The sequence below is a fragment of the Lynx canadensis genome, chromosome F2 (assembly GCF_007474595.2).
Source record: "Lynx canadensis isolate LIC74 chromosome F2, mLynCan4.pri.v2, whole genome shotgun sequence".
NCBI lineage: Eukaryota > Metazoa > Chordata > Mammalia > Carnivora > Felidae > Lynx > Lynx canadensis.
This window is the reverse complement of record NC_044320.2, coordinates 4250279-4394457: the sequence shown is the minus strand read 5'-3', so window position 1 is coordinate 4394457 and position 144179 is coordinate 4250279. Positions and strand designations below refer to the sequence as shown.

At 45.6% G+C, this 144179-nt stretch overlaps 1 pseudogene; it reads left to right on the top strand.

Annotated features, from left to right (window-relative positions):
- The first annotated feature begins 32319 nt into the window (after window positions 1-32319).
- LOC115506525 lies at window positions 32320-133354 on the top strand (annotated as a pseudogene).
- The last annotated feature ends 10825 nt before the right edge of the window (window positions 133355-144179 follow it).

Sequence of the window (144179 nt, the reverse complement as noted above, 5' to 3'; positions counted from 1 at the left end):
GATGCGTCCTGGCCCTTCCTGGTCTCAAGGTCAGATACCTTGATCTGCTCCACTGGACCGTTTCATACTCGAGAGTACTTGGAGTCCCTTCTGCCCAGGTAGACGGTCTCCCCACTGACTGCTTCTTCAAAGGAAAATAATGAGAAACTTGTCTTTTTAAAAATAAGTAGCCAAAGAGACTCTGGAAGAGGAGGAATTTAAACAGGTAATGCAGCCCAGTGAGGCCTGACCTCCTTCAGGGCATCTGAACAGTCTTTGTCAAAACTGCCTCGAGACAGGACCTCCTCTCTGGGAGAGATGGCAATCAGCCTGTGGGCATAACAGCTTGTGTTTCTTTTTATTTAATTCTTTTTTGCTTTTTGTTTTGGTTTTTTCACTCCCTCAAGAACATTCAGATCAGACACTCTCAAGACACCTTAAAAAGCCACGAAAACATGCTCTTGCCTTAAAAAGAGGTTGACATTTCCTTTCTCTCTTTGGAGTCCATTGTTTAGATGGCTGTGCTGTGTTTTCACCCAGTGTCCCCATGTCCTCCAGCCAAAAACAAACAGATGGGGTACAGGCATGAGAATAAGGAGGAATGACTGGGTGTTTGAGGCAGGCAGGCTTGGAACCTGGACAAATGGTCTGGGGGAAGGAGAAGAATCCAGGGATCCACAGGGTGTAGCCAAAGCTACATTGACTTAGTGCTTGCCCGGAGAGATCATAGTCCCTGACTCTGCACTTGTGCAGAGCAGAGACTTAGGGCTCCATCCCAAGGGTTGATGATTTTCCTACCTTCACCAGGTAGGGGCCAACAGTGAGAGATTGTGCAAAGGAGGCCATCTGAATTTTAAAAACACTTAGCCTGTTTACGTGATAGGAAAGAAGGGGCAGGCAAACACCATGCTTCAGTCTCACGGCAATCCTCTGTGTCGTTAGTGCACCCCCATTGTAGCTGACCCTTTCTCTCCTTGGCAAACTATCCCACCTCCCCCTCAAGCCAGTCCAATCAAACAGAGTTCAACCGTGGGTCACTCAGCCCACCTTTGGTTGCTCGTTTGCATGGATTTTCTTGACATGGCACCCTTGGCGGAAGGGGCGGGGGTGGGGGGGTGAAGTGGGGGAACGCTTCACTGGGACGAAGACCAGGAGGGTTATTGGGCAGGTTGGTCCTGGCGGGTCCTTCACTCCATATGGCTGAATGTCTCCTGTATCCTCAGCTGTCCTCTCTCTAGAGGCTGGAGGATGGAAAAATCCTGCAGCTTCAAACACCTTAATGACTGAAATACCTTTCCTAGAACATAGTAATTTAGTCAAATGCCATTCCAGTGAAGGCAATCTCTCTTCTCCTGAGTTGTTTGTTTAGAGCCTCTCTTTGCCTCTGGCATTATTCAGTATCACTGCAATGGGTCCAAGGTGTGGTTTTCTGTTTATTCATCTGTACTGGGATTCGTGTGCCTCCTGAGTCTGAGAGCTTACAGCCTTAAGCAATCCTAGGCAGTTCTCAATTTTTCTGGTCATTTTCTCACTACATATTAACACTGTCATCGCCTTGTTTCCATTAGATGCATGTTATGCCTTTTCCCAAGATCCTTGTTAAATCACATCTTTCGTGTTTTTCTATCTCTATCTGTGTGGCTTATGTTTGGAGTGATATGGCAATGTCATCACATGTGACATCTAAGTCACATACTGTACCATCACCTTCTTCTAACGTGTTTTCGCCCACCCACTAATGTTATTTAAAATGCCAATATCTATTTTCATTCCTGGATGTTCTATTGCCAGCATATTACTGTTTTCCCATGGTTTCCATTCCACTTCTCATTTTTTAAATTCTTTTAAAGAGTAATCATCCAAAAACTCTAGGCATTGTTTGAGCTTCTGAAAGATCTACTCTAATGATTGTTGTGCCTATTGATTCTTGTGTCTGGTTTGGACAAGGTTCAGACGCATTGTTGCATCCTATTGTATTTATACATTGTAAATGATACATTGTTTCTCTAAGCATTTCAGTTTATTGTTCAGACTGAACTGGACCTAAATTACACCTTACTCTACATTAGCCTGGCTGAGCCCCTGCTTCCAGCTCTTGGTCCCACATCTTGTTTCCTTGAAAGTGGTGTCCTGGTAATGACCACTGGACTTTGTGCTGCCATGAAGGTCTGGGCGCAGCTGCCCCAGTACAGGAGGCCTGATATGCATCATCACCCTGTGAGAGAGAGGTAGCCACGCCCGTGTGTGGGCAAGGCTGGACCACCAGAGGCTCTGGCTTCCAGAGGCTTCCTGCAGGGTCTAGATAACGATCCCTGAACTGGGAAGGAGTTAACACGCTATTGAGTTGACCAGTCAAGAAAGGAGACTGGAATGAGCCAGCGGATGAATTTCTCATCCTTCCTCCTCTAGAACAGACTGTCCAAAGCAGTGTTTCCATGTGGCCTTCATCCAACATGCTTTGTTCTGAACTAGCAGCTGGCTAGAATGCATCATCTTGAAATTTGTGTGTACAGGATGAATCTAACACGTAACACCACGGGCATCTGGGGTTGTGAAGCTGGATTGACAGTGCCCATAATTTACATTCCTGTAGAAGTTATCTTATTTGAATTATGGGTGTCACGTATGTGAATAATGATAAACTGTGGGAATAAAGATTTGCATTGATGGACTGTGAATAGCTTAGACTCACTGCAGAAATAAATACAGCATAGACACACCCCTTCCCCCAACCAGACGGAAAATAATCTCAAAGAGCAGATGGCAGAAGCTGGCTCCCGTGATCCTGACTCTCTTTTCCTTTGGGCAATCTACGATGAGAGGCACTTCACAGAGGAAACCACATCAGATTGGTGTCTGAAGGTGGTGGGGCTTGATCCAGTTTTGTGCTTCCTAAACTCTACCACCTTGGGCTGGAGTAGTTAACTCTACTCAGACCACCCCCCCTTTTTTTGTGTCTTAGTGGAAATGAGAGCAAGCCGTAATATTTATTGCGATAGGGTGTGTTGAGGGGCAAGGGTCATGAATGCATGGCTGTGCCTGGCGTACCCCTGGCATTCAAGGCAGCCTCCATAGTGGTGGCATGGTGACGGGCTCGTCCTTACCCAGCCCCAGTGTGGGAGCTTCATTACTCACGTCCCTTTGCAAACCAATTAGTCACTTCAATGCAACAGACTTTTACCAAGCACCAGGCGCCCTCTCACTGGTATAGGCCCTGGGCATATAAATGAAGGAGCCTGCTTAGCAATGGGGGGAAGAAAGATGAAGTTAGAGCCTACCTCCTTTTGAGTGAATAGCAAAATGCAACTGATTTCTAAGCATTGTGTCCAGGGAGCGGGTGACAGTTACTTTGTGCAGACATTTGTAAAAGTGAAGACAGGACTTGCAAACGATAAAAGGATATTCCTTCCAAAGAGATTTAGAAAATAGCACCACCTTGGGGCACCTGGGTGGCTCAGTGGGTTGAGGTCATGATCTGAGGGTTTGTGAGCTTGAGCCCCACATCAGGATCTCTGCTAAAAGCATAGAGCCTGCTTTGGATCCTCTCACCCCCCCCCACCCCCCATGCTTGCTCTCACTCTCTTTCTCTCTCTCTCAAAAGTAATAAACATTAAAAAAAGAAAATAGCACCATCTTCAGGTAGACAAGTGAGACGAATGACCCCCTGGGCAGGACTTCAGCAGGCCGCTCATTCAGCCTGGCGGGAGCTTTGTGCAGTGCGCAAACCAGGTGTCTGTCCAGAGCAGCTCTGCCTGCACAGACATGCAGAAGGAAACCTCCCCACGCAGAGTTGGTCTCATCTGGTCAGTTTTCAATTCCAACTGGTTTCACTGTGTGACTCCCTCTTGATTCAAACAGCTCCCCTCCACGTGCACCATTCCTGCCTGGGTTCAGGTCAAGCATCTCCCTCGCTGCAGCCAGAGGCTCCATTTAGAAATACAAGCCTGGGGCGCCTGGGTGGCGCAGTCGGTTGAGCGTCCGACTTCAGCCAGGTCACGATCTCGCGGTGCGTGAGTTCGAGCCCCGCGTCGCTCTGGGCTGATGGCTCGGAGCCTGGAGCCTGTTTCCGATTCTGTGTCTCCCTCTCTCTGCCCCTCCCCCGTTCATGCTCTGTCTCTCTCTGTCCCAAAAATAAATAAACGTTGAAAAAAAAATTTAAAAAAAGTAAAAGGGGCGCCTGGGTGGCGCAGTCGGTTGAGCGTCCGACTTCAGCCAGGTCACGATCTCGCGGTCCGTGAGTTCGAGCCCCGCGTCAGGCTCTGTGCTGATGGCTCGGAGCCTGGAGCCTGTTTCCGATTCTGTGTCTCCCTCTCTCTCTCCTCCTCCCCTGCTCATGCTCTCTCTCTCTCTGTCCCAAAAATAAATAAATGTTGAAAAAAAAAATTAAAAAAAAAATTAAAAAAAATAAAAATAAAAAAATAAAAAAATAAAAACAACACACCACGGGCGCCTGGGTGGCGCAGTCGGTTAAGCGTCCGACTTCAGCCAGGTCACGATCTCGCGGTCCGTGAGTTCGAGCCCGCGTCAGGCTCTGTGCTGATGGCTCGGAGCCTGGAGCCTGTTTCCGATTCTGTGTCTCCCTCTCCTCTTCTCCTCCCCTGCTCATGCTCTGTCTCTCTCTGTCCCAAAAATAAATAAATGTTGAAAAAAAAATTAAAAAAAAAATTAAAAAAATAAAAATAAAAAAATAAAAAAAAATAAAAACACAACCACGGGGCGCCTGGGTGGCGCAGTCGGTTAAGCGTCCGACTTCAGCCAGGTCACGATCTCGCGGTCCGGGAGTTCGAGCCCCGCGTCGGGCTCTGGGCTGATGGCTCGGAGCCTGGAGCCTGTTTCCGATTCTGTGTCTCCCTCTCTCTTGCCCCTCGCCCGTTCATGCTCTGTCTCTCTCTGTCCCAAAAATAAATAAAAGTTGAAAAAAAAATTTAGAAATACAAGCCTGATCTCACAGTGTTGCCGCATATCTACAGCAGCAATTCCCACTGCTCGGGACCCCAGCGGCTCTGAGTCCCTCCACTGTGAGGCTCCTCAGAATCAGAGGGCATGGCTTCAACAGATGTGGTCGTGGGTGTCGCTCCAATGTTGAGAGGGAGAAGAGACAGAACCACCGATCTGCGGGAAGGTGCAAACACCTGGTGTTTGTGACAGACAGGCTCCAGAGTGGCCCCTCCCCATGACCCCCACCGCCTGGTGTTGGTGCCTTGGTGTAGCCACTCTTCTGAGTGTGGGCGAGGCCAGCGATTTGCTTCTGACCAGGAGAATGTGTGGCAAAGGTGATGATCTGGATGTGCGTGATTATGTTGCGTAAAATTATAACCCTTTGCAAGGATACATTCTCCCTTGTTGGCTTTGGAGAAGCCAGCTGCCATGGTGTGAGCTCCCATGGGGAGGACCAGGTGGCAAGACACCCAGGGTGGCTGTGTTAGTTTCCTCTCACTGCCTAACAAATCACCACAAACTCGGTGACTTAAAACAACCACGGATTTATTCACTTGCAGCTCTAGAGCCCAGACGCCCGACAAGGGTCTCAAGGGGCTAACATCAAGGTTCCCTCCCAGGGGAGCTAGTGGAGCCCCTGTTTTCTGCTTTTCCATTTTCTAGAGGCTTCCCACTCTCCTTTGCTCATGACCTTCTTCCTCCATCTTCAAAGCCTGCAAGAGTTCAACTGTTCTCTTGTGGTCAGGATTCTCTCTGACTGGCTGCCACTGGGAGATGTTCCCACTTCTAAAGATTCACATGATTAGATCGGCCCACCTGGATAATGGAGGACACTCCCCCGCCCAAGGTCCTTATGCAGAGTCTCCTCTGCAGAGAGGAGAACATGGAACATAATCACGAATTCTAGAGATGAGGGCATAAACATCTTTAGGGTGCATCTTTCTGCCTACAGCTAATGTCCAGAAAGAAACTGAGGCCCTCAGACTAACAATCCACAAGGAACTGAATGCAGCCGATAGCCACAAAAGCCAGGGACAGACCCTTCCCTAGTCAAGCCTCAGATGAGACCAGCCCCAGCTTGACTGCAGCTAAGGCGTGCCAGCATTCCTGCCTGACAGTACCTGAGATAATAAATGTGTGTTGTTTTAAGCAGCTAATATTGGTAATACTATTACACAACAGTAGTTAACTATATATATTATACAAAAGGTTAGTTGGCCTTGTTTTGCCCATTTGTCCAAACTCATCTGCCTCTGCCCTCCCCTCAACTCACACATATTTGTTCAGAGCAACACACACACACACACACACACACACACACAACCACCTCCAAGTATACACTTTTAGTTCTTTACACAAAACATCCAGTTTTATGCCTCTGTGCTGTAAAAATAAATGAAGATCACCCAAAATGGAACAAGCCAAGGCTATTTATTCCAAGCTGGCTATGGCAAGGGTTCTGGCCATCATCACTTGCGTCTGGCAGAGACTCAAAGGCAGACAGGAGAGAGAAAGCTTTATACTGGAAGAAAGGGAAGGCTGGTGTGCCTTGATTGCGGGGGGGGGGGTACAGGGGGCTATGGAGGTGGCGATAACTACAAGTGAGGCATCCTGTGTGGTTGCTTAGGGGTGAATATTCTTTCTTTTTCCATCTGGTCCTAAACTGGAGGTGGGGGACAAGAATCAGGGAAGCTGTTATGGGGTTATTGCTTGGCCGCCTGGGTCGATTACTAGAGATGGTAGTTTGAACCCCTAGACTACCTACCGGGTTGGCTTTGTGGACTGCATGCTGCAGATTGTGGGTCAGATGGCCTGGCCACTGTCCAGTTATGTATTCATCTCACTGCACTTGTTTACGGGCTGTTCTCTCTACCCAGAGTGCCCATGCCTACACCTTATTCAGGTACCAAACTTGAATTCAGCCTTCACACCTTGGCCTTAGTGTAACTTCCCCTGTGAGGCCCGCTGTGATCACTCTGCCCCTCTCTGGTCTCTTGGTTGGTAGCATGTTCCTATCGGTATTGAATGTTCACACCATATTATTTTATTGGCATATGTTTATGTCCCCTACTGTATTGGGAGCCTCTCTGTTCTCTAGTTACCTACAGCCCAGTAACTAGTAAGGAAATACCTGCTGGATAGTTGTAAGATAGTTCGGACCAGCGACAAACCAAGGACCCCCAGATTCTTCATCCGACCCAATGGTTTCATTTTAATGTTCAACTGAAGCCATGTGGTCTTGGAATTAGAAATCATTGAGTGCCTCCAGGAAAGAGTAAGAATGACAGAGACCATTGCCCAAATTCCCACAGAGGAAGAGTCCAGATAAGAACCCAGAGGCAAGAGCCCCAGGCCTGGGTTCTTTCTGGTATTCCATGTATCCCAGAGACTTTGGGGGTGACAGAAGGGCCAAGAGCCAGAAGCGCAGTGTCTGGGGCCCCTATCTCAGTAGGTAAAACAAATGCTGACACATAGAGGCTCTTGTTTGCATACAAGAATGTACTCATGAATAATGGAAAATCACTCATTACCTAGCGACTACTATGATTCAAACTTTCCATGGAATTAATAGCATAAGCCAGGAAGGCAATGGAAGAAAGACAGGCATTATAGAAGTATGTGAGTCTACCACTTTCTCTGTCCACATTCTCATTAGTTCCATGTTATAACAAGTCAGACAATTACAGATATTCAAAGTGGTATGTCTAAGTCTGCTGTCATGTAGGAAAATCAAGAAAATGTAAGCCCACAGCTATGTTATTTCTTTGACTTCTTTAGTCATTAACCCAGGTAACTGAGTACATTCAGGATTTTTCTTTCTTTTTGAATCTATTCAAGTCCCTGTATGGTTAATTAAAAACAATGGCATCAGCTCTACTATGATGGAACAGTCCCATCTCTACAAGCCATCATGCAAATTAGGAAGGGGAGAAGGGATTTGTCTATTTTCAAATTGTTTATTTTAAAACTAGTAGAATTCAGAGGAGAAGGGCCAAGCAAAATCCAACGTGCAAAGTTTTGTTTGGAAAATCATGCTTTGAATTTTGAACTGCAACTTAGATTTGTTTGGATTTTGGCCTCTTGCATTATTACTGTTACTGCAAAGTAATAATTAATAACCTAATAATATGTTATCAACAACAGCAATGATAACAATAATATCAGATAGCATTTTGAAATGTCTATTCTGTTCTACATCATCATTTCCCCGTGTGTGTTCATAGAACACTAGTCCTTTATTGTGAAAAATGTTTCCATGGGTCATAGATGCATTGGAAAACTGAATATTCTGGTCCTTCCATGGATATTTATAATTTTCTCCAGAAAAATCTCTTTAGGAGTCACAAAGTTAAAAACATTATTTCTATTCAGAACTATTGAACCATACTTGATACGGAACAATTGTGGAATATTCGTTAGCTAGCATCATGGGAATTGGTGTTTCATGGAATAGATTTCAGTATTTTAATCCCTAAAAGCAAACAACTAAACAGTTGTCCCAATACAGATAAGAAAAATGAGAACCAGCAGGGCAAGTGGTTAGTCTAAAACCAACAGATATATTCTATTCCTGAAATTGGAACCTGTGTCTGCCTGACTCCAAAGTCTGTTTCCTAGATGTATGCGTTTATTTATTATTTTTTTGGCAACATGAATCTTGGTCTGTGCATGTGCTCAACCATTCAAGTTAAATCCTCCATCCTTGCTATTTGAAATGGTTCCTTTTGAACATTTGCAGAATAAAGCGCCCACAATCAGACAGCAGACCTTGATTCAAGTCTTCATAAGAGGCATGGAGGGCCTTTGATCCCTTTGCTAGTGCCAGAAACTCATGCCAATATGGCCCAGCAAGAGGCCACCAGATGGGAGAAGAAGAAGGACAGGGAGAAAGCAAACCCTCCCCAACACTAATGAGTGCCAGGTTCTGGTATGGGCCCAGGCTACAGAGGTGCACAGGATATGGCACGTATCCCAGATGCCGTCACCGAGGCATGGTCCAACTCATCACGTCTTACAATTTTGCTGTTGATGATTAGAATTTCTTAGCTTCAATAAGTTCTAATTTGTCTTATTTTCTTATCTGATTAGTGATTTGTAGCCTACTTAAGAAATCTTTTCCTGGGGCGCCTGGGTGGCTCAGTTGGGTAAGCGTCCAACTTCTGCTCAGGTCATGATCTCACGGTTTGTGGGTTCAAGCCCCGAGTCAGGGTCTGTGCTGACAGCTCAGAGCCTGGAGTCTGCTTCGGATTCTGTGTCTCCCTCTCTCTCTGCCCCTCCTCCCTCTGTCTCTCTCTATCAAAATAAATGCATCATAAAAAAAATTTTAAAAAAATATTTTCCTAAAACAAGGTTGTGAAGATATCTTACTGTTTTATTCTAAAGCTTGATTATTTTAACTTTCAGAGTTACGCATGTGATTGTCCTCAAATTAGGTTGTGAAATAGGGAGAAAATTCATTTTCCCATGTATGTAGCAGGATATAGTATATAGACATTTTTTACCAAAGTGTATTGAAAAGATTGTTTCCCGGTAAAAGTCTATGTCACTATAAATCAAATTACTGTCCATGTAGGGGTCTATTTTGACTGATTGCTCTATCTTTGTATCAATACCCACATTGACTTGATTATTTTAGCTTCATATTAAGTCTTGACACCTATAAGTCTCTAACTTTTTCTTATTTAATATTGTCTTGGCTCTTCTATGTCCATAGCATTTCCATAAAACATTTCAATTTGTTTATCAATATCTACAACACTAACAATAAAGAATGATCTTTGGGATTTTTGACTGGAATTATATTGACTCTATAAATGAATTTGGGGAGAATTGAAATATCAATAATACTAAGTGTCTCGATTCATGAACATGATTATCTGTCCATTTGTTTAGGTATTCCTTAATTTTCTCAGCAACACTTTGCGTTGCTGTGTGTGGAAGTTTTACCCACCTTTCCTTAGATTTGTTGTCAGTTATTTGATAACTTTTAATATTACATATATTTCTATGGGTTTATTCCTATATACTTGGTAATTTTTCTATGCAAATAAATAGTAGTGTTTTAAGATTGGTTTTATATTCGTTGCTGCTAGAATATATAGCATAATTGCTTTTTATATAGAACTTATATTTTCTTATTTTCAGCATCTTTGCTAAATTGACTTATTAATTCTAGCTATGTATTTAGGCAATTTCTACATCCATAATCATGTCAGTTATGAAGAGAAATGGCTTTTTAAATTCCACTTTAAATCTTTATGGCTTTTATTTATTTTTGTGTGCATGACTGCCTGGCTAGTGTGTCCAGGACAAAGTTGATTAAAGGTGATGACGGTAGGCATCTTTTTTTTCCTCTTCCTATCTGCTTTTCTCCTGTATTTTGTTAATGTGCAAATTAAAATGGTTAGAATCTTAAAATTAAACTGAACTTTCATTCCTGGAATAAATCCCTGTTGGTCAAAGTATATAGCTCTTTTTATATATGCTGGGACATGAGAAGCGTTCAGTAGACATTCCTTTTAAGATCTCTCACTTCCCTCTTGGTAAAGTCAAGGATATATATATATTATATATATATATATATATCTCCCTTGACGGGATATATCCCATTATATAACACATTAGCAATTGTGTATATACACAGTAAATAATAGTCTCTAATGGTGACCATCAATTCTGTCTAAAGAGTTTAGAAAATACATTAAGAAGGATAAAGGGGCGCCTGGGTGGCGCAGTCGGTTAGGCGTCCGACTTCGGCCAGGTCACGATCTCGCGGTCCGTGAGTTCGAGCCCCGCGTCAGGCTCTGGGCTGATGGCTCGGAGCCTGGAGCCTGTTTCCGATTCTGTGCCTCCCTCTCTCTCTGCCCCTCCCCCATTCATGCTCTGTCTCTCTCTGTCCCAAAAATAAATAAAAAAACGTTGAAAAACATTTAAAAAAAAAAGAAGGATAAAATGTTTAATTAACGTTTTAAAGAATGAACAGAATTTTAACAAGCAGAAGAAAGTGTACAAAACATGGTGGTTTATTAACACCTTAAATGTGACTGGTGTCTCTTTTGAGAATTCCTCTGAGGAAGGTGCCCTCCTCACTGTGTATATAGCAACTAGGGCTAATGGCATGAGACGGCCAGTCTAAGCTCCCACTCAACAAGGGAGGCTACTCGGAAGAACAAAAATGACAAAATAGACAGTAATTTTAAAAATGGACAGTAATTCGTCCAATGATTTTAAAGAGTTACTTAAATGTCTGAAAGAATTAGTGCAGTTCCAGAAGTTTTCCAAGTGAGTTTCTTCTCTGTCCACCAGAAGGAACTCTTGTAGGGCTATGGACAAATAAAAGCTATCTTGCATGCATACGTTCACTCATGAATTCAGCATTTATTAACCAGCGGTTGCATGCCAGACACAATGGTAGGTAACGGAGATACAAAGACGATGGCATAGAAAACCAGAACGCCCTTGGTCACAACCACATTCCTATGGAGCTCCAGGAATCTGGTATAAGAAGGAGCAGAACCAGGGGCCCAGGAGCTTCACACCCACCTCAATCAGAACAGCTCTGCATTTGCTTTTGTGAGCTTTGTTTTTGAATAAACAGTTTGGGATCTGCTGTGTAAGTCTTGATGAATTTTTACAGGTGAATATAGCCGTGGAACAAACTCCCGGTTTGAGATGCAGGAAATTATTTCATGTTAGAATCCTCTTTCTTGTCTCCTCCTAGTAAATACACCCTGAAAAGTAACCACTCTTCCAACTTCTACTACTATAGAATGGGTTCTTCATGATTTTGAACTCTGTGTTAAGGGAATCATCAGTATGTACTCATTTATGCTAACGTCTCTAACTTTTTGTGTGTTGTTTATTCATTTTTGTGCATAACTGTCCCAGTTACGATGCATAGCAAATCATCCCAAAACTCAGTAGCATGACACAAGCCCACCTACTGTACTTATAGATTCAGGACTTTGGACAGAGCACAGTCTGGCAGGCTTATCTCCACTCTGCAAAATCTGAGGCTCAGCTGAAAGGCTGTTTTCTACAATCACATGCCTGGTGGTTGATTCTGGTTGCCAGCTGAGATGAGCTCCCACATGAGATGTCTTCATGTGAGTTGGGATTCCTCATAATATGGTGTCTGAGTTTCAAAACTGAGTGTTCTGAGGGAGTAAGAGAGCAAAGCAGAAGTTAAATTTCCTTTTACTACCTAGCTTCCAACTGGGAAGTCACACAGAATAACTTCCACTGCATTAAATTGGTCAAGGCAACTACAAAACTTTGTCTAGGTTCAAGGAAAGAAAAAACAAAACTTTACCTTTCAATGGAAGAGTACTAATGTCCTAAGTGTTTTGTCTTGTTTTAAAATGTCCATTTATTTATTGAGAGAGAGAGAGAGAGAGAGAGAGCAAGCATGAGTGGGAAGAGAGGCAGAGGGAGAGAGAAGAATCCTAAGCAGGCTCCATACTGGGCAAGGAGCTTGACACGAGTCTCAATCTCACAATCCTGGGATCATGACCTGAGCTGATATCAAGAGTAGGACACTCAACCAACTGAGCCACCCTGGTGCCCCTATTGATGTCTTATTGTAAGAAATGTGTGTGGGATGGAATATATGGGTAATTCCTGATGTACGTTTTCTTCTAGTTTAGGTGCTATAAATAAATCTAGATAAAACATTATTGTATATATTTTTTGATACACATTCATTTCCATTGACTATATTTATGTTGAATGGCATTGCTCAGTCATGGAGTTTGGGTATACCATCTTTAATAATTAGCACTAAAATTTTTCCATAGCATTCTGACAGATCTACACTTCTACTGGCCATATATAATGAGGTCACTCCACATCCTTATTATTGCAAGTGAAATAAGCTAGTTAGTGAGTTGGGGACAGATTTTAGGGAGCCCTGCATCCATGACTTGGGGGCTCAGACTTTTTCCTGCAAAGTCAAGGGTTTTAAGCTGGAGGTCTATAGGACAAGCCTATAGATGTGCTTTACATGCAAGAACTATGCTGGTGTTGCTGTTACTTTTAACTGATTTTGAATACCTTAGATTGACCATAACTCACTTTCACTGATTTTGAATACCTTAGATTGACCATAACTCACTTTCCCATGTTCCAAGATAGTTACTACTCTATACCAGGTCCCATCTCAGAATTATCCACTTTGCTTCAGAAAGCATTTATTTTTAAAGTCCCCAAATTAGCAAAATTAAATACCGTATTGTTGAGGATATAAATGCACATGTATAGTGTAAGTGTATTTTTAAAAGAGCAGGAGGATAATAAATTCAAAATTTAGACTGAAACTTGCCTTTGGCAGAAAGCAGAAAGGATGGGTTGGGCGGTAGCTTTCCTGTTGACTCATTGGTATTGTCATGCTGTAGTTATTATTTGGGTAATATGTTCATGGTGACTTTTTTTCTTTTTGCCTTATTGTTTACACATATTACACAAATCCTTTGTATGTGTGTTTGTATATGTATATGCCTTCATCATTCAGCCATTTTGTCTGACAACAGTCAGGTATATAAGCATAAATTATTGCATGATAAAAAACTAGGCCTTGTATTTCTTTGATACAATTTGTGTGTGTTGTATAGTGTGATCTGTGGGGGGGGGGAGGGGAATCTGTGGGTATGAGAGGCGTAACAAGATGAAAAGGAAGAGAGACATACAAAACCCCTTTTAGTATAAATGGGCATATTCTGTCGTTTCCTTAGGACTGGGCTGTTCATTTAATTAAACCTGGATTTTTTCCAAAATGAAATATTTGAGGACAAAACACTTAAGGGTGTTGGATGCTGGAAATATGCCCAGATCTGGATGAAAGCAACTCAGAAAGAGGGTGAGAACAGGCAGGAGGGGAGCAGTGGTGGCTGAGGGGACCATTTACAGTAATTTACGGCTCTGCTATTTTTCATAAAGGCCCATTCCCAAATGGAGGCTCCAACTTTGAGCCCTTAGTGTTGCCATTTTCCACAGGGAGTTTGAAGCAAATGGTTATCATGGATGCATTATGCCTGTGTACTTCAGGCATTTTCAACCCATTTCTGCTTTCACGTAGCAGATGCTTAATGTGTACTGAGCAGAAGTCAGATATCATCTTTAAACCTCACAACTAACATTCCTATGAAGTTTGTGCTGTTGTCCATATTTTACAGACGGGAAGATTGAGTCTCGGAGATGTTCAGTAGCTTACTGATGGGGAGGGTGGTGTTTCCAAGTGCAGCCATAGCGAGAGTCCATGTGTTTTTCTGACAGTGTGACCCAGCACTCCCCCCATCCACAGGAGTGGTGTGTGACCCTCGTCTTGAAACTTGGTGGATATTTGTAGCTGCCTTGACCAGTGCACTGTAGGGAAGTTGACCCTATGTGGCTTAGGGTCGTGAAATAAAATGACATTGGCTCCTTGCTCTCTTTCTTGAAATACTTGCTCTTGGAAGTCAGCCAGAATGCAGTGAGAAAATCCAGGCTACGTGGAGAGTCAATGTGGGGGAGCCCCTGCCGACAAGTCCAGCTGAGGCCCTCATCAACAACCAGCCCCAGCTGAGAGATATGCAGTGCAAATCCTTCAGAGAAGCATCTCAGCCACATCTGATTGCACTTGAATGGGAAACCAGGAGTGAGAGTCTTTGAGTCCAGTTGGCCACTACCCATGAGAAGTAGCAATACCACTATGAGATGATGATGAGAATGGTAAATTACTGGGTTTTGTTTGTTGTTGCACTCAGTGTCGAGTGGTTTCTTCAGTAGCCACAGATAACTGAATCTCCCAGTAAGCCTGCGGTCTGAGCCCTGGGCTCAGAAGCTCACACTCATTCGTATTATGAAAGATGGCATCGTGCCTCTAAGCAAATGGCCGTTTTCTTGTTTACGATTCCTTAGAATTCTGTAGATAGCCCTGAGATTTTCGTTAATCAGATTTCATCTTTCTTCTTTTCACTTCTGAATTTCTAGACCCGTTATCCCAGGTACAATGATCTATCTCAAGGCGCTCCGAGTCTGGTGAAACAGACAGACATATAGACAAATTGCTGGAAAGCATGAGGGTCAAGGCAGATGACGGTGGGACACGCCATAGGGACACCAGGGAAAGGCGACATCAGTGAGGGTGGCTGGCAAGACGAAAGCATCCTGAAGAAGGGGTGGGCTGACGAATACTGGAAGAAGTAAATTGAATTGAAGGCAAGGGAAAAAAATCCCCCAAAAGGTGGCGTGAATCTTGCAAAGGCAGAGAACCAAACAATAGTTTAGTGCATTGAAAGAACGAATTTCCCAGCATGATCACAGTGGCACTTGAGGCCCGGCGTGGTGGGAGTCGCGGGCACAGAGGGCTGGCCCAACCTCCCGTGGAGCGAGGCACGCCATCTTTGGGACTGGGGTCTAACAGGACCGCATGCGGGGTGTAGTGGAAAGACAGTCTGTCTTGCATGTGAATCAGCTACTAAAAAATAGCTTTGCAAGTCTGTCCTCCGATATTCTCCTTCTGTAATTCTGGGTCGGGGTCTAGGAATTCTGAATAAAAAGGAAAAAAGCCTCAACTGACCATACTGGTACGCAGCTGTATTAAGGGAGACTGCTGAGGCTGATGGGGTCTGCTGAGGGATTTGGGGGTGCTGGGGGATAGAGTTGGGCTGTGTGCCTGGAATTGTCTTTCATCGAGCAGTCAGGACAGGGAGAGAGAAGGAGGAGGGCTGGGGCTGGAGGCAGGGAGACCAGTCAGGAGGCTGTGGACAGTCCGGGTGAGAGCTGGGGAGAGGCAGCCGGGCAGCGAGCGAGCGCGCTGGCAGGAGCAGAGTTCCAGAACAGGCAGGGCTGGTGACTGGCAGTCGGGAGAGAGGGAGAGGGAGCAGTTAGGGATGATGAGCGGTGTGGGCTCTGAGACGGTGCACATTGGGGCTGTCAGCTGGGATGAAGAGTGACAGAATAGGTACACAGAAAGCCCCAACTATGGGGGTGCAGGAACTGTTCTCACTGCATGCAAGATAATGATCTGTATTCAAAGAAATAGAAATGAAATTAATGACAGGCCAGGGAAAGATTCTTCCAGCTCCTGAAACAGATACATGATTTATATTGGTAATAAAAAAAAGGAAGATTCTTGAATATAAAAAAAAAATAAAATAAGAGGCTTCAATGGCAAAGAAATATGAGCGGAGGCTGTACAAAGCCCACTGACAGACGGGGAAGCCTAAATTACTAATGTGTTTGTTAAAAATGTCCAAATTCAGTAATTAAAAAAATGCTAATTTAAACAATTAAAGGTATCACTTTTTACCGTGACAAAAGTGACGAGAGGAAGTGCAATTCGGCAGGTCAGAGGGGAAGGGTCAAAGGGCACGTGGTGAGTGCTGGTGGCTTAGCGAGCTTGCCGCTCCCCCTGTATCGGGGTGGGGGGAGGGAGGCAGAATTGGTGGAAATAACGGGTGCACAGCCAATGACCCAGCACAGAAGCTGCTATACAGCGAGCATATACAAGGAGGCTCGTTTCTGCTCTGTTTGTGCACAAGAGGCATTAGAAGAAAACCCAGGCACCTGGGGTCGCAGGAAAAATACAGGAAGCAGCGAGAAGGAACAAACCAGGGGAACATTCAGCCACACGGCCACATCTCGAAATGAAATACCAGCACAGTATCACTAACACATTCCACAAGGGAACCCACATATACAGGGAATCATCTCAAACACGTTGTAGCAGCTACCCATCAGGGAGGCAAGCGACATCACTGAGGAAGAGAGAGAAAGAAATGAGAACAGAATGAGGGAGAGAAAGCGAGACAGAGAGACAGAGATGGAGAGATGGAGATGGAGAGAGGAAAAGGAGAGCGAGACACAGGGAGACAGAGAGGCAGAACAGAGCAAGAGAGAGAGACGGAGAGAGTGAGGGAGAATGAGCTGAGTGGGTTCATGGTGACCGTGCTGGTGGGTCATGAGCTGAGGAATATTACCACTCAGCTTTCTGCTTCTGAGGTTTCTCCACCCTCCAGTAAAGATGGAAACCGAGAGAAGGTCTAGCAGCAAGGTACTGGGGACGTGGGCTTGGCATGGCTGGTACATGGGCTGTGGAAACTCAACATGCACAGGGACAGGCACAAATGGAGACCGTGAGGGAAAAGGGTCGGGAGACGCAGCCCGACATTGAGAAGAGGAAACCACGAGAAAGAACGAGATGTTGTAGGGCAGGGTCTCGGGTAAGTTGGGTTGGAAGCAAGGAAAGGGGGCTTTCCTGAGGGTGGGGGCTGCCCAGGAAACCCAGAGGCCCGGGTTGGGGGGGGGGTCGGTTGGAGAGAGGGAGGTGTGGTTCTCAGGCGCCAAGGGCAAAGCCTCTGGGAGGGCCGAGTGAGCAGCCTTTGAAAGGTGGCTCAGAGGCCCCGTGAGATACAGCCAAGCCATCTTTCCCATTTGGTCATGACTTACTGCTCTCATCAGGAAGTGTCCGGGGACCTGGGTGGGTGGGGTAGGGTCCCTCTCCCTCCTTGTTGCCTAGAGGCACACAGGTCACCTTCCAAATCATTTCTCCTCTCTGGATCTCAGCTTCGCGGAGATCAATCACAGATCGTTACCGTTTCGTGCCCTGTCCCTCCCTGGCTTCAGTTAGATGCCACGCGTGAAGGTCCTTCTACGCTTCCTGTGGCTTAGAGCATGGAACATGGAAACTCCTACAGTCGCCGCCTGCTTCCCGCCTCTGTGGACCCCCCCCCCTTTCCTAGACCTTTCTAGTAAGTGAAATCTACACTGTGTTCTTTTTGATGGCTTTTTTTACTTAGTGCCATTCTCTTAATGCCTCTCCTTTCCTCTGTCAGCTTCTCCACTAATGCCTTCTGCTGTGGACTATGTCCAGGGTGGGGTGTTTAGGAGACAGTGGGTGGGCTTGGTCTCGACTAGGGAAGGTGGACCACAGGCACTTCGGACTCGATGGGTCCTCTGGAATGTCAGGTCCATCTCTCTTGATTTACAGACGAGGATGTGGAGGAGGGGAGAGGGAAAGCGAGTCCCGAGTCGGAGAGTGAGGGAGGGCAGAGGTGGGTGGGCTACTGTTCTGTCTGCGCACCTGCTGCCCCCAGAGGCCGTGCAGGCAGCGTGGCTGAGCCTTCCAGCCTCAGGACTTTTGTAGCCTCCCCCCCGCCCCCCAGACTCCAGTCCCCGGAAACAACTGCCATACGCATGATCTGAGGAGAGGCAAAGTGGAAAATTACTGAACTCGGGGCCAAGACAAGCACATTCCAGTCTCGCCAACCCTCCAGTTTACCGTGGGGGACTTACGCTCCCTCCTGGCCTCGGGAAAATGCAAGAATCTCTTTCAGACCATCTCCATCTCTGATATCCTGCAGTTTAGGGGGGCACAGAGTACCTGATTTTCCAAGCTCACAGAATGTTCTGTCTTTATCTGTCTGACTCCAATTCATAGGAGCAAGCCGTACAACTCCTGTCTCCTGGCTTCCACTCTCAGTGGTGCCCACTGAGTTTACAGGGTGGGCAGGGACCTTGAGTTTACTGCTCGGGCAACATGGAATCAGGCCTGCTCTGCCCGAGTCTCCCTTGTGTCTACAGAGAAGCGATGGCAGCAAATCGCAGAACCCTTTCCTCCACTGGCAAGACCTACCCCCCTGCCCTCCGATGCAGACATGAACGTGCCCGGCTCCTCTGCCTTTGGCTGTCACCTCCGTCGGGTCTTCCAGCCACGCCCCTTCTCCCCAGAGTGAGATCTGGAATTCCTGAGCTGGATAACAAGACATTGAGGCAGATCTTGAGCTCATGGGCAAAAGGAGAAGAGCAGGTTCATTGAGCACCTGCTGTATACTGACTAGTGCTCTGCTCACTGCTTCTTCTTCATTGTATTTAATGCCCACAACGCTGGAGAGTCCCTGTTTTCAAGATCAGGAAGCAGGTTTGGAGTTCAAGCGCGAGGTCTCAGGCCGTACCCTAGCACCGGGCGGAGTCAGGGTTCCACGCTCGTGTGGCACCCAGGTCTGAGCTCTATTCCACCACGCTTCCCACCGGGATCTGGAAAGGATGCCAATCAAGTGTTGAGCTGCTGAGTCATCCGATTTCCCAACTCCGTGTCCACAAAGACGAGGAGGAAGGCAGGCGGACTTCTAATGCATGTTTAGATTTTGAGAATGTATGCTCTCAAGTGGTGGAGTGCGGGATGAAACCTGGGCTTTCAACCTGCATCTCAGTCTGAACTTCTTCCCCGGGGCAGGTGGTAAGAGCTGCTCTGAGAACAGCAGATGCTGTGACTTCAAAACAAAGAAATACGTAAACTTTCGTGCCTTCTTCATATATGTACCTCAAGGGCTTGACGATGCATTTTATAAAAGTCACTCCCTGCCCCTGAAATCAATTAGACTCGTTTCTTAAACTCTAGGGGAATGGGTGAGCTACAGTCTCTCCCTAAGTCTGGTAGAACAGATAATAATAATTCCACAATTGACCAATTCCCAAGGCATCACTCAGCAGGGGACCCTGCTCTTGCGTCCTTCCCATACTTTCTGATAGCATGCAACATCCAGAAAAACCTCAGTTTTATCTTGCTTTATTTTCTTGTATTTTATCTTTGAGAGAGAGAGAAAGTGAGCACGTGCTCATGCGTGTGCAATAATGGAAGAAGGGCAGAGTGAGACAGGGAATCTTAAGCAGGCTCCACACATAGTGTGAACCCATCTCGGGGCTCGATCTCACGAACTGCGAGATCATGACCTGAGCCTAGTCCAAGAGTTGGATGCTTAATTGACTGAGCCACCCAGGTGCCCTGGAAAACCTTTGGAATCTGATTTCGTGGTTCTAGGGGTTTCATATCATTGGCTGGCTGGCTGGCTGGGAAGGGCTAATTGTAAAGAGTCCATTTGGCAAGAGCTGACCTGTTTAGCTAATGGTGGAAAATCATGTATTCGTGTATCCATTCATTAATCCATTGATTCCCTGCCCACTTTTCTGTGCCAGGAACTGAAGAAAATGGTGAACACAAGCTGATCTGGTGTCTGCACTCACGGGCTCACCAAACACACCTACTGGAAGGATATGACTCTATCCTTCCAGGAGCTGGTGACATGTGAGGGTTGTATTAAGAACTAGGGGGGACCAGAGCAGTTAGCTTCTAGAAGGAAGTGACATAGGTCAGGAAGACCCAAGAGTGAGCCTCTCCTAGGCCTTTACAGACCAGAGGAGAAATTTTTTTCCATGTCTTAGAATCACTAAAAACCTAAATAAAAGGTTTCAAGCAGGAATAAGGATGGGGGGTATGATCAGTTGTGTGTTGTGAAATAAGCTGACCACAAGAGGTTGCAGAACAAACCCGCTAGGAGGGTGAAGATGCCCAGTTCCAGGGCCCAGAATGCTCAGGACCTGAGTTAGCTCGAAGGTCTGGCCCAGATCATCAAGCCTCAGGCAGAGAGAACTCGGGGTTGCTGGATTCTGACAGTGATATAGCACATGCACCCTACCCCTGTCTCTTTGAGAGGACACACCCCTTTCTCTCATGAGTAACAGAAATCTCAAACCAAACCAGCTTGATGATAGGAGAGTAAGATCTAGGACAGCTCCATAGGCCCATCCTGTCTCTCTGCAAGCTTCCCCTCTCTGCCCACCTCTGCACATCTGCTTCCTTCTCAAACTGCCTTTCCTCTCAGTAGGGAAACCCAGCAGAGGGCCCAGTTCCAAGCCTTTGTTTTCAAACCATAAGTAGAAGCCAATTTCTCAGAATTCCCTGCAAAATCCTGAGTTCACAAGTCACTCCCTGTGGCTAGGAGAATATTGGACATCTATTGGCCCAGGCTAGTCAACACAGCGAGGGGGTGCAATTGGTATTTCTAGCTTAAACACCCTTAGAGCTTACGGAGGGATCTCATACTCACCCCACATCTCAACGGCAGGGTGACTGGGTATTGGGAGGGCAAACCCACCATGCTGGGAGGGTATCTCTAGTGTTGCCCCTACACTATGGGTCTATTTATACCCCCATGCTGAATTCCTCAAAGACGGAATCTCAGCTAGTTGCCATCACCCCTCTCGCCAGCGAACACCACTGGCCTCTGACCAGCCTGAGCCTCACTGCCCCTGGGAAGGGCCCTCTCTTGGCCAGGTTGTTGGGACTCAGTTGCAGGGGTCACATTGTAAAGAACATGAACACCCCAGTGCAGAGATTACAGTCCAGGAAGTCCCCATCAGACATTATCGGTGTGGAAGCACCTAGAACAAACAAATCTTCTTCAACGTGGTGGGGGCTGATCTTGACCCTCTCAGGGGAGAAGGCACGTTTCTTACAGAGGGTGGGCTTCCTCTGCTGGACATCAAGCCAGATGACCACTAGGTGGCGATGTTGATGATCACCAAATTCTCAAATGGGAGTTGGACCAAATTACCTCCTTGCTACTTTGAATGTATAACTCGAGTATTATTAGTTATTCTCCTTATTTAGTTGAAGATGCCCTCTCTGAGATCAGTATTCTCATTACATTAATTGTTTCAATTTTGTCTTCTGGGAAAAAGACTTGGCAGCATTTCTGAGCTCAGGAGCAGTCAAAGCGGAATTTTCCCCCCCACAATGGTCTTGCTTATGTCAGATTTTTACTTAAAGTCACAGGATGTCAAAGCCAAAGGACTCTGAGATGTGGAGACAGAGGCACAGAGAGGGGAAGGGACTTATCTATGATGAGACAGAGAGTTCACGGAAGAAGCAAGTTGGGAGCCCAGGCATCCTGGCTGCCAGGACGATGTGTCCGCCTCCTCGCCATGATGTCCCCTTTCCAAAGAGGAGATGATTACAATCTGTGCAATGCTGTTGAAAAGAACTGCCTGTGATCTCTAGAAGCTGATAAGTGAAGATGGTTGGAATACCTTACCTGAAAGATAGGGCAGGGAGGATACACAGCAAAATCCCATCCTTCTAAAACAGTGGACTACATCCTCAATAAAATGTGTATATATGTACAAACATATAGCTATTTTAGTATAAGCATTCATTATACATGTGTGACTGTATTTATCCCATTTTAAATTATGAATGAGACTCCGAAGTCTTTGCTTAAAACCTCCCAGCAACTGTTCGCTGCCCTCAGCCTATTACCTGTGTTCCCCGGGCTAAGGCTCTGAGTGGCGTGGAAGCGGCTCTCGGTTGCATCTGATTCTGCTCCCCCCTCTCTGCACGCCCCAGTCATGCCCCCCGAGGCCCAATGCACTAAGCTCAATCCTCTTCTGGGCCTCTGCATTTTCTCCCCAGCTGACTCCAACCTCATGCGTTACAATGTCTCATTCCTTTGTGTTATTTGGATCTCAGATCAGCATGAGACACATGTTCCCATCATCCTCTGCAGGGAAGCCCTCTTCCCAGTCAATCTGCCTTCTCTACTTGTGGGCCGTTTATGCATCTGTTTACTTCTTGTCTGCCTCCATCCTTGCAATGTAAAATCCATGAGACTAGAGACCCCGTTTACCTTATCATCGCTGCACCCCGACATCTGGCAGAGTATTCGAGCACACAGTAGGAAATCAATAACTACCTGTGGGAGGGATAGAGACACAGATGTGATGTGAGCCCGTACAGGTTGTGCAAATTGTAGATTAAACTCTTTTTTTTTTTTAATTTTTTTTTCAACGTTTATTTATTTTTGGGACAGAGAGAGACAGAGCATGAACGGGGGAGGGGCAGAGAGAGAGGGAGACACAGAATCGGAAACCAGGCTCCAGGCTCTGAGCCATCAGCCCAGAGCCCGACGTGGGGCTCGAACTCACGGACCGCGAGATCGTGACCTGGCTGAAGTCGGACGCTCAACCGACTGCGCCACCCAGCGCCCTAGATTAAACTCTTAATGGCGGTCATCTCTGGGAATGGAGGAACACGGAAATTGTGGTGTTTTTATTATGCTGGACAATACCTAATAAATATTTTCATGAGTACATTTGGACTTGGTGAGAATAAATTTAAAGATTGTTTCATTGTGGTTATTATTTCTTTTTTAACAGTAAGCTATTCTTTCTCCCGGAATTGCGATCCAGACATGGTCTGACAAACCTTTACACATAAATAGAAAAGGTCCTCCAATGATGTAACGTGGATCATGTCCTTGACATTCTTGAAAGCTCCAGCAGGCACAATGAAAGGAAAAAATAGAATCACGGTGCTGAGAGGGACCAGCCTTTAATCTGATCCAACCCCCTTATTTTACTGGGGTGGGAACTGAGGCTTCAAGAAGCAGGCACTTCAAAAGTGGAAAGATAAATGTATGGTAAGTCAGAGTCCTGACTCTGTAACTAACCTTGGGTTGCCCCTCTGTCCCCTCTGGGCCAGTTTTCTATACTTTAAAATATGGGAAGGGGGCCTTGCTAATTTCTAAGGCTCTATTCATTTCTACTAATCCATGTTCTTACTGATGACTCAATAAGACAAGCCCTGCATGACAAATCCAGATTCCTCATTTTCTAAATATCTGCAAGTATAACCAAGACGAAGCTTTCTCAGGTACTGGTTAGATACAGGGATGCACTATGTCTGAGTTTAAGGGAAGTAAAAAGAAGATAAGATATGCTCATTCCTTTCAGTTAGGATGTAGAAATTCTCAAGACTGTCCCCACCTACCCCCCCCCAAAAAACAAGAATAAGCTGAATAAATTAAATGATGATAATTTTTTTTAAGTCACAGATCTACATGGGCAGAAAGAAATAAAATTCTAGAAGGGTAGAACTCTTCCTGGTTTCATCCCTGGGGGCAGAGCAGAAGGAAGACTGAATGTGACATACAGGGTGGCAGGGAAGCATGAGAACACAATTTTTTTTATTTGAATTTAATTTAAATTCAAGTTAATTAGCATTCAGTGTAGTCTTGGTTTCAGGAGTAGAACCCAATGATTCATCACTTATATGTAACACCCAGTGCTCATCCCAACAAGTGTCCTCCGTAATTCCCATTACCCATCTAGCCCACCCCCACCCACCTCCCCTCCAGCAACCCTCAGACCTAAATGTTCTCTGTATTTAAGAGTCTCTTATGGTTTGCTTCCATCTATCTTATTTTTCCTTCCCTTCCCCCATGTTCATGTGTTTTGTTTCTTAAATTCCACGTATGAGTGAAATCATATATTTCTCTTTTGCTGCCTGACTTATTTCACTTAGCACAGTACACTCTGGTTCCATCCACATTGTTGCAAATGGCCAGATATCATTCTTTTTGATCACCAAGTAAATTCCATTGTATATACAGCATTTTCTTTGCCCATTCATCAGTTGATGGACATTTGAAAGACCTAAATGTGAGACAGGTGACCATCAAAATCTTACAGGAGAAAACAGGCAGCAACCTCTTTGACCTTGGCCACATCAACTTCTTACTTTACAGGTCTCTGGAGGCAAGGGAGATAAAAGCAAAAATGAACTATTGGGACCTCATCAACATGAAGAGATTTTGCACAGTGAAGGAAACGATCACCAAAATTAAAAGACAACCGACAGAATGGGAGAATAACATTGCAAATAACATATCAGATAAAGGGTTAGTATCCAAAATCTCTAAAGAACTTATCAAACTCAACACCCAAAAAACGAATAACCCAGTAAAGAAATGGGCAGAAGACATGAATAGGTACTTTTCCAAAGAAGACATCCAGATGGTTAATGGACACATGAAAAGATGCTCAACACCACTCATCATCAGGGAAATACAAATCAAAAACAATGAGATACCACCTCACACCTGTCAGAATGGCTAAAATGAACAACTCAGTAAACAACAGATGTTGGCGAGGATATGGAGAAAGTGGAACCCTTTTGTATTGTTGGTGGGAATGCAAACTGGTGAAGCCGCTCTGGAAAACAGTATGGAGATTCCTTGAAAAATTAAAAATAGAACTACCCTATGACCCAGCAATTGCACTACTAGGAATTTATCAAAAGGGTACAAAAGTCCCGATTCTAAGGGGCACATGCACCCCAGTGTTTATAGCAGCATTACCAACAATAGCCAAAGTATGGAATCAGCACACACTTTGATAGACTCTTAATGGCCATGTGTGAGCTCCTATGAAGGACTAGAATTTCTCAGTGCCCCATCACAAAGCTGGCTGTAGCCAACTGCCACCATGTTTCCACAGGGTCATCTCCAAGTGCATATGGTAGTACACTGAAGGCAGGTAGGAGAGGTAAGGGCGATCTTCCAAGTTGGATGGAGACTTTCCCAAGTGCAAATGCTTGTTTTTGGATGGAGGCAGAGAAGGAGAGTGAGAGAGATTACTCCAGACACATGAGGCCTTCACTGAGCATGGGTAGCAGGTGGCTGAAGCTTGGAGGCAAAGAAGCAAAACGGAGACGGACCTCCCCAAAAGCAGGTGGTAGAACAGAGACTGGAAAAGCTGGTGGCTGAGTTGTAAATCATAGAGAGATCGCTCTGTGTGACGAGGTGAGGTTTATCTCAGGAAGGTAAGGTGTGTTCAGCATTTGAGAATCACCCAATGTAATTCACCAAATTAAGAGTAGCAATTAATAATACCTCAATAAAAAAGAAATCATATGACCATTTTAATGGAAGAATAAACATTGTTTGATATAACTTAATAACTATTCATGATAACAATCCGCATTAAACAGAAATAGAAAGTATCACACTCAATTGATAATGGGCATGTACAAAATCTATAAAAATCTATAGCTGTTATCATACTTAATTGTAAAATATTGAATGCTTCTCTTCTAGCACCGGGTACAAGGCAAAGACACCCGCTCTCATCACATAGAAACAACATTGAACACAAAACGCAGGAGGTGGGGAGAAGACACACATATTATAAAGGAGGAATGCAAATTTTCTGCATTCTCGAGGACGTGATTCGGGAAATAGAAAAATCTAAGGACTCTAGGGGCAACTGGGTGGTTCAGTAGGTTGAGCAACTGATTCTTGATTTTGGCTCAGGTCATGATCCCAAGGTCGTGAGTTTGAGCGCCATCTTGGGCTGGGCGCTGAGTGTGGAGCCTGCTTGGGATTCTCTCTCTCTCTCTGTCTCTGTCTCTCTCTCTCTCTCCTCTCCCTTTCTCTCTGCCCCTTCTGCCACCCCCCCACTTGTGCATTATCTCTCTCTCTAATACGATAATAAACACATAAGTAAATAAAATAATTTTAAAAAGGAGATCGAGCAAAAAAATTATATAGATTTTGGATACCAGCCCTTTATCCGATAGGTCATTTGCAAATCTCTTCCCATTCCGTCGGTGGGGAATCTAAAAAAAAAGTAGAACTGATAAATGGATTTAGCAAGGTCAACTTGATGAACACTCGGGGATCCATATTAAAAAGCTCTCAATCTCTATTTCAATCATCATATAGATACACTAATTTATTTAGTGTAAATTTGAAATTTGACATGAATAATAGACTAAATTTTAAAAGCTAGTGCCATAAAGCTTGTAAAAGGATACATTCCATGTAGGCAAAGAATTCTTAGGACACAAAAGTACTAATCCTAACAGAAAATAAAAGAAACATTGGGCCCCAACAAATTGTTTCCATATGATCATCAAAAGGCATCTTTATGGGCTCCCGGGTGGCTCGGTTGGTTGTGCTTCCGACTTCCGCTCAGGTGGTGATCTTGCGGTTCGTGAGTTCGAGCCCCACATGGGGCTCTCTGCTGTCAGCGCAGAGCCCGCTTCAGATCCTCTGTCCATCCCCTCTCTGCCCCTCCCTTTCTCACACTCTCTGAAAAATAAATAAACATTAAAAAAAGGTATCTTTAGGCAAATTAATAGGGAAGGTACAGACTGGGAAAAAATTCCTGCAATGCATGCCTGATAAAAGTCTTAAATCCACAATACAAAAGAACACTTAAGAATCAATGAGGAGAAGACAAGCAACAGACACTTCCTGACAGCACTTTTGTACAGACACTGAGCGAATTCCCTTGGCTTCAGAGAAGGCCCTAAGGCGAAGGACGAAAAGACTCAAAGCAAGTGCTGTAGATGTGTTGCTATTCACAAGTCTCTACAGGTGTGGCTGACATGACAGGGCCACAGGAAATGCCACTGGGGCACCAAAAGCGTCTTTGAAAGACAAGTTCAACTCCTGTGCACACTCTCTTGGTGCTCAGGGAATTCAGCTGAATAAAAGTGCCGCCCACATATTTCCCAAGTTTGCATCTTCCTTATGCACGCGGGGGTCTAACAAGGAAGAGGGAGGGGGGAAACACACAGAAGGGGCAGGAGCTGGGCCAGGGCAAGGGCCTGCACTATGCACGCCACCACAGAGAAAGGCTGGGTGCCCCTAAGGGGGCTTGACCTGAGCTAGAGTTCAAGGGGAAAGGGATGGAACAAGGGAGGAGAAGGAAGAAGCAGAGGTAGAGATGAAGAGAAAGTCCCCCGGCCAAAATGAGCCAGAAAAACAAATTTAAAACCCAGTGAAGGCACAGGAATGGGCATGACTCAGTGTCCCCGGGGTACTTGCATGAAAATCCCTGAAGAGTGCTCCGTGGACAGGACAGAGGGTTTGCAGAAATGCCTGGATCCTTCCTCTTACTGGCCACGGGATCTGATATGTGTTACTGAATTGTTTTGAGCCCCTGTTCCCTCCTCTGTAAACCGGGAATAATAAAAATGCTTTCTTATTTTCCTCTGGGGGTTAGTACAAGTATCAAATGAGAGGAAACAGTGTCTATAATCTACAAAGCATGGCTATTATTAAGACAAACAGCACTGAAAATGGCACACTATATCAAGCACTTAAATATGCCTTGACAAGCAAAAAACAACTAATATGAACATATTCCAGCAAACAAGAGGAGAAATATATTTTTGTTGACTTTTTAGAAGACTAAAACACAGGTACTGTAAAGTCACGTAGAATGAGCCGGGCTGGATCAAAATGATCTCCTCTTTAGCAAAGCAAACTTCCCAATAAAAACAAACAACGGGGGCGCCTGGGTGGTGCAGTCGGTTAAGCGTCCGACTTCAGCCAGGTCATGATCTCGCGGTCCGTGAGTTCGAGCCCCGCGTCAGGCTCTGGGCTGATGGCTCGGAGCCTGGAGCCTGTTTCCGATTCTGTGTCTCCCTCTCTCTCTGCCCCTCCCCCGTTCATGCTCTGTCTCTCTCTGTCCCAAAAATAAATAAACATTGAAAACAAACAAACAAACAAACAAACAAAAAAAAAACAACGAGGGACGCCTGGGAGGCTCAGCCGGTTTAAGCATCTGACTCTTGAGTTCGACTCAGGTCATGATCTCAGGGTTCATGGGTTCTAGCCCCTGCCTCAGGCTCTGTGCTGACAAAGCAGAGTCTGCTTGGGATTCTATGTCTCCCTCTCTCTCTTAAGATAAATAAAAAAAACTTTGAAAAAACAAACAATAAACAAATGATCACCAAAGCGAAGAGGCCAGCAAAATCAATAATATATACAAAAATTGCCCACACCCATTAAATTATTTTAATGAATCAGTATAAACATGTTTAAATGAGTGTATTTAGGATGCTGTATGCTATAATTCAGGTTTAAAAATAAAAGTAAATGAAAACCAAAGGCTGTGAAGGTTGAAGAAGGGTATTCAGTTTGAAGTTAAAACGTTTTGTACAAGCGTTTTTAGGAAGATAGAGATCGACAAATAAGAATATTTAACAATAACTGACATTTAATTAAAAAGGGAATTTCCTGGGGCGCCTGGGTGGCGCAGTCGGTTAAGCGTCCGACTTCAGCCAGGTCACGAACTCGCGGTCCGTGAGTTCGAGCCCCGCGTCAGGCTCTGGGGCTGATGGCTCGGAGCCTGGAGCCTGTTTCCGATTCTGGGTCTCCCTCTCTCTCTGCCCCTCCCCCGTTCATGCTCTGTCTCTCTCTGTCCCAAAATAAATAATAAAAAACGTTGAAAAAAAAAATTAAAAAAAAAAAAAAAAAAAGGGAATTTCCTAAAAGAATAGATGCACAGTAGGTCCCAAACAGCAGGGACTAAGGGAGTTACAGCCTGCTTCGTCTCTGAGGAAAAGAGAAGAAGCAGCACGCATCCACTGTCTCCGAGGGTTGGGAGCCCGGGTGTGGCTTTGTTGGGGGGTTCTGGCTCAGGGTCTCTCAGAAAGTAGGCCTCAACCCCGTGGCTGCCATATCTCAGGGTCTGACGGGTGTGGGGTGTCCATTCCACGTTCGCCACGTGGCTCTGAGCAGGAGACTTGAGTTACTTGCTGCGTGGATTTGAGTGTCGGCGTGGCTTGGCAGCTGGCTCTCGACAAGTGCATGATGGGAGAGACAGAGCGAAAGCACCCCAAATGGCTGCTGCGGGCTTTTTACAACCTAGTCTCGGACACAGCAGCACCTCTGCTGTATTCTGTTCACCGGAAGCGAATCGCTAAGGCCAACCTGAGCTCAAGATGGGGGATTACACGAAGCTGTGTGTACTGGGCAGTGGGGCCACAGGGCCATCTTGGAGGCTCTCTATGGCAGTGTGTGTGTGTGTGTGTGTGTGTGTGTGTGTGTGTGTCGGGGGAGTGATTAACAATCCAGATTTAGGTAAGGAGAGGCTATTCCCAAGGATTTTTGCAAGACGGGGGAGGGAAGTGTTACAATATGGATAAACCCTGAAATCTGCGAGATTCTCAAGGATTAGACAAAAAGAGCCTTTCTTTTTTAGGGAGAGGCGAAGGAGTCTAGAAAGAACTAGCGTGGGGACATTTTTTTCTCTGAGGCCAGCCTTTCGCAAGAGGTTCCTTAAGGGAGGCTCAGCGAGCCCAGCGTGGGCCACATTCAGGGTCTGGGGAAGGAGAGCAACCTCAGGAAAGTTTGACGAAAAAGCATCTTATTCTTACACTCAGTGGGGACACACATTTCGGATCATCACTTATGAGGCAAGAAATGGGGACTTGGAGGGTGGGTGCGGTTTCGTCACAGTAAACAGGGGCATCGTGAGTCTTATCTAAGTCCTGTGGGGAAGGGGTTCCTTGCAGTGAGCTGGTTCCTGGGGCACAAATTGAGTGGGTGAGGGTACGGTGGGTGGGGGGTGGCGGGAGGCATGTATTCTTTAATGGTCTCTGTTCTCTAGGATCACAGGCTCTGGCGAATTCAACACTGTCACTGACAGAGCCACGGTATGGTCTCACAGAAAGCTCAAGTGTGAAACAGGCGTGGGCCTTGACAGGTGGTTAGAATTTCAATCGACGTGGAAGGCCTGAGGTTTATATAACTTCAGATGTGCTCGGCAGCCAGTAATGGAATACCCCAGTAACAGGGGCTTCGGGAAAAGGATGTGTCGTTACCTTACCCAGCGGAAGGACACAGATGGGCAGGACCAGGCGTGTTACAGGAGCTGAGCTGCGCCACGGCTGCGGGTCAGCCTCTGTTGTCTACCTGGCCTTTTCCTTGACATTTAAGGAGACCATAGCTGCTTACAGCCTGTCCTCCTGCAAAAGCTTCTCAAGAAGGAGATAAGAGGGTCAGACAAAAAAAAAAAAAAGCGGGGGGGGGGGGGGTTGCAGTCATCAAAGAGAAAAGGCTATCACAGCAGAGACATCACAGGCTGCCTCATCATCCCCTGAGCAGAACCCAGCCCTCAGCCCTCGGGCCACCTTTAGTTTTAGCTTCAAAGCAGGTGAGAGAAGTATCAGATGAGGAACTCACGATGGCCCATCCCCTGAGGTGGGAGAGGTGCCCCTCCAAATTGAGGTCCTTACCGCCTGAGACACTTGAAGGTTTTGTTAGTGGGGGTGGAGGGGGTGAAGGGTCATTACCAATGGCCAGGTGAAGTCAATGCCTGCCCCAGGGCACCTGAGACACAGCCTTTCTGTGGGAATTACATTCGCTTGGGCGGGTTTGCAGACTCGGTAGTCCTGAGTCTGGCTCTGAGCCTTTGCGATTCTGAAATGTCCCCGGGAGGGGTGAATGTTGCTAATCCTGGAACAAAACTTTGAGAACCACCGGTACCGGCCAAGGTTGGGGGCCTGAAATCTGTTTCAACTCTGGAGAATAGGGAGTACTTAGAAGCTGAACAGGTGGGACCTTTCTGCGGCTCCTTCACCCACAGAATGGTGAGTCTGGATGGCTGAGAGGCTTAGAATTCACATTCACTGTGGCCTAGACCATTGTCTGATAGAAATTTAATGTGAGCCACGGAGTCCTTTTTAATTTTCTTGTAGCCACGTTAAAATGTTTTTAAAAAGGTGAAATTAATTTTAATGACGTATTTTATTAACACTTTTAAAACACGTAATTATAAAAATATTAATGAGATGTTTTACCTCTTTTAAATTAAGTCCTTAAACTCTGGTGTGTATGTTACAGTATGTTTTACTTCCTACTGGCAACATGTCAAGTGCGTACACTCACGTGTAGCTGGTTGCTACCATACAAAACAACGCGTGTTTATTGTGTGAACTGATATAGGCCTCCCTTCACCCCCCATCGCTACTGTCCCAGGAACTAGAGGCAGGGGCACCTTTGTGGTGGCTTTGGCTGGAGGGCCTGAGCCCGGGTGGGGGCGGGGGGTAACAGCCTGGGTGTGCAGGAGATCATTCGTTTCCTTAGGTAAACTCTGCCATTTCGGTTACGTTATCTCTCACATTAGTCTCGTAATGTCTTCTTGTTAGTTTGGCCATGTGAAAGTGTTACTCATCTCAAATATGCAAAAAATAACAAAGACCACCCAAAGGAGAACAAACAGAGGCTATCTATCCAGAACTTGCCATAGCAAAAGTTTCGGCCATTATCACTGCTGTTTGGCAAAGACCCGCAGGCAGGCAGAGGAGTGGGAAAGCTTTATGTGCCCTGATTAGCTTTCGTTGGCACGGGGAAGCTGGCGGGTTGACTAGAAATGGGTCTTCTGTGTGGTTGGGTTAGATGCATGTTTGGTTGGTCTTCAGTTAGAAGTAGAGGCAAAAAAGAGGAAACTGGCAACTGTTGCCCAGTTCCTGACTGTTCTGGAAGGATTGCCGTGGAGGTGGTTTGCCTTCCTGGCTGGTGCTGCAGAGGTAGTAGGATAGAATTCTGTTGTCCTATGTGGTCTGGCCACCGTCTGTTGGTGTATTTCATTTCTCTGTTGGAAAATGAAAACTTTCACTGGAATGTTGAAACCCAGTTGTCAAAATTTTTTCTTCCTAGAAGCTTTGGGATTCTAGGCTTTCTCAGTTCTTGTTTTCTTAAGCCGCTGCCTGAAGGGGAACCATGGAACAATGAGAGGAGCCTACATACTAGCCCCAGCTCTGCTGTAAGTAACTTGGGGGCCTCAGGGCAGTCAGTTCACCCACTGAGCCTCAATTTCGTCATCTGTAAAATGGGACAAAATTATAATAGCTCTGCATTCCTCCAAATTAGATAGCTTTTCTGTCTGTAGGGCTGGACATTTTCTGTTATTGCTACAGATATAAAGATGAAAGAAACACAAGCCTGCTTTCAAGGAGTTCCTAAATCTAAGAACTAAACAAACCTAGGAGCACAGATGATAACAATAGTGATGATTGATCTTGATGATGATGATGCCGCCAGTGGGACGCATCATGGGGATGATGATCGTGTTAATGGTGGTGATAAGGGAGTTGATGATGCTGGGGATGGTATTGTTGATGATAATGATGGTGATGGTAGTGGTGATAAGGTGGTGATTGATAATGGTGCTGGGGATGGTGAGGATCCGATGATGTTGATGATGATGATGGTGGTGTTGATGGTGGCTTTGATGGGGGTGATGATGATGGTGGTGGTGATGGGGGTGATGACGATGGTGGTGGGATGGGGATGATGATAATGGTGGTGGTGATGGGGGTGATGATGATGGTGGTGGTGATGGGGGTGATGATGATGGTGGTGGTGATGGGGATGATGATGTGGTGGTGATGGGGATGATGATGGTGGTGGTGATTGGCAGTGATAATGATGATGATCATGGAGATGGTGAGGATGGTGATATTGTTCATGGCGTGATGGTGCTGGTGCTGCTAATGGGGATGATGATATCTGATGGATGATGAGAGTGGATAGGTATTGAACACAGCTTCTGTGCCAGGTGCTTAGATATTTACACGCCTTGCTGCATTTAGTCCTAGAACAGCTATTGTGATTATCTGCATGTTTATGAAGACCTAATTGAGGTTGAAAGAGAGTAAGTAAACTGCTTAAGATCACTTTGCTCGCCAGTTGTGAAATCTAGATTCTAACTTGAGCACTTGGGCTCCAAATCACCGCTTTGCTCACCTACCTCGTTCTGTGCTATTTTCCAAAATGTGATGTGTTTAACAGAAGTATGTGAAATGTGGAGACGGAAGGAAGTATACATTCTACAGAACAGATGAGTCTGAAGAAACTTCACAGAGATGTGCATTTAACGTACACTTTGAATGATCAAGACAAGTTGGAAAAGGGAGATGGTAATTCCCAGCAGATCCAGCAGGAAATATACTACTGTTGAGGGGTCATGGTCCTAAGTGGGGCAATTTCAAACATAATATGGCCGAGGTGGGAAAGAAAGCTGGGAAAATTGTTTGGGCCAGGTAGTTATGAGCACTGAGTTTGTTGGGCTAGGTTTAAGGTTAGGAAGGGTGCATAATTAAAAATTAAAAATGCCTTGATTTATGACTTTAGACACCAACTGACTTGCTGCTCTGGTACTCAGCTGGAGGCAGCACTACGCAGCTTTGCTGTGTTGCCTTCTTCTTTCTCCAGCATGAGGTGAATCTTAATTGTCTTTGATGTTTTTTCTGGGGCTCCCAAGGTCTCACCTCACAATTGCTTTTTGTGAGAAACTATCCGACTCTATAAGAACATGAAGTAAGGACTCTGACAGCCCAACCCCATGCAGGGAAACATGGCGTTTCTCCAATTGAAGCAACAAAGTCTGTAGAAATTCTTCTACATCCAATTACTACATCCAATTAATTCCCATAACTAAGCCGAACACGTCCTTTCTCATTCTGTCTCGGAGGACTCATTTGGGTTGCTTTGATGAATTGAAATTTTTTCCCAAGACAGGAGGATAAGAAATTCTCTACATGTACACTACCAGGTACTAGATTTTCTAGGACAAAGTTTAGTCTGCCCTAAAAGTGTTTAATTCTGTCTACTCTTGGGGTATAGAAATGACTTACGTCTTAAAAAAATTTTTTTTAATTTTTATTTATTTTTGGACCGAGAGAGACCGAGCATGAGCAGGGGAAGGGCAGAGAGCGCAGGAGACACAGAATCCGAAGCAGGCTCCAGGCTCCGAGCTGTCGGCACAGAGCCCAGTGTGGGGCTCGAACTCACGGACTCTGAGATCATGACCTGAGCCAAAGTCGGACGCTCAACCGACTGAGCGACCCAGGCGCCCCGACTTACATCTTTTAAAGGACATTTTCCTATCTTCAAAATTTTAGAATCTAAGCCAGGGCATCCTGTTACATTCATAACCTTAGAAAGTAGTTTGGGGGGTGGGGAATAAAGTTTTGTATAATATGCATGGGTGCTACATTCTGGAGGTCTGGGTCTGATTTAGGGTATGGGGGTGTATACCAGCACCCCAGTAACTGCTCTTCACTGTGGCTCAGGCAGAGAGTTTGCTTTCTGGGTGATCACTGGGGGAGGCCACATGTTGCCTTTTCTCAAGGTCATTCCCTCTTTGACTTGAGGGAACAGGAAGGGTCTTGGGAGGAAGGAAGCTCTCTCACCCTCGCCCTCTATCTGACCCTACAGTGCTATTCTGTAAAGGGAAACCAAAAGAAAGGAAGGAAAGGGGACAAAGATGAGAGGAGAAGGGACAAGATGGAAATAAGTGGGAGAAGGGAAATGACAGTGGGGGGTGTGGGGGGCGTAATCAGTGATCTCTAGCAGGGTCTTAGAACCTCCCACTGTTCTGTTTCAAAGCTTACCAGGCTCCTTAGCCAACTTGGATTCTTTTCTATCATTTTAAGGGTTGAAAATCCCACTATCTTGTAAGACCCACTTTCCTTTGGATCCAAGAGTGTCAGAGAATGATAATAATAATAATAATAATAATAATTACAATAAACATCCGGTCTATGAACATGAACCACTGTGTGTGTGCAACACTGTACTTTCAAAGAATGGTCACCTCTTTCTCCTGGTAAACCATGGCTCTAACTTCTTGCTAAAGTGCTTTCCAAAGGCCAATGTTCAGAGCAACCTCAAAATATAAGTATTACTATTCCCGCTGTGAAATGTTTAGGTAAGCAAACCGAGGATCAGAGAGGTTATGTGATTTGCCCAGAGTCACAGAGCTGGCAAGTGGCAGACCTGGGATATTACCAGCATATTCCTATCATTAAAGATCCTGACGTTCAACCTGGGAGGGGCATAGGAGGCCTGTCTTCACGCCCCCCCCCCCTTCTCAGCTCCACCTACCCATCAAGTGTCCTGGTCCTCACTCACAGTTAATGCACCTTGAACGGGAATGTGAACCACCTTGTCGGAGACGGGCATTATGTAACCAAACGTGGTAACAAAATTTGTGCCTGTTGAAAATGTGCTCAGCAGACTGCCTCACTCCTGGACCAGACACCTTGTCTCAGGAGACAAATAGCAAAATAAGGACAGTGGCTCTGCAGCACCACTCCTGAGACTCACTCTTCTCTCCCTTTCTATAGATGGGGAAACTGAGGCTCAGGGAAGTGAAAGAGCCTGCCATGGTCACTCAGTGGCTACCGTCAGGGCTGAGACCACAGCCAGGAGCTGATGGTACAAGGCGACAAGCGTCAAATGTGTTTGCAGGTCTCTCGGGCACACTCACTAAGAATCAGTAATTGTAAGTGTCCTCCTTCTCTATCCCTGGGCTGTGCCTGTTCCTCGTGGGGCCTTCGAGGACTGCTGGCCAGGAAGGTCTCCACAGCCCCCACGTTTCCAGATGTCTACACCTCAGTGTGCGAGGAAGGACCCCAAAAAACATATTTCCTGAGACTGTCACAACTCAAAGCCAGTGGAATTTTCTGCTTTGGGTGTGTATTCAGTGAGGATGCCGTTATTACCTAGAAAATAGGGTTAGTAAGGACTGTGCCGAGCTGTTTCGATAGCAATGACGATGATGATGGAACGCACTCTTTCAAGCCAGGTGCCATCCTTCCTGTATATATACATACGCATAAAATTTGCTCATTAAATCCCGATCTAAAACCTTTTGAGGAAGTTATTGCTGCATTTGTTTATAGATAAAAAAAAAAACATATAATGAAAACAGACTAGCAACCTGATGCCCATGGACTTCTGGGTGGCCAGCCAGCTCTGAAGGTGGAGCACAGAGATGGGCACGCTGATGTGCAGGAGTGGGGGCTGTGCTGTTGGGGGTGGGCTCTGTGAGGAGAGGGACAGGGCACCCTGTGGGGAGGACTTAGCAAAGCAAGGGTAAGAGGCGAGGGGAGGTCAGGAGTCTCCTTCACTATCGTCCAGCCCAGAGCCCCAGGACAGGAGAGGGAGGGGACAGGGCTTTGGAGCTGGAGCCCATCTCAGAAATATCCCCATCATTTCCTGGAAGGTGACTTTCCAGTGACCTGGGCCTGACGATGCCCTAAACTAGCCTTTCTGAGGAAGAAAAAAGTCACTGTGCATCCTTATCTGGCTGCAAGAGGAAGGGGAGGGGAGGGAGGGAGGGAGGGGGGAAGGAGAGAGGAGAGGAGGAGGAAGGGAGGAGGAGAGGCTAGGGGGGGAAAGTAAGGGAAGAGGAGTGGAGGGGAGGGAGGGGGTAGGAGAGAAGGTGAGGGGTATGGGAGGGAGGAAGGAGGAAGGGGTGAGGGAGGGAAGGGGAAGGAGAGAGGAGAGGAGGAGGAAGGGAGGAGGAGAGGACTGGAAGGGGGAGAATAAGAGAAGAGGAGTGGAGGGGAGGGAGGGGGTAGGAAAGAAGGTGAGGGGTATGGGAGGGAGAGAGGAGGAAGGGGAGAGTAAGGGAGAGGGGGGAAGGATGGGGGGAGGGGAAAGGGAGGAATGAGGGGGGGGGGGGAGGAGAGGATAGGAGGGGAAGGGAGATGAGGGGAAGGGTAGAGGAGAAGACTGGAAGAGGGAAAGTATGGGAAGGGAAGAGGGGGAGGGGAGGGAGGGGAGAGGGAGAGGGGAGGAGGAAGAGAGGAGAGGAAGGGAGAGGAGGAGGGGGAGGAAGGGAGGAGGAGGGAGAGGGAGGGGAGGGAGGAGGGGGGGGGAGGGGGAGGGGAGGGGAGGGGAGGGGAGGGAGGCGCCTGGGGGCTGGGCACCTCTCCCAGGAGTCTGCAGTCTGGTGCCTGTGCCCAGGGTGAGAGAGTCGAGGTGCCTCATCAGAGAAGTGGGGAGAGGGAGTCTCGGAAGGGCCACGCACTGTCTACCTTATCCATCCCAATCCCACCCTCATTCCAAGGTGAGGGAGGAGTCCCTGGAGGCGAAGGCACTTCCTGGATGCAGTCTGGGTCCCCGGCCACAGGCTGGAGGGGAGGGAAGGAGTGGAAGGGGGAGCTCTGAGAGGCCACCCTGCTCCCAGGTGGCAGTGATGGTGATCAGGGCCGTGTCCTTGGCGCCTGCCAGGAGCACAGGTCCCAGGTGTCCTGGCGCAAACACGCAGAGGCAGCCGTGTGAGGTGACCACGATCCCAGTTGGCTCAGCGGAGGTGACCGGTTCCCAGTGCACACGTCTGTCTGTCCGTCTGTCAAGGCCTCACGCTGTGCACCTGAAATACCGATGGTCTTGTCCGTCACACCTCAGCAGAGCTGGACAGAGCGGGCGTAGGGTCCTGGTTGGGGGACTCACCACTTTCCTCCTGCCGAGGAGGCATCTCTTCCTTTAGGATTCCTGCTCTTCCCCCCCCCAAGCCCCAGTCCCCTGGGGTACCGGCCCTCCTTGCCGGGCCTAAGGAGATCCCCACAAACACAGCGTGGCTCTGGGGTCAAAGTTCCCTGCAGAGATGAACATGTGTTTGAGTCATTTCTGGGGACACACGTGCATGTTAACAGACAAAACGAGGGTCCAGGAAAGAAGCTCTGTACTCGGCAACACTCAGAAATTGCCAAGAGCTTTTCAAACTTTAATTTTCTTCCTTTTCCTAGTTTTTGGTGCTATGTGTTCCCTTTTCTCTCCACACGTAAAAAGGGAAAGGGACCAGCATCAATTGACCAACGTCATCTTGGTCAAACTCCACAAAATCCCCCAGATGGAGTGGGAATAGCCCACATATTTGAAAGCAGGACTCCGGGGTGGGGGGGGGGGGACGTCCTCGGATGCATGATGTGCTGGTGGGGCAGGTGCGCGAGGGCAGGGCTGAGGTTCGAGGTCCTTCTAGCCCAGTCCCAGACACAGGCTCTCCAAGTGTCAGGAACTGTGCAAACATGCATGATGGTACAAATGCGTTGAGGCACTTATCACAGTTCCAGATTCCAGGGTCCCCTCTGGGGATTCGGATTCCAGTCTGGAAGGCGCTGCACTAAAACCACACTGCATCAGGAGAGCCCTGGAGACCCAAGATCCTGGAACCCGCGGCTGGAATCCAGGGCTTCCGCCCACCGGCGCCCATAGCTTTGACGGCCAGCAGGGGGCAGCAAAGAGCTTCCGCGGCTTGGGCTCCAGCGTGGCCGCCACAGGGGCCGGCGATCACTGGGGGTGACGTGGGGGTGAAACGGGGGTGAAATGGCGCATCGGCAGCACGAGCTGAGCTGGGGCCGCGTGGTAGGCAGGGGCAGATGTGGGCGGATAACACAGGCCTTGCAGCTACCGCAAGTGGGGAGTTCTGACCCGTTTCAGCGGCGGAAGCAGTATCTCCCCTCTGTTTCCGGAAGCTCATTTTGGAGGCTGGGAGGCAGGTTCTGGCACTGGAAGGGGGAGGAGACGAGTGGGAGATGCGCAGTCTTCACCTCTTACTGCGCTTCCAGCCGGGGCAAGCCACTGAACCTCCCGGCTGCGGTTTAATGTGTGAAGTGGGGGCCCCCCCGAGAGCATCCACTGCATAGGTTGTTTACTGAAGGAGCAAATCCTCCCAAAGTGCCCTGGACTGTGTCTGCCGAATGCTTAACGGCTGGCCAATGTTAACGATCACTGGTATCTGTACTGTAGCTGTGGGGACATTCGTGATCTCCCGGGCCGGATGTGGTGAGAGGCGCGAGGCGAGGGTGGGGGGCGATTCTTGCAGACAGGCAGGAGGTGGGGAGGAGCAGGTGTTCAGGGAGACAAGCCTGAGGCCCTGGGCACCCAGGACGAGAGGCAGGGAGCTGGCGGTGGACAGGAGGAGCGTGTGGCCAGAGACTTGTGAGGGTCGCCCGGAGACATGAGCAAACAGTTAAGTGACCGCTAGGAGTAAACTTGGAGAAGCAGAGAGGAAGTGCTGGGGGCTTGCCGTTCAGGGGGCGAAAGCTGGAGAAGGGCCACCAGGCAGGTGCGAGGAACACAGGTGAGGCTGAAGTGCAGAGGCCAACCCCGCAGGTTTTCAGGCAGGACAAGGGACCCTGCAAAGTAAAGCAGGCACAGGTGTCAGGTGGGATGAACTGGAAGGAGGTGGCGATGGGCGCGAGCTTCCCAAGAGCAGCCCTGGTGAGGACAGAAACCAGGAGCCGGTGGGGGATGGGAGGGGGACGAAATCCAGGGAGACATGGGGTGTGGCGGTGGGAAACCAAGTTGAAGCCATATTTTGAAAGGTCTTGAATGCCCACCTCTGGTTTGTTTACGAGTAGACATCAGGATCTAACCCATAATAATAATAATAACAATAAATCATATTGACTGCTAAACCATCAGACCCTGTTCTAAACGCCTTACCTGTGTTACAGCCTTGGTCCCTAGAACAACCCTGTGGGGGGTATTAGCCCTACTATGCACACAAGGAACAAAGCGCACAGATTGAAGTTTGTCTTCAAGGTTTCACAGCTAGTGGGGGTCAAACCCAGGTGGCCTGACTCCAATTCCCACCTTCAGAGATACCGCTGCTTTAGGAGTATGTATACTTTTTAATGTTATTTATGTATTTTGAGAGAGAGGGAGAGAGAACGAGTGGGGGAGGGTCAGAGAGAGGAGAGACAGAATCCCAAGCAGGCTCTGTACTGTTTGCTCAGAGCCCGCCGTGGGGCTCGATCTACGAACTGGGAGATCATGACCTGAGCTGAAGTCAAGAGTCAGACAGAGGCTCAACCAACGGAGCCACCCAGGCGCCCCCAGGAATACATTTTAACAGCTTATTGAGGTGTAACTGACGGACAAGGCTCCGCTCCTGTTTATTGCTACACTTTGATGGGTTTGGACACGTGAATCCATCACCACAATCGAGGGGATACGCATCCCTGTCACCTTCTAAGGTTTCTCCTGCCCCTTTGTGTTTCCTGTTTTGTTTAAGGACACAAGGTGAGACCCACACACTTGACAATTTTGTTTGAGTGCACAACACACTCTGCCTGTCGTACCCGGATCGCTAGAACGCACTCATCTGGCAGGAGGGAAGCTTTCGCCTGTCCAGGGTGTGGGGAGGGGAAAGACCTGAACGGGGAAAGGACAGGGAGAGGGCTCCGTAGGTCTGGAGATGGGGATGATGTCACCCCGGGGAGGGGCCCGGGCGGCCTTGCTAAGCATGGGACGTGAGGTTCAGCGATGCGTGGGGAACGCTTCAAGGTGAAGAAGAATGTACTGTCTGCTCCCGGAAGAGCTGGCTAATGCGGACGAACGTGGGGCTGGGGAGGGGGCGGGGAGCCTGGGTGGGAGGTGGGGGAACTCGCATTTGGCTGTAGTGTGTGTGTTTAGACCCTTTCTGTGATTCCGCATGTTACGAAGTATTTTAAACGTCTAGAATATTACAGAAAACAGTATCATGTACTCAGTAGCAAGTTTCATGGCTGACATAGGGCCCCTTGGCTTCAGATTAATTCTTGTGAAAAGACACACACCGGGGTCCTCAGACAGACCTCCAGAGGCCACTTTCCTTGAAAGAGCACTGTCCCCAGCTGCTTACCATTCACGTGGGTGTTTTACACCAGTTTTAAAAAATTGGCATGTGTTTAAAATCTGTAAACGCGGCCTATGTCATCTCTCCAGTTACAGAAGTTGATTTTACTTGAACAAGACCAGAATCTGTCACTGCAAATATGCCTCTTTGGCATAAGGATTATTTTAGACTGATTATTTTTATTGTTTTTAAGAAACACTTCCTCTCTCTCCCTCTCTCTTTTTTTAATGTGTACTTATTTTGAGAGAGGGAGAGAGAGAGAGAGCATGAGCAGGGGAGGGGCAGAGAGAGAGGGAGACACAAATCTGAGGCAGGCTCCAGGCTGCGAGCTGTCCACACAGAGCCCGACGCGGGGCTTGAACTCACGAACTGCGAGATCGTGACCTGAGCCGAAGTCAGATGCTTAACCGACTGAGCCATCCAGGCACCACTACCTTTCTTTCTTTCTTTCTTTCTTTCTTCTTTCTTCCTTCCTTCCTTCCTTCCTTCCTTCCTTCCTTCCTTCCTTCACATATAGGAGCTCTAAAAGCGGAGTAGAAGTTACCCTTTTATAAGAGACATTTATACTTACAAGGGAGATCTCCGTTCGTGAGCATGTTCCCTGCTGCACACCAGGAAGAGGAGGATGAGCAAATCTCTAGACACTCTTTTCCAAGGAGGAGGCACAGCCTGAAACCTGCTTGACAACCACAGCCTCCCTCACTGTGTGGCCAGAGACCTCCCAAACTGACCACCCCACCCCCAACACTGTCCTCTGCCTTTAGCGGAAGATGGTGTGTAAGGTGGCTTTTGTCATCTGGGGAATTCCTGCATTCCCCTGGGTCTCTCCCCTGTAGACAAGAGGAATACATGGTATTAAACTTCCGTTTGCTTTTCTCCTGATAATCTGTCTTTTATGACAGGGGGTCTTGGCCAAGAACCTAGAAGGGTGGAGGTAAAATTACTTTTCCCCATATGCTATTTCATTTATTTGTTGTTTGTTTAAAGTTTATTTATTTGCGAGAGAGAGAGTACAAGTAGGGGAGGCCCAGAGAGACAGGGAGAGAGAGAATCCCAAGTAGGCTCTGCGCTCACGGCACAGAGCCCGATGCAGGGCTCAAGCTCATGAACCATGTGATCATGACCTGAGCTGAAATCAAGAGTTGGACGCTTAACTGACTGAGCCACCCAGCCTCCCATATTTATTTATTTTTTTATTTTTTTATTTTGAGAGAGAGAGAGAGAGAGAAGGGGAGGGGCAGAGAGAGAGGGAGAGAAAGAATCCCAAGCAGGCTCCATGCTGTCAGTACAGAGCCCAATGCAGGGCTCGAACCCACAACCGTGAGATCATGACCCGAGCCAAAATCAAGAGTCAGACGCTTAACTGACTGAGCCACCCAGACACCCCTGCATGCTATTTTATTTTATTAAAATTTTTTTGATGTTTGTTTTTGAGAAAGAGAGAGTGTGAGCAGGGGAGGGGCAGAGAGAGGGAGACACGAATCGAAGCAGGCTCCAGGCTCTGAGCTGTCAGCACGGAGCCCAACGTGGGGCTTGAACTCACAAACCATGAGATCGTGACCTGAGCTGAAGTCAGATGCTTAACGACTGAGCCACAGGCACCCCAGTGTGCTCCTGTTTTAGAGACAGTGGTCTTGTGTGATACGTGTTTGTGAATCCTTTCTTTCCCCAAGTAAGTTGCTCATGCCTTTCCTCTCCTTTACCATGTAAATGTGTTGAATCTCATTACAGGATTTTCTGAAATTGAGCCATCCTTTTTTTTTTTTTTTGTAAAAGTATGTTTCCATTTCAAATAGATCATTTTTTAAAGGCCAGTGACCTTAACGCACTCTGATGGACTTTCCGCGGGAGTCGGCCAATAGCTGTAATTTGTAGCAGCTGCTGTGTGTCTATAGGATAAGACAGCATTCCAAATTCTCTAATTCCCGTTTCTAATCCTTCAGGGGCTCTGTTTCGTCCTCCCAACTTCAGGCTCCTCTGACTGCATCGGTGGCCTTCACACCTCACGATCTCCAATTCTGACTCCCCTCCTTACCTCTGGCTTCTCTTCCTAGCCTCCCATCGCCAGGGCTCGATCGTTGCCATCTTTTAGTGGTTCTTGATGGCAATCCCTACTTCCTGTATTGCGAATCCTTGCTTTGGCTCAGGCTTCCGAACCTTGTATGTCAGGGATCAAGCATGACTGTTGTCAGGCATAGACAGGGCTCTGCAGGTCCCTTCCCCGTCCGATGAAGGCCAAACTGTTTAGTAGCACATGACCTTGTTCCTGGGTGCTGGACACACTTCCCTGAGAAGGCGGTGGCAATTTGTAGCACACACCTGTGGCCACGTCTTGAGGTCCCTTCTCAAAGGGAGCCCCTCCCTCTCCGTGAGGGGAGTCTGGGTCTGTGAGCTGACTTCTACGTACATGGGCATCAAATCGGAGAAAAGGCCACACGTCCCCAGCATGGCGACTCGAGTCAAGTGCATGTCTGCTGGGTCCAAAATTCTCCCGTGTACGTATTTCCGGGAGCGCTGCGTGAGTATTTACATCCAGGTATCCACCATGGGTAGCCATCATCGTGAGGTCCTGCCTGTGAAAATGGCCTCTCTTCCCCTGCTTACCATGTGCTGGTGCCTACTTTATATCTGGGGACCAAGGCCCCACCACCCAGCCCCTCACGCTCCCCGTCCCTCATTCCTTGGAAATCAGGAGCCTGATTTCAGGGCCACACCCTCCCCATCCTCCCCATCACCACAGAGCTATTGAGGGTGCTGGTGCCCCTCCCCCGAGGCATTTCTTAGTGTCTCCGTGCATCAGAGAACTTTGGGGGGGGGGGGGACACGGTGTACAAAGTATCCGAGCAAACCGCACATGACAGACTCGACTGAAATCCCATCTAACCTCTGCTTTGGGTGTTTGCCAGTGTTGAGCACAGTGCTCAGTTAGCCAACCAAGCACAGTGTGACTGCCACACCCAACGTATTAAGTCCCTGTCCTGCATGAGCGCCTCTGTCCGTCTGTTCGAGCGGCTGTAGCACGGCTCCACGGACCGAGCGGTTTATATACACCACAGCTCTGTTGGCTGGACAGCCGGGATTGGGAGCAACGTGGTCGGGTGAGCGGCCCTTCCAGGATGCCGGGACCTTGCTTGTCCTCGTGCATGCAGGAAAGCTCAGTGCCGTCAGCCTTGCGTGTGTCTGTGGGAATGTTCCATCCCCGGGGCCCCCGCTCCCCCTCAGTTCTGGTTCCTCTAACAGAATCAGTGCCCCTCATGGCCTCTGGGCTTGGCCTGTATTCACACATGACCTGCCACGCTGGGAGATAAGGGGTTACTTTGGAACTGCCGTGAGGACGGTTAGGTTTTACCTGTAGTCTGAGTTGAGAACTCGAGCCTTTAAGTTTGTCGTTTTCTCTAGATGTGCTCCGAAGGCCAGCCCAAATCTGCCAGCCCACGTGTCAATCTTTGCAAACACCATTGTGAACTCAGCTACTGAGCCACGTGGTCACTTCCTGAATCCACATCTTCCCTCAGCCTGTGCATGCCATGGGCCACAAGAGCTGCAGAAGAAGCCCGCTGCACACGCATCAGTGTCCCCCGTTCCCTGGTGCATTGATCGTGTGTTCCAGTGTTAAATACATAATTGGTGCAATCTCACAATTCCTGACTCTGTTTCCCGGGGGCACTTCTGGTAGCCGTAACTGGATTGTTCAGGGAATTGTACACCCACAGGGTGCATAAAGGTACCATAAACTGTGCCCAAAGCTTTTCCAATGGAGGACAACCTCATGCTTAGCGAGGTCTTCTCTCATTCTAATCAAATGTAAGCTCCTTGCGAAAAGGACTTTCTGCTGGTTTTGTTTACTGATGTCCTCCCGGGGTATGAGCTGTGCCCTTGCACCCAGTGGGGGCTCAGGGGATGGTTCATGACTGAGTGAAGAAATGAGGGAGGAGCCTGGCCATCAGAAGCACCTCCAAATTGGAATCGCCAACAAACATTTTATGATCACACATATAGTAACAAAAGAGCATTCTAAAAATAACTTTCTTTTATTTGAGCAGAACATTGAACCCCCAAAGTGCCCAAAGGAAAAAAATGTTCAGCTGTATGAGTTTTTTCAAAGTAAAAGTTGCCTGTGCAACCACCGTCTAGGTCAAGGAGAAAAATGAAATAGCAACGGAAGCCCTTCAAGGCCCCTGGGGGATCCCCTGAGTCACAATGCCCATCCCAAAGGGAACCATGACCCTGACTTCTATCACCAAAGGGGAGTCTTTCCTGTATATGAAATACACATGGGGACACCTGGGTGGCTCAGTCAGTTAAGTGTCTGACTTGCGATTTCAGCTCAGGTCATGATCTCACAGTTTCTGAGTTTGGGCCCTTCATCAGGCTGTGTGCTGACAGTGTGGAACCTGCTTGGGATTCTCTCCTCTCTCTCTCTCTCTGCCCTTGTCCTGGTTTCTCTCTCTCCCTCTCTCTCAAAATAAGTAAATAAACTTAAAAAAATACCATTCACACATATGCAATACGCAGTTATACATATACACACATGTATAATACACAGGTATACACACACATACACAATACACATGCCCACAAATGAACATGACACACATACACACATATGCATGCGCACACACACATTACACAATACATGTGCACCAGGACTGACCTAATATATATGCACACATACATACACACACACACCATACACATACACCTGCACACAAACACACACTCTCACACCCACGCAACACAGGGTGTACCTCGTTGTGTCTGGGTTTGCTCACTTAGTACCACCTTTCCGCAATTTATCGATGCTGGTGCGCATGTCAGTATTTGGTTCTTTCCCACTGTTTCATGTTCCGCTATGTGAATAGTCCCAGTTTATTTATTCATTTCACCGAATGTGAACATGGGGTTCTTTCTAGTCTGGTTGCAAATGGTACCCACTGTGGTGATTCCTGCACACGACTTCAGCAGACGAATGCTCGTATTACCTAGCGATGGAATTTCTGAGCAAATGCACTCATCTGTTCAGTTTTTTTAGATATTGCTACCAGTGTTACACAACAGTTGTGACAATTTATACTCCTGCCGGCTTAGTGTGAGCATTTGCAGATGACACGTTCTCACCAGCGTCAAGTGTCACCAGTCATTTTTCTTTTAGCTTTCTGGACGTGGGAGGGCGTTTACTGGGATCTCATCATAGTTTGGGTTTGCATGAGGAAAGAGGCTGAACACATTTTCATATACGTGTTGGCCTTTTGGATAAAGTGTTTTGCTGGCTGATTGTTCAGTCTCTTGTCCATTTTTTCTATTGAATTTCCTTTCTTACTGATTTAAAAGATTCCTTTATTTATTCTGGATAGGAGTCCTTCATCAGATATAATAATCTACTCTTACCTGTGGCCTGAACACTTCTCTTACTGGTATATTTTGACGAGTAGAAATTGTTAATTATATCCCAGGCAAATTGTCTTTTCAAAAATAGTTTAATGGGTAGTGTATAATTTCTCTACTTAAAATATCTTTGCCTACATCATGGCATTAAGCCATTCTTCCATGTTACTTTTTAGAATTTATAACAATTTTCCTTTTGCATTTATACCTATCATCTACCTGGAATGAATTTCATGTATACACAGAAGGAATAAATATTCATATTTTAAAAATATGGATATCTAATTGATCAAGAATATAATTCTTTTGTTTATAGCATTTGTGTGTGTGTGTGTATGTGTGTGCATGAGTGTGTTAGTGGAAATTTTACTCTATTCCATTCCTTTATTTGCCTGTTTGCACACATTATTGTACTTCATTATTTAGCTTAATATCTGGTCATGGAAATTCCATGTTTGCTCTACTTCCTTAAGATTGTCTTGGCTAGGGGCACCTGGGTGGCTCAGTGGGTTAAGCATCTGACTTCAGGTCATGGTCTTATGGTTTGTGGGTTCCAGCCCTGCTTGGGGCTCTGGGCTGATAGCTCAGAGCCTGGAGCCTGCTTCGGATTCTGTGTCTCCCTCTCTCTGCCCTTCTCCCCACTCACGCTCTGTCTCTCTTTCTCCCTCAAAAATAAACAAACATTTAACATTTTTTATAAGATTGTCTTGGCTATTTTGGGGCACTTGCATTTACATAAAAATGACTCGGATAAATGAAGCAATATCCAATCCAATTTTGGATACACCACATTGTGGTTTTGTTTCCTTTGTGATTTTTTTTTTCCAACGTTTATTTATTTTTGGGACAGAGAGAGACAGAGCATGAACGGGGGAGGGGCAGAGAGAGAGGGAGACACAGAATCGGAAACAGGCTCCAGGCTCTGAGCTATCAGCCCAGAGCCTGACGCGGGGCTCGAACTCCCGGACCGCGAGATTGTGACCTGGCTGAAGTCGGACGCTTAACCGACTGCGCCACCCAGGCGCCCCTCCTTTGTGATTTTTGATCTCCAGTTCTAACCTCCTTGGTAGATTATCTATGCCAATCCTACACACACACACACACACACACACACACACACACACCTGGTGCACTGTGCTTTGTGGTACATGTGCAGTTTTGTGGTCTCTTTTCACATTGACTCTTGGCCTGGTTTGGCCATGTGGCTGACTTTTGGCTCATGAAACATTAGCAAACATCGTGGGCACGGAGGCTCTGTCTTCAGGAACACGCACTTTTGAGATGCTTCTTTTCAGAACCCGGATGCCATGCTGTGAGAGCTCAGCCTAGCCACCTGGAGAGGCCATGTAGAGAATTGAACACCTGGCTGACGTCCCAGGCCACAACCAGCACTAACCGGCCACCCAGCCTTCCGGGACATGGATCCTCCAGCCATCTCGGAGCTTCCCCAGCTGGAGCCATGTGCCTGATTGCAGGCTCTTGAGATAACAAATTATTTTGGCTAGATTCAGCCTCTAAATTTTGGCGTCGTTCTCTATACATTCATGGAATGTATGTATATAGCGTGTGTGTATATACCTGAATATATTGGGGGTAGTTTATTACACATCAACAAAATTGTGAAATTTATATATGTATACATACCTATATATATGTATATGTATATATATAGGTATGTATACACATATAGAGAGATAATATATATGTGTGTGTGTACATATACATATATATATAGAGAGAGAGAGAGAGAGCGCGAGCACGCGTGTGCACACGAGAGAGGAATCACTCTTCTAGTGATTCTTGGAAGGAATGTTGGGCTAACAGTTTTTCAGTTCAGTAACAGAGGTGAAAATATAATTGAACAAGTTTCCGTAGTGAATGGCATAGAAGAATGATATGGTTGAAACCCTGTGAATAATTGGACACTATGCCTCATTGATCCAATCCATTAAATAAAGACAGGGGAGGACAGCTCATATAAAATACATTATTGTAATGGTAGTTTTGCTGATAATACAAGGATTGTGATTGTTCTCAGGTGCTTGTATGACAGGTGGGTAACAAGCTCTTGGAGTCACTGAATTGAAAATTGTGTTAATACATGTTATACATCATGTTTCTTAAGTCCCGTAATGGAAGGAGAACCCAAGAGGATATGAAAATAAATTATGTATTTTTTTAGATAATTATCCTCTTTGCATTGACATACTTACATTTTAGAAATACTTGTCAGGAACACAACAGGTCACGCGTGTTCCAGTTAAATGATCTTTCTGCACCTTGACGCTACTCCTAGTACAACACGGTAAGGATCCTTTGATGTGCCTCACACGATTCAGATGTGCCACAAGCAATTTGAGACTAATAACCCTTAAAGCGCTGATGTTGGCAAATTATACACTTTATAAATAACGTAGAGCAATTCGAGTCTATCTCTGTAAAATTCTACTTGATTGTGTTTTGATATTCCCTTAAAATGGCGTGCTGTACATTTTCTGTCTATCCCTGTCCCCCTGCATGCTCCCCCTTGCTCACCTGGCTCTGGCTGGCAGATGCTGAGATGGACAGAAGGCATCAATGGCATCCCAAGCCCTCTGCTCCTACAGTGGATTTGGTAGGGGAGTATCAGACAGAGATCTGAGAGCAGAAGTGGTAAAAACAGAGAGGGAGACAAGCCTTCAGAGACTCTTAGATACGACGAACAAACTGAGGGTTGATGGAGGGAGGGGGGTGGGGGGTGGACATTAAGAAGGGAACTTGTCGGGATGAGCACTGGGGGTTGTATGTCAGTGATGAACCACTGGGTCCTAGTCCTGAAACCAATACTACACTGAATGTTAACTAACATAAATTTTTTGAAAATCGAGGTTTTTCTTCTTTTGACTTTCTTTTCTGATTTCTGCGAGATCTCTGCAGATTGACGATGTGCCTTGGCTGACAGTCACAGCTCATTCTAACGATGCTCTCCATTCAGCCCACTCTCTCTCTCTCTGCCTAGTAGCTGTCCCCACACAACCTTGCATGCCTAGGGGGCCATGGCTCACCCTTGTTACTAGCTTCACAACATGGATCTTCCCTCCTGGGCCCCCCTAAATCCTGTCCACAGAATGAAATGGTTCCCTTTGCAAACTGTCCTTATGTAAACTCTTCTCCCCTATACGTAGATCATCTCTTTCCTGCCAGGATGTTAGGAAGTTGAGATGACTTATCTTTCAGCATATTTTATAGCAAAATCTGGGTAAACACGTGGGAGTAAGCTCCGAACTTGACCCAACCCGTCATGTGCCAAACATCCAACTAAAAAATAAAGTTGAGCCTCTGAATTGAGTCCAACAGAGCCTTTTAGAAGTAATAAGTTATAATAATGGCATCTGTCCATTAGAAGAAATAGTGAATCCTAGAACTTCTGCATGTCCACATTGGGAGGAGATCACGTGACCCCACACATCCTTTCTCAATGAGGGAAAACTAAGGTCTGGAAAGTGGGCATCACTGTCCCAGATCACAGCGTGAGCGGGTCTAACTGGTATGAGCAGGAGGCTGAAGGCTGCGTGTTGGAAGGAGAGAATCATGCACTGAGGATCTGGAGTTTGCATTTCTACCTGTTCAGCCACCAAGCAAATACCACACAGCAAATACATGCAAACCCCGTTCTAGAAGTGAACAAGGTGATGTTATTCCTGCCCTCGTGTGGCCTCCACCCTTAAGGGGATCTCAGGAAATTAGAAGTCAGCCAGAGTACTGTGACTCATCGTTACTGCAGTGAGTGAGTAGTAACAGGGACACCAACTTTGGGAAGCCGTCAAGGAACACCTTTCTGCAGAGGTGAAACTTGAGCGCATATTCAAATGGCTCATTGATGTCACTGCCCAAATATTCTTATTGAGTGCCTACTATGTGCCATGCATGTGCGGTGTGCTGGGACTTAATGAGTAAAACCCGCTATTGTATCTTAGTGAAGGAAAGGGGCTGCAAGCCCGGAGTGTGAGGAAGAGGCTAGGGCAAGAGAGACCGGTGGGGAGGCAGCGACGCAGTGCTTTCCAGGTCCTGGTGAGAAGTTTTGCTGATACTCTTAGAGCACTGGGTCATACTAAACAGCCTTAGGCATGCATGTGTGTCTGTGTGTACATCTGTATGTACGTTTGTGTGTGTGTGTGCATGCATATGCGCATGTACCCACATGCAGAGTTTACACTGCCTAGAGCATGCATGGAAGAGGCAGTCAGAACATGTGCAAAGGCCCTGAGGTCAGAAGAGCTTTGTGCATTTCTTTGAGGAATTGCAAAAAGACCGCTGTGTTGGAGCATCGTGAGTGGGGTGAAGGGGGTTTCTAGATGAGGCTGGGGATTGGGCAGGGGACAGGCCGTGCCGAGTCTGTGGGCCAGGGGTAGAAGCCCTTCCGGTAAGCACCTGGGAGGCACTGACCCAGGCCTGCGATCATCACTTACCAGCCCTGTGACCGAATCCTCCTCTATCAGAGCAGTCAAGCACAGCCACTGAGGCAGAGCCGCCCAGGAGGATGAAATGAGGTGCGACAGCAGTCCAGTGCTGGGTGCCGCGCGGGCCGCCTTCTGCACCACCTTCCACGTGACCCCTCATTTCAGTTTGCCCTTGGAGAAACACCCACATTGCGCTAAGTGGGTGACTGCTGAATGTGTGAGCGTCAGCGTCCTCCAGGAGCTTGTTTGTAACTCAGACCCCCGATCCTGGTTCGAACCCAGGTCTACTGACCTTGAATTTGTAGGACTGGGGCCTGGGAGCCTACAGTTTCAAACAAGCACACAGGGTGACGGACGTTTGGAAGCCACTTGACCAGACGCTCTTCAAGGGCCCTCAGACGCCAAAGCCTCCATGAATGAATGCCCATAACTCTGGTGCCATGGCCTGCATTGAATGTGACCTCCGGAAGTCCCCTCTGCTGCCAGATTTCCACCTCGTTTCCGGCACGGCCTCCACAGACTCTACGGGATGGCTTCTCTCCCTCCCCTTGCTTCCCAGTTTAATTATCACGGCAACCAGATGGGACAGGCTCCGGCTCAGACCCATTTAAACATCTCAGAGGGCACCGTGCGGGACCCAGGCCCTTTATCATTTGCCAGGCCCTGACCCTAGAAGCCTGGAAGGTCTCCTTGTACTAATTAGCAATGAAGTGTCCTTCTGTAATCTGATTATTGGGCCCCAGAGCAGCTGTTGATGGTCACAGTCAAACCCCCACGGAGAGAGCACGTCACGGCAGGGGCGGGGGGGTCGGCCCCCTGGAATAGTATGCCCTCTTCCTCCATGGCCCCGTTTCCAAACACTTCTGTGTGTCTGCGCCTCTCTTTGTGCTTTTGAAAATGTGAGTGTAAAGGTATCTTTCTTCAGGAAATTAAATGCACACATGCAAACTGATGTACCCACTTCCAGGGCTCGTGGGTGACCTCAGTCCACCGGTGGCTCCTGCCTCTCTGTGCCTCCTCTGGTGGCGGACAGGACCCCGTCCCGCCCTGCTTCCTTTCCATGCACAGCTTACCGTGTTTCCTTCTGGACCTTTTCTTGTGTGCTCTTGTTTCTAGGCACGTGGGATTGATTGCACCATAGACGTTGTTCCTTTGAACGACACATGGGAAAAGGGCCCAGAATTTGAGTTGGGAGACCCGAACGCTTGTTTCAGCCCTGCTCACCAACTGTCTAAACTTGGAAAACTTACCCTTGGAGATCTAGTACCCAGCCGGGAACCCGGCGGGATTGGGCATTGCGGCCGAGGGCGCCTCACCACAGTAGGACTAGTTTACAGGAGAGCTGTGTGCGATTGTGCGGCACTAGCCGCTCTGATGGTGTTGACAGGGTGACAGCAACTGACATTTGTTGAGTACGTCCTTCCTTCTCCAGACACCGTTCTCCTGGCTGGGAATGCACTAATTAATGTGATCTGAAAATAACCAACCCTGGAAGGTAGGTAAAAACCTGAGGATTATTTTGTAAATCATTGGGTAGAAAAACCTGGCTAGAGATATAATGACATTTTTATGGTTTTCATGTAATTTGTTCTTATGAATATTCATGTCTCCCTGCAAAAATAGTAATGAGTTTTATTAAGAGGCCTGCCCTTGACCCTTCTTGGACCCTTCACACTATGAGACTTGCGAATTGTATTATGTGAGGCTTCTAAAATTTGAAAACATTCTGAATTCTGAAACATTTCTGGGCCCAAAGGTTTTGGAAAAGGGATTTGAATCTGCATATCTTATACTCATTTTAAAGTTGTTAAAAGTGAGACTCATAGTTTAAGCACCAGGATGCCTGGGGGGCTCAGTCAGTTGAGCGTCTAGCTTTGGCTCAGGTCAAAATCTCAGGGTTCGTGAGTTCGAGCCCCACATGGGGCTCGCTGCTGTCAGTGCAGAGCCTGCTTCAAATCCTCTGTCGCCCTCTCTCTGCTCCTTTCCCACTCGCTCGCACGGGCACTTGCGCCCTCTCTCTCAAAAATAAATCAACATTAAAAAAGAAAAGAAAAAAAAGAAAAGTTTAATCACCTACCCAAGAAGAGCTGATGAGTAAGCTGGCTGCAGCATGAACCAAGAACCATCTGATGCCGTGGACCATTCTCTTTCCGCTGGAGTATGTGCATTAAACGTGGTCTAAGAAGCTGACGGGCAGAGTGGACTCAGTGACCACCCCCCCCAACAGCTTTCTGACTCACATCTGTGGATCTCAGGTGGAGCAGCTCTTCCCTGCCCTGTCTTCCTCCAGAGCAGCCATGCTTCATCTCGGGGGCTTTCTCAACAAACATACAGCTCCATTTGGGATCTGGGAACAAGCAACTATTCTGATTTTCCAATATGCTTGGGGTAAGGTGGCTGTCAGGGCCAGCACTGCATTTAGGACACGGAATGACATTGAGATGGTGGAACTGAAAACCCAACAAAGAAGGAAATATTTACAGAAGGGAGGGAAGCGTTAAGAGAACTGGCACTTGATGCTGAGTCACCTCCAGAAGAGCAACCCTGGGGTTGGCTATCAACCAGAGCTGTGCAGGGACGAGGAGGGGACACAGATTGAGGGGACCTCAGAAACAGCTGGGCTGCAGGAAAGGCCCCCAGGCAAGAGCTGGAGTGAGGGAGGGGGACAGCCATCCCCAGACTGTGGCCCCATCAGTCTTTTTGTCTTCTGCCGGTGCTGTTGGATGGCCAAAGCCAAACAAAAGTGAGACAGCAAAGAACCCAGCAGATGCAGCTCTTAGGGTCTGGCCTCACAGAGCACAGAGAATGGCAGCAAATAGTGGACAGTGGGTCTCTGCATGGAGACTAACCAGTGCATGCGAGGTCAAGGTCCCTCATGAGCTACGAGCTAGTGTGGCATGGTGGTTAGGTGTGTGAGCTCTGGACAGAATGCCTTGCATATCGGTCAGCTTGGGCTGCTGTAACCGAATGAAGTGGGCTGGGTGAGAGCTCTCTTCTGGGCTCGTAGGTGGCCGCCTTCTCCTGATGCCCTCAAATGGCAGAAAGAGCTTTGGTGTCTCTTCTGTTTATAAAGACACTAATCTCATGACAGGAGCCCCACCCTCATGACTGCATAAAAGAGAATTACCTCCCAGAAGCCTTGCCTCCAAATGCCATCACACTGGAGGGTAGGACTTCAATTTAGGAATTCGGTGATGGGCGAAACACAGTTCAATTCATAGCACCTCAGTTGATTTTGAAATTCCCTTGTGGCATTGATCATTTCAGTCATTTATTTAGAAATGTTTTGTTTTTGGAACTCTGTAACTGTTTTCATCTTCCCTTTTTAAAATTTCCTTCTCCTAAGCAGCACTCATAATGGGGGCCACACGTGTTACATCACTGAATCATAGCAATGACTCATTTTATCAATGAGGCCACCGAGTGATTTCGCTAACTCATTGAATCAAGACTGAGAAAAGTGTTCTTCTGAAGCGAGTATTTATCGAGGAGACATTTTTATAAGCTTTCTGAGATAGAAATGAAGCCACAAAAATGACCTTTCAAGTAGGAATCTGTGAATTTGTGCATCTGTGAGCCCTTCTTTCAAGAGCACCAGCAGGTTGGAGATGATAACTGGGGAGTTGTATCTTTCTGCGTCATGGGAGGTTTGAAGATGGGTTAGGGCAGAATCTGGAAAGGAAGGGACGCCCATCAGGGCAGTGTCCACGGCAGGGCAGACAGAAGGGAGAACAAAGGAAACATAAAGGCAACAAAACAGCATGTGCAGAGATGTGGGCGGGAAGGGAGTTTGGGGGAGTTAGTCCACTTTGTGAGTTGCATGCTATGTGTGTGGGATGCCATATAAACCCTACTCAACTTGGAAGCTTTAGGAAAGTCTACTGTACTCACAGGCTTCAGTGAAGACAGATTATTTTAAGGAAGTCCAAGAGGATACGTTCTGTTCCAGGTCAGCAGGGATTAAAAACTGGTCCAGCACATGTCATCAAGAGAGCGAAAGGACAGCTGCGTAGCCTCTATTTTATGAAAGAACATCCTGAGATTTGACAAGTCATTGTCTCAAGTTACATTACTCATAAGTGGTAGAACTTAAGGTTGAATTTAGGTTTGTCTGACTTCAATGACTGAACTGTTTACACTCTTCTCTAATTGCTCTAAAGTGGTCGAGATGTGATAACTGCTATGAGGTGGTAAAATAGGTGAATCACACAAAAAAATGCTTTCCTTGAAAAGTTACGTGTGACCATCCAATTCCTGCTTGAACACCAAAGGTGACAGAAAGCTCACTTTCTCCTCTAAGGAGCCCGTTTAATTTTTAAATTCCTTGGGGTAAAATTTATCCTATAAGTTAAAAAGAAATACCACTTTCAATGTTTGAACCTGAATCTCTTATTCCTAATTCAAAATCTTGCAGTAGCATCAAAGAAGGATTTTCCCAAACTATCAGAAAGCCTTTCCAACTCTTAGACAAGAAGTCACAGCTACAATGACCCTTTTGTCCTCAGGGCTAAGCAACCACAATGTCGTGAAGGAACATTTATATGACAGCAATTCCAAGTTCCTTCTCCAAAGGTTGCCTAATACAGTTAATGATCAGCCTTTAGAGAATAGATGAACATTATTTGAAATGAGTGCATTTTTTAAAACCAGTATGTATGCACAGGATATTAATCGTCAACAATGTGTTCTCTGCTGAGCCAGAGACATGCTGGGAGAGGCCTGGGGAAGAACCTGAGATGCCAGCTTACGGAGCAATGAGGTGAAAAGCGCCATCTGGTAAGTGAGAGAGAGAGCACCTGAGAGGTGCCCAGAGAAAGCACTCATCTGCACAGAGGAACACGGGTCTGCTTCCCACACAATTAAGAGAGAAGACAAATCAAGTAGGAAGTCTGTCCCTAGGAAGGAAGCAGGCAGCCTGTGGGAGGGAGGTGGCAGTGCCCAGTATGGCGTTGGGATTCCGGGGTTGGGGACATTGGTTGGCATGTCTGGCCAGGGAGGAATGACTATAGCACCATCACCATCTTTTTTTTTTTTTTTTTAATTTCCTGGCTCTGGTCCCCTCCTTGCTGAGGTCCCAAGTCATACTGAATCATTGTCAAAGTGCTCTCAGGTCCCTGCCAAGGACCATAAGGAAAGGCTATGGCCAGCAACCAAGGGGGAGACAGAAAAAGAACCAGTGACAAATTTTGAGAGGATTCAGCAGAAGAGCCAGATGGCACAACTTGACTGTAGGACAGGCTGTGAGTGGTTCAAGGTTCCAAAGGGGAGAAGGGCAATAGGTCATTGAAATGCTGGCATTTAAGGGCTATGGGGCTGGTGTGGCAATTTGCTTATGGAGTCGAACGAAAAGGTCTAGAGTTTCAAATATTCTCAGAAACATTCATGGTTATTACTTCCAGATGTGTACAAAGAAAACACGCAACTACACTCAGGAAGGTGGGCAGACTGTAGATTGAACCTCAAGAAGTAGTTTCAATAAAATCAGAGATACTGATTAATGTCTACTTTGAGTATATCTCCAATGTTTCTCTTTGCTATCATTGCAACATTATCTGTCACATGAGCAATGACGAATATATGAAATACCTAGTGACAAACTTAAAAACACGATTTGAAAAGAAAGTCTAAAAATAAATGGAGAGTTGTACTGTATTCCTGGAGAAGCTCACTCAGTTTTGTGAACACTACGACTTGTCCAAAATTAATTTATAACTTGAATGTGGTGCTAGTTGGCAAAAGTGATTCTAAGGAAAATCTGAAAAAACAAACAAGAAAATTCTACAAAAGAGACCACTGGAGGGGGTTCTAACCTGTCATACAGCAAATTTATTGTCCACCTGAGATAACTGAAGTCCTGGAGTGCTGGTCCAGGAGGGAGAAAGTGTAATACAAAGAGACATCATGTATTATTTAAACAAACTGAGGGTTGCTGCAGGGGAGGTGGGTGGGGGAATGGGCTGGATGGGGGACGGGCATTAAGGAGGGCACTCATTGGGATGAGCACTGGGTGTTAGTTATTGAAGCCAATAATAAAAAAAAAGAAACAGTAGAAAAAAGTATAAAAATAGACTTTAACATATAGAAGGATAGTGTTTCAAATTTGAAGTCAAAGTGATTAACTGATTATTTTTTAAATAGTATTTTGAAATTTGGCTTAGGAAAAAATTAGGAAGACACTCGTCTAACATGTAAAATTAATTACAGAGAGAGTAAAGCTTTAAGAATGAAAAGTGTAGTAATAACAAGAAAGTAGAGGCCTATATGAAAACCGGTTTGAATAAAATCTGTAAGAATAAAGTAGAATGTTTAAAAGTCACAAATACAGGGGTGCCTGAGTGGCTCAGTCGGTTAAACATCCAACCTCGGTTCAGGTCATGATCTCACAGTTTGTGAGTTCAAGCCCTGCATCGAGCTCTGTGCTGACAGCTCAGAGCCTGGAGCCTGCTTTAGATTCTGTCTCTCTCTCTCTCTCTCTCTCTCTCTCTCTGCCCCTCCTGCACTCACTCTTTCTCTCTCAAAAATAACTAAACATTAAAAAAAATCACAAATACAAAGATGGATGGATTTACTAAATGGAATATTATTCCTATGTATGCACATATGATACACATATATACTTGCAGGCTGTGAAGAAAATCCCCTAAGTGGTAGTAAATAATCATAGAGGTAGACCATTTAATTGGAAAAATTATAAACAAGAAAATGTCTTTATTTTGTGTCCAATAAGCATAGTTAATGATATATCAAGATATTGACATTGGATATTCAAGATACTGAATGATATTGTAAAACTGATTGGAAAATGGACCTTCTGGTCTCTGAAATGATAGAGAAGCAACTGGAAACTTGGTAGATGAAGTGCACATTTAAGTTGCATGTTTGAATTTTCCACTTTGCTTTATCATTAGAAGCTGTGCTTTATAAAAATCTTCATTTAGTCAAACCAGATTTCAAAAGACAATCATGTAGTTAGCTCAAAGAAATACCTACTTCACAAATGCAGAGGTAAAAACAAAGCCTCAGTTGATTTTTTAGTGTTTTTTAGAAAAATGTTTATTTTTGAGAGAGAGAGATTGTGAGCACAGGAGGGGCAGAGAGAGAGGGAGACACAGAATTCCAAGCAGGCTCTACGCTGTCAGCACAGAGCCTAACATGGGGCTCGATCTCATGAACCTTGAGATCGTGACCTAAGCCGAGATCAGGAGTCGGTCGCTTAACCCACTGAGCCACCCAGGTGCCCTGATTTTTTAATGGTTTTTATCTCCTAGGAAATCTAAGTCATGAAGTATGTTTATTTTATGTCATCAAAATGGGCATTTCTGTAACTATGGTCTGCCCAACCTGTCCACGATCTCGACATTCTGCATGAAAAGGTGTGTGCATGTGTGTGCAGGTGCAAATTTATTGCAAGGATTTTGAAAAATGATGTAAGCATCCTGGATCACCTTATATTCATGAATAGTCATACGTTATTAGCCCCAGATACAGTTTTGTGTTTGCCTTTACTGTTAGAAAATGTCCAGTTATATTGATTTAATTATTTTAGGTTAATGAGAAAACTAAACAAGATGGTTCAATATATAAGTGATGTGTTTGTGTCTGGTCAAGTAAAGCAGAACTGGTATGGTAAGTGGGACCATCAGTGTGCATGCGTGTGCGTGGGTGCGTGCGTGCATGTGTGTGTGTGTGTGTGTGTGTGTGTGTGTGTGTGTGTGTTTCCATCCTAGGAGTGAGAGAGGTGGTGAGGAAATAACCCAGCACAAAGAAGTAAACCACGTCAAAATCTAAATAACCCTCCTGGTTAGAGACCATGCCTATGTTCGTGTAATGTTTCAAGCAGGCTTTTATTTTAGCAAAAACCAATTTTTATGTATCTCATTAATGTTGATTATTTACATTTTATTTGCTTCTTGTCTTTATTATTGTTTCCATTATAAATTTTATTTGACTTTCTGGTTGATTCAGAAAATTTCTGCTTAATTTTCTTTTTTTTTCAAGTTTATTTTTTATGCATTACTTATTTTGAGAGAGAATGCACACACACAAGCACACAACGGTGGGAGGGGCAGAGAAAGAGAGAGAGAGAGAGAGAGAGAGAGAGAGAGAGAGAGGGAATCTCAAGCAGGCTCCAAGCTGTGAGCACGGAACCCGATGTGGGGCTTGAACTCATGAACCATGAGATCATGACCTGAGTCAAAACTCAAGAGTCAGATGCTTAACTGACTGAACCACCAAGGCACCGCTCTGCTTAATTTTCTGCACAAAGTACACTAGAGCTTTCTGATTCTCTCCCTCTTTGCAGTATAACCCACTGGAATGAATGCTGAATTCTATCTCAGGATACCTTGGATGAGACCCCATGGCCTGGCCAGTATCTTACATCAGTTTCTTCCACTTTAGAGGCCTTAGTTTCCACATTCCCCCCCACCCCCCAAAATGAGAAGTTTGCATGTGAACTGAGGTTCTCAAATTTGATGGAGCATAAGTATCATGTGGGGAGTTTGATGACCATGCACATCCATATCTCCAGCTTCGGGGAATCTGAGAGAGCTGTTTGGTGGCACCAGGGCCACTGCTTTGGAACCAGCACTCCAGGCCATCCAGATGCAGGTGTGTTGTGGTCCCACACTGAGAAACGCCATCCTCAGGCCACGGTCCTTATGCTGGAGGCACATCAGAATCACCCAGACAGCTCTGAAGTCATAACGTTGACACCAATGTCTAGGCCTTAACCTAGGCCAGTGTAGACTTGCCAGGGCACAGATTTTGTTTAAAAAGCTCCCTCGGTGACGCAGTACAGTCGGGATGAAAAACCTCTTCTCTCAGCAGATGTGTTAGACCCTTTACAGTCTGAACCTGTTACTTAAACAGGTAGTTCTGGGTCAAATGGTAAGCCAGAATAGACAGGTGGGTGGTGGCACAGGAACCCATGTGACAGAATGATAGGGGACAATGGCAACTGTGGGAAGGAGATTCAAGGGTAGAGGGGAAACCTATTCTTCAACCATCAGTCAGGTCACCTCAGTTAATCCTGACTTAGTATCACTTTCTTATCATATGTAAAGATGAGGGGAACATGTCCACAGGAGTGACATGATCCATTCCAGGTCTTACAGACAGCAAGAGGCGGAGCCAGGATTTGAACCCACGTTGGTTGGACCCAAAGCCCGCCAACCACATTCTACTGCCAATCTGAAGGTGGGTGGGAGGTTCCCTCACTCTTCCTGGCTGACTTGGTCCATATTCCTAGAGGGTAAATTATGTTTCCTCCAACGCATCTGGGATGGGAAAAACAAAACACAAAACAAAAGGAACTAAGAACAAGATCCTCTAATCATCTAAAGATATTTTGCGTTTTGGTAAAACCATAGTCATTTCAATGGCCATGTAATTCCTGCTTTAATGCTCCATCTCCACAGATTTAGGGTAGCTCTGGGAAAGAATCTGCATTCCGTTTACTTGTGAAGCACACCCCTGTGCCAGAACCATGAGGGATGTCATGTTTCACGCATTTCCACGGACCCGCCAACACGCCTAAGAAGAGCCAAAGACATGTTATCTAGAAAGCCATTCACCAGCGTGTAGAAAGTGCATAGGTGAGTCAGACCGCAGGATTCTGGGAATTTCCCAATTAGACACTCATGGGAAATGTCTCTCCTGCTCACACAGCTAGTGAGCAGGGGCTGCCTTGGCTCTGCCCCAGTTTGCCTGTGTGTGTTGCCCATTCTTGAAATGTTACCTGGTCAAACTCCACGCTAAATTCTTTTTTCTTTTTAATTTTTTATGTGTATTTATTTTTGAGAGTGAGAGAAACAGAGCACAAGCAGGGGAGGGGCAGAGAGAGAGGGAGACACAGACTCTGAAGCGGGCTCCAGACTCTGAGCTGTCAGCACAGAGCCTGACGCAGGGCTCAAACCCACGGACTGCAAGATCATGACCTGAGCCGAAGTTGGATGCTTAACCGACTGAGCCACCCAGGCACCCCTCCATGCTTAATTCTAACCGGTGCATCCTAGTTATGGAGCTGAGACCCTATTCATGGACCTGTCAGCTGTCAGACAGGATCACCTAAGCTCCTCAAGGATTGCCAGAGAGCCACAGACACTTCTGCTTGGGCTTCAGGATATAGAAAACAATACATTACACATAGTTGTTTGGGGGACAATTAATACATCTGTGTTTATACAATAGCATCATATGCATTAGCCCCATGTTTGCACATAAAATGAATACAATAAGAATACAATAAGAATGCTCAGCAGTTACCTCCTTATGTTGGGATTTCAGTCCATGACTGTCTTCTTCCTTCTCTTCCTCCACCTCTTTCTCGTCCTCCTCCTTTTCTTTCTTTGCTGACCTAAATTTTAAATATTAGCCACCATGACTGTGGACACCTGGCTTACTCCATACGTATTTTCCAGGACTCCATATTTCTTCCAGGGGGCCTTATTGGAGATCCCAAAGTAAGGTTTTCTTCCTGCTCTGTCCTCCCATGTGTCCCAGACCCCAGACCTCCTTTCACAGAACTGCCATCGAACTTATGGTACTCTACTGCTCATTGTCTATCTATCTCACTAGAGTATAAGTTCCTCGAGGGCAGAGCCTGTGGGATCATCTTATTGCCTGTATGGTGTGTACAGGCCACTATGTGCGACTCATCTACTCTCTGCTTGTTGAAGTGATGTCTGTGAAACAAGGACGCTACAGCACAGAACATCTTTGGCCAGGGTCGTGTTGTGCTGTTGTGTGATAGAAGGAGCATTTGAGAGTCATGACTCTGGTCCAAATCCTGGATCCTCAATCACCAGCTTTGTGAACAGGGGATACTTAACCACTTTGTGTCACAGTTTCTATATCCGTAAAAGTTGAGGACACAGATTTGTACTGCGCAGGATGTGTGTGAGGAGTCAGCAAGATGTACACCATCCTTCCCAAGCTAAGCAGTGAGGCCCAATCAGGGGAAAATGTAAGGAGACAAATTATACATGCCCAACTCTCATTAGAAACTGTATTATGCAACAGCCAGATACCTGTCCTCTTACCTAGCTACAGAATGCTTACGAAAAAATTGTGCTTCCTCAGAAAAACATGGACACTTAGGTGGTAGTACGTCTTCTAACTAGAAATATTTTCTAAAGGGCATTTCCTGCCTCATGAATCTAATCTTCCCTGACAGGGGAATGGCGCTCAGAGATGAAGATCGTGATGGGTGTAATACATCTTGAGTTGAGCAAAGTTATGAATTCTTTATTGCATGACCCATCTGTTTCACATTAAAAACATATTCTAAATGGCAACTGCTAGGTACATACCCAGTCATGTTTTCTTGGATAATATTTTATGGATGAAAGCTGTCTACGCAGAATATAAAGATGGATTTTCTGAAAAGACGGACTGAAAAGTTAGAATTTGAAATGTCAGAAGTCACTTTCAAGGCCTCGGAAGTCATGACCCACATCACTGGCTTGGGCCTCACCCCATAGCCTGTCAATGCTCCCTACAGGGACTCCAACTGAACCTCTTAGCCTGTAGACACAGCGTCTCCATGGCGGGGGCATGGGGAAGATAGTCTTCTGACCTGAATGCCCTCTGAGTATATCTCTAAGCACAGTACCGGGAGGAAAACATCCAAAAGATTGTTGTAATGGTTTCCATTTGAAGAGTTAATAGGGAGGGGGGAACACTGGACATTGCATCTGACCATCTACTTCTCTACACACTAACTGCTACTGCTTTTGTTGAGACTCTTTTCGTGGACAAGTGTCTATTTCTAGGAACAATGCAGTAGCTTCTCAACCACCTGGTGCATAACCAAGGTTCGAATTCCTAGCATCCTCAGTGACCGCTCCTTACATATTTAAATAATTTCTGATCACCTCATCTCCATCCCCAGTGGACATTACCACTCACCTGCATTACTAGGGAGGTATCCTCACTGGCATCTCCCTGCTACTTCAGCCAATATTCTGCTTTCAGGTTAGTTTTTACAGTTCTGATTATATCATTCCTCTGTCGGATAAAGTTTCTGTGGTTCCCCATTGCCCCCCAAAATGGTCCAGAATATTTTACATGCCCTTTTATGATCTGGCTCAAATATAGCCTCATGTTCTCCTTGTAAATCGCTCATCAGTCTACAGTCATTTCCTTAAAAATTCATGAACATTGGTTCTTTGGTGCCTCTGTAAGCACTATTTCCTCTACCCTGAATGCTTACACTTTCCATATTTATGCTTTCCCCCAAAAATATGACTAGGAGACAAGCCAAGAGCTCCTTTTTTTTATATAAAGCCTTTTCTGCCTCTCCTAGTTGGAAAAATTCTTCTCATTGGAACTTTAAAAATTCAGGTTCTCAGATTGGGTGAGTCCCCTCATCTTTACAGGCTTCAAGCTCTCACGTTTGAAAATGATGGGAAAAACAGTGATTTCTTTGCAGGATTGTTGGATAAATCACACTTAGGAAAATAAGTGAAGAGTTATTTATAACATTTATGAAAGCATATAGAGCAATATTGTCCCTGAGTAACTTCCACCTTGCGGAGCACAGCGGAAGTCTATGGGATCAACATTTTTGCTTCTTTTACATCTCCATTTGGCTCCCGTTTAGGGATGTGACACTTCATCTAGGCCTCCGTAGAGGACAATTTGCAATTGCAGAAGGAAGAAATGGAGGCATTTCCAAGCAAGAAAATGTAACAACTGTTAAGCAAGAGAAACTGCATTACTTCAGGCAAATTTCAATGCTCCGAATCCCCCGTCTTCCGTTTACATGAGTACAAACCCAAATTTGAAACCTGATATAAAGAGTTTAAAGGTTAAAACTGCTTTATCACTTCTTTTTTTTTTAAAGCAAATCCTGATTAAATAAATCTTTGAATAATGCCATAATTCACCAATGGATCCATAGTATGATGGGAAAAGCTGATTTTAAGAGTGTTGGGCTTGTCAGACATAATATAATGAGGAGGCAAGCAGAGGTGAAAAATGTGCCCCTCTTTACCCTAAATGAGTCTAGATATTTTTTCTTAGCTCAGACTTACAAGCATTTGATGTTTCCATTACAGTTTTTACTACCCTATTAGGAGACAATCATTCATGACAGGGAATTTGAGCCACTCTAATGGATCTCTGCAGGTTCACCAATACCTCATTGTCCCCAGTGTCTTTGATGAGCTCACTTCCTGAAGTCATCGATAAATAAATACAACCTTGACGCCAGCCTTGGGATTTCCTGGAAATGCTCTCTGATGAGTTCTGATGCATGAGGCGAGTGAGTAATGCACTCCTAATCTTTGTTCTGGGTGACAATGGCAAGCGTGGAGGCAAGAAGTGGCAGACATTATAAGACAGAGGAACTAGTAGGAGGAACTAGGAGGCAGCCACCACAATGGGATGTGGCAAAGGTCTGGAGGAATAAATACACATGGGATGTTTAGAAGAAAACGCCTTGGCTGGATTCTCTTTCCGTGGCCTATTGATTTTTTTTTTTTCATAAATTAATACAACATGAAATAGAACTCAGAGAATCTTTAGTCTCACTTGCCCTTATCTATAATTCACACTAAGGCCTAAAGGTCTCCACTCAAGCAAATCAGAGTACATCCTCCAGAGCTGAACCATTAGAAAGGTCAGTTTCAGGGGGACACCACCATGTGCTGGCTATAAAGAGAGGTACCAAATATATGACTCCTGTCCTTGTGGAATCTGAGCCCTAGTGAAATCGTAAGAAGAGTACTCAAGTAAATGCCACCCAAGAGTGTTGCATTATTCTCTAAGGTCAGAAGTCAGAAGTGGGTCTCTTTGGGCTAAGATCAAGGTGTCAACAGGGTGCCTGGGTGGTTCAGTCGGTTGAGTGTCCAACTCTTGAATTCAGCTCAGGTCGTGATTCCAGGGCCATGGGATCAGTCCCTGGGTATGGCTCTGTGCTAAACATGGAGCTTGTTTGGGATTCTCTCTCTCTCTTCCTGTCTCTCTCTCCCCCTCTGTCCCAGCTCCCCTCCCCCAGGTTCTCTCTCTCAAATAAAACAAAAATTAAGATCAAGGTGTCAGCAGATTGTGCTCCCTCTGGGGGCCCTCGGGGGAGTCCATGTCCTTGCCTTTTCCTGCCTCCAGAGACCACATGCACTCCTGGTTTCCTGGTCCCTCTTCCATCTTCAGAGCCAGCCGTGTGGTGTCCCTGAGTCTTTCTCTGATGTTTCTGCCTCCCAGTCTCACCTGTAAAGACCCTGTGGTACTTTGTACCCAACTGTATTAACTCCGAATGACCTCCCCAACTAAGATCCTTAATCAAATCTTATTCCCAAGGTCTTTTTGCATGTAAGGTAACATATTCATAGGTTCTGTGAGTTAGGACATGGGCATCTCTGGAAGCAAGAGCAGAAATGGGAGAAGTTATTTCTGCACCTGCAATCAGCAAGGACATTCTTAGTTCACTCAACAAGTGTTAGCTTCAGCCTACGCTGTGACAGACACTGTGCTAGACTTCAATGATAAGAAGGTGAGGAAAAAATAGGCATGATGTCTGCCTACACTGGGAATACAATATAGATGGGGTGGTGACATCAGAGGATCACAAAGTCAGCATAGAATCCCACGATGTGGATGTCCAGGGGGCAAAGGTGTAGGATGCTATGAGAATGAACAATGGGATGTGGGAAGAAACTGCCCCAGGCCACGGGGAAGCCAGTGCTGCCAAGGCTTTGGTGGGGAGAGCCTGGAAATGGTAAAGAATGAAAGTCCAGTGAGCCTGGTGCTTGGGGCGGGATGGGGGGCATAGCACGAGGCTGGAGGGATAGACTGCAACCAGACCATTCAGAGCCTTGCACGATAAGGCAAGGATTTTAGTCTTCAAAGAATGTAATGAAAGGGTTTACATCATGTGTGTGTGTGTGTGTGTGTGTGTGTGTGTGTGTGTGTAGATCACAAAAAATAACATAAGGAGAATGATGGATTTGGAAAAGCAGAGCTTATAGACTGATGGTGTCCCCCTAAAGTTCTGAATGAAAGCTCTAATCCCCAGTGCAAGTGTATCTAGAGAGAGGGTCTTTGAGGAGGTCATTAAAGGCAAGTGAGGTTATAAAGGTAGGGCCTTGATCCACACAGGAGTGGTGTCCTTACGAGACACACACACACACACACACACACACACACACACACACAGAGAGAGAGAGAGAGGGAGAGAGAGAGAGAGAGAGAGATGTGCATATGCAGAGCAAGGCAATGTGAGGACACAGGGAGAAGGCACCCACTGCAAGCCAAAGAGAAGGGCCTCAGGAGGACAGAAGCCAGTTGGCATCTTAATCCTGCGCTTGTAGCCTTCAGAGCTGTGAGAAGATAAGGTTCCACTGTTGATGCCACCCACTCTGTGGTATTTTGTTACGGCAGCCAGAGCAGACGAACATGGAGAGTCCTTGTTCTACTGAACCAAGCAGAGGCTCCCCTGAAGAGCTCAGGGTAGGAAAGGGAGGGATCAGGTCATGGAACTTGATAATGAGGCATTAGGGACAGGACAGAACCAATATGGTAAGTCGTGGTCAGAAAGGATTTGCAGAGAAGGACACAGAGATTGCTCTAAAAGTGTTTAAGTATATGTAGTATCCATATTGAGTTTCATACATTTGAAAATTAACAAAAAATAGGGGCACCTGGGTGGCTCAGTTGGTTGAGTGTCTGACTTTGGCTCAGGTCATGATCTCTCAGTTCTTGTGTTCAAACCCTGCATTGAGCTCTGTGCTGACAGCCCAGAGCCCGGAGCCTGCTTCAGATTCTGTGTCTCCAACACTCTTTGCCCCTCACCCATTTATGCTCTGTGTGTGTGTGTCTCTCTCTCTAAAAAATAAAAAAAAAAACATTAAAAAATTAACAAATAAATATGGCATAGAGAAATACACACTGACTTAAGGCAGATTAAAAAGAGTTTAAAATTCCAGATTATATTTACTGTATTAATCAGCATTCTCCAAAAAAACAGAACCAAGGAATATGAATATATTCTTCATAATAAGAAAATGTAATAGTGTGTGTATATATCTATATATCTATATCTATATCTCATAATCTCTCTCTCTCTCTCTCTCTCTCTCTCTCTCTGGATTTTGGATTTTGGAGGTAACCATATACCACATTTGGGAATACTTTTCAAATCCATTTACTGGGTCACCCATAGGCTGCAAGGTTTCAAGTGGACCCTTCACAAAAGAAGGCTCTGTTTAAAGTCTACTCTGTAGTTTAGACTTTGCACCAGCTAGTGGTAAAAGGAGGGTCTGTGGCAATGCAGTAAGAGGTCTCTGGAAGCCCCGGATAGGAAGGTATCAGTGCATGTTTCTAGGTATTTGAAGAAAGATCATGTTCTCTTGACTCCTATTGTTTATCTGGGTTTTTGGTTGTACATATTTTCCCCCTTTTCTGTCTTGTTTTTCATTAGGATTTTGTTTTATACAGACACCAGATGAGCATTTTTAAGAGTCTTTCTATGACTACCTTGAACATGATATAAAATTCTGTAGCATCAATAAAAAAATAACACAATTCCGTGCAAGGCTAATGTTTCCCAGCTCCTTCATAGATGTTACATCATGTGCACCTTGTAATAACCCTATGCAGTGGGCTATCATCTTTCTTTACTTCACAGATGGGCAAACTGAGGTTCAGAGAAGTTGATTTATCCTGGGCACAGAGGTAATAAGTAGCTGGGTCTCTCAGTGTCCTTGGGGCAACTGGTATGGCAGTGAACTAGACATATTCTGGAGAACCTTCCAGAGAAAGCATGAAGAGCATCGTGAGAACCTGAACTAGAATATTACAGCCAGGTACTTTCAAACTCTGCTTAGTCTAGAGATTGTTATAAGGTTTTTGAAGGTGGGGATCCAGAGAATATCAATATATTTAAATTCCCCTGGAAACTTGTATCTTGGCATCACCAGTGATGGTGCAGTCGTGGAAAGAAGAAAAGGGGATTATATTAATCAATAAAACCTGTGTGGTGGTTATGGTTTCCACAGTTAATCGGAGGAATAACTTAATAAATTGGAGGCTTCCTCTGCCACCACAAAACTCATCTTCCCCATCCCCTCTGGCAGCCTCAGTTAATTGGAATTTTCTTCCTGATGGTGTCACTGAAGCCGTTATTCACACAGGATCTTTATCAGATTGCCAAAAGTTCCTATTGGCTGTTATTTTGGGGCATGCTGTATCTAAGAAATCGTCAAGTGCATTTCTCGGATTTCACACACTGTCTTTCTTGACAATATGTTTCCTGACAAAGGTTTTTAGTAACAGAACTTCCCGTCAGCGATCAGAATTGGTCACCCCAGCAAGTACAGGGACCCTCTTCATTTCTTGGGTGGTATGACATCATAAGGAGACCATGATGCTTAAGAATGAGTTTCACATTCCGATTTAATAAACATTTTACTGTAAATCCTGGTCCAAACAATCATCCTTTGGGCACTAGACATCGAAACCCACCAAACACAAGGCTGCCTGTATGGGAAGCAAGAGGACACAGAGGTCTGGGTCTAAGTCCAGGCCAGGGGGTCCGGCTCTTACAGATCTGTATTCCCTTGGGTGGTCTGCATCAGTTTCAATGGCAGTGCCTGCTCTATGGATCTGTCATGACTGTATTCTTTAGATGTTCCTTTGCCCCTTGATGGGTCATCCCCTACTCTAGCTAATAATTTCTTTTATTACATTTTTCACTTTCAAAATACTCTGTGGCTTCTGTCTCCTGCTTGGACACAGACTCTTGACTAATACAAACAGGGACACACCCTGTTGGTTTAAGGGACACACCTCATGTTGTGGCGAAGCATCCCAGCCTCGCAGGGCATTACCTCCAACTTGTGTGCTGAGTCTCAGAAGCTTATTCTATCTGTTTATCAAGCCAGTGATTTTGTTTTATAAGGCACGTGGTGAAAAAAATTAATTTGTACGTTTTAGCTTGTTATAAATTCTCCTTCACAGTCAAATGATTTCCTCGGATAGCGTCAATGAGAAGTGAGATTGGAATGGTAATGACTTCCACACGTTGCTGAATGATGGTTCTGTTAGAATATCTCCTGCAGGGTAGACAAATCTGTTTCCAGAATATGTATGTGTTTCCATTAGAATAAGTTGCTGCCCACTCCACCATGGAAGGAAAAAGTGCTACCATCCCCCCACCCCTGACCTGGTAGCAGGAGGTTTGCATTTGGTGGTGACCATACAATTTATTTTCTAAAGTAGGACACTTTTGAGAAAGAAAAGAGGAGCTGATGAGACACCAGGACAGGAGGGATGGAACAAGGCTCTAGGGGCAAATTTGAATGCATGATCACTCCATGCACTGGGTACCTAGCCTCAGTCTCTGCTGAGGACAGTCTCAGTGCTTCGCAGGAGCAATGGCCAGTCTAGCTTGGTGAAGGATGTCTAGCTTGTCCAGCCTGTCCTGCCCACACATAGTCTTCATTCTTGACGCCATAGGTGCCTTGTGTATAGACCCATAAAAAAGATGCCAGGGTCCCTGGGAAAGAGGCTGACTGACATCCATACAATGTTTACCTCGTCCTCCTGATGACTGAGAGCTTCCCCCACTGGCTGTGTCTCCTGATGCTCATTTAGTTTTATCATAATATCTTTATTTTCTGTGCCCTTTCCAAGTGGTCCATTCTTATGTTGCTTCTCTACACTACACCTAATTCCCAATAGTTTGGTTTTTTTTTCCAAAATCCCTAAGCAGCCCAAATAAGGCATTTGCAATCATTGAAGGCTGTGTCTTGTTCCACTGCACAATGAACATACAGAAATATGACCCAAATTCTTCTCACTGAGACCTCCTCACTTAGGCTGGTCTAACAACGTACCGTAGTCGGTGTTTGCTTCCTCACTGCTCTGGAGGCCAGAAGTCTGAGATCGGGGTGAAGGCACGGTTGGGTCTTAGTGGGAGTTCTCTTCCAGGCTTGCAGATGACCCTCTTCTTGCTGTGTCTTCACATGGGGTGGCGGGGAGGGGGAGGGAGAGACAGAGGAAGAGGGACAGAGAGAGTATGAAGAAAACATAGCAAATCACAAAGCTAAATTTCACATTTATACCACATCATTTTTTATGTCTATTTCCAATCACACTACTCCATTGAAACATTGTGCTAGTACTACATTATAGTTAAGCCCCTATAGGCGAGACAAAACCATGCAGTTGTATAAGAAAGTGAGGTACCTTTATTTCAAGGTTAGTGCAATGCCAAGAGTGAACCTGCCATGGAAGATGGAATCCTACCACTAATTTCATTATATCTTGATCTGTGTAATCATGGGGTTCCACTAGATTAACGAAAGCTTTCATTTATTAAGCACTTGCTAAGGGGCAGATCCGTGTCATTGCTTTTCATGAATTATCTTGCTTAATTCTCTTATCAGATTTATCAGCCCTCTTTTACACCAGAGGAGCCCGATTCAAAGAAAGATTAATGAGTGTGCCCAAGGTCATACAGCTTGTAAACAGAGGTATAGGTTTTATCCTAGGAAATCTTATACAGAGACTGTGATTAAAATGTCTCATTAGTCCCGTAAAGATATAAGGGAAACATTATGCGCTTAGAGAAAAAAGAAATACACAAAGTGCTTATAATAGGTAGGATTGTTGATGGATAAATTATCTGAAAAGCACTAAGAGCTTGGCAAAGGGCGGTTAGCATGTGAAGCCAGCTCTTGCTGCCAGCGGTGAAGTCGGATGCCACTGCCTGTGTCTCCTTAGAAGGACCCCAGCCAATTGCAACCGTCCCAGTGCATCTGTGGTTGGCTAATTTGCTGGATAAATTCTGGCCTGGAAGCCAGGAAATCATCTTTGAAAATGAGCTAGAAGACCTTTCCCAAAGTTTTGCAGAACTGACCAAATGGCCAATTTTCTCAGGTGTCCATTTGCTCATTTGTGTTCTAGGGTGGTCGGGCTTCCAAACCACATGTACATGCGTGCACACACACACACGCATGTACACACACACGCACACACCTATTGTTTAACAGATGCCCTCCCCCCATGTGCTTCATGTATCAGTGCAAGACACATACGTGTTCGGAGCTGGGGCAGAGTCCATGGTTTACACATGTATCTGAAACACACAATGTCTTGTGTGGTTGTTATGAAACTAGGTACATGGTGGAAGCTTCCAAAAGCTTCAGGTATACAGTCACCCCTCTTCTGTCTTTTGTACAACCAGACCCCAGAAAATCCCACAGTCCACTCTTTTCCAAAAACTGCAAGGGCACAACTAGTCTCAAGGTATCAGCCTACTTCTTGATAGGAGATAAAGAGGAGGAGTGACCACAGGGACATCCCATAAGGGGAGTATGGTTGCAAAATGTGCTCTTGTCCACTGCTTCTTCAATGCTATTATGGGCTGTGTGATGTTCCCCTAAAGGATAGATTGAAGTCTGAACCCCTGATACCTGTGAATGTGACCTTATTTGGGAATGAGGTCTTTGCCGGTACAATGGGTTTAAGATGAGGCCGCACCGAGTTAGGGTGAGTCCTAACCCAAATCGCTGGGGGCTCTTGTAAGAAGAGCAGAAAAGCTACAGAGACACAGGGGAGAGCACTATGTAGTGACCCAGGCAGGTTGAAGTGGGGCACCTACACAAGGCGACACTCAGGATTTCTGACATCACAAGAGCCTGGGAGGAAAACATGGAACCGGTTCTCCCGAGAGCCTCAGAGCAAGCATGGCTCCTCCACACCTTGAGCTCAGAGTTCCAGCCTCCAGAACCGCGAGGGATCACACTTCTGTTGCTTTAGGCTGCCCAGTTGTGACACTTCATACAGGAGCCCCAGAACACTGCCGTGATGCCCTGCTTTGCTGACCTGGCTCACACTGACTTGGAGGTGTGTTCCGTTTACGTTTTGCTTTTCTTTCTGGTGAATATCATCCACTGTTTCCACTGTTACAGGAGGCACTGCCCTGCTTCCTCAAGCCCTTGGGCCATTTAGTTTACACTCACATTCTCAACACAACCCCCCTCCACAAAAATAGCAAGGGAACAAAGCCCTTTCAGTGCCGGGCCAAGGACGGAGAGGCGGTCCCAGCGTGGTAAGGGGCAGCCTGCTACACCCTGAGTCAGATGGGCCTCCCCCTGGTCCCTTAGTTCCAGAGCAGCTCCAGACTCTCAATTCCACACACACACAACATTTGAAAGTGCTGGCGATGGGGAAGGGAAGGGGGAAAACTAGTTTCAAACAGAGAGGGAGGAAAACCATAAGAGACTGTTAAATACAGAGAACAAACTGAGGGTTGATGGGGGTGGGGGTGGAGGAGAGGGGAAAGTGGGTGATGGGCATTGAGGAGGGCACTTGCTGGTGGGAGTGTTGTCTGTATTGTCTGTAAGCGACGAATCATGGGAACCTATTCCCGAAGCCAAGAACACACTGTATATGCTATGTTAGCTAACTTGACAATAAATTATATTTTTAAAAAAATGAAAGAAAGTTCTGGTGAACACCCGGGCTCCCAGGCTCCATCTCAGACCTCCTGAGCCAGCCTTGGACCACCGCTTCCCGCCCCCTTCACCTGGGACTGCAGAACTCTGCCTGCGACCTCACACAGATTGCCCCTGGCACACATTTGGAATAACCGTCTTGTTGGTTTTGTTGATGAGCTCAGTCTGTTCACTCTGACCTGCACTGTTCCCTGACTTCCACCAGGCATCCCCACACTACCCTCTGAATGATGGGATGCATGCATCCATCACCCGGTGAAGCTGAGAACGGAAAGCACGTGGCAGCACGTGCACAGGAACTTGACCGTCTTTAGGGAGGGGCACACCTTCTCCAATCCAGGGATATGGAAAGACATGAAGGCGCTCAGTATCCTGTTTAGGCTAATCTGAACTTACAGTACAACGGTGCATGTCCACTATTTATTATAGCTAGTCGGTAGTTTGTGCTATTGAAAACTGAGAATCTTGGTTTCTGGCCAGCACCACATGGCTGATGTACATCAAATATGTCACTTTACAAGGAGTGGAGACCATGGCCCCAGGAACCTACAGCTTAGGTAACTGTTGTTTGCAGAACATCCACTTAAATATCAATTGCCATTCCATTTCTTCCTAAGTGAGTCTGGATTAATCCAGGTAACCAGCTGGTTTTCTCCATTGCTAAAAATGAGTATTTAAACATCTCCATGCCCACTGTCCCATCTTTCACTGGTTATTGGTGACAGTTCTGGGCTTTGGCTCTTGACAAGAAAATCTAAAACATATTGTGGCCGTTCTGCAACGCTACACCTTCCAGAATGTTATAGGAAGCAGTCTGAGGCACCCGTGAATATAAATTCCTCTGCCACCATGTATAAGCAAACTACATCTGTAAGAATGCAAGAAGGTATGAAAGTAGAGAACATTTCAATAACTGATGCATGTGGTCATATTTGAACTTTGTCTGGAGGGATGATTGTATGGGAGATAAAGACAGTTGATATTCAGCCGAAGTAGGAAGGTGAGAGGGGGCACGTGGGTGCTCCAGGAATGATGAATCATGGGCTGTGGCGCAATCAAGGCATGCAATAGAGAGGAGGGAGGTGGGGAGGACGCAGAGGTAGAGACAAATGAAGAAGAACCTTCAAAGGCCCCAGGCAGTTCAGTTTGTATTCAGGAGGTAATGCTGAACCTAGGAGAGAAGGGGAGCAATCAGTTTAGAAGGCAACCAGGAAGTTCTCTGTCATTAGGGGGGAAAATGAATTAGAAATAGTGCAAGCAATGAGGAAGTTTTGGAACTGGTCCATGTAAGTGAGAAGGAGAAACTGAACCAGCACTACAGAGGTTGAAACAAGAGAAGGGATGATAGATATTTGGGAAAAGAAACAGAAAAATTGATTTTCGGCAAGTGAGTAATGTAAACCTCTTGGTATCTGCCTCTTCCAGAGCAGGCAGTAGATTTGGTTCTACTGGCTGAATAATAGATGAGAAGGTATGTTGATGACTGAAGTTAATAAGAATATTGTAACAATGCTTAAATGAACATGCCAGGGTTGGAAACCAACTAGGAATATGTGTGACTAGAGATTCAGCATGAAGCACCACTGTTCTGTAGTTGGTTTTTAGTGATGGTTCTAGCAATGGGGAAGGGAATAGTATTGGGATAGGTGACATATCAGGCATTGGGAATATATCCTATAGGGCCAAAGCCCTGATGTTGCCAAACACTGTTCTAGATGCTTGGACTACATCAGGAAAGTAGTAAACAGAAAACCCCTGCCTTCTTCAGGTAGGTAACTGTATCTGTCATCTTCCTTCCTGAAAACTTGTACCCATAAATACCCTAAGTGCTAGGATAGAGAAATAAATGTCTTACCCATAAAACCAGAAAGAGGAACTTTGGGCATTGTCCTATAAAATTACGATACTTGCTTTCTATAGCTCTTGAGCTCCCATTCTGTACCCTGCCTAGAATAATAGCTCCTCATGCACTGTTCCTTGGGTAGACACAGCAACTCCATCCTTATGGTGTTGGGAGTGGTAAGGGGCGCCCCAGTGAGGCTGGCCCCAATAGGTGCCACTCTGATGCTGGAGGACTAGATCAGTGCCTCAACAGGGTGTGTGCTTCTGAGCTTGCCAACCCAGAGAGTTTGCTTTTATTCTCTTAAGACAACTATCATTTATATGCCATCCAGGTGAGCAGTTTAGCATACTAATAACCATACGATTGTAATGTCATTGATAGAAGCCATAAAAACCGAGTCATCAAAGAGGAATTGGATTGCTTGTCTTCACATCAGAGAGAGGAGGCTGACTGCTGCCCCAAACAGGGCCTTGGTGAGATTAATGAACTCAAACTCTGGTGCACAGCCTCACATACCTGGAGAAGAGCACTGAGAGGCCCTCCAGAGCTCATCTTGCTCTGCAGGATGACTCCTACTTAGCAAGCTAACAATACGAAACTGGGCATCCACGTCTTCATTTTCATGGGGAGACATAGCTGCCAAACTAATGAGTTCATTCTTTCATACTAGGGAAATCCATTCAGGAGACCAAATCATGAGACATTAAATGATGAGAGCTGATCTAACACGAATAGAGCATTGGTGATGCAACGGGCACTAGGTGTTTAATTCATGCCATCACATTTCATTAGAACGAGGATGCTGTGAGCTGAGGTACCTGAGCTTCTGGAGTCTCTCTACCTTTTCCAGAGGGGTTTGTGGCAGAACCAGAACTTGAACCCACCTCTGGCTGTCCCTAAAAGTGTTCTCACAATGCTCCATCCTGAACATTTAAAATCTTCCTAGAATTATTTAATTAAGATGCTGGAAGGTTATTCTTCAGTCTTTTAGAGTGGGGGACAGAAATGCATGGAAACTGAGAACATGGAGTCCAAAGTCAGAGTGTGGTTCTGAGTCTGGCCCTGCTTCCTGCATGGCTGACATCGGCAAATTAGTTCAACTCTTAGAGCAGAAGTAGTTTTACTATGAAAATGGGAGCAATTATAGCAAAGTGCCTGGCACGTAGAAAGAGCTCAATAAATATTAACTATTGTTTACTTTTATACCCAGATTAGTTGTCCATTGTTTTTGAGGGGACATTTATGAGAACCAATGTTGGTCTTGTTGAATAAAATAGTTCTTCCTCAGGATAATCACTACACATCCTGGTTTCTTCTCCACTTATTTTTTGTGTGTGGTTTTCTCAAGGTTTTACACACACTCTGTCATTTTCCTTCCATATCTTTACTTCAGAAACTTCAATGATGACACAATTCCATACTGTGAGTCTCATTTTCTAGAAGCGGCCTCCAGTCCATGTCACTTCATTGGATGTGGGTTTTTCTCACAAGCAGGATGGCCCAGTCCCCTCCCAGGGTGGCCCCTTCTGATTGTTGCTGGTTACACTGTGGGAGCGGTTTAATGGGCCTCTAAACTGTGTGGACACTCTTATACACGGAAACCACCTGGGAAGTTAGGAGAGCAAGGACTTTATGATCCTCCTCTGAAAGATGGAGACACTGAGACTCGTGGAGAAGCAGGCCACTTGTCAGCAACTTGATCCGGGTCAGCGTTCAACAGAGTTGAAAGCATATCCCCTTCCGCAATCTGGGTGGCTTGCAGGACAGCCTGGTGAGGCAAGACATATAGGCATTGTCAACCCCATCTAAGAAGATGCAGTGTCTGTATCCCAATTTCAAATCCATTCTCTACAGGACAAAATTCATTCTCTAAACTGGCACCATGGATTAGTATCTGCCTGCCTGCCCGGTTTCATCACTCCTGACGTTCTGCCCAAGATCTATGGACCAGTCACATAGAATTGCTGGTAGTGCCCCTCTGCCCATCTACCTGACCCTGCTCATTCCCACAGACTCCCCTCAGGAACTCCCCACCAAACATGCGCACGGCTGGTTCTCAGCTCCTGCTCTGCTCTCACACCCCCTCTTTATGATGTCCTTTTATGTGTCTTTTCACCAAGTAACTCTGACCCCTTTTTTAGGTAAGGTGTTTTTTAAAAATTTTTTGATGTTTATTTTTGAGAAAGAGAGAGAGAGAGCGAGAGAAAGAGCAAGTGGGGGAGGGGCAGAGAGAGAGGGAGACAAAGACTCGGAAGCAGAGTCCAGCCTCTGAGCTGTTAGCACAGAGCCCAAAGCGGGGTTTGAACCCACAAACCGTGAGATCATGACCTGAGTCAAAGTCAGATGCTTAACTGACTGAGCCACCCAGGCATCCCAAAGTGTTTTTTTTTTGTTGTTGTTAATAGACCTTATTTAAAAAAAAATGGTTTTAGATTTACAGAAAAATTGAGCAGATACTATGGAATTCTCTTTTCCCTCTCCCCTGCACGTTTGCCCTTATTGTTACCAGTATGGCCCATTTGTGACACTTAAAGAGCCAATAGCACTGCAGCATTATCAATTGAAGACCATACCTCTCTTTGCATGTGCAGTTCCATGGGTTTTGACAAATGCATCATGTCATGCATCTATCAGGATAGCCTTGTACCCCCCAAATCACTGCCTCATCCATTCATCCCTTGCCTCTTCCCTAGAGCTCCTGCGGACCACTGATCTTCTTACCCTCTCTACAGTTTTGCCTTTTCCTGAACGTTACCTGATTGGAGCTATACACTATGTAGCCTTTTCAAACTGGCTTCTTTCACTCAGCCCTATGGGTTTAAGGCTTCTCCATGCTGTCTCGTGGCTTCGTAACTCATTTCTTTGTTGCTAAATGATACTCCATGTATGGATGTACCTCCAGTTGGCTTATCTACTCAATTATTGAAGGCCATCTTGGTTGCCTCCAGTTTTGAGTGATTTATAAGGAAAGCTGATATAAACATCTGTGTGTAGGTTTTGGCACAGACATAAGTATTCAAATCATTTGGAAAAAATACCTCGAAGCACAATTGCTGAATCATATGGTAAGGCTATGTTTAGCTTTATAAAAATACTGTCAAACTGTCTTCTAAAATGGCTGCACCGTTTTGCATTTCTACCACACGGACTGAGAGTTCCTTTTGCTCTGCATCCTTGTCAGCATTTGGTGTTGTCATTTTTAAAATTTTAGTCATTTAAATATGTATGTATGGCATCTCGTTGTTTTACTTCACATTTCCCCAATGATATGTATTTAGCATCTTTTTCATATGCCAATCTGCCACCTGTATATCATCTTTGGTGAGGTGTCTGCTCACATCTTTGGCCAATGTTTTTACTTGGGTGTTTGTTTTCTTATTTTTGAGTTTTAAGGGTTCTTTGGATATTTTGGATACAAGTCCTTGATCAAATATGTGCTTTGCAAATATTTTCTCCTGGTAAGGAGAAATATGTTTAAATATTCTCTTAATGACTCTTTCTTAACTTTAACAATTTTCCTTTATGAAATTAAAATATTTTCTGAAAGAAGTCAAGCAGAAGTGCTGTCCTCTGCCCTGCAGCCCTATTCCTCTCCATTCCCCAAATGCCATTAGTAGGAAGCTCTTCGTACTCTTGCTTTAAAATTCAAATCAGTGCTGCCTCCCCGAAGAAGCTGCTATAGTTTTGACCATCACCACCTGATATGGAGTGAGCACGCAACAAAGAGGTTTGACCAATATTGTTGAATACATGAATTTGTGTGTTGGTGGGGATGTGGAGAAAAGGGAATCCTCTTGCATTGCTGGTGGGAATGCAAAGTGGTGCATCTGCTCTGGAGAACAGTATGGAGGTTCCTCAAAAAACTAAAGATAGAACTACCCTACGATCCAGCAATGCACTATTAAGTATTTACCCCCAAAATACAAAAATACAGATTCTAAGGGGCACATGCACCCTAATGTTTATAGCAGCACTATCAACAACAGCCAAATTATGGAGACAGACCAAATGTCCATCGACTGATGAATGGATAAAGAAGATGTGGTATGTACATATATGTGGGGTGTGTGTGTGTGTGTGTGTGTGTGTGTGTGTAATGGAATATTACTCAGCCACCAAAATGAATGAAGTCTCACCATTTGCAACAACATGAATGGAACTAGAATGTATTATGTTAAGAAAATAACTTAACCAGAGAAAGATAAATACCATATGATTTCACTCATATGTGGAATTTGAGAAACAAAACAGATGAACATATGGGAAGCAGGGAGAAGAGAAGAGAGGGAAACAAACCCCAAGGGACTCTTAACAATAGAGAACAAATTGAGCATTGATAGAGGGAGGTGGGGGAGGATGGGCTAGATGGGTGATGGGGATTAAGGAGGGCACTTGTTGGGATGAGCACGGGGTGTTGTATGTAAGTGATGAATCACTGAATTCTACTGAAACCAATATTGTACTGTATATTAACTAAAATTTTAATTAAAAAAATTTTTTGCTAACAACAAAAAATTGAATATATTAAATTAGTCCCTGATATATAGAAGAGTAGGTGTTCTGCTCCTGCAGACCACTTTTAAGACTCATCCAGGAGGGGCACCTGGGTGGCTCAGTAGGTTGGGTGTCCGACTTCAGCTCAGGTCATGATCTTGTGGTCCGTGAGTTCGAGCCCCACGTCAGGCTCTGTGCTGACAGCTCAGAGCCTGGAGCCTGTTTCAGATTCTGTGTCTCCCTCTCTCTCTGACCCTTCCCCGTTCATGTTCTGTATCTCTCTGTCTCAAAAATAATAAATAAACGTTTAAAAAAATTAAAAAAAAGACTCATCCAGGGATTTAAATTCCCTTCTCAAACTGACATAACTTAATAAAATATACAAAAAAAAGGAGTACATTAATATATCTAATCTAGGGGCGCCTGGGTGGCGCAGTCGGTTAAGCGTCCGACTTCAGCCAGGTCACGATCTCGCGGTCCGTGAGTTCGAGCCCCGCGTCGGGCTCTGTGCTGACAGCTCAGAGCCTGGAGCCTGTTTCCGATTCTGTGTCTCCCTCTCTCTCTGCCCCTCCCCCGTTCATGCTCTGTCTCTCTCTGTCCCAAAAGTAAATAAACGTTGAAAAAAAAATATATCTAATCTAAAAATTGCTTTTTATATACATATGAAACATTTGGAATTTCAACCAGGTATTCACAAATAAATCTCAACACGTTTGGAATAACTGAGATACAGGTCATATTCTCTGAGCACAATAAAATCATATACTAATAGTAAAAATATAAAGGAACAAAATAACCTATAACCTTTACATATTAAAAGAAAGGCAAAACTAGCAGCTAAATGACTTAGAAGGTCTCCAATATTTGCACATATGTTAATTATAGTATAGAGAAGTTGACAGTTAATCAACATTTCCTTTTTTAAAAAAAAATTTTAATGTTTATTTATTTTTAAGAGACAGGCTGCCAGCGGGAGAGGCAGAGAGAGAGGGAGACACAGAACCGGAAGCAGGCTCCAGTCTCTGAGCTGTCAGCACAGAACCTGACGTGGGGCTGGAACCCACCAGCTGTGAGATCATGACCTGAGCCCAAGATGGACACTTAACTGACTAAACCAGCCAGGCATCCCTCCTTTTTTTTTTTTTTTTTTAATAACCTTCCTGAAGATGGTGTTTGGTCAGTTCGCCTAAGTTACACATTCTTGTAAATCACAGTCTTTTATCACGTTACACTTATAAGAAGGTTTGGCATATCTCAGAAATTTCTGAACTTTATTTCTTGGAAATACTTATTCCTCAGGTTCTTCAAAGGTGTCCCAGGGGGTGACATGGGAGCAGCAGCCTTGGCCAGTCACCAGGAGGAGCTGTCTCAATGTAAGAATGATCTGGACTCCATGTAAATAGGCTTCTAACTCAAAATGATTGAAACATAAAGGAGGGTACCGTTGCTATAATTTAAGGCCAAGGGCAATATGGAACTTCAAAGTTGCTTGATTCAGTGACTCAATGATATCATTAGGAACCAATGCATTATTTGTTTTCTCTTCACATTGCCATGAGTTATGTGGCTTCATTCTTAGCTTCAAAGAAAGTTTGCTGAAACAATACCATGGGTCACACACAAACACTAGATTCAGGGAGAGAAGGAAGAGTGCTTTCTGTTTGGTTTCTCCCCTAGAAATAAGGAAACTTTCCCCAGAAGACTCCATCAACCATCACTACATGAACTGGGTGGACTCCAAGAACACCTGCAGATAGCATAGGGTTAGCTTCCATTGAGGCACGTTAGTGGGGTGGTGTGTAAGTGTATCCCCTTAAGAGAAATTACTACTGGCTTTAACTATCTCAAAAATTATCCTCAATTATCAGTCTGCAGTGTGTGACTATGAATACCCCAGGGTTGTGTGAGACAGTATATTTAAAACTCCATCTAAGGGCTGGCACTAGCCAAACAGCGGTGGATTCTAAATCTGTTTCTAGATCCCTGTTGGATCAATTGGAACCTTACTTATTCCTTGTGTCATTGCTTCTGGGGTTCTTGGCAAAAGAGAACATTTCCCTCTCCACATGAAGAAGTTGCAAGCCGACAAAACAAAGGGTGCAACTGTGGGGGGTGTAGAGTCTGGAGATCAGAGGGTGTGGTGACCCATATGGCAAAGAGAAAGACAAGCTGGCTGTCCCAGTGAGAGCTGGGGCAGGGGTGGGCTGGAATGGGCCACATCCAAGGTCATGGCACTGAGTCACCCTTGGGACTCTCACACTGGCATGGCTATAAATAACATCCATGCCTCAAGCAAGTTGCCCATCCATAAGGGTTTCTAACCATCTCCATCCAAAAATAAATGTGCAATTTTATAAAGCATATGGTCTACAGCCCCAGAATCCAAGTTTATTATTCATCTGGACAATCTCTCTGTCCTAATTCTCCATTTTCCAAACAATGAGCAAGAAAGATTCCTCATTACTCTAGTTTTCATTGATGTTTATGAAGGAGGGTGAAATTGATCTTAATTGCTCATAATTATGAAATTTTAAATGCTCACAGAATATAACAGATGGAATTAGGGGCCCTTAGAAATCATGTAGCCTGGATTCTCCCTTTATGGATAAGGAATCTAAAGGCAGTGAGTTTAAATAATTTATGAAAAATGCAGTGCTACCAACTTGAGGAGCCATAGCTAATATCAGAGGTTTGTGTTTCTCCATCTGGAACTCTGGATGGGATTCACACTGTCAGTCAGTGGGACCTGTAACATTTGAGTTTCTAGCCTGTCACTCCAAGTCACCTCTTGATACAACACCAGCATGGGCTAATCCCGAGATCCCTGCCTGGATTTGGTAAGCATGAAAAAGCCCTTAAACAAAGTCAAGATAAGCTAAGTTTTGAAATATGTGTGTTGATCACTATGAGGTTAGAAAGAAAGGATATCCTACCCAGAATCAACAGCTTGAATCAAATCTCCAAAAGGAAAACAGTTTGTGAAAAAGTCAGCTGCTTTAGTGTTGCTGGAGTGGAGGGTAGAGGGAAGGGATGATGGGATTGATATATTCCTAAAAGAATCATTTTAGTCAAAATGCACTATATCACACTTCACCTAAAGGATCCCTAAGATTTCTTTACACAATCACTTTTGTGAAGTGCCGGGTGAGTCTTATCATTCTGAATCTTTCTTTCTTTCTTTCTTTCTTTCTTTCTTTCTTTCTTTTCTTTCTTTTCTTTCTTTTCTTTCTTTTCTTTCTTTCTTTTCTTTCTTACAGGGAGAGAAGCAGAAAGAGAGGGAGAGGGAGAATCCCAAGCAGGCTCTATGCTGTCAGCACAGAGCCCGACATGGTACTCAGTCCCATGACCCTGGGATCATGACCTGAGCCAAAATCAAAAGTTGGACCCTCAACCAACTGAGCCACTCAGGCACTCCTGAATGACACTAAGCTTTAACAAGCAAGCAGTAGTAAGACCCATGACATTGCTGGTGTCTCAGCTGTGCTCTGTGGACGTGTCCATAGACAACCACATACAACCCTCAAAGTAGTTCTCTGTAATTTTTCGTCTTTGTACGAATACATTGTTGAGTTGGGACAAATACAATACATCCCCCAAACTAGGAGAATGGAAGATGGTAATGCACAAAGAAGTAACTTGGAACACTTCAAGTAATCTTGCAAAACTGTATTTCTGTCCCCACTCTTGCTTCCTCGGGGGTTCTGGCTCCCATGGTGGAGCTCACACATCTCTTCAGTGCCTGTATGCACAGACTCACCTCTGAGCAAGAAAGGCCAGGGGAGCCCTTGGGCTCCTGTCCATTTGGAAAGTAATTGGCTCAGATGGAAGGTCCAATGTGGAATTCCAAGGTGGAATTCCCCCTAGAGCTTCCAGTAATGAATGCATCCAGGGACACCTTGCTTCAGGCTTGTGATTTCCAAGGTGAGTGCCTGGAATTTGGATTCATGGACTTGGTGAGTCCATGAACTCATTTTTTTAAATAAACTATTTTATATATAAAGTACCACAAACTGTCTCATTTCTTAAAGAAAACTCTTTTTTTCTAAATTTCATTAAAAACATTTAACCCAAATACAGTTAATGTGCAGTGTTATATTAGTTTCAGGTGCACAAAATAGTGATTCAACAATTCCGTACATCACAAGTACTTATCACAAGTGCACCCCTCAATCCCCATCACCTGTTTCCCCCATCCCCCACCCACCTCCCCTGAAGTAACCACTAGTCTTTTCTCTGCAATGAAGAGTCTGCCTTTGTTGTCTTCTCAAAGGAAATTCTTAAGTTTCAATTTCATGAATATGTGTCTTTTTTACCAACAAGGTAAACATGATATGAAGTGAAAGGTGTCAGACTTTGTTAATATTTTTGAAGACTTATGGCATGTTTTAAAGGTAATTCTCTAATGGCAGAAGACGTTTTAGGAAAACTCATGAGAATTTAATTCATGTAGACTGTGACCACATAACACCATCAAATGTTATCAACTTAGTGAGGCCAAATTCATATACAACTTCACAAATTAAGTTTTTTTTCCCTTGGAATTGGAGTGATACCCTTTAACCCTTGGCCAACACTCCTGATGGGCCCTACAAAAGAACCACAGATTTCCCAGATGTATGGTAAGCTGCTCAATTATTAAGACCTGTTCCCTGGCCTTTCTCTCCATGTCGGCCAAGGTGCTTGAAGCAGCATACTTCTGAGTATCTGAAAGTCCACAGCTGCTCCCTAGCAAGGGGTAGTCAAGGGAAGTGCTCTGGGCCCAGGTGGGCATGGTTACTTTTAGGAGTGGGGGAGGGGCCAGGGGGTATATAAGGAGAAGACTGAGGCCGCCCTTCTCATTTTGGTGGGTTGGGGCTATGAGGTTGTTTGTCTCGGGGACTCCGTTGTTCAGCGAGGATGGATTCTCTGGGGTGTTTGGCCCTGCTGTTGGGTTGGCTTGGGAGATACAAGAATCAGAGGGCCTGGGTGATTTTGCTTTTCAGTGGGGCAAAGTTCCTGCTTTTTCTTCTCCTTCTCTAGCTGTCTCCTCCCTCAGCCTGCTCTCTGAGGACTCTCGTGCTCTCCTATCTCACTCTGACCAGCAGAGGGGCAGACACACAGGCCACTTGGTGGCCTCTCTTGGGCTGTGGCTCTGTAGGGCCTGCTTCTTCCCAGAGGAAGCCTCCCCTCTTCGGAAGCCCCACTTTATCTCCAGCAAGAGGACCTTGAAAGGTGTATGTTCTCAGCTCAGTGGGCCTGGGTGAAGCTCGAGTTCCCTTACTGGAAAGAATGAGGCAGAAAGGACCTGAAAACTGCTAACCTTCTAGAGAGTAGCAGGCTGAGAGGTCTGGAGACCTGCGGTGGAACCAAAGGCATGGGACAGGGGCCCCAGAATTCCTGGAGCCTGGGGAAACTGGGGGGGGGGTTCAGGGCAGGGCATCCTCGGGGGAAGTGGATGGTCTCAGCAGGGAAGGTGGCCAGGAAGCAAGCAGGGCTGGGCTGTCTCTACAAGCTGTAGAATTAGAAGGAAAACAGTAACTGGGACTCCTTAATGGGAAAACTGGGCTGTGCTTCCTGCTCTCTCCTCTTCTGCATGGTGGATGGCAGCTGTCCTCCTGGTGCTCAATGAGTGATGTCTTCTGACCGGGTCTTCAAAGGACACCTGTTGAGATTAAAGATTAAATGGTTGGGTATTAGAACCTTCTCTAACCTTCCTAAAGTCTTAATGAGGTCCTGGAGCTTGGCTTCAGCAGCCAGAGTAGCAGCCAATCAGCTGTGGAAACTAAGTGGCCCCTGTTACAGCTACAGGCTTTTTTGAACGCTTGGATCTTTAAGTCAAGACCGTGGTTAAGCATCCCCTTCCAAATGAAACGTGGGACAAAGGACAAGGGATACTTGTGGCATGTGGGCAACTGTTAGTGGACTCTGCTGTTCCCTCAAACTTCTGCAACTGAAGTCCTCCACTGATCCCTAAACAGAATGGCAACTGCTTTCTGCCACTTAAAGTCCACCTGGGGCCCAAAGTGGAACAGCCTTCATTGCCTAATTCCACTTTAGTCTTGGGTCTAGTCAGTACTTCCCTGTGACTTGAGCAATGCTCATTAACCCTGTAAGGTCCTGTGGATAAGCTAGGTGACCACAGCCTCTGTGGTACGTGGGGTGTTATTGCTTCTCCCAGACACCTTGCTTCCCCCTCGGGGTGTGGGGTGGGTAGTGGTCTCCAAGGCCAGGCTGCTGACCACAGGGGAGGCTTAGGTCCAGGAGTACCTTGGGTGGGGTGGCAGGAGGCCAGACTCTGCTTAGGAGTTGACTGATGCCATCCTGTGGCAACAACTTACACTTGAGAATAGGTAAAACACCCATCCCATCTGGATTTCCCTGGAACTGTGGGGACCACAGGGCCTTCTGGGACTGTCCCAGGCCAGTCAGTATAGAGTCCCTTATCCTATTGTAGAACCGGCATCTGATCAACACAGGACATGCAAGTAAGCTGAATGACCAGGTGTTGGGGAAGGAAAGTGATTGAGAATTGAAGTTGGCAGACTGCTGTCCTGAAAACCACTTCTGCTCTCAGTGAAGGTAGGGGCTTTTGAAAGGCAGGGGGAAGGGAAGTGAACAGAAATGGGCTACAGCTGACCCCAGGCTTGAAGCAGTCAGGTCTTCAGCTGACGTTGAGGAACGTGCTAGTTTGCTTCCTCGGAGCAGCGTGTTCGGTCTTCATTCAGTGTCTCCATTGAAATCTAAAAGCCCACTAATTCCCCAATGGCTTCACGTGTGCCAACAGCTCTAGCCTGGAATAACAAGGGAACCCAGACCACTCCAGAACCACTGATGCCCTGCCAAGATCTTCTGCTTCCCCATTGCAGGGAATGGAGTGTGCTGATCTGAGGATACATGGAAGATGGGGTTCAGGAAGACAGCATGAATTCCTAACTTATCAGCTCTTCAAGTCTTCCTTCAATACTTCATAACCTATCTTACAACTTGTAGGTCTATCAGAAGTATGTGCTCAAACTTTTCACTGGTGGCAGGAGAGGGGTTTTTGCATCCACACGACTCCTGAAACAGAATGCTACGGGCACCAATGACAGTCACAACAAAGTGTATTGCAATGAGAGGCAAGGCAAACCGATTGATCGGGACTGGCACTCTTGACCAGAGTGTGGTCTCGAACAGCCGGGGTACAGAGTTTTTATAGCCAACCACATCGTCTTATCACCTGGGAACAGAACAAAGGAATAGTTCCCAGGTGGAAACAGTTCAAACAGGCCCCTGCCCCAACCCAAACACTAATCCATCACTTGATAGGATAAGGCTGTTAACTTTTAACCTATAGTGTTAAAGCTGTTATTTCTTAAGGCTACAGGTTAGCCCTACACTACAATTTAACCCTTACAGGGATATGCTAAAGTTTGGAAACCACTGAACTGGAGTAGTAAAGGCATTTTAGCCCCCTTACTGGCTTAGATCTGAGTTTTTAGAACCCATTGCATGACTGGTTTTCTTGACAACCTCCTGTGGGTTCAGCTTTCGGCTTGGTCCTGCAAAGTCCATGGTGACAAAGAATTACTCAAGACTTAAGCAAGTCCAGAGAGCTGAGAGGGAAGTTAAAGGAAGTCTCCTCAAGCTGCTCTTGAGCTTCTGAATTTATTACGGACACATTTAGGGAAACAACGTGTGATGCACTAATGGCCTACATGCCAGTAGGAACATATTGAAAATGTGCGGGGAAAACCAGGCTTTCCCAAGAAAAGAGCAGAGGTAGAAAACAAGATACTCCATGTGATAACACGGTCTAAAGAATTTGAGCTCAAGCAGGACCTAACCCCTAGACCTACATTAAATAAGCAAAGCATGGTGTTTTCAGCAAAGGCCATGTTCCACTTTCCAATGCATTCCTTATAATATCCTAACCCTCAGGATAGGACTTACCACACCTCGGAGAGGACTAGTTCTCTGAACAGAAGAACAAGAACACTTACCACCCCCCGCCCTGATCATGTATCAGGTTTTTACCCATGAAAATGTATTAAGAACTCTCTTTCATGGTGTGAATGGTGTGAGCATGGGGGCACATCTAAATAGTAGGGAGAACTGACTGCAAACCGCAGCTCGGCTTTGACCAGTCTATCATACCGCAGCCAGAACCAGAGATTCCGAGCCGGAGAAGGACCACACAACACCGAGGCATTCACTCGGGCAATCAGTTTTGACTAAGCCTATACAGAACATAAGGATTAAAATGAATTCCCTTAAACCAAAGGCCTAATCCTTAATGCTCCCTTTTCCAGTTAGTGACCATTGGATCGGGACTCCTTGTGTGACTTTACATCACCCAGGATTCACCTTAGTTTCCTAAATAGGCATGCAGATTCCACTTGTTAAGCTCTTGGTAATGGCGAGCATGGTCTCTTCCCCCCCGCCCCCCACCCCACCTCTGGACTCCTGTTCATCTGACAGCCACACAGTCCTGTCTAGGAATACTGCAAATCCTTTCTAACTCTTCAGTGTTCTGTGGTTAAGGAGTAAGACCTAATCAAAGCAGAATGAAGACCAGACGGAGTTAGTTGTGCTATAACTTCCCACCCCCCACCCCACCACCACCAACTGTGATGGCTAGATATCAGGGGGAACTCTGTCCTAGGGACATGGAGGTGACCCAGGATGGTCTGGGCAAGCTCCTAGAATCAGAGGGGGGGGTTGCCTAAGGAGGAAAAGCCAAGGGAGGAGGTGGAAGGAATGGGTGAGATGCCAAAGGCCCAGCCCATGCCCCCCTCCTGGCCCTAGGAGGCAGGGTGCCCTTTGTGGAGTTTACCCCAGCATAACCTTCTGGAGCATCCACCACTGAAGTGAGGCTCCCACCCAAGTGGCTATTGTTGTGTCCCTGCCTTACTTTGTTGGTTTGGGTTCCCACTCTGTCATCTGGCCTGAGTACAGGAAGAACCAGAGGTGTTGGGTGGTGGGGGTGGGTGGGTACTAGGGAGATGTAGGGCCTGGAAGAAAAGGGGCCAATGTGGAATCCTAGTAACTGGCCATCAATTTCCTGGCTATCAATATGCTTTGTCTTATAAAGTGTTTCTAATGGAGTAGAAAGCATACCACTTTCTAACTACACCTAAAAATCCTTGCACAGTTTCTAGACGCTTAATAAATTGTCTTTGAAATCCTGGGAGGCTCTTCTGTCTTGTACTCCTGCCATGGAACTCATCTTTGAGGATAGTGGGCTCCTCTTCCTACCCACGTGCAGTCTTGCAGTAGTTTCTACAGTTAGTTGATCCTGCAGTTCACATGTGTGTGGCTCAGCACGTCACCAATAAGTGGTGACCCTGCGAGTTTGGAACTTGCCCCCCATAAGTGGCCGATTCCACTCTGGCCAGCACCAAAGATCCCTTGCAAAGCTGACTTTTCAGGAAATAACCCAATCTTGAAGACCAATCCCTGCCACCTAAGAGTTCAAGGTGATTCTATTTGAAACTATACCCCTGTGGATCTGCGTATCCCTGGTCCCATCTTCCCATTCTATAACCTGGAGGCTTCTTAAAGCAGACGTTTCACCAGGGGTACCCCGACTGGAAGGTGGGCTCTGTGCTTTTGAGCCCTGTTCTTGCTGAAACCAGTTCAAGCCCAAGGTGGGAATGTGGGGCTCCTCAGGGCCTCCTCCTGGCCTGTCCACTGTCTTGTCCATGTCTACGTTGTGCTGTAGTGCTTCCTCCCAGCTGCTGACTCTCAGTGCCTAGTAGATGTAAGCTCTGCTCCAGGCTCATAGGATAGAGACATAAAAGACAAGGTCCCTCTGTCCCAGACCCCTCAGTGAGTAGAGGTTGTATAGTAACAATAAACCGGGAACAGGGTATGGGGGGGGGCAGGGGGAAATGAAAGCTTTGCTCTTGTTGGCTTTCCCTAATGTTGGCTGTATCCTCCAGATGCTTCTCTCAAATCTAGGTTGCCTTTGTCAGCACACCATCTGCAGTCTTGTCCAAGCTTTGATCATCTGCCCCTTCCTCTTGGATCTCCCTCTGCAAGCTGGTGGGAGGCAACCCTATCCAGCCCGTTCTAGAGGAGTCCAAGTAGCACTGCCTTGGGAACACTTTGGGGTGATCATGTGCATGGAGACATAGTATATGTCCTTGGAAAAATGAGCAACACCAGGAAAACGGAGCACAGAGAAGCAGCCAGTGAGGAATCCATACTTGAGTTATGGTCCCACCACAACTTTTCTGCTCCTAGGACACAAGACTATACTTTTGTTTTCCCCTCCAGCATGGTTCTTGATGCAGAGAGAAGCTATATGAGAAGGGAAAGATAATGGTGAATATCTCCTTCAGCTTTATCCTACAAGTATCCTCACCCAGTTCATCTGGAAGAACTCTCCTGTACCATACTTAAAGGTCTCTCTAAGTCTGAGTGATCTTAACTGCAAACCTGCAACTCCTGGTTCCTGAGGCCAGGCCAGCAGGTATAGGCTCACCTCAAACATTACAGGTTCCATTCGGAACCACTGCAATAAAATGAGTATCACCATGATCCTCGGCTTCCCAGTGCAAAGAAGGTATGTTTATGCTCTGCTGCAGTCCAAGTATGCAGTAGCAGGTCTGAATGATGGCTGCTAAAAACTGCTAACCATGGAGCTGTTGATCTTATTACTGCTGGAGGTTCTTGCCTTGATGGTGGTTGAAGTCTGGGGTATGTGGCAAGGTCTTAAGATGACCATAAAGTTTGCCATATTGATTCCTCGATGTGTGATGCTGTTTGATAGCATTCCTCTCACCATAGAACTTTCAGAATTGGATCAGTCCTCCAACCCTGCAGCAGTTTTATCAGCTAAGTTTATGGAATACTTTCGATCCTGTCACTTCAATCTTCACAATGTCCTCACCAAGAGCAGATTCCACCTCAAAAGCCACTTTGTTTCTCCATAAGAAGAATCCTCCATAAGATAGGACTCCTCATTGGCAAGTCCTATCAGATGGTAGCACTTCAGGCCCCACGTCTTATTCTGGTTCTCTTGCTGTTTCTACCACATCTACAGGGATGTCCTCCGATGACGTCCTGAACCCTCCAAAGTCATCCTTGAGGGTGGGTATCCACTTCTTCCAAACTCCTGTCTTTGATATTTTGACCTCTTCCCGTGAATCACGAATGTTAATGGCATCTAGAAGAGCTGAAGTAAAGCTGAATCCTTTACCTAAGTTTCTCAATTTGCCTAGGTCCATCAGAGAAATCTCTATCCATGGCAGCTATAGCTCTATGAAATGTCTCTTAAGACTTGATTCATGGGCTGCAGGATGGATATTAGTAGACGTGAAAATCTTGCTGTAGGTATCTTTTAGAGTCTTGGGTGACCAGGTGCATTGTCAATGAGCCAGTAATGCTTTGAAAGGAATCCTTGAGCAATAGGTCTCAACAGTAGGCTTAAATCTTCAGTAAACGAGGTCGTAAACGGGACAGGTCGTCACCCAGGCACAGGGAAAGTAGGCTTAGCATAATTCCTAAGGGCCCTAGGATTTTTGGAATGGTAAATGAGCATTGACTTCAGCTTCAACTCCCCAGTTGAACTAGCCCCTAGCAAGAGAGTTGGCCTGTTTGCCTGGCTTCAAAGCTTCGGAATTGACTTCTCTCCATCTATGAAAGTCCTTGATGGCAAATAGGCATGGCAGTGGGGCAGTTAGAGCACACATTAAGTTGGCCTTCCTACATGAGTGTGGTTCATGGTGTCCCCCAAAATTACAACAGTATTCTCACAGATGCCATAACAAATATAATGAAATTTGAAATGTGAGACCAAAATGAGATAGGCATGAAATAAGCAAATGCTCTTTATGTGGTTGGAAAAAGTGCCAATAGACTTCCTCAATGCAGGATTGCCCCAAACCTTCAATTTCCTTAAAGGAAACTACCCACAATCCTTTATTTTGCAAAGCCAAAATAAAGCAAGGTGTGCCTATATCTCCATGTGCTGGGCTTGTTCAGCCAGGGAGCTGACTCTGCTGCTTTCCTTAGTTCTCTCTGCAGACCAGCTCTCTGCTTGCACAGAGCATGGGGCCCTCACAATAACCCCTCCACAGTGGCTGGCCAAATCCATGAGGTATGAGTAACAGGGAGCCTGGGTGTTTCCAACCTGTGGAGCTTCTCCCCAGTACATCCCTGGGTGCTGACTCTCACTATCTTAATGTTAAAACCTCCCTGAGTATGGGGTCACAGTAGCTAAAGCCACCAGAACTCTTTCCCCAAACATATCCGTTTTCTTCAGACTTCTCACAATCTTGGGGGTTTCCCCTAAGGACTTTGATTCAGTGGCTGGTGTGCATTCCCAGAGTTCCTGGAGGCTATAGTCCAGCTTTTCCTGATTCTGGGTTAAAGCCGGTGCCTTTTGGATCTGAAAGGCCTAAATACTTTGTCCTCTTCAGGGTTTCCTGTGCTCCTACTCTTTCGGGGAGGACTACACCCAAGATGCCTCTTCTAGTCACTGCTATCCTTATGTGGGATTTTCTTCCCTTCTCTGACATCTGCCAAACTTCTCCCTCGAATTTCCTTCAATTTAGTAGAATCCTGCAGGTTACATAATATTTAGAAAAAAATCACTAAATGCTTCCCTGAATGGTGACTTTCAGGTAAGTCACACTTAGGTCCCTGGTGTACACCCTGAACTAAAATCCTCCCAGGTCACCCTCCCATGTATACCTGCAAGATCTCTCCTCTTCCCCCATGGTTCCTAAGGTAGGTCTTTGGTCAGAGAGCACTTGACATTCTCTACAACCTTGGAATGAATTTGTACATGATCGTCTGTCTACTCCTTAAATGCTTTTACCTAGAAACCATTCTAATCTGTCCCATGCTTTGACCTATGGTCATACATGGCTTTCTTCTACCATACGTGGAGGGTTTAGATACTGACTTGAGGCTCTCTACGCCTATTTCTTGTAGCTACCTTCCATTCTGTATAAAAGACTGACTACAATATTCCAAATTTTCCAGTGGCTGCCTAATTGTAACAATCTGTCCTCAATGACTTGTCCATCAAAATCCGCAAAATTCAGAGAATACCTGTGGTTGCCTCAGGGTAATCCTTTACTAGCTCTGCTTCCCTTGGTATCCTGAGCACTTCCATTGAAGGCCCTCTCCTTTGTAGTTCGCGTTGCCATGGCATCAGTAGCCACTTGCATGTTTCTCTCTTCCCCTGTCTCTATCCCCCTCTGATACGTGGGCAACATATCTGAATTCGAGTCTGAGCTGCCTGAATTCAAAGTAGCCATGAGGTAGCTAATGGGACTATCTTGTAGGTTTCCAGAGTATCCTCTAATTCTGCTATGTCCTACTGTTCCCAGTCTTTGTGATAATGGCAGTTGGAAGAAATGTGGGGTCTAATTTCCCAGACTTAAGATGAGCCAAACCATCAAATTACAGATTTTAACAGGTGGATGTGCCGACTTTGTGTCTTCAGGTTGACTCCCATATTAATCAACTCAAGACCTGAAACCTTTCAACTCTGAAAACTGTCTTCATTCTCAGAATCCTTTGACTCCCATAAAAGGCTAGATAAAGCTGCTACCTGCATTGAAACCAGTAACTGCAGGAAATGAGGTTGGGGTCCAACCTTTCTCACATACCTTTCAACTATGAGGATGTGTTAGAGGCTGGCATGGAGGGAGATGGGAGACCTATAGACGAGATTGGTGAGGGGGTTTACCAGGTGGCTACAACTATAAAGTCCTGGGAAAGCTTAGATGGCATGCTCTGTGTTGGGCTAAGAGCTGCACGCTTCTGATGTACATGGAGACAACACCTCCTGGGTGGTGGCAGGATGTGCCATTTAAGAGGGCTAAACTTTCCTGGGAGCCTCTCTTGCTCTAATCTCAAATTCTAAGAATTCTTCCTGAAACGCCAGCTAGTCGTTCCCCAGCAATACCACAAGGTTCTTTTGGGAACATAGCTGAGCATCCTGTGTCTGGAAGATGGTCAGATCAGTTCCATTTCACAAATCTCCAAGCTCTCAGATGAGTGGAATACAGTCTGGGGTGATGAATATCTGAATGTCTGTCTTTTCTGTTACCCATGCATTAAAAAGGAAGAGCTACTTTCTGTACTCCTGAGATGGGAACAGTTAAACTCTCTAACCGTGTCCAAATCTAATGCCAAGATGCTTGGTTCCCTGGGATTTCTGCCTAAAGGGGTAGATGCTGGACATGGACTATGATGGCCTTCTCCAGCCACGTAGCTTGTGTTGAGCTGGTGCCAAACAAGCAAGGTGGAGACCCAGACCTTCTCTGGCTATAATCACAGTAGCCTAGAGGGGAGCCAGCCTCTCAGGACATGAATCAAGTCCTTGCTTCTGCTACACTATCCCAGGTATATTTTCAGGGACATGATCGTGGTTGACTAAGCTGAATCTGGACCATGCCTGAGAAGCTTATTTTTAGGCATTGATTGAGAATGCAATACTTCTTGCAAAAGGCAAGTTAATCAGCCTCAGCTCTTTGGGAGAACTTGCTACTGCATATTGTCGTCCTAGTTCCTAACCTATGTGTGCATGTTGGACTTCTTGTGCTACATCCTGTATTTTTCCTATGCTGTTTCTGTATCCTCCATCTTCTCTGGACTACTTTCACCTCTATTTCGTCTCCTAAGTGTACCTAATCCTCCATCCACTGAGTGAATTCACAAGAGGACAAGGAGATACTGGAGTCTAGCTAGGAACACTCTGTAATCTGCCTTTAGGATATGGCAGTGCCAGGGATGAGAGATGCTGGAAACTCACAAGCCCAAGAAATCAGACCAGACCTACCACATAGCCTGGGAGGGAATAATGCCTGAATTTGTGACCTGCCACTGGACCAGGTGCAAGTCCAAGTTGTGGCTAAACACTTGAAGCCACAAAGTTTCAAGACAGACAGCCCTACAAGGGCGCACATCTGCAGTGGGTGGAGTTCAGAGGGGGCACTCTCACCTGTCCCCCCCCCCCACTCCCCAGGAGTTCAGCAGAGGGCATGGCAGGAAAGCAGTTACACAGAAGGAAATTGCAGGTCTACTTGGTGGCCAAGAGGCTTCCCACACACCAGATAGGGAGAGAGGAATTGGGCTTTTCCCATGATAAAAGTGTGGCCAAAATTCCTCAAATGAGGAGCCGTCTGAGTCATTTGCTGGCAGAAACTACTTAGGAGGGTCTAATTCAAAGGACAATACATGAACATCTTGTTGGACGTTCTTAAGATGGCAGCAGTCAGTTACTGAATTTAGCTTTAGAAGTATCTTATGGATAGTCAAACTTAAATGTCACTTCTCTACAAGAAGGGACTAAACCTTGGAAATAACTGTCCTTACAGAGCCTGACATGTGAGGGACCCCAGGGTTAGTGTCCTCTGCTTCCACACTGGGAGGAAGGTTCTGATGGAGCTACTGCAGGAGAAAGTCACTCGTGATCCACAAAGGGGGGTTATAACCTCCTGTAGGAGGATCTTGAAAGCTAAAGTAGGGCTTAAGTTGGATAATGTAGATGAGTAAATGAAACCGGTTGGCTTCTATGCCAGTATTCCTGATGACCTCCGTGAGTGTTTCATTGAGATACTGTCCGTATGGAAGAGCAGTTGTCATTATCCATTGAATTGTAACCACTAAGTTGTTCTTATGGAGAATGAGAAAAGAAACCAAATAACCTTAGGGATAATCCTGGAATCGCCTTTACTTCTAAAATGTGTGTTGTAAGCTTTTTTTGCTCTGGATTGAAACGGCTCACCCAACTGGCTAAGGATTTCAGTGTATAGTGGGAAATTTGGATTGGAATTCTAGAGTCTTCTGAGGCTCTGGAGACAGTAGCTTTTATAGGCTGCCCTATGAAAAGAGTAGCTTCTTACTACACAGAATCTTGCCACTGTTGTCTTGGACTGTTGCTTACTCTAAATTCTTAGAGAATGTTAGTGATGACCTGAGAGCCTGTCCGATATCTGAAGGGAATCCCAAATTAGTGTCCCCTTCCTCAATTTCCAGCCACAGTTGGGTTGCCATGACTTTGATATATGCCTTCCTGAGCCTATATCCTTGTTGGTGGGGACTATATGACTGGGGCTGCTAACACTGGTCTTTCTGGCCAGTAGAATATAGCTGCTAGTGCTCCTAAAGCAGACCCCCATCATCCAAGGCAGACAAATTCAGCTTGCTCATGCCCTCAGGGACTTTAAGTGGGGCTGGAGATACATCTCCAGGAGTTGAAGAAACCAGACTTTCACATAAGTGAGAGTGAGTATACTTTAGGCAATGGAGAGAAATAATAGAACAGTAATATACAAAGCCAAGGGATTATAGTAGGTCCAAAAACCTTCGTGCAAGTTGGTTGGAGGTGGAAGATAGAAGTAGCAGGCCAACACTCGAAATAGGAGACCTGGAATCAAATCCTAAAAGCAGAAGAGGAAGCTAAGGGTTGATTCGGGCCTGGGTGGAACACAAGTCCCTAGCTTTGGGCTCTAAGATCTCAGTCAGGTGGATGTAAGTTTTTCTTTTCCTTTTTTTTTTTTTTTTTAACCTCCCCTTCCCTTTAAGGGATGCCCACTGGGTTTCATGCCAGAGCAAGATGGGGAATAAAATTTCTATAAGGGCAAGATTTTCTGGATCAGCTTGCATTCCTTTATGTTAAGTCTCATAAACCTAAGCTATTTCTTTTCCTTTAGAACAAGGAGAAGCTAGAAATACAGATAAAGGAGGAATGATGTAGTCCATGGCTGGACAGGACCTTTGATCTCATTGTATGAGGAAGACTTCTCATAGTCCCTCTCCTTGGGAATCAAGGTGTAAATCCTAAGGGATTGGAAGTTCTGTAGGTGCCTCTATTCAGGTAAATCGATCTCTGGTAACATAAATCTATTAATTACTTAGACATGTGTGGCAATTGGCCACCTCTTGAGTCTTAAAACCTCAGTCCAAATTTTAAGCACACACTGCTCACTCGAACTTCTCAAAATACTGAAAATATAACTTGATGAAACTTTAAAGCTAGAAGACCTTCAAAAGGTCAATTTACATTGCCATCCAAGATACACTGATAGTAGACTCCAAGGGTGGGATCGATTTCAAGGAGTCTTCCTACCACAGAGCTGGTCACTGCCTAACTGCAAGTGATGACATGAGAAATCGGAAAACTCCTAAAAAGCCTTGAAGGGTCAAGAACTGTCCAACATCTCCAGGAACAACGCAAGTCGTGGTTACTTATTCCAGGTTGTCTGGGAAATGTAACACACAGACGTGAGATGCTTGGTTATTCTATATGCATTTGAGCACTTTTTTGAGGGACTCGTTCAGGGCCTGAGAGTATTTCCTTTCAAAGGATAAGCCATTTAGATGCCAGATGATGTAAAGGAGTTCCAGCTTTATGGTGGTCCATCCTAAGGTCCTTGAAGTTCAAATCCAGAACAGTCATCATAGAATCATCTGGGGCTAGGTAACTGTGAGATTATGGGTAACTGTGGGCTGCCTTGGTCCCAGTATCTCAAATTCACAGATCTACACTCAAATACAAGTTCAAGAAAATGTTCTAGGCCCTAAAATCATAACCAGATCATAAGGATGGATATCTGAGGATATTGGTGAGGGTAACTGAAAATAATCACAGGGTCATGACAAGAGATGGGAGGTAGAAAAACCAAGTTACAACATATGTGGCTTTTAGCACAAATTTTGAGGAGGCCAAGTTGGACACAGGATGAAAGAGCATCTGAGAACTTCTATCCAACATGGGATTGTGGCCACAGGACAGGCAGCAGGGAATGAACTTTTCCCATGGTCAGGTCAACTTTTCTTGGTCTTTATAAGAATACTGAGAAGTTGAAGTGGGGATATGTGACCCTTCCCAAGATCACTGTAAAAGGTTGCTGTGAAGCCAAAGAAAAGAAAAAAACATCTAGACCTTTATCAGAACCTTTAAACAGATCACCATCCTGTCTGCCCTCTCCTCTGGGTGCTCATGGAAGACCGTGCAACAAGAATTCCATTTTCAAAGTTTGTTTTTGAGAGCAAGTGGAGGAGGGGAAGAAAGGGACAGAGGGATCTGAAGGGGGCTCCGTGCTGACAGCGGTGAGCTGGCTGTGGGGATTGAACTCGGGAACTGTGAGATCATGACCTGAGCCAATGTCCAAAGCTCAACTGACTGAGCCACCCAGGTGCCCCACAATTCTATTTTTAAGGCTTTTCTGACACAAGGCTGACGCTTCCACAAGGTTAGTCTCATTAAAGTTGCTTAATGAATTACTAAATCTATCAAACGTTAGGAAGTACAGGGTCCCAGGAAGAAGCAGATGCCCAGACCAAGTTTTAGACCTGAGACCTAAGCAGCAGTGAAGGGAAGGAGGGAGGGGGAGAAGCAGGGTTGATCCAATGGAAAGGTCTAAATTTTGAAGCCGACCCAACAAGGCCTCTGTTAATCCAGCACAGAGCTCTGAAGCTGACGTGTCTGAGTAATCCTGCAAGATCCCCACCCACCCTTCTTGCTCCTGGAAACACTTGTGTAATCCAGTGGGTCCCATTGCCTGTCCTACACCCCAATCTCCTTCTCCTGAGAATCCTAGGATGGCTACCCCACTGTCCACCAGCACTGGGACCTTATAAGTGATCTCCGAATCAAATCCTGGACAGTGTTAGATTTCTTCCCACTGTGTCCAACCAATGGGAGAACCAGTAGGAGACTGCATCAGGCAACACTTCTGAGTGGGCTACATGGGTCACATTTCAGCAGACGGGATGATGAATTGCTTGTGAAGGAAGTCCTTAAGCTCCAACCACACACTTAATACAGTTATCCATTCAGAGTGGGCATGGTCACAAATAGGTCATCTGTCTTGGAGATGGGTGCACAATTATGCATCCCCATGGACTCCTGACCTCTGGTGCCTAGTTTAATATCTTGGCTACATCTTTTAACTAGGACTAGGTGAGGGAGTGTGTAGCTTTCCTTTAGTCATATGAAATTCTCCTCAGTGTCTAGATTTCCATATACCCTGTGTCCCAGGACCAGCTCTGGAATCGCCTCCAAGAGTAGGGTTAAATGAAGAACCAAGACCATGGCTTCAAGTTTAAGAAAAACTCCTTGTGTATGTGATCCTATGTATTCTATTGAGCATTGAAGTGAAGTCTTCCCACAATGTCCTAATAGGAGACTCTGGTATTGGGTGTGTTCTTCTATCCTTAAAGAATCTGGAGCTCTATATCTGGGCTTCTTCCTAGAAACGTTATCCAGTTTCCTAATGGAGTCTCTAGGTTGTATCTTGGGCCATGCACCTCCTGTAGCTCATGGAATGACTTTCCTGCCCTATAAATCCAGGCTCCATGTGCCTGGGCTGCTGCCAATGTAGGAGACCCTAAAAACAGAAATGTCCTCTTAAAGTAGACTTGCATCTAGTTTCCATTGTCCAGAAGAGTTCCCCCAATTGTCCTGGTCTTTGACTGTAACTTCAGTAGGCCTAACTAGGGTGGGCAGCAAGGAGAACAGGTTGGAGAGGCTTAAGCTGAATGGAGGGCATTGACTTCTGACCTGATGAGCCTGATTCAGAAGACTAATAAATCCCAGCACCTACACTGACCACTTGGAGGAAGGCAGTTTTTAATGAAATGCCCTGGTCTATGGTTCTGGCCCATCTCTCAGCCTCATTAGCTGAACTTTAACTCACTAGAACACCATTCTATGTAGAGCAAAGGTTCAGGACTTTTATGCTAGTTACCTCCCACTAGTAAGGGTACTGGCAAACTTTAGAAACTGGTTTGCCATTCCTGTGGGCACAGGGTTTGCAAATGCTATGAATAGTCATAAAAATGTATTTAGAGATTAAAACTGATTTCTTATGTTTTAATTAGAAAATAATGTAAACCTATACACACTCAAAACCAACTATCGTGATGCCTCCTGGGGCAGTGTGGGTGTGATGAGCTTGTTGGCATGGTAGGAGCTAGCCTTCCTGAGTCAAAACCCAGAGACTGTTGCCTTTTTCTCCCTCCCTATCCATAGGATTTTTGAGGGCTTAGGCAGCCTCTGGTTTGTCAAGAAATGGGTTCAGTAAATAGAAACTCTACAGAGCTGAGCTGCCCAAGGAAAAGGGCTGGGGGCCATATGGAAGCAGACTCTTCACTGAGAGAAAAATGGAAGAATGCTTTCCTACATCACCTGCTTAACCCTTGTTCACTGGAAAGGCTGAGATGGACACAAGGTGGCTTTTGGTAATGAGATAAGGGGATGGCATAGGTATAAAAGTTAAGTGTGACTATCCAAAGCAATGTAGCTTTCTGTGGGTGGAGAAGCAAATTCCCTTCCAACACTGGTCTGTCACTACCCAGAGGAGTAAAAGGTGTTTGGAGAGATGGACTTTCCACAAAAAAGGATGGAGGAACATTGTCACAAGTCAAAGACGGTATTGCCTGACCATGAAGAACCTGTTTGCCCGTGGTTCAGAGTCCAGCCCATGATGGATGTCCCTAAAATGCTCCTGCTTTGAGGTAGAGCCAGCACTGGATCTCAAAACTCCTAGTAGGGCACATCCAGAGAGTGGGGAAACCAGATGTGATGTTTAGGAAGGAGGACCTTAAAGAGATGAGTCACTAGAATTTCAGGCTGGCATCAGCTGAAGCCTGGGACCCAGGACTCAGGGCTGTGGCTTGGAGCTGCTTCCAAGCTGGATGTTGTCCTGGGAAATCACTGCCCAGACCCATGGCTTGGTCACATTTGCTTCTTACTGTTGCCTGCTGGGCCTGGATACCTGGATACTGATCTTTATTCCCTTTCCTGATTGCGGGGGGGGGGGGGTGGTGGTGGCAGGGTGGCAGGGGTGCGGGGAGAGGTGGGAGGCTGCTGGATTGCAGACTTCTCAGGCATGACCTGAAGCAGTTTTGCTCAAGGCATTGAGCTACAGCTGATGCCTAAGCATCCCTCCCAGAATCCCTGACTCCTGGAGTGGTTTTGTCCACAGAACACCAGGCCCCATGAAATGGGATTATCTAGAACCAAGGTGACCTTTCCACCAATGTCCAGTGTTGTCCCTAAGGCAAAGGTGGCTGTTGGAGAGGTGCTCTCTGTACTAGGTGGAGCTTCCTATGGAGAAACTCCAGAACCCAAACCAATTTTTTGCTTCCCTGGCCCTTTTTGAGCTGAGATATGTAACCATTCCTGCAAAGAGGTCTTATGGAGGCATCTTGACAAACAATTGTGGCCAAGAGCTGGACTGGAAGGCTGATGACCCCTTCTCTAGCTCCATTTAGGAACAAGAATCTGTCTCTTGTGCCTAGAGACACAGTGCTAGCTGTAATGCTCTGAGAGCAGGGCACATGTGCAGTTGTACATTACCCACATGTGCTGGTGGGGGGATCTGAGGGCAGAAAGGATTAAAGTCAAGAGTGTAGTCTCTGGTCCTAGGTCTGGCTCCTTTCTAGCAAAAAAAACCTTTTCTGCCCAATCTCTCCTGGTCATGTAGAAATTGGGGGTGGTTGATTCTTTCATTCTAGGTTGTGGGAAGGCCCCCTGATTTCTCTGGGGCTTGTGAAACACTTGTGTGGGAATTAGGCTCTGGAAGCTTCATGGCCTTCAGATAATGTCCTCTGATGGGGTCTCCTCTGCTCTGGGACACTTCACCCTGCCTCTCAGGTGTGTGAGGACCTCCAAGACAGGAAATGTTGGTGAGGGCAGGGGTTCCAGGAAGGCCCATTTAAAAATCAAAAGGACAGGACATGGATTGACTCATGAGCTGGACCCAAGCACTGGGAGGCTCCTCACCTCCTCCCATCCTTGGAGGGAGGGTTGTCCGTCCCTGCTCCCCTTCCAGAGGCTGCTCCAAGGACACGCCCTCAAGTGGAGATGCAGCCCTGTGCCGTGTATGAACCTGCACCCAGGCAAGGCCTCTTTATCAACTCTTAAGACCTGTGGGCGAGTGTGAGGATCCACTTCTCTCGAGTGGAGGTTCCCTTTGCTTCTTAAAACTACCGCTTACCAACCTGGAGCAGCCTGCCTGTTGGGTGTCTCCCAACACTCTGCCTATGGGGGCTGGTTTCAGATTTCACCCGGGAAGCTCCGGAGGGAAGCTTTGTGACATCCAGGAGACCAGCTGGAGGATGAATCAGTGGAGACATGGCTGAGGTCTGCCTCAGTATGTTTATGAAACATGTTCTGGTCAGGGGTGCCTGGGGGGCTCGGTCGGTTAAGCGTCACTTCAGCTCAGGTCATGATCTCACAGTTCATGGGCTCGAGCCCTGCATCAGGCTGTGCTGAAAGCTCAGAGCTTGGAGCCTGCTTCAGACTGTGTCTCCCTCTCTGCCCCTCTGCCACTCACTCTGTCTCTGTCATCTTAAGATAAAAACGCTAAAAATGTTTTGGTCATTGTGGTTAGCAGATCACAGAGGTCTTGTCATGCAAACCTGTCCTGCAGGCTCTCTGGGTACACCGTGGTGTTCAGGTGCATGAGTGCATGCTGCCTGGGGTCTCTGCTTGTCCTGTGGTTGCCCTCAGGACAGCAGGCGCACGGCCGCTAAGCACACGTTGATGCATTGATAGTCCAGGATTAATTTTTCTTACCTTCTGAGTTTTCTGAGTTCTAGAACTCCCCCTGTGGTGAAGCCAGTGAGCTTTTGACCCTGGTTTCATTTTCAAAAGCTATTACTTAACAGAAACCTGTTATTCCTAGGAGCCTTGGTTCCTTTCCAAGACTGAGGGAATTACTTTTCTCACATAGGTGCTATTGAGCCACACAATAAAAGTGATAGGATGGGAAGACATGAATCGAAGAGGGTTAACAGGTCTGACTTTTCCAGAAGTGTAGAAGGGGTTTGGGTGAGCCATCCATTGGATGTCTGCTCTGACAGATGAATCTTGTTACTTCAAATTTGTCAAGGTAGTGACCATCAGGGTAGCTGAGGACGGAGCTCCAGTACCCACCATAAATACGGAGGTCATGGTATGGCCCTCCCCCTTCCCCAGCAAGGGGCTACAACTAGCTACAATAACCCAGTGGTCCAGAGAAGGCAGCCAGACCTGACCTCCACACTTTGTTTCCCAGGATCTCCGTGCTATCTAGACAGACTAGGGACCATGCAAGCAGGACAGGACTGTGGTTGAGAAGTAGCAGGATTGGAGTCCAGGTGGCAAATCTCAACATGAACAAGGTGCTTCCAGTTTTCTATGAGCCTGGGTTTATGTAACAGTAGGCCACCAGCACCAGTCTATTGAATCTGGTGAAGTGTTTTGTGGCTCATTTCTTAATTTTAACTTTATTTTTTGAACCAAGACAAACAAGGAACCAGTCCCCCTTAAAAGGAACTAGATCCTTTTCTGAAAATCTCTAGAGGAAGAACATGGACAAAATCCTTCTCCCAGACAAACCAGATGGGTCTGTCTACTTTCTAGTGGATTGTTGACTTGAGCACTTCTCAAGACTCAGGTTACAAGGTCTAGTCTAAAGGCTCAGGGCTTCTGTGGGGCCAGCTCTACCCCCCACTCTGTGTCTGCCTCTTCCTGATGGGAAGAGTGAAGTCAGGGCAAAGAGGCCCTTACTTGACTACATAAGGGCAAGGAAACAAGAACAGCAGACCTACTGGAGAAGAGGTAACCTTTAGGAAGGGATGGGATGAATGAGTCACATCTGCTCAAGTGTTGAAGCCCAAGTGTTGACCAACCACTGTGTCACTGGTGGTGGGTGAGGTGGGGCACCACTTGGCAGCCTTTGCGGAGATGAAGTCTTAGACTAGTAAGTCCTAACATCTGAAAAGAGACCAGGCAAAGTCATGATCTGCAACTGTCCAGTACTGGGTTGTGGAGATTGTAGCCTTAAAGTAGGATTTCCTCCATATAAGGATTTGGTAAGACACTCGTCAGGTCTGGGCTGACCAAGAGCTGCCTGGGAAAATATGTTGGAGTCCACTTTCTCACAGGGCCCTTAACTGGCCTTACAGACCCAAGATAAAGGTAGATTATGGGGTTCACCTCATCGCAGCACTCCGTGCCCATGCATGTGAGCAGCTCTAGAAGGCTGTACACTTGAGTCTTCTGGGTCCCCCAATGAGACTGTTACCAAAACCCAAATTCAGCGGCTTGCTGCTCAAAAGTCAATGCTTGAGAGACCAGTGTTGGTGGTAAAGGAAAGGTTGCTTTATTCAGGAACCTATAAAGGTAATGGACTAGTTCCCCAGAGACCCATCTCTCCATGCAGGTGAAGCAGAGGGACTAAAAGGGAAGGTGCTAGAAATAGGGGATTATGTTCAGGAGAGGCTGTTGCTCAGCAGTTGATCATTGTTCTTGAACAGCTTCTGGCTTCTTCATTCTACCAGAAGATGGGGTTCTCAGGTGTCCCTCCACTAAAGGATACCCCTGCAGCCCTATAAGCCATGTCCTGACAAGGCAGTCCAGACCCCTCCCCCTGCACCAGGAATCAAGGTGGTCTATGGTAGCTCCTCTCGAGTGTGGTAAGCCTAATCTTCTGGAAAGTCTGGTCCTCTTTTTCCTCAAGGCAAGTGGTTCTGCAAAGGTCCCGAGGGAAGTACCTTAGGTCTACCAATTATGGGGTCTAGGTTAACAAGCAAGGGGTGCACAAGCCCAAGGCAAGTTCACATTTAAAGGAGTAGATTGGGGTGCTATCTCAAAGTACAACTTGCAGATATACTTCCTGTCTTTTTAGGACCCTTTTCTGAAGCCAGTAAGTGTATTAGACTTCAAGCCTAATGTCTTAACTGCCCAGCTTGACCCATTCACTACAGTTGTGCTGGTGGAAGATGCTGTTTCTGGGCAGAAGCTACTGATGGAAGGGACCCTATCACCTGAGTCAGAGGTTCTGGCCATGTGATCAGTTTTACTTGTTCCTGACTAGATCTACAAACTAGGAATGGGTCCATGTCCTGTCTCCCTCAAGGTGCCTAAAGATAAGTCTCGCATGTCTTTGCTCTATCTAGGCTGGCTCCTGAAGCCGAGGGGGCAGAATTGTGCTAGCAAGAGTTCAGGTGCCTGTCTATAGTCCTGTGACCTGGAGACAGAGGAGGGCAGAGCTCCCATTCCATGCAGGTGTCCTCCAAAATGAAACTTCTGCTTTTCTCTGATGCCTCTACAACAGCTATGCCTTGTACTGGGTCTCCTGAAGAGCCTTCTCCAGTGAACCAGGATTTGGAGAACTCTAGGAGTCCTGAGTTTGTGGAGGAATAAGTATGTGTTAAGCTGCATAGGGGTCCATGTTTGGCTATTTCTTCAAAGTGGTTTTAGGAAATGTCCAGCCTCCAAACCTGGAAGTTCTTAAGGGCCTACAGACAACAGAATAACCAGGGCTCTTTCTTGAGCAAGTATGCTAGTTTGGAAGGAAAAGGAAACAGACTTGGAGCCCTGAAGGTTTCTATGCCTTCCTAGGCTCTCCTTTGGGCTGCAAGGTTGGCATAACTGGCCTAAATTTGGAAACATTGCCTGAGGAATCATTACATATTAAGAAAACAAGGAGGACTCTCCCAAGCTTCTGCCACTGTGAAGACCAAAGCCTTTTTACCTTAGACCTATGGGATCTGTAGAAATCTGCTTCAGTTCAGCTCAAAGCAGTGTACATATTTTTTCAGTCAGGACATCACTTTTTCTGAAGGCTTAATAGAACTGAAACCAGGGTACAAAATCTTCTGTAGCCCGGATAAATACGTGGGGAGAAAATTGTGGGGCAACTTCCCTGCAAATGCTGCCTTTCATCCCTGGCAGATTCCTCATGCCTTCCAGGTTGATGTAATCAAGGGTCTAATTGCCTCTGTATAAAGGCAATTAGAGCTGAGTGTAGTTGAAACTGGAAGGAACTGAAATGAGGACAGAAGAAGCTGGACCATATGTGGAGGTGTTCTAACTTCCTGAATTTTGGCAAGAATGAAGGGGGGTGGGTAAAACCACTGGAGATGCTTGGAAGTTTTCATTGGACTTAGGAGTAATTCTGCTTATTAGGTTGTGAAATCCATCGGGGTTAACTAATTGGCTGTTAGGAGAAACCCATCTCTTACCTGCCGGACGAACTTTATTGCCAAAATCCATCCAAGAGTGTAGGACATCTAAGGTACCCGACTTGGAGGGTAGCAATGCCAAGTACATCAAACAATGTCCTTAGAAGTGATGAGGATGTCTCAGTCTCTATCAGGTGATCATGTTGGGAAGAATCTAATTCACATCCACTTCCACATATGGTCCAGGAGAATGGTTTCTCTAGCTGCTGTGGATCTCCCACTGTATTCAGTGGCACAATGTGCTCTGAATTAATTCACCTCTCCTTTACAGGGGAGTAATGTCCTGAGACAACTACTCCTAAGGGGAGACCAGCTTTATCTCGGCAGGCTTACGAGGTGAGGCTGCTGAACTTGACCCCTTCTTCCACCACCCTGATCAGATATCAATTGCCTTGAGACTTCTGGTTTTTACACTAAGGGCTTCTTTGGAAGACAGGCTTTTCTATTGATGGGCCTGTCCTAGGCTATGAGAGGGCTGCTGGGTTCATAGTAGTTGATGGGACAGGCAAGGCCAGGTCCCTGAAAGACCTTCTCTCCTTACTTCTCAATGGCCCGAGCTCATGGAGGCTTTCTAGGGAGAGGCCATGCTTCCTTGCCTAGGCTTATTCCACTCACTTCCAAATACACCCAGCCTGAATTTATCACGGAGAAGGGCTTGCCTTTCCGACACCTTGCTCTGCTCCCACACTGGCTTCCCAGGAATAGTAGCAGCCTTGAAATTGATTAGGATCTACCTTGGGACATAGAACATTCTTACTCCAACATAAGGATCTAATTTTTTTGCCTAAAGGAGAAATTGCTCTTTTTGGCTGAGATTATCCAGATTATAGTATCTGGGTTTCATGTTGCCCTATGTTCTTCCTATCCATGCCAGGTAGATCTTTTCTCCTAAAATAGTGGGAGGTCATATCGCTGACATTCTCTCAATGTAACCGTTGTTCTCTGCCTCGGTTTGTCTTGGTTTTGAGCAGTATGGATGTGAGCCTGCTACATGTTCAGAGATGGTGTTATTTCACAATCAGGTTCTCTTCTATCCTGATGAAAACTTGTGTTCAACTCAGGATTATGTCTTCTGTCATGCAAAAAGAGACATCCAGGTGTAGGTTCCTGACCTAGATCTGTATTCTTCCAGATACATTCTCACCTCTGACCTCAGTGACCTTGGAGACCCAGAACAAGAGATTGCACCCTGTGCAAGCATACTGTCCCCACCAGGTCTCTTCTCAGAATGTTGCCGGGCTAGTTCCTAAGAGTGTCTGAACCCACCTTTTAGAGCTAGAAATTGCTGTAGGGTGATGTGGCCAGGCATTGCGAGAGTCCATCCCTAACACTCTAATCCCCTTCAAGAAAACTGCTACGGATGCTAGAACAGATGCTTTGTCTAGGACACCAGTTTCCATTGCAGCAAAGGCCTGTGGCTACGTGGAACTAATAACCATGCCTATTTGAACACCATTCATGGGGAGAAAGCTGCAGAGTAGTGTGAGTGTTTGTGTTCTGGGGCAGGGTAGAGCCATCTGGCAGGACAACAGATTCTGGAAGAGGTTCCTCTGCTGCTTCTAATTTGGGAATCTGAAGCTGCACAACCAGAAAAAATTGGCCCCTCCTCTGGTGTGGTCAGGGCTGTGTCAGACCTTGGCTCCAGAACTGTCCTGCCTGGGAGGTATTCATGGGCTTAGGGGACTTTTGGATTTCCACAAAAATGACCAGGGGATAGGTCCAAACCTAGTTGCTGCTGTCATGTAAAATTCACAGCAGGGACCACCATCTCAGAGTTCATGGTCCAAAAACCAGCAGCCCTTATCCTTGTGTGATTTTTGGTACGGGCAGGAATAGAACACTTTGATAAGGATTGATGACCTTGAGCTGAGTTGTAGATGGTTTCTATGAAGCTTGCAAGGGGCCAATTCTTCTGGAAGCCAGACTGCAGGGAATCAATCTTAGGCAAATCAACTTCTGCCTCTCATCTCTTCTGCAGAATTTTCAAAAACCGTTAATCACTCATGATTTGTCTCTTCCAAAAGTGCAGAGTCATTCTCATAGGCTCTCTTCCAGAAATCATGTTTTAAAAAAACAAACCTATATCCTAATCTACAAAATGGAGCTTCAATATGTACCAAAATGTTCACTTGTTTCCCTTGGGGTTTAGGGTTCTAGTATCTTTGTCCCAGAACCTTCATGTCTCCCACTCTATGCAGGATTTCATCAGGGAGTTCAGTTGTCCTCTCTGCTCAGAACTGCCTGAATTTGAGGACTTCCTGTAATCGTCTATAGGTTGTGATGGCATGACCAGGTGATTACCTGGAAGCAGTGGTGCTAAGGAAGAACAGGTTAACAAACACAGGACCCTCCTCCCTCATTGAAAGCTATTATTAAGTTGCTGTGCTAGATTGGGATTTTGATAAACAAGTTCCTAAAGAATGGTTAGAGGACAAGTCATTATTTGAAGGAGATCCAGGAGTGATGGGCACTTTAGCATGGTCAGGATTGACAGGAAAAATGTCCCCAGGGTTCAGGATCCATCTTAAGCAGGAAATCTCTCAGCCATGACTGGTGCCACACTTCCTGAGTAGGAAGGTTCCTTGACCTCTCACTGGTTTATAACTAACTGTTCATGAGGAGAATCTGTGATCACCATGCCTACCCTCAGAAGCTAGGAGCCTTGTCACTAAGAATTGGGAGTCTGCAGGTGTCAGGCTGGGCAGTAGGGCAGAGGAATTTGTTCAGGAACTTCTAGTTAAGGAAGACTCTCAATGAGTATCATTTTGTCACTATGCCATGCTACCTGCCTACCTTCAGGGAAAGATGCTAAAAGAATATATGATAAAGGGAGACCTAAATTTAGGGCTGGGGCTCTCCAGGTTCATGGTGAGCAAAGGTCCTATGTTGTGACTGTCAAAGCAGGACCAAGGAGACCAACATCCTGAACCTCTGTCCCATTCCATAGTTTCCAGTCTCTGAAACAACCAACAGGCGACTATCAGTAAAGTGGCAAGCCATACCTCTGGGGAAAGTAGGTTCACAATGGAATAGATGTGCCTAAGCCAATCGTATTATTCTAGGGAGTCCTGATTTGTCCCAGCCTTTAGCCACAGAAGTGTCTATTTTGACTCTTCCAGATCCTAAGTTGACCAAGGTATCTGGGGTTCCTGTCAAAATAGATGGTGCATATCCCAGGGTTGAAACTAGTATCATTTGTAGGGAACTATATACCATTGAAAGTCCCTGGAAAATGCAGCAGGGATCTTAGTGATGGGCAGTGGGCAGAAGAGCCATGGTTGTCTCTCCAGCATGGGGAGTTATGAAGCCAGTAAAAGATACTTAGTAGTCAACATGTTCTGATTTCAGTTTTTAAAAAACGACTTGATTCCAGCCCCGGGCTAGAGCTTTCTTTCAAGCCACTCCCCTTTCCTTGCTTACTGTTCTGGTCCAAGTCACTATGTCTTTCTAGGTTACAGTGATCATTTCCTGTCCATCTCCCTACTTCAACCTTTCTCACCTATGTACATTTTCTCTTACCCACAGTGATTTCTGAAGACAAATCCCAACCCTGCACTACACTTCATCTGCACTGGAGTGATTCTAACTTCAGCCCAGTAGGTCCTGTGTTACCCTCACCCAAAGCCCCACTACATCTTTGAGAAGGGGGGCAGATATTAATAAGCATCAGCCATAGTAGCTTCCTTCCTGTTCTGAAGTAAAATGTCTTGTTATCTTTGTTTTTTGGCATTAATTTTTCCTGTCTAGAAACTGGTCTTCCCATATCCACCCTGATCTATTTCTGTGATCAGGTATTTGCTCAACTGTTAAGATGAGTACACCAAAGACTAAACGAGATATTACCCTGCCCATAATGCTCACTGAAAAAATGAATTCTAGTGGAGAGATCTACAAACTACATGAAAGGAGTTGGTCTATTTTTTTTGTAAATAATTCCTTATGCCAAGAATTGTCCCTGCAAACAGAAGTAGGCATGGGTGGAAACTCTTCCCTTGTAGTGGGAATGGTGACCAGGGACCAGCTAGGAATCCCTAAGACAGGAAGATAGACACTTGGAAACAAATTGAACTGAACAAGGCAGTGTGGGTTTTAGAATCTACTGGACCCACACCATGAGCCTTAATATTATCATCCTTGTTCTCAAGCTGTAGACCTACCACAGAATGGAAAGCTTAGCAAGGATTATACCTAATGAAAGTCTAGACCTTCTCAGGTGGGGTGTGGGACAGGCTTCTAGCAGAGGCATTAAGACTCCGCAAGGAAGAGAATCCATGTAGCCCATCTTTGGTTGATAAAAAGCTTGGAGTTTGAAATAAAGGAGATAAAAATTCATGTGATCACAATATCGGGAAAATTAAAAGTCCATGTCTTCTTCCTTCTACCCACACAAGATCTCCTTCACTTGTTCCCGGAACATCTGACAGAAGACTGCCAGTGTCTAACAAAATGATTTGCTTTCCCTTGAGGTCTTATTTAGGAGGTCCTTAGATCATCAGGATCTGAAAGCCAGCCACTAACTTCTCTGTGAATTAAGACAAATTAGGATTTAGAAATCTCAGGAACCCATTGGGAAGCGAGAGAAAGTGAGACACTCGGTGTCATGAAAGAGTAGAAGTAACTAAATACCAAAGTGGTTATGGGAAGCATACTTCCCCATCTCCCCAGGTGGTGTGACCAGCTTTATGGAAGATGCTGGACCCTGACTTACAGCTTTCAAGCCTTATTGTGGCACTTTGGTTGAATATTTGTATCAATGTTCTTGGTGAGGGAAGCATCTAAGACAAATGTGTAACAGCCACTGAGGTGGAATGGCTACCCAAATCAGATAATGCAAAAATGTGGGCAGACAAGAAAGGAAATATTTTATGTAGGGCAAGTACAAAAGATTCAGGAAAGTGCACCTTACAAACCCTGGGTTTTCACCCAGGCCAAAAATAAACATGGAAAAAAAAAATGGCAACAAGACCGAAGTCTGAGATTTGCAGCACAAAGAGGGAACAGCCCACTCTTGCCAAGAAGAAGCCTTCTGTATAGGGAAGTGGTCTTTCTAGGCAGCAAGGACCTGCCTGTACATCCTCCCTCATATCCTGAGCCTGTGAATGCAGCTTCTCAGGGCCCTGATGGAGGTGGGTGGCCAGAAGGGCCCAAATGCCTCCATGCTCGTCTCTATCTCCAGACCCTTCAGAAACAGGACTGACCTGCTACTCTTAGTTTAAAAGCCACCTCTACTTAAGTCACTCTCTGTCTCTTATGTTTTCAGTGGATCCTTACTGTCCACAAACCACTGTCTAAGTTGCCTATTGGAAATTCCTCTGGCATCTCCAGACCTACCCCACTTCTCAGGATTCCATCCTCTACATGCCAGCAAAAAATGGGTGCCTCACTGCTTAGGTTTCCCCAGTGGACCTTGAAGTTTCTTCCGTCTGGGAGTTCCTATTCTAGGTCATTTCCACTCAAGTTGAGTGCCCTTCTCCCATAATCCTTCAGTAATAAGCAAGATACAACTGTTGATTCCAGATGCCACTAAGAGCCAATAGGGATGAGGCATGTAAAAACCATAATCCATAGGTTTTAAGTCTCCCCAGTGACAATCATATGTTATGGAAATAGTGATTTTGGCCTCCTTTGTTATCTGAGGTTTATGTCCAACCTGGCCCATGCTGACAACTGCATGAATTATAGTTATAATGTTGTGCCACTGGGGACATGATATCCTTGTTTTGCACAAGAAGCAGGAAAGTAAAAACTGAGCACTGACCTGCCCAGGGCTACACTGTGGTTGAGGCTGAGACTTGAACCCAGAAGTGCCTGACCACAAGGTCTGTTTGTCCTAAAACCTCACATTGCTGATCCGGGGGGAAATACCCACCCTTCTCAGAAGGCTCCTAGCACCTGCCCCCTTCTGCTTTGCTCTACAGGTGTGTATGCACCTGTGTTCTTGCTGGTGCCCCAGCTCCTAACAAGTGAGTTACCTCCCTTGCCTCAATTTCCTCTTCCTGGAGGAATTCACCGCCCCCCCCCCCAGCTGGGCACATAGGGTCCTTAGTAATGCTGAATCACTTAGTGTGCCTTCCCAAGACCTTATGTGGTTATACTTTAGAGTACAACTTTTCCAATAAAAAATGTGAAAGAAAACTTCCACTTGGCACAGTAACTTTCTCAAAGTTGAATAAATATTCACATGGCTATAGCATTTCATTATGAGAGGCAATTATCAGTCTATCTTTTCCTGTGCAAACATAGAAAAGGGGTTCCAAGTTCAAGAGTGGTATTTTAGAAGGGTGGAAAAGGGCAAGTCACTTAATCTTGCTGACCTGCAGGATTTTCCAGGTGGAGAAATTCAAATTATCTAAGAGCATAAGTGAAGGGAGAGAAATGCTTTGAAAGCATCCTGTGAAGGAAAATGATCTTACATATGGATGATAATGAAAAGGAGGAAGACCCTAAAGATGAACAAGGAGAAAGCTGCGTCAGCATTTTGGCCCCTTTGGGCCCCTGTAGTGTGCCACAGATCTGCTATCATTGGATTGGACACTCTGGCCAGCCTCTTAATTGTGTGAACCTAGACAGGCTTTCATACTTGGAGTTTCTTCATCAGTAAAACAAGGGTAGGAATTTCATGTGAAAACTCAGAGCAGTTCATGCATGTGGTATGAACTGAATGTATGTCCCCTGCAATTCGTGGTGAAATCCTCCCCTCAATGGGCTGGTGTCAGGAGGTGGGGCAGAGATGAGTGCTCGCTCACCCTCCACCTTGTGAGGACACAGCAAGGAGGTGGCCATCTGCAAGCCAGGAACAGCATGCTCCCCTGAACCCAGCCCATGCCGCCATCTTGCTCTTGGATCCCCAGCTTCCAGAATGGTGAACCACAAACTCTTGTTTAGTTCACCCAGGCTGTGGTATTTTATGGCAGCTCAAACTGATTGAAAGCCTACAAAACACTTTACTTATGTGCCTCGGGACACAAGCTACACTTAATTGTAATACTGGTGATACTACTTGAAGTCATAAAAATAATCGTGGACTTCTTGCTATGCTGGTCTCCTTGGAGTCTTCTAGTTGGCTATAGTATTTGGCAAGTATTCGTCATGCGAGTTTTATAGAAAACTGCTTTGAGGATGATAAATGTATTCCTTGCCATTTTTTCCCCTTGTTTAACAAAACATTTTGTAAGGTAGCAGTTTAAAAGTCTGATTTGTTAGGTGTTTTTCATCCCAGCCTGATTGCATTTTCTTTGTACGCAGGCAGTTCTATCCTATAAATTCAAAACATCAATTCTTTCCAGCCAGGAGGCATTCACAATGGGCAAGTGTGGGGGACATTATTAAATAAAAATGATTGCACAAGAGGATCTAAGATGCTTCCTAGCTCTTGGTTCCCATTCTTTGTGCTTCCAAGTCAAACAGAGATGTCCTACCAGTTAAAGCTGAAGCCATGTGCTCTGGGACACCTGGAACATCCTGACATAAAGCCCAGTACCCTGCATGAAGGGACTTGAACATCACTCATTCTAGGTAATGCTGTTACCATCTGGTGGAACACGGTAAGAGAGCTGAAAGGCTTGAAAATTCGAGAAGTAAAACAAGTCCGACATCAGCTCCACTGATGAGACTCCTTTGATCCGTGCCCCCCCCCTTTCCACCCCCAGGGTTGATGGTCCCATCATTGAAAGCTAACAGCCATCAGCTCTCCCTGTTAATGTGGCAGAGGGGGGAGTGAGCTAGAGGCTGAACCAGCATGGACAATGTGTCACCAGAATGTGGCCTTGCCTGTGGCTGTTAGGTCCAGGTCCCTCAAGGGTTTCCTGAACAAGAACTGATCCCTTCCAGCTAGAGTCTAGGCGTGTATGAAACACACCATTATGCAGGCAGCATCCTGTAGCAGGAATAAGGGTTAGTCCCAGCAGAACCAAGTTCTTCCCTTAGCACCTCTGCCTACACCCTGTGATGAAGCGAAGAAGTTACTCTATTTCCTTGAGTGTTTCTTCAACAGGGTGGGATCGGTGTTGTCCACTGCATAGCAGGCTCGTGAGGAGTAGATGATTGCAAAACCCAACTTGGAGGGTATGACAGATTCAGTAACCACTAGCATCTCCATTCCTGATACGGGCTCTATCCATACTGCATAGATGGGTTCTACTAAAAAAGTGCAGCTTTGGGGAAATCGCAAAGCTTTTAAACACACTTTACAACATTGAAGAGACACCTCTACTTTGTAAGGGGTATGTCCTCTGCGAAGGTGTCAGATATCCAGCAACTATCCCCTATTTAAGATCGCTGATAAACTAATAGCCAGAGTCCTTAGCAAGTGGAGAGCACCAGCCCAGAATCAGAAGGCCTGGGTGCACCCGTTGTAAGAGGTTACATGACATTGACCCTGGACCACTTCTAGTGTTTGCTCTCCTTCTCTGGAACAATACACACTTGAGATTCCAGGAGAAAGTCCCTGCATGGAAGGACCCCCCGCTCCCCGCCCCCCACCACACCTTCCACAATGTCCCTACCATGTTGTCTGCAGCAGGGAGACCAAGCTGGGGATCACAGCAGTCCACCCAGGACTCTGCTGGGCCTGAGGCACATCGCCCTTCATGGACTTACTCTAGAACACTGTTAAATGTAATTGTGACCACATCAGTACACAGATCTGTACAATCCAGGATGAATTCATTATATGGATCCTTCTGATTTTAAAAGAAATGAAAATCTTCAGGAACACCTGCAGGGACCCACAAGGCCATCGTGGGTCCTGGATACTGTGCCTTCAGAGCTCAATGGACAGGTATGCTCTGTACCCAGCATGTGGTGCTGAGAAGGACGTGTCCCTACAGCTCTTAAATGTCTTACACTCCTGGATTATTCTATAAGAGAAACCTTAAACACCAGCTTGAACTGGAATGACCCACTCTTCCTTGGGAGTAACTATGTGGTCTGTCTGCTGTGAGTCAATGCAACCTGGCCCGTGCCTCTGCCCCATCTATTCCATCTCTGCTCCTCCATCCAGCTCCCTGTGTGTGGTCACTGCCACCACCCAGTAAGTGTCACAGGCATGCACTGGGGCCACATGGATGAGCTGATCCAGTTGAAGTGACAGGGACAGTGAATCCCAGGGGAGTTCCTGGTGTGCAGCTGGCTTTTAGTAAACAGAATAGATTCTGCTGAGGATAACCTTGGGAGAGAAGAAAGGCAGAGGTGGTGGTGATGCTAGGGAGGGGGAAATAGATTTTCTTGGTGTCACCCAAAGGGTTGACAGAGTGCCCCAGAACCTGAGTGTCCTGGCACCCAGTCCAATTCCCTTTCATTTGAGATGCTTTCTAGGCTGAGAATCCAAAGACTGGACCAATGTGGGGGTATAGCTCAGGGGTAGAGCGTTTGATTGCAAAGGCTGGACCAATGTGAGTGAAGAGACTGATGTGGGATGCTTCCTGCTGAGGGAGCACTCCATCCCAGCCCTCCTCTCCTCATGAGGCCCTCATGTGCCCTCTGGCACAGTGTCCCTGTCCTCTCCACAGGCCTTTCCTGCCCCCAGTCCTCTTGCCCCCTAGGCAAGGTCTCCCTCCTCTGAATACTCCAAGGTACTCTTCCTAGCCTAAGAGCCGCAAGCAGATTCTGTGCTGCATCAGTTACTTGCATCTGTGTGTCCCTGTATTGCTTTATTCTTTTTTTTTATATGAAATTTATTGACAAATTGGTTTCCATTCAACACCCAGTGCTCATCCCAAAAGGTGCCCTACTCAATACCCATCACCCACCCTCCCCTCCCTCCCACCCCCCATCAACCCTCAGTTTGTTCTCAGTTTTTAACAGTCTCTTATGCTTTGGCTCTCTCCCACTCTAACGTCCTTTTTTTTTTTTTTTTTCCTTCCCCTCCCCATGGGTTCCTGTTAAGTTTCTCAGGATCCACATAAGAGTGAAACCATATGGTATCTGTCTTTCTCTGTATGGCTTATTTCACTTAGCATCACACTCTCCAGTTCCATCCATGTTGCTACAAAAGGCCATATTTCATTTTTTCTCATTGCCACGTAGTATTCCATTGTGTATATAAACCACAATTTCTTTATCCATTCATCAGTTGATGGACATTTAGGCTCTTTCCATAATTTGGCTATTGTTGAGAGTGCTGCTATGAACATTGGGGTACAAGTGCCCCTATGCATCAGTACTCCTGTATCCCTTGGGTAAATTCCTAGCAGTGCTATTGCTGGGTCATAGGGTAGGTCTATTTTTAATTTTCTGAGGAACCTCCACACTGCTTTCCAGAGCGGCTGCACCAATTTGCATTCCCACCAACAGTGCAAGAGGGTTCCCGTTTCTCCACATCCTCTCCAGCATCTATAGTCTCCTGATTTGTTCATTTTGGCCACTCTGACTGGCGTGAGGTGATATCTGAGTGTGGTTTTGATTTGTATTTCCCTGATAAGGAGCGACGCTGAACATCTTTTCATGTGCCTGTTGGCCATCTGGATGTCTTCTTTAGAGAAGTGTCTATTCATGTTTTCTGCCCATTTCTTCACTGGGTTATTTGTTTTTCGGGTGTGGAGTTTGGTGAGCTCTTTATAGATTTTAGATACTAGCCCTTTGTCCGATATGTCATTTGCAAATATCTTTTCCCATTCCGTTGGTTGCCTTTTAGTTTTGTTGGTTGTTTCCTTTGCTGTGCAGAAGCTTTTTATCTTCATAAGGCCCCAGTAATTCACTTTTGCTTTTAATTCCCTTGCCTTTGGGGATGTGTCGAGGAAGAGATTGCTACGGCTGAGGTCAGAGAGGTCTTTTCCTGCTTTCTCCTCTAAGGTTTTGATGGTTTCCTGTCTCACATTTAGGTCCTTCATCCATTTTGAGTTTATTTTTGTAAATGGTGTGAGAAAGTGGTCTAGTTTCAACCTTCTGCATGTTGCTGTCCAGTTCTCCCAACACCATTTGTTAAAGAGGCTGTCTTTTTTCCATTGGATGTTCTTTCCTGCTTTGTCAAAGATGAGTTGGCCATACGTTTGTGGGTCTAGTTCTGGGGTTTCTATTCTATTCCATTGGTCTGTGTGTCTGTTTTTGTGCCAATACCATGCTGTCTTGATGATGACAGCTTTGTAGTAGAGGCTAAAGTCTGGGATTGTGATGCCTCCTGCTTTGGTCGTCTTCTTCAAAATTCCTTTGGCTATTCGGGGCCTTTTGTGGTTCCATATGAATTTTAGGATTGCTTGTTCTAGTTTCGAGAAGAATGCTGGTGCAATTTTGATTGGGATTGCATTGAATGTGTAGATAGCTTTGGGTAGTATTGACATTTTGACAATATTTATTTTTCCAATCCATGAGCAGGGAATGTCTTTCCATTTCTTTAAATCTTCTTCAATTACCTTCATAAGCTTTCTATAGTTTTCAGCATACAGATCCTTTACATCTTTGGTTAGATTTATTCCTAGGTATTTTATGCTTCTTGGTGCAATTGTGAATGGGATCAGTTTCTTTGTCTTTCTGTTGCTTCGTTGTTAGTGTATAAGAATGCAACTGATTTCTGTACATTGATTTTGTATCCTGCAACTTTGCTGAATTCATGTATCAGTTCTAGCAGACTTTTGGTGGAGTCTATCGGATTTTCCATGTATAATATCATGTCATCTGCAAAAAGCGAAAGCTTGACTTCATCTTTGCCAATTTTGATGCCTTTGATTTCCTTTTGTTGTCTGATTGCTGATGCTAGAACTTCCAGCACTATGTTAAACAACAACGGTGAGAGTGGGCATCCCTGTCGTGTTCCTGATCTCAGGGAAAAAGCTCTCAGTTTTCCCCGTTGAGGATGATGTTAGCTGTGGGCTTTTCATAAATGGCTTTTATGATCTTTAAGTATGTTCCTTCTATCCCGACTTTCTCAAGGGTTTTTATTAATAAAGGGTGCTGGATTTTGTCAAAGGCCTTTTCTGCATCGATTGACAGGATCATATGGTTCTTCTCTTTTTTTTTTTTTGTTAATGTGATGTATCACGTTGATTGATTTGCGAATGTTGAACCAGCCCTGCATCCCAGGAATGAATCCCACTTGATCATGGTGAATAATTCTTTTTATATGCTGTTGAATTCGATTTGCTAGTATCTTATTGAGAATTTTTGCATCCATATTCATCAGGGATATTGGCCTGTAGTTCTTTTTTTACTGGGTCTCTGTCTGGTTTAGGAATCAAAGTAATACTGGCTTCATAGAATGAGTCTGGAAGTTTTCCTTCCCTTTCTATTTCTTGGAATAGCTTGAGAAGGATAGGTATTATCTCTGCTTTAAACGTCTGGTAGAACTCCCCTGGGAAGCCATCTGGTCCTGGACTCTTATTTGTTGGGAGATTTTTGATAACCGATTCAATTTCTTCGCTGGTTATGGGTCTGTTCAAGCTTTCTATTTCCTCCTGATTGAGTTTGGAAGAGTGTGGGTGTTCAGGAATTTGTCCATTTCTTCCAGGTTGTCCAATTTGTTGGCATATAATTTTTTCATAGTATTCCCTGATAATTGTTTGTATCTCTGAGGGATTGGTTGTAATCATTCCATTTTCATTCATGATTTTATCTATTTGGGTCATCTCCCTTTTCTTTTTGAGAAGCCTGGCTAGAGGTTTGTCAATTTTGTTTATTTTTTCAAAAAACCAACTCTTGGTTTCGTTGATCTGCTCTACAGTTCTTTTAGATTCTATATTGTTTATTTCTGCTCTGATCTTTATTATTTCTCTTCTTCTGCTGGGTTTGGGGTGTCTTTGCTGTTCTGCTTCTATTTCCTTTAGGTGTGCTGTTAGATTTTGTATTTGGGATTTTTCTTGTTTCTTGAGATAGGCCTGGATTGCAATGTATTTCCTCTCAGGACTGCCTTCGCTGCGTCCCAAAGCGTTTGGATTGTTGTATTTTCATTTTCGTTTGTTTCCATATATTTTTTGATTTCTTCTCTAATTGCCTGGTTGACCCACTCATTCGTTAGTAGGGTGTTCTTTAACCTCCATGCTTTTGGAGGTTTTCCAGACTTTTTCCTGTGGTTGATTTCAAGCTTCATAGCATTGTGGTCTGAAAGTATGCATGGTATAATTTCAATTCTTGTAAACTTATGAAGGGCTGTTTTGTGACCCAGTATATGATCTATCTTGGAGAATGTTCCATGTGCACTCGAGAAGAAAGTATATTCTGTTGCTTTGGGATGCAGAGTTCTAAATATATCTGTCAAGTCCATCTGATCCAGTGTCTCATTCAGGGCCCTTGTTTCTTTATTGACCGTGTGTCTAGATGATCTATCCATTTCTGTAAGTGGGGTGTTAAAGTCCCCAGCAATTACCACATTCTTATCAATAAGGTTGCTTCTGTTTATGAGTAATTGTTTTATATATTTGGGGGCTCTGGTATTCGGCGCATAGACATTTATAATTGTTAGCTCTTCCTGATGGATAGACCCTGTAACTATTATATAATGTCCTTCTTCATCTCTTGTTACAGCCTTTAATTTAAAGTCTAGTTTGTCTGATATAAGTATGGCTACTCCAGCTTTCTTTTGGCTTCCAGTAGCATGATAAATAGTTCTCCATCCCCTCACTCTGAATCTAAAGGTTTCCTCAGGTCTAAAATGAGTCTCTTGTAGACAGCAAATAGATGGGTCTTGTTTTTTTATCCATTCTGATACCCTATGTCTTTTGGTTGGCGCATTTAATCCATTTACATTCAGTGTTATTATAGAAAGATACGGGTTTAGAGTCATTGTGATGTCTGTATGTTTTATGCTTGTAGTGATGTCTCTGGTACTTTGTCTCACAGGGTCCCCCTTAGGATCTCTTGTAGGGCTGGTTTAGTGGTGACAAATTCCTTCAGTTTTTGTTTGTTTGGGAAGACCTTTATCTCTCCTTCTATTCTAAATGACAGACTTGCTGGATAAAGGATTCTCGGCTGCATATTTTTGCTGTCTAGCACCCTGAAAATCTCGTGCCAATTCTTTCTGGCCTGCCAAGTTTCAAAAGAGAGATCAGTCACGAGTCTTATAGGTCTCCCTTTATATGTGAGGGCACGTTTACCCCCTTGCTGCTTTCAGAATTTTCTCTTTATCCTTGTATTTTGCCAGTTTCACTATGATATGTCGTGCAGATCGATTCAAGTTACGTCTGAAGGGAGTTCTCTGTGCCTCTTGGATTTCAATGCCTTTTTCCTTCCCCAGTTCAGGGAAGTTCTCAGCTATTATTTCTTCAAGTACCCCTTCAGCACCTTTCCCTCTCTCTTCCTCCTCTGGGATACCAATTATGTGTATATTATTTCTTTTTAGTGTATCACTTAGTTCTCTAATTTTCCCCTCATACTCCTGGATTTTTTATCTCTTTTTCTCAGCTTCCTCTTTTTCCATAACTTTATCTTCTAGTTCACCTATTCTCTCCTCTGCCTCTTCCATCCGAGCTGTGGTGGTTTGCATTTTGTTTTGCATTTCCTTTAAAGCGTTTTTCAGCTCCTCGTGACTGTTCCTTAGTCCCTTGATCTCTGTAGCAAGAGATTCTCTGCTGTCCTGTATGCTGTTTTCCAGCCCAGCGATTAATTTTATGACTATTATTCTAAATTCACTTTCTGTTATATTATTTAAATCCTTTTTGATCAGCTCATTAGCTGTTGTTATTTCCTGGAGATTCTTCTGAGGGGAATTCTTCCGCTTGGTCATTTTGGATAGTCCCTGGAGTGGTGAGGGCCTGCAGGGCACTTCCCCTGTGCTGTGGTGTATAACTGGAGTTGGTGGGCGGGGCTGCAGTCCGACCTGATGTCTGCCCCCAGCCCACCGCTGGGGCCACAGTCAGACTGGTGTGTGCCTTCTCTTCCCCTCTCCTAGGGGCGGGATTCACTGTGGGGTGGCGTGGCCCGTCTAGGCTACTTGCACACTGCCAGGCTTGTGATGCTGGGGATCTGGCGTATTAGCTGGGGTGGGAAGGCAAGGTGCACGGCGGCAGGGGGGGCGGGCTTAGCTCACTTCTCCTTAGGTGATCCACTTCAGGAGGGGCCCTGTGGCAGCTGGAGGGAGTCAGATCCACTGCCAGAGGTTTGGCTCTGCAGAAGCACAGAGTTGGGTGTTTGCGCGGAGCGAGCAATTTCCCTGGCCGGAACCGGTTCCCTTTGGGATTTTGGCTGGGGGATGGGCGGGGGAGATGGCGCTGGCGAGCGCCTTTGTTCCCCGCCAAACTGAGCTCTGTCGTCCGGGGGCTCCGCAGCTCACCCTCCCTTTGTCCTCCGGCCTTCCCGCTTTCCGAGCAGAGCTGTTAACTTATGACCTCCCAGACGCTAAGTCGCGCTTGCTGTCAGAACAGTCCGTCAGGCCCCTCCGCTTTTGCCAGCCAGACTCCGGGGCTCTGCTTGGCTGACGAGCCGCCCCTCCGCCCCGGCTCCCTCCCGCCAGTCCGTGGAGCGCGCACCGCCTCGCCGCCCTTCCTACCCTCTTCCGTGGGCCTCTCGTCTGCACTTGGGTCTGGTGACTCCGTTCTGCTAATCCTCTGGCAGTTTTCTGGGTTATTTAGGCAGGTGTAGGTGGAATCTAAGTGATCAGCAGGACGCGCGGTGAGCCCAGCGTCCTCCTACGCCGCCATCTTCCCAGAATCCTCCCTGTATTGCTTTATTCTTAATGCTTATTCACTTTTGAGAGAGGTCAAGCAGGGGGGAGGGGCAGAGAGGGGGACAGAGGATCTGAAGTAGGCTCTGAGCTGACAACAGTGGGCGTGATGCGGGGCTCAAACTTACAGCGAGATGATTACCTGAGCTGAAATCGGATGCTCAACTGAGCCACCCAGGTGTTCCCCCCCACCAATCCCCCAGTGTTACTTTCTATTAAAGTAAGACTTTTGTAGAAAGACCTTTCTCCATATACCTCAAAGTAGGTACCATCGCATAAATGCTCAGTTGGTGCATTCTTAGAGGGACAGACAGAAGAGTTCAGACCTTGGAGCCAGCCTGGGTTTGAGTCCCACAGAAGCACTTACTAACTGTATTAGCCTGGAAAAGTTCGAGCCTCCTTTTCCCTTCTTATAACAGGGATAATGTGATCTTACATGAATTGTTGTGAGGATTGACCAAACACCTGAATGGGGGGCAGGGTTGCAGAATGTCTGCACAGAATCACAGCAGTCAGAGGGAAGGAAGGAGGGGTTGGAGGAGGAGCTGATGCTTATTTTACACACTTGGTCTATCAGGTCAACACGAACACAATGGATCATTAAAACCCCTACCGCTCTCATGGAGGAAAAAGAAGGCAGGGAAAGGATGGCATTTCATTCCTCCCCACTTCTAAAACACTCTAGGCCTCTAAAAACGCCCACATCTGCCAGATCTAACACAACCCTCCCAAATCCAAGACCCTGGGCATCATTTCAATCATACATTAGGGTTGAGGAGAATTGGGCTACACGGTTATGGGTCTTGCATGAGTAAAGGTGTCTGGAATCCAGCAGAGACTTCTAACACTAAGCCTGATACCCTTCCTCTGGTGTGCTGGCTCCGAGAGAACCTGAATTTCTTTTCCTGATAGTTGGATCTTGAAGCAATTCCTTACATTTGACCCATTTAAATGAAACCATGTTTGCCTTGGGGGCAGGGATGAGGGAACTTAGCTACAAGTATATGGACTAGGAATCAGACGTGACTGAACCCACCCCAGTTACTTGACTGCTGTGGACGCCTTATGCAGGTCACTTTCTCTTAGGCTTCAGATCTCCTGTACAGAATGAGACAATAACACCCCTGAATGGTTTTAAAGGTACTATGAAAAAGATCGAGATCTGACCTGACTTAATATTCCAAATTACAATACCTGAAATGAGACCCGAAACTGCGTTTGATAAGCCAAGCCTGATGCTTTGCCATTAAACTCTAGATGTTTTAATCTTTGCAGTGAGAAAGTTGAGGCTCAGTTAATTGGGTTCTGTTTTAAATGCCCTCTTACAATGTGCCAGCTGCTGGGCTTGCTGTTGTTGCAGCCCATGATGCTCCTGATAAACACGATGACTGCAGGCCTCACATAGTGAGTCTGTAGTAGAACTGGAATTGAACCAGCTGGGGTTTTCTCCACAACACGGAAAACAATGATGGAATTAATACTATGTAGTAACAAATGAAGTTTCGTTTCTTTCTCTCCATGAAAAATGAGCTCTGTTGAGCTCAAGACACAGCATGGGAAGAATCTGCATGAGCAAGCTTCCCATAAGCATCAGGAGACACCTGACACTGGATCCCATAGCCAGCCCTAGTTTATTACTCCCAACCACCTGCTGAAGCCACCAGAGCCGCATTGCCCATGATGGAGTGTTTCAGGATGGCTACAGAAGAAGTGGGCTTCCTCTGCTCCTCTAGAATCTTAATGCAGACTGTTGCACAGAGCTTCCATTAAGAGGATGGTTCACATTTTTCTTCCTGGGTTTGCCAAACACAAGATCAGAGTCTTTCTCTTTTCCCACCATAAGTCACTGATGCCAGCTTCACAATTCAATCCAATAGATTCTTAGGGAGCTCTACTTTGTCAAAGACCAAGATTCTGAGGTGCTCAGGGGCATTCAAAAGTACATATGTACCCATGTTCTTGAATCTTCAATTTTCACAATACGGCAGAGTAATGATCAATGCCTTGACCTTGAACATGGAACCTGTCATTTTCAACCCTAAGTACATTCCTCAGTTCATGTTTTCACGAGCTCCTTGCAATTGTGCTTCCCTGTAATGCCATCTGGGAGGTTTTTTTCCCCCCCCACAAAGCGGGACTACTAGTGCTACATAAGCTGATATAACCTTAGGCTTTTGTTGAGTTCTCCTAGGACAGGTACTGTGGGTTTGAACAGAACTAGGATTCTTGAGTACCAGGGAAATCTATGGTGATTTCCGATAGATGATTCACCTTTACATCAGGCTTTTGGGATGTTTTGACAAATGGTATCTGGCAATAAATTTCCCTTGGAAAAACAATTCTTTTAACTGTATGAAATCAACATCTAGTACATGAATACATTCTGCAGTGAAGTTCTAGCCCATAGAGCTCCTTCAGAACCATAGGAAGTTCTCATGAAAGCAAAATTCCAATGTCCTGTGGGTAGAGTATTCAGGACCCCTCCTCATAACCTATACAGATGACATGAAGGTGACCTCTTGGGTTCCTATCGATCATCTTGATACTGTGGGTATTCTCAATTATAAGCTGTTCTGAATGGGGATCATACATACTCAAACATGTACAGAGCTATTTCTAATCCATCCTTGACCCATGCCTGACTTTTATAACATTTGCATGAATGAGAGTCCATGTCAGAGAACCTGACCGATGTCAAATCCCAGAAACACATTCTAAACAACATAGCCACAGTTCAGATCTCAGGCTGGAAACCATGCTCCAGCTTAAGAACTGGGAACCCAAAATGTATTCCCCCTGTCTAGTTCAGGACCAGAAATTATCTTTGTAGGAATTCTAGAAAGGCATCTCTTCTGTGAGGACTGAATTGAACATGCTGACCATCTGGTGAATGAGTTAGAAAAACTCTGAACTTGGGGTGAGGAAGTATCGGGAAATCTCAACTCCTGCTGATACTTGACAAGATATGTGACCAAATCCCACAATCATGTGCTGGCTCTGCTGTGATAGAGGCCATGAAGGAAGACTGTTAGACAGCTCCAGGAAGCACCACTTCAGTCTCGAATCTATGGTGAGTGTGACTGGAGTTAAAACCCAGCCCTGTGTCCTACTAGCGTGGCTTAGAGAAAGTCACTTGGGTATCTGGAGTCATAGCCTCACTTATTCAATGTGGATAGTAACACTGTTTCTTGCATGCCTGATAGATGAGATGTGGTCACATGTGAAGATGCTTTTGGTACTTCATACTATATTCACTTGGTTCACCTCTGATTTCATCTGTCAAATCCATGCTGACTGTGACCAATACCAAGTGTGGGTCATGAACCTTCTTGGTGTCTGCCTCAGGGCCTTTCCCTCATTGTAGGGTCTACTGGGCCTGCAAGAAGACACATCCTGGGTGTGTTTGAGGATTAATGACCCCTTGGAATCCCTAAAACAGTGCTATACAGAAGACTTCAGGGAAGTGCCAAGACTTAGACTTCCTGAAATAAAATTCTGGAAGTCCTTCTGTATCTCTCCCAAGTGGCCACAGCAGAACTTGGCCCCTATTGCCAATGGCATTGGTGCCACAAACTTGTGTTTGTCTTTCTTCCACATTGTTCCTGTTTCTTGAGACTCCTTCCCAAGTCAACCACTATACTAGATCACTCATCCTGGGTCCTGCTTTTGTGAGGACCTTAATTAAAAATATCTGACTTCTGGAGTTAGCTCTAACATGAAAATATCTTGTAACCCATCACACCATTGCTTACAACAAGAAAAAACTGGTCAGACTGAACATCCATTCTCTGCAAATTTCCTGACGTGTTTTGGACCCATCAGATTTCAGGGTGATGGGTGTCCTTCAGAGACCAGCAAATCCAGATCAGGAGCCAAGATATGCTCACCCAAAGCAGAAGTTGCTAGGGCCAAAGGTGGTAGGAAGACCTAAATGGCAGTCTAGATGAATTTCTGGGTATCAACTGTGGACTAGCATGAGAGGAGAAATTTCTAGGGGTCATAGTTTGGTGGGTTTTGCTTCTAGGTTCTCAGGGAAGATCTAAGAAAGTTTCCTCTCTTGGCTCTGGAAGACGATGGGGAAGAATTTTCACTATGAAATGAGCCCAGGGCATTCTCTTAACAAAGGACCCCTCTCCAGAGGGTGTTGGACCTCTCCTAAAGAGCCTGCTCCAGAGTCCTGGGGCAAAGGACCTTCCTCTCACTCTTGGCTCCTTCCAACTATCCTGTCTCCCTTTAGGATAAAAAGAAACCTTCTGTGGAGGTCACCGCCTCATCAAGTGACTGAAATTTAATTGGAATACTGTAGAACATCCCCCATAAGCAGGGTTCTGGTATAATGACTAAAGCCAGAGCTACTAATGTTGCTATGAGTGCCAGAAGCTTAAAATTCCTCCAGTGTCCTTATGGTCCCTGATGACTCTCTATGAAGAATGAGTGCTAAAGTCCAACACTAAACATAGTCCAAACCCTAGCCAGGTTAACCTAAACTCTCAAACTACAGATAAACTTCCTCTGGTCCTGTTACCTGATAGAACATATCTGGCTTTTCACTATAATAATCAAAATAAAAGTGAGGCCAAAAATAAAACAGTCTGAAAAGACCAAACCAGCATCAGATTTAGACTCGGGACAGACATGTTACGATTGTAGAAGAACTTATAATAACTAGGATTAATAAAGTAAGGGCTTTGTTATGGGCTGAATGGTTGGGATCAGGGCTTTAACATAGGAGTCTTAAAGAGGTACAAAACAGCTGTATTTAGACAGGGCTTCGAAGGAAGAAATTAAGGTTCCATGGTCTCGTAGAGATGGGGCCCTGATCCAATAGGATTGGCTTTCTTAGACTTGCTCTTACTGTCATACGAGGACACGATGAAGGATCTCTACCTGGTCTGCAGACAGCCACATTCTTGCTAAGGGCCACAGCAGTGGGTGCCTTGTTTTTGGACTCCACAGCCTCCAGAACTGTGAGAAAACTTGTTTAACTGACCCATTCTATGATGTCTTGTTATGGCAGCCTGAGAAGACTGGCACGTCAAAATATAATGTCTTTATAAATGGCCTAAATATACCAATTAAAACTATATTTAAAACGTTTTTTGTAGACCACCTATAGTTGATCTTTTTTTTTAACCCATTGAATTTCTGACAGGCTTAAAACTCAAGGGATGGGGCACCTGGGGGGCTTAGTTGGTTAAGCATCTGACTCTTGATTTCACCTCAGGTCATGATCTCATGGTTGGCAGATTTGAGTCCCACATTGAGCTGTGCTGTGACAGCGTGGAGCCTGCTTGGGATTCTCTGCCCATCCCCCACTTTGTCTCTAATACTTTCGAAAAATATATAAAGAGATGGACAAAGACCTACCATGTTAACACCAATCAAGAGAAAGTGGGAATTAGGGGTGCCTGGTTAGCTCAGTTAAGCATCGAACTTTGGCTCAGGCCATGATCTCCTGGTTTGTGGGTTTGAGCCCCATCATGAACTCTGTGCTGATGGTGTAGAGCCTGCTGGAGATTCTGTCCCTCCCTGACTCATGTTTTCTCTTTCTCAAAATAAAGTGGGAATAGCTTTGTTCTCCTTCGTGTGAAATTCGCTTGGTCAAACTATGCAACGTCCAATCTTTATCCAATAATAAAGAGGCCAATTCTTCAAGAAGCCCTAACAAGCTTATGGGGAGCCTGGGTGGCTCAGCTTGTTAAGCATCCAGCTCTTGAATCTCTGCTCATATCTTGATCTCAGGGTCATGGGTTTCAGCCCCATGTCGGGCTCTGCACTGTGCATGGATCTTAACTAGAAATCAATAGACGTGTAGAAGTATCCATTTGGAGACACTGAAATTTTCTAAGTAACACCTGGCTCAAAGACGTCTCAGTATTTAAATACTGTATTTTGAACCAAACATTCTACTTATCAAAACTTGTGGAATGAGGTGAAAACCCTGTTGGGGGTTGGAACATATAGCATTAAAGGAACAGAAAAAATAAAGGTCTAAAGTCAATAATCTGCACTTCTATGTTAGTAAATCAGAGGAATAAGAACAAAAAGCTAAAAAATGGTCTTAAAATCAGCAAAAATCATGAACAAAATTAGGAAAACTATAACTTGAAACCAAAAGATTCCTAGAAGTTCAGAAAAGCAACAAATCTCTATCCAGGCTAGTGAAAGAGACACAAATTACCAATATCAGATGAAAGAGGGGTCATCACTTGATCCCATGGACACTAAAAGAATCATACTATTTATGATGCTAGGCTCACGATTTTGATTTAGATGAACTTGACCAAATTCACTGAAAGATAGAAACTACCAAAACATAGACAAGGAATAGATGAAATAAAACAAACTAAAAGTTAAAAAATACCAGACCCAGATGACTTTAAATTCTATCAAGTGTTTAAAGGTAAAAGGGACAAAAATTCATGAGTGAATTCCAGAAATCGGAAGCAGAGGTAACCTTTAACTTACGCTATAATTCTAGAATTACTGGACACATGATATCAGGTAATGGCCTACAGTTCTCCCTTAATATGATTTTTCTCACACACATAGATACAAAACCTCTCAGTGAAATGAGTGAATTGAACCCAACAATGCATAATCACAAAAACTGTAAACAAAATATACTTCAGTGGGTGAATAAAAAACAAATGGTATCAAATACCTTAGAGTAGGGGCGCCTGGGCGGCTCAGTTGGTTAAGCGTCCGACTTCGGCTCAGGTCATGATCTCGTGGTCTGTGGGTTTGAGCCCCGCATCAGGCTCTGTGCTGACAGCTCAGAGCCTGGAGCCTGTTTCGGATTCTGTGTCCCCCTCTTTCTCTGACCCTCCCCTGTTCATGCTCTCTTTCTCTCTCAAGAATAAATGTTAAAAAAAAATTAAAAAGAAAACAAAAAAAACAAATACCTTAGAGTATTTGATTATTAAAAAGCATCAAGCCACAAGAAAGACCTGGAGGTATCTTCAATGTATAACACTACATGAAAGAAGCCAGTCTGAAAAAGATACATGCTGGCGAGGTGGGCATTGACTAGGAGGTATTGAAGAGTAGTGAGCCTCTTCTGTAGGATAAGACCTCAAGCATTTGTGAAACCCCAAAGAATTTTGAGGCACAATGACTAAACCTACACAACTTAGTGTTGAGTCTGGGAGATCCCAGGATTGAACACCTAATGTGACAAGAACGGAAATGTACTAATGTGTGAAACAACTTCACTTAAAGGGGCAGGGGAATAAAAACCAAACTAAGCAATTGAAAATGAGTGGAGGGGTACCTGGGTGGCTCACTCGGTTAAGCATCCAACTTCGGCTCAGGTCATGATCTCGCGGTTCGTGAGTTCGAGCCCCGCATCGGGCTCTCTGCTGATAGCTCAGAGCCTGGAGCCTGCTTCGGATTCTGTGTCTCCCTCTCTCTGACCCTCCCCTGTTCATGCTCTGTCTCTCTCTCTCTGTCTCAAAAATAAACATTAAAAAAAGTTGAGATTGTAGGACTAAAGGCAGAAGGAAATGCACATAAGCACTGTACTCTAGTTGATAGAATTGTTTCCCATGAGACACCCAGGGTAACAATTCTGAAGTCCTGGCATATGTGTGCTGAAACTGAACGATCATGTAAACAGATGGCAATTGGAGGCCAGATTTCTCACTAATGTAGGCTACAGATAGGCAAGGGGAGGAGCCTAGAATGATCCATGGAGGAAGGATTAGACTTGGATGGGCTCCTATTCCTCTTATGGGCCCATTTTCCTCTTAACATATGCAGATGGTAAGACCTGTCTATAGATGTATATGACATACATGTGAGTATATGTATAGATGTCTACATGAGTGTGTATACATATGCGTGTCTTCCTGCTCTGTCAGCTGGAAGGGCCTAGAAGCAAGGACACTCGGAAGTGAAGATCTGGGTGCTGGGGTGCTTCTGGCCTAATATTCCCCAGTAAGAGGACCCAGGGCTTCTTGGAAAAATAGCTGACTCCAGGACAATACACAAGATGAACCTGGAGCATTTTACAAGTTATAAAGTAAGAAAGTGCTCAATGTAAACAAGCAAAAAACAAATCCCACAATGACAGGAACATATTAAAAGGACACAGCCAACTTAAGAGGCCTCAATGGCCAAAAGTAGAAGAATTTGAGGGGGGAAAGTAGTAACTGGCATTATATACTTTGGGCTATAAGCTGAGTCCATATGGATGCAAGGAAAAAAACTGAACACAAACTAGTTGGAGTGGCAGGCCAGCTTCTCACGCCAAAGAATAAGTGATCTGTTTAGGTATCCACCATTAAGGAAGTAGACCATAACCTCTGCTCAATTTAGGGTTGCAACTTTCTTAGCAAAGAGAACCGTATGAAAGCATGATTTTTACAGTGGGAAACCTGACAAATCCTTTCTCCAGCCAGGTGATAGAGGTTAATGTCACTAGGGACAAGTCATATTGACCACAGGTACCCTTGATAAACTAGGGGAATGTCACTCTTGAACTTCTTCCCCGAATCTAACACACCAGTCTAATAATGAAGACAATATCAGAAATCCTAACAAAAGGAACATTCTACCAAACGACTCAACCATCAATCCTCAAGACTGGCAAAGTCACAGAAAAACAGGGAAAACCTGAGAACTTGTGAGAGCTGAGAGGAGCCTAGAGAGCCATGACTGCGTAATGTAATGTGGCATCTTGAATGGGATCCTGGAAGAGAAGAAAAAGGTTGTTATCCAGATACCCTCTTTTCACTAAAGGATGAACTTTAGATAATAACCTGTCTATTCACTAATTGTGGTAAGTACTCTGCCGATAGAAGATGTTAAGGGAAGATAGATGCAGGATACATGGGAACTCTCTGTACCTTCTCTGCAATAATTCTTTAAATATGAAACTGCTCAAAAATTAAAGGTGATCTTTATTTTTTAAAGGTCTTTTAAAGCTTGCCTTAAGTGTAGCAGAGCTGACCTGAGTCTGTCATTTGATTTCCTCAAGGCATATAAAAGAAAAAACCCTGGCAGGGTATATGCTATATATTTGCCTCATCCCATGCTTTAGCTTTCTCTGAAGTGCAGTTACAGCTTTCCTTGAAATAGCTTTGGCCTGATGGGGCCACTTTTCCCAGAACGGAAAGTGCCTGTGTGTTTATACCCTCCCCCAACCCTGTACCAGTTGGCCATAGTGTACCCAGTTGACTAATGGGTACAGGAATAGAGCCTGAGGTGCAAGTCTGAGAAGTGACACTCCAGAGTTCCTCTGTGTGATCGACAGATGTGACCCTCCATGGGACTAAAACTGGTAACTAAAGGGTCAATAGGACTAAACTACAGTGCAACTTCTTACCCAGATCTTTTATCTTTTGCCTCTAAATTTCTCTGACCCTCCTCCTTTGCCTTCGGAATTTCCCTGACCCTCTTCCCTCAGGAAAGCACACTGGAGCCTTGCTCTCCCCTCTAGATCTCTTCATTTGGCTGCCTCTCGGATAAACCCTTTTCAAAGCTGCTCTGGGCTTTGCTGCATGTGAGGCAGATGAACTTGGGTCTAACTACAGGATCTTAGCTGAAATTTCATCCTTGTTTGGATTCTTCCCCTTTCCTGGTCTATATCCTCCACTCATTATCAATTTATCTTGCATGCTTAATGAACTACTTTTACACATGCCTTCATCACAGGAAACCTGATAGAAGGTACTGGAAGCACATTGAAAGGGTAGATCTCATGAGCCAGATCAATCATTGTCCAGGTGGTCAACAGACCCATCAGTGGTGGTAAATGGAGTATAGGAAGCTTCTGCTATGGTGGCACTACAATTAAAGCTCTTCCCTGTGGGGAATTGGGGGTGAGCTAGAAGTGGAATCGTTTCTCTGCTTGTTCATTAGTCCTGCATTTAGAAGATACAGGGAGAAGTAGTTACAAGGACTGTAGGGCAAAATAGAGACCTAAGAAAAAAACCAAGGGCTCAAGTCAGCCAACAGTGAATTTAAGGCATAATGTGAAAATTCAAAACTTCATGCCCTCCTCTAAAGAGAGCCTCATTTCTTGTAACCAAGCTGCAGATGAGCCACAGGATATAATTATAAGAATAACAATTTAAGAGAAGGCTGTATTCTCAGCCTGGGAAAGTTAACTATGTTCAAGCCAAGGCTCTGCTAGAGAAGGAACGGCATCCTGACACAGGATAGTTGTGCATCCACCCACGAGATCCCCATCACATGATACTATTCACAACCTGGATCTCCTGAACTCTGGGCCCGCAAAACTCACCTTTGCTCTGGAAGACCTCAGCCCCCCTCCATTTATTGATGGTCTATGCAGAAGTTCAACTGAGGCAGATACTTGTGAGCACAAGATCTGCCCTGCGAGCTATCTACCCTATCTCTGCTCCTGGACTTGAGACCAATAACTAGGGTCAAGTCTCATGACCCAATTAGGGGTAATGGTAACAATGTTCACAGATTCATCAAAGCAGCTGCAACAACTGGCCCAAAGGTATTACTGGGAACTGGGAAATTAAATCTAGGAATAGATCTGGGTGCTGCTGGATCAGAAAAAGGTGAAAAAGTAAGGAAGAATGAATGTTGACCTAGAACATTCTCCCATGGCTTAGGATTCAATGCCTAGGTGAGGGCCCTTGGGGACAACCTTACCACCATTGGGAGAGGTTCTGTAAGTGATGGGGGGGAAAAGTCTCAAGTGGAATGAGGTGGAGATGCTAGAACTGTCTTGGTCTTAAGTGGTCAAGGGCTCAGGCAAGAAGGTGCACTAGAACAGAACTGTGTGAGATTAGTAACCTCATCAACTGATCGGTTCCTAGAGGGGCCCAGAAGATGCTGTTTTCAATTAAACCTGCTGGAGGAAGGCATTGACTTTGTTGAAACTCAGTGGTAGTGGCCATCTTGAGATGGAGGGGGATATTAGGAAGTGCTGTTACAGATCTGTGTCTCCTAGTGTCAGTGGCTTGGTGGGCTATAGAGTAGCAGAGGACATGGAACAGGCCACAGCCAGCTATCAAAGCCCAGGCTTATATGATCGTTACATTAGGTGGTGAGATCACAAGGATAACCAAAAGTCTTACCCCCCGGAATCCCATACCCCATAAGGACAAGATGAACAGGCAGCCAACAAAGGAACTATGTATATGTATGTGAAAATACGTAAGTGTGTACATACACACACAGAAAGGGAGGATGAGCCAAAGGCTAACGGAAAGTCTTCACCACTCTTGCAATTTTCAGAACTGAGCCAGTTCAATCTGAGGACTTATCTATCAAAATAGAAGAAAGCTCACCTTGAGAATGGACCTAGCAATGTCATAACACCTGGAGTGATCCAAATAACACCGGAAACAACTGTAGTAGTGATTCTTTCCTTTAAGGATCCTTTGGTTATTTCCTCAAAGGACTGGACGGGGAAAGAGCACCTGCATATAGGGATTTTGGATATAAATGTGAACTAACTTGATTCACTGCGGGGTCGGGGGGGAGACTTTGGGACCCCTGAGTAGTATGAACTTAGAGATCAAGTGATAAATGGGGTTCTGAACCAGCTCTGACCAACAATAGAACTGAAATGGTCCACTGCCCCATCTGCTAGTCACTTTTCCAGTTCCTAAATGTACAATCAGGGTGGACACAGTTGGTAACTGACCAAATTCTCACTAGTTCTTTTACCAGTGGGATAGAAGCTATTATAGTAGGAAAGGCCCAATGGAATGCATATAATGGATGCATCTCAGCCAGGATGGTCCAGACAACGTCTGTTGCAGCATGGAAGAGATGAGTGCCACTCTCAAAGACGTAAGGAGTCCTGACATAAGGATCATCGTAGCCCCAGAATGATCCCTTCAGAAGCCAGGTGAATTACCACATATGGTGTGCTTTCTCAAAGCCAACACCTCAGGCTGCTGCTGGGCTTGCTCTGACTCCAACCCAGACAGCTGAAGGTGCCTGGAAGTTCCCATCTCCCTAAGTGACCATAGCCAGTGGCTGATAGGGGCTGGAGGTTGAAAGTTTCCTCACTTTGAGGAGGATGTCCCATCCTCTTGGCCTATTTTGTTTCAGCCACTGCGTGGCTTTCAGCTCCATGCACACAGAACCCAAAAGTACATTGCCCCAGCTGCACACAGCATCTGCACTTTGAGTATGGGGGATTTTCTGTTCTCAGAATCCAGTCCATTGCTATGTATTGGCCTCTTCCCTCTCCCACCCTGAGGAAGGTCCTTGTTCCATTTCAGAGATGATGAAACTGAGCAAGTCACTTGTCTTTTCTACACTTCAAAGACCTCTGCTGGGTAGCCTTGGGTAAATCACCTTGACTTGTGTCCTTAGTCTTTCTGCCTATAAAACTGAAGGGGATTTGAATAGAAGAGCCATAAGGTATCTGTCTCCTATACGTGTTGTGACCTTCCAGCTTTTTTTCTTCTCAGAGTTAACAGGGTCCTTTCTAATCCATATTTTAATGGCTACCCTGGAAAGTGTCCCCCACCCCACACTCCCATCTCTGCCTAGTCTTGATGACACATGTATTTGTATAAGAGTGAGGTGAAAGGCAATAGATGGTAGAAAGTGTGTTAAATACAAAATACCATTTGGGGCGCCTGGGTGGCTCAGTCGGTTAAGCGTCCGACTTCAGCTCAGGTCACGATCTCACGGTCCGTGAGTTCGAGTCCCGCCTCGGGCTCTGGGCTGACGGCTCAGAGCCTGGAGCCTGCTTCCGATTCTGTGTCTCCCTCTCTCCCTGCCCCTCCCCCGTTCATGCTCTCTGTCTCAAAAATAAATAAAAAAAGTTAAAAAAAAAAACAACAAAAACAAAATACCATCACTGTGGGAAATCATAGCTATGTCCTGAGTTAGATTATAAGGACTGCATTGCAAAGCAGACCACTGCTTTCTGGCTTTGCTGAAAACAGTGGACTGGTATCTAGCTAATGTATATCTAGGGGCCAAGTCCCAGCTAGTCTCTGTGCCCTGCTGCACCTACCACTCTGACCCCTGCTGAGAAGATGCTCATGAAAAGGCCCACAAGTCTGCAGGTGTCACCAAGTGCAAGGCTGTCACTGCCTCCAGGGAGTGCAGTGATGTGTCCCTAGCTATGCTCAAGAAGGTGTTGGCGGCCACCGACATTGACCCGGAGAAAAACAGCAGCATCAAGCTGGGCCTCAAGAGGCTGGTGAGCAAGGGCACCCTGATTCAGACCAAGGGCACTGGTGCCTTGGGTTCATTCAAGCTCAACAAGGTGGCCTCAGGGAAAGCCAAGCCCAAAGCCAAGATGGCAGGCGTGGCCAACCCCAAGAAGGCCATGGGGGCAAGTACCCCCAAGAAGAGTGCCAAGAAGACCCCAAAGAAGGCGTAGAAGCCTTTAGCAACTGCAGGAACCAAAAAGGCCAAGAATCCCAAAAAAGTGAAAGCAGCCAAGGCCAGGAAGGCACCCAAGAGGCCAGTGAAGACCAGAAAGCAGTATCTGCTCTGCAATGCGTCCCCTATAATCTCCTAACTCAGGACCTAGATATTGGATTTCCCACAAATCACTAACTCCCCTCATGTGTGCATGCAGATGCGTGCGCACAACAGCAGTAACAAGGAATCTAGCCACTGCCACATGGCTTCAAACAAAACCTCTATTTTTGGATTTACCACCACCTTCCCCGGGTCCGTTAAGGAGTGGAGTACATTAAAATCCTGACAAGCTTGCTGATGTATCCTGTATCTTCAGGTTTAGGAACTATTTTTAGGATTGCAATATAAAACCCAGCACTGAGAAACCTAGGAGAACCAATCATGACACCTCAGAGGTGAACTGGGGGAGGGAAGGAGGCCGCTAACATCCTTCAGTCCTCCTGCCTGAGCTGAAGTTTTTCAGAAGACAGACTATTTATAAAATCTACCCTGTATGCTTCCAGAAACCATCAGAAGCAGCCTCTTCTTTATTTTCAGTATGTGCCGGGAACTAGTCTGAGTCAGGGTCACACTGGAGTTCAGTTGAAGGTCACTGAGTGAAGCTCCTCTGGTCCCAGCCATCTCAGGTTAGCTGGACTGTATTGTTCCAGGCTTCCTGTCTGCTTCTGAGCTGTCCTCCAACCTTTGGTGCTGAATCTTTGCTAACATGCCCATATGTGAATCCAGATGCAAGTCCTTTCCTTGCACTCAATGCAGCACCGCATTTTGCCACCCACTGAGTACAATATCATACCATCTTTCCCCATTACCTTGAAAACCTAAAATACTTAGGAATTCCAGAATGCTTAGGAATGTCACTGTATTTTCAGGGTTCATTATTGTCCATTCAATTGTGTATTGCTCTACAGTGTGCAAATTTTACATGCAATTATTTTAGTTGAGGTCCAGAATCTTGAAGTGGATAATCCATTAATGTATCTCTTAACATGCCAACATACGAACAGTGTGGTGATAGGTACAATAGTGCATGAAGGATCAAGTTGGGATTTAGAGTTTGCATCGTGGTTATTTTGCAGGAATTGTGGGCTGGCAGGAGGTGGGGAAGGAAACAGGTGGAACAGGAGAACATGAGCTGCAAGTTCCTCATCTGTAAGAGGAGATTGGAAGAAAAACTGGCGTCCCTGGATTAAAAATTTTTTTGTTTTTATTTATTTTGAAAGGGAGAGCATGAGCTGGGGGAGGAGCAGAGAGAGAGAGACAGAATCCGAAGTGGGCTCCAGGCTCTGAGCTGTCAGCACAGAGCCTGATGTGGGGCTCGAACCCACGAACTGTGAGATCATGACCTGAGCTGAAGTCAGAAGCTTAACCGACTGAGCCACCCAGGTGCCCCTCCCTGGAATTTTGTATGGACCAAGGAAAGAACTCAATCAGATTTGACTTTGTAAAATTCTACACAAATGTTTATTGGCTAACAGTCACTCAACAAACAGAAAAGAAGACCCTTTTTGTGATAATCAGATGGAACTGGTTTTTACTGCGGCTCTTCTAGCTGAACACTAACGGACTTTAGGAGGAGACAGAGCTCAAAGCTGCATCGGAGGGGAATTATGTTCTTACAAGTAATTTCTGAGATGGGAGGGGGAATTATAATGCAACTACCTTAAACCATTTGTTCCCTGAAGTGTGGCCATAAATCAGAATGATGGGCACATGACCACGTTCTGCAGGCATGTGAAATATTCTTCAGGAATATTCTGGGAATATCAGATACAAGCGGCTTCAGGTAGGTTCTCCATGAAGCAAACTCAATGTAGTATGTAGGCACTTGATAAGAAAGGGCCCCAAGGACCATCACTGGCAGGAAGAGGGAAGCAAGCAGGGGTTGCCATGTAACATAGAAAGCCCTTGCACACCACCTGCCACGTGAGCAGGTGGGGGCAGTGTGATGGTGACAGGACACCTGGAGTGGTCTCTGCACAGATCCAGGGGTGGCTGTTTCAGAATCCCACAGTCCTGTCTTCCTGGAAGAAACTGAGAAAAGGGAGATAAGTAGGATGAAACATATCCCCACCAGAGAATGATTTTGAGTCCACAAAACCGGGCATCTCTGCTGGGTCCAGGCTCTCATCCTTGAGGCACTGAATCCATTTGCACTTACCATTTGCCATCACCACTAAGCAAAGGAGCTCTGAGAAGTAGCCTAATGGGCTACTTGGGTGCCACCCTATTCCTTCCTGCTCCTTTTACACAAGAGCCATCCCATCTCCTGATGATTGGGACTAATTACTCTGACCAAGACAGCAGCCCTTCTTGTCTGCTGGTCTCTGGACACCAGCAACCCGAGGTTCCCAAAAGCTAAAGCTTGCTTGGCCTCCTCACAGTGAAATTCCTCACCACTGGGGGGAGGGGATCAGAACATCTTATCCTGCAAGGCCCAGACTTATTAGGGCAGTAAACGCAAAGGTGCCAAGTCAGACGTTGGGAATAAGGGAGGACACACTGGCTTCTACCCTTCTGTGTCCCCAGTAGGGAAAACCTACAGGTCTGGGAATAGCTGTCACATATGATTCAGTGCATCTACTACATCCTGGAGGCTGGGGCTGAGCTCCCCTAAAGCTTTCCCCTTCATGGCTATTCAGGCTTCATCAGGAGGGCAGCGCAAGGGTCTCCCAGTATGGCCTACAACTTATATACTCCTGATCACTGTCCTCTTGTCATGTAAAGTAGGGACCCTGATCTACTGAGGTATTGTGTAAGGTCCAGGCTAGTGGATCATATGCTCAGTAAGGCCTTGGAGAGTAATAGTGGCTAAGACCCATTAGAAAGGCAAACCCAGAACATCTAGAGGATCAGACATAAGCCACTGCCCTTTTAGGGTAGAATGAGCTCCATAGACCCTGCTTACCTCCAAGTTGGTCTCCAAGAGTAATGGGTACCATTCCAGGATTAAGGTTTGGTCCCTGTTGCCAGAAGGCTGGTCAGTCAAGTTCGAGATGGTTAAATCAACCTTGGTAGATGGGAATCTGTGCTATTTGGCCCATGCATAACTTTCATCCCTGTCACCACGGTTAGTTGGCCACCCAACGAACAAATTGTGGAGGATGACTTAGGATAGTTGGCAAAGTCTTTACTCCACCTACCAGTTCAAATGCTAATCTCTTCTAGAAACCCCCCCCCCACCACCACCACACTCAGAAATGTTTAATAAGATATTGGGCATCCTATGGCCCGAAGAGCTCTATAAAATCATCTCAGCACTGATTTGTTAGACTCAAGCACAATCATACTACTTGGCCTTTAAAGTTTGGGAGTTTTTGTAATAAAAATCTCCCAGATTCAACAATCAGTATTTTCTCACATACACTTCATCAGCCCTTGTTTTTCCTTTCCCTTTTATTTCTTCACTGAAGTATTCTGAAGCAAATTCCAAATATGTCACTTTCTCATTACATAACTCTAAAAAAAAAAAATGCTCCGTTTTCAATGTGCCATGTAATTGGCTACAAAATGAAGCACCCTTACATTTTCCTATTGTCAAAAGTATATATTTTAGGTCGGGAACCAAATGCCCACCTATAACAATGCTGTATCCTTCGAATGTTTTGTCCCCAGCCATCCAGCTCCTCATCCCGAATTTTCTTTCTACCTCCTGTTACAGAAAATTGGTAAAATAACCTTGTTCCACATTCTGGGTTGGCCTGCTTGAATCTATGTGCTATCCTCCTCTAATCGGCAACCCTGAATTTTCCTGGATACCTGGGGAACATCCTTTTTCTCTAAAGGGCTAGATAGCAAATGTTTCAGGCTTTGGAGGTCGCATATGGTCTCTCAACACATCCTTTGGTTCTTAGATTTAAGGGTTGTAAATAAAACCATTCTTTGTGTGAAGGCCATACACACACAGCCCATTCGTCAAATTCTGCTTGTGCCTTATTTGCTGAACTTTGGTTCTGTTAAACAGTATAATGAATGTTTTGGCATAAACACTTCATAACTGCTTCTATGTGCTTCACGTGCAACACATCAAGAGGCAAGTGGTAGTACCTGAGGATTACTAAGTGGACTGATCAGATGCAGGTGAATCTGATTCCTCCATTATAAGCTGCCTTATTAAAACATTTAATGGTTTCATCAATGGATGATTCTTATTTAATCTGATTACGCCACTCCTTTCAATATGATTCACAATCTTCAACTAGCACTATTTTCTTACCTTGAAATACAAGTTCAGGAATGGTAGGAATTATGCTTAACACTTCTTCTCACAAGTGTTAGTGCTCTGGAATCAAATGATTCTTGATCTCATGTGTGCATAAGTTCATAATTATTGGGTGTTCGTAGTTTATAAGATCATTTTACAAAAAGTTTCCATCTTTTGTCAACAGGAGCTCCTTCATATTGGCTCTTACATCCCTTTGATAAGGCCCATTATTCTTTGTACCAGAATTCAAGGAAGCTATCAAACTGCCCCAGGCTCCTCTTGAATATCTCCTTGTCCAGACCTGTGATTTCCTATTTCCCCAAGGAGCTCTGGTTCCCCTGTATGGGATTCCTACTGTCTGCAGGGGAAGGGAGGAGAAGACCATGCTCATCAGCTGAAAAGCCTGCAGGGGTTTGAATCAGGAGGGGGAACCAGAGGGAATGATGAAGTCTGAGGCCAACACAGAGAAGACGCCACATCTAAAATTATTCAAACTCCAGGATGTATGAAATCCCACAATGTCATACAAAAACCCAAACTGTCACACAGTTGCATCTCTAGTGCCAACAGAGTGCCTCGCACACCGCAAACATTGACTCAGTCACTAAACATTAAGTGACTGAGTGAGTGAATAAATGTAGGAGACAAGAGACCGAAGAGAGGAAGGGGAAAAGAGAAGGAAGCAAAGGCTGGAGAGCTGCCCTGTGCGGCAGGAGGTGGGTGAAAGCCCGAAGCAGGGGGAGCGTGGTGTAGAAGTAACAAAGGATCCTGGGTCAGGAGATGGGAGGGTTAGCCCTAGTTGGGTCAATACCTAACTCCCACCAGAGCAGCCCCCAAACCCCATCTGATTCTGTTTCTTGCACAGCAAGGAAGTCGGGTTATAAGATTGCTCTGATATATCATTGATTCTAACATTCTGTGATTAGGAAGCTGTGTGTACTTCTGCAGTAAAGAAAGGTATGTTCCTGTGCTTCAGGCACCTGCTAGGTGCTAGCTTCTAAACTAGGAATTATATTCATTATTTAGTTCCCATAGAAATCTTTTGAAGAATAATTCCAAACTTACAGAAAGGCAGTGATAGAGCTGGAACAATCGATCCTGGCTCAGCTTTTTACTAGCTGTGTGTGCTTGAACACATTATTTGACTCTTCTGAGCCTCAGGCCCCAGGGCTGAGGAGTGAACATTCTAGTGCCTATCAGTATAGATCCAATGACTCCACTGGCTGGATCTTTGCTCAGAGCGGTCTAGGAATTCTCTGGCAGCCCATCAACTTTGCCTCCATGGAAGCTGCACATTCCTGCATTTTCCCACCATCCTGAATTTGGGATGAACGTAAGGTGAAGGCCCACTGCTTACGTGAGTGTGTCATTCACGTGTGTGAATGTCATGTATTGAGTAAATGCTGGGCAAAGAAGGGTCTGCTTGTTCAACTTCCTACTGCTTACAGGCCTCTGCCAACAAAATGGGGACTGTAATAACCATTAGCAAACCAGAAATGAAGACCTACCTGATGCCTGTTCCCCAGTATGGGAGGAAAAACCTCCTACCCTGTTGGCTTCTAGGAATTAAGCTGCTAGAAGACAGATGAACAGGAGGAAAACCTATGAATTTTTAATATTCTTACGTCTACACTGGAGTTTTCAGAAGGAAAACGAGACTCCAAGAAGCTATTAGTCCCCAAAGCTTTTATACTGTCCTACACCCAGAGTGATAAACTGTGAGAGATGTGGCCAGTGTGGCTCAGCCTGGGGGCAGTAAGTTGGGGGATGGGCTAGGAAATGCATGGGCAAACAGAAAGGGAGGGGGAAGGGTTACTTTAGTAGGTTGGTTTGTTCAGGCCCAGACTAGTGTTGTCTCCCAGTCTCAGGGGACGAAATTTTCTCGAGGAAGGTGCCCATTCTGTGCTAGGAAGAGAAGAATATTTTTTGAGACCATCTTTTGGGCAGGAGGGGGTGGGTGGTCAGAAAGCTTTCCTACATCTTTTCCTCAAGTGCCTTCTCAAAATAACATGCCAACATGGCATATGTGTAGAGCCCCTTCAATAATTAGCTGCACTCACCCCAGCCCCAACCCAGGCCTCATGGTGCAGAAAAGCACATTTGTTCCTGGCTCCCCATCCAGCTCAAATCTCTGCTGCAGCCTCTGAACCCTTCTCCCTGCCTCCAGTGGTCTTATCATCCTCTGTGGAAAAAGAATGGCCAGAACAAATAAGAATGGCTCCCAGTGCATACAAGTTAAAGCCCAAATTCCAGCTGGCACTGAGGGTCCTTCTGGGCCTGGCATGCCACCTTCTACTTCTCACTTGCTATGTCTCAAACACACCCTGCCTCCCTGCCCACACTCCATTTTAACATCAGCCAAACAAAATTGGGAGGAGATTTTGTATTGGGGACAGGTTAACCTTGTTTCAAATTGTCATGTACAAGCTCTGTGGTGACATGGGGCAAGTTGATAACATCTCTGAGCTACATTTGCTCATAAACTGACAGTTCGTGTAGGTGAGAATTTGTAAGCTACTATGGGAAAATTGCTGGGTATGTATACAGTGATGCACGGTGTGAATACTGTCCCAGCCCAATCCAACTACTTGTTATCAGTTCTATCTGTTCTCCTGGGTTCCCCAGTTCTCTCTACCCTACACTAGGCTTGTCTTGCCTTCTCTTCTAGGCTGAGAGCACAGTCCTCATCTGATTCAATTGTATACCCTCCAGAGGGCTTGGCAGGCAAGAGAGGCTCAATGGACACGTAAGAAATGAACAAATTAACAGATTGCTTTGGCTGACTCCAATATGACCAGAACTGCCATTCCAAGAATGTGCAATGAGCAAGACCTCTGCTCTAAGTTCCTTAAAGTTCCTGGGGTTACAATAATGACTTCAAGGCCATCCTATCAGTAGAGTCCACACAAACCCAATTGCAATCCCACACATAGGAAACAAAAAGCCCATACTGTTACCAGGCAGCCTGAGGATTAATCTGAAGTGTTTCCTGGAAATTGTAGTTGTCTGAGGTTACCTTAGCTGGGTTTGCTCTCCAAATATCGCCAAACAAACCATGAGCAACAAGTACCAAATAATGGTGGTGTGCCATAAGAAAAGCTGTTATTTTCAGTTGAAATTATACAATTTCAACTGGTTATAAAAGTAATCTTTTGTGAAAGTATAGCCAGAATCTTCTAATTCAGCATTTGTCACCAACTTGAGATTTCCACCTCTTGGTCCTCAAGATGTGAATTCCCTAGCTGAAGAGTTGGGGATCTGAGATCCAATGTTTAGATTTGTAGGGTTTGGGGTCAGTAAATACTTAATAAATGAACAAGGGAATCTATCTCCTTAGCACCTAGTTCTTCACCCGACAAACCAGCAAAAGGTATGAAATAAGTACTTATCTGAAGTCCCTGCTAGGTCTTAGAGGGTGATGTTGTATCATGTCAGAAGGGCAGTCACTTCCAAATAAGGCAGCGTTGGAATCAAAATGGAAAAGATGAGAACGTCCGTGTTAGTAGACGATCATGACCACAGTCCTTCCAAACCCCAGACTGCTGTTGAATGTTTGCCATACTCCTCTATTCATCTTCAGCAAATCTGAGGTGAGCAGTACCCTCCCTAATCTTGAGGTAGGGAACTAGAGACATTAAGTAGATTGTCCAGACCAAGCTCTTGGAAGCTGCCAGGACAGGGCAGGAGTCCAGGTGTTCTGACTCCAAAGTCCATGCTTTTAGCGTTTTAGAACTTCCTGTCACATAATTCCTACTACCTGAGCTTCCTACCACCAAGGTAGGTGGTGAACACCTCAGAAAACCGTGTTCCTTGTTACACTATAGACCAGCCAGCAAAACTTTTTCAGACAGATTTTCCCAGAAAGAGTAGAGACCCACAGCATACAATGTCTAGCCAAACTGAGTAGATTCTTTGCTGTGATATCAGCTATACTCTGAAATTCATCAAGTTAGCTTCCATGGAACTTCATTTTGTCAGCAAAGCCTATTGTCTCCTTGGCTGTCATGCTGCAAAGTCCCTCAAAAGCAGGATCCCCTGATCCAGAGAGAACCCTTGCCCATTTTGCTATGCCCAGACCTGTGCCTTTCAAAGAGCCTGAAGTGTGACTGGGCTCTGCATTCCTGGCAGCAAAACTTCTGAAATGCTGCTGAAGGAATTCACAACCCACTATGCTAAAATATGTCTCTGGCATATTGACCATTTTAAGTTCAAGGTACTTAAAATAAATAGCAATCCCTCCTTAAAAGCAGAAATGAAATTCCCATGTGAAAGAGATCCTATCTATAAGAGAAGGAGAATCCCATCCTGATTAAGGAGGAGAAATTGAGACCCAGAGAATTCTTTACAAGCAGACCTTGTCAAATAGTTCTTATCTCCCCTTATCATCTCAGAGTCAGTTTGAACAAAGAGGCAATCGTGGGAAAGTAGCCAAATAGAAATCATAAGTTTTGTCGTTTCTTCGGACCTTCATTCCTTAAGAAGTCTCTACATCCTATAAGCCTTATATTAAAGGTGCACACTTTTCTCCTGCTCATCTGTCTTCTGTCAATGTAATTCTCAGGGCAGCCATAAAATCCTAAGCGGGGGGGGGGGGTAGAAATGCCATCCCTACCTTGCTGCTGGGAAGTGGACCTGGGACAGACAGCAGCCAGCTCTCTGCTGAGGTGGTGCTGGGACACTTGCCCAATGCCTGTGTGTCTCCCAGGGGAAGATAAAATCTTCAGTCTTGCTTAAAATACAAGCAACTGAAACTATTTCCAAGAAAACAGCTGCTTATAGTCTTCCAGAAGTGGGAAGGGGCCTTGGAGAGCACCTGACACAGGCTCCTCATTTGACAGATGGGGAAACTGAGATACGGAGATGGGATGGACCCCCTTATATCACAAGGCATGTTAATTGCAGAGCTAAGGGCTCTGTCCAGGTCTGGTGCCACCAGAGCTCCTGCTCTATATCCCCGTGATGTATCCCTGTCTCCCAAGGCACGGACCAGGAGCCCCCTAACCTGGAAATGCCCCTGTGCATTTGGGGAAAACCACAAATGGATGGTGTGGCTGTTCTGCACATACTTAGTTTTCCACTTCCAGAGAGTCTGTGACTCCCTTGGGCCACTGTGGACTCTGGGGCTAAATGTAGAAAAAGAGTGTCCTGGACTGGTCAAGTCCACTCAGGGCTTGGCAGAAGAATACAGGTAAAGGACTCAGATGAGATGCCTTCCGTGGCCCAACAGAGGATGGAGTGCTGGATTGGCCCCAAAGGGCAACTCCGGAGCTAGAAGATGGGAGACGTGGAATGTACAAGCTTGACTTCTAACCCAACATGGCGTTGAGCAGCAGAATGTCCTGGGCTTCATTTGGTCCACCAACAAATCACAGGATTTTAACTGGTTGTCCTTAACATCTCGATCAGTTCTATCTTGCTCAGATCTGTGACTTTCAGACATATTTTGGCTTTTCCAATCATGTATGTGCAGACTGGATTCCTGCTGAGTGACCAGAGGGGACATAAAATCATGTTGACTGGTTTGTCCTTAGGTCCACCGGGCTCTTCCTTCAGCCAAGGAGGACTTGTGGCTTCCGTTACTGGAAGTCCTGCCAGCAGCAGCCTTCTCTTGTTACCTCCTTTAGGGCTTTCCTGAGCTGCTGACACTTGCCTCCCACCTGATACCAACACCTCAGCTCCTTAGCCTTGGCACACAGCCTGATTCCACGACAGTTCATGTGTGTTGACCACCTTTCTGTTACCTGCTAACTCATCTGCCACATCCTTACTGAGAATTTGCCTTGGGACATGTGCTGTGCTAGAGTTCTAGAAGCTACAAATGCAGCCCCTGTAACCATCTGTGGCATTTCCTCTGAGGCTGGCTGTCCCTCCTGCTGAGCCATGGGCCCTTGATGGTGAGACCTGAATCTCCACAACATTGATCAGCTTCTTTCATGGCCAGTAATGGCCACTTGGGCCAGATGCTTAGCAGACCCATCCCAGATGGGGCTAATGTCTAGGCTCCTGCCATAGGCTCCAGGTTAGAAGATAAGCCCACACCTTTGGACAGTGGCTGTTCTAACTCCTCATTCCCAGGCTTTCTCTTCCATTTGGGGTGAGAATGGCAACTGATCACACCACGCTCCCTGGACCTGGTGTCTCAGCTCTCCTCTCACCTCTCTGTGACCATTCAGTTCCCCCAAAGCCCGCTCACCACAGAGCTTGAATCCCTGTCCCACTATGTGGACTCTGTATCTGTGTGATCACCCTGGCTGCCCTGTGCCAGAGTCTCCAGTGATGCCAAATACCACTTAGAGATCTCACACGTAGAGGACACATGACTTAACAGCATCAGGACTATGAAGCAAATCTATATATAATGATGGCAAACCTCACCAAGGAACAAAGAAACTAAATCCAAACAATGAATTTTCAAAATATCTGTGGTTAAAGGAGAAAACACTACCACTGGTGGAGGTGGCTAAAACCCTCTCGCTGCCCCTCTGTAGTGTAATGACTATTCGGGAAAGCAATTTGACAAAGTACTTCCAGAGCCACAGAAATCTTCAGAGCCTTTCACCCAATAATTCACTTCTGGGATCAGAGCCTAAGGATATAATTCTTTGAGAAAGAAAAGCAACACCTATATAAATAAATTTTTGGAGGCATTTTAATGGGGGAAAAACTAGGAAGAGCCTTAAACAATCAATAACTGGGAAATGGGTATATTAATTATAGCACA